General features: G+C 56.3%; 4 protein-coding genes and 2 long non-coding RNA genes across 9 annotated transcripts; 4 read left to right on the top strand and 2 right to left on the bottom strand.

Moving 5' to 3' along the window:
* The first annotated feature begins 13602 nt into the window (after positions 1–13602).
* On the top strand, positions 13603–24217 carry MVD (mevalonate diphosphate decarboxylase). 2 transcript variants are annotated; one of them, XM_037816280.1, is made up of 11 exons: positions 13603–13759; positions 17196–17266; positions 17743–17857; positions 18090–18236; positions 19379–19578; positions 20947–21021; positions 21229–21447; positions 21874–21989; positions 22456–22561; positions 22918–23026; positions 23652–24217. In XM_037816280.1, the coding sequence occupies exons 1-11, from the start codon at positions 13690–13692 to the stop codon at positions 23678–23680; spliced, it is 1257 nt and encodes a 418-aa protein (XP_037672208.1). In that variant the 5' UTR covers positions 13603–13689; the 3' UTR covers positions 23681–24217. The 2 variants fall into 2 exon arrangements, with proteins under 2 accessions (XP_037672208.1, XP_037672209.1); XM_037816281.1 differs by lacking the exon at positions 22456–22561.
* A 1251-nt stretch (positions 24218–25468) lies between these two features.
* Positions 25469–33295, top strand: LOC119518854 (cytochrome b-245 light chain). The gene is made up of 6 exons (XM_037816271.1): positions 25469–25594; positions 30265–30334; positions 30595–30669; positions 30903–30986; positions 31347–31428; positions 33042–33295. The coding sequence occupies exons 1-6, from the start codon at positions 25537–25539 to the stop codon at positions 33252–33254; spliced, it is 582 nt and encodes a 193-aa protein (XP_037672199.1). The 5' UTR covers positions 25469–25536; the 3' UTR covers positions 33255–33295.
* On the top strand, positions 25601–28533 carry LOC119518856. The gene is made up of 2 exons (XR_005213859.1): positions 25601–27267; positions 27365–28533. It is a non-coding gene; the product is annotated as an uncharacterized LOC119518856 (long non-coding RNA).
* A 2277-nt stretch (positions 33296–35572) lies between the features above and the next one.
* Positions 35573–37278, bottom strand: IL17C (interleukin 17C). Its single transcript, XM_037816051.1, has 3 exons — positions 37118–37278; positions 36559–36884; positions 35573–36227 (listed from the first exon to the last, which is right to left on the bottom strand). Exons 1-3 carry the CDS (start codon positions 37118–37120, stop codon positions 35963–35965), a joined length of 594 nt encoding a protein of 197 aa, XP_037671979.1. The 5' UTR covers positions 37121–37278; the 3' UTR covers positions 35573–35962.
* Positions 37279–38536: 1258 nt separating this feature from the next.
* LOC119518597 lies at positions 38537–47495 on the top strand. The gene is made up of 4 exons (XR_005213805.1): positions 38537–38632; positions 44377–44511; positions 45031–45464; positions 45837–47495. It is a non-coding gene; the product is annotated as an uncharacterized LOC119518597 (long non-coding RNA).
* On the bottom strand, positions 42868–100816 carry ZC3H18 (zinc finger CCCH-type containing 18). 3 transcript variants are annotated; one of them, XM_037815803.1, is made up of 18 exons: positions 100610–100815; positions 93631–94241; positions 88305–88389; positions 81663–81811; positions 81286–81378; positions 79970–80127; positions 74747–74864; positions 73097–73365; positions 52763–52954; positions 50844–50969; positions 49110–49214; positions 47513–47656; positions 46941–47072; positions 45996–46156; positions 45643–45842; positions 45138–45234; positions 44240–44336; positions 42868–43680 (listed from the first exon to the last, which is right to left on the bottom strand). In XM_037815803.1, exons 2-18 carry the CDS (start codon positions 94225–94227, stop codon positions 43476–43478), a joined length of 2928 nt encoding a protein of 975 aa, XP_037671731.1. In that variant the 5' UTR covers positions 94228–94241; positions 100610–100815; the 3' UTR covers positions 42868–43475. The 3 variants fall into 3 exon arrangements, with proteins under 3 accessions (XP_037671731.1, XP_037671732.1, XP_037671733.1); XM_037815804.1 differs by having other exon boundaries at positions 47013–47072; positions 100610–100813; XM_037815805.1 differs by lacking the exon at positions 49110–49214 and having other exon boundaries at positions 100610–100816.
* Between the last annotated feature and the right edge of the window lie 10676 nt (positions 100817–111492).

The raw sequence follows: 111492 nt of genomic DNA, 5'->3' as shown, positions 1-111492 counted from the left end.
TTGGGCATAACTAGGCCCCGTTTTCTCTGTGGATGCCATTTGGGTTCCCTTCTCCACAGTCCTTTCTCCTAGCCATTTAAAAAAACATAATAGGCTTTATTTTTCGGAGCAGTTTTGTTTCCAGAAAATTGCTCAGAAAGTACGGAGTTCCATGTTGCCCACCACCCCCACCACAGTCTCCTCATTATCAACTTCGTTTGTCACAACGATGAGCCCACGTGGATGTGTCGTAAGTAACTGAAGCCCACGTCTCCCCTGGGCGCCCTCTCTGGGCTGCGGTTCTCTGGCTCTGACCACGGCCCACGGCCTCCGCCACAGCGTCCCACGGGTAGGTTCTCCCGACACGTGCCCAGGGCGCCACCCGCTCGCCCTCCCTGCCCGGCCCCGGCACCCCCTGCTCTTCTCGCTGTCAGGACAGTTTTGCCTTTTCTGGAAGGTCGTCTGGTTGGGGTCGTCCAGGACGCAGCCTTTCCAGACTGGCCTCTCTCGCTCGGCGACAGGCGTCCCAGGGCCCTCCTCGTCTTCTCGTGGCTTGACGGCGCGTTCCTTTCCGTCGCTGGGTAATCCTCCGTTGTGTGGACGGGCCGCAGTCTGTCTGTCTGTTCCCCTGTGGAGACATTCTGGTTGCTCCGTAGTTTTGGCAACTCTGGATAAAGCTGCTCCAAACATTCGTGAGCAGGTTTCTGGGTGGACATCAGTTTTCCACTCATTTGGATGAAATCCTTGGAAGCGAGTTTGCTTTGCTGGAGGGTGGGCCACGCTGAGCTCTGTGAGAAGCTGCCAGGCCGTCTCCCAAAGCGGCTGCACCGTTGTGCCCTCCCGCCGGTGCGGAACGTGCCCACTGCTCCCGTCCTCACCAGCGCTGGGGCTGTCGCTGCTCTGGATTCCAGCCCCTCTGACAGGTGTGCAGTGGGGTCTCACCGTGGTTTTAACTTGTGATTCCCTGGTAACGTGTGATGTCGAGCATCTCTTCATGTGCTCATTTGACGTCTGTCTGTCTGCTTTGGTGAGGGATCTGGTCAGCTCTGTTGCCCATTTTGTAATTTGATTGTTTTCTTATTGTTGAGTTTTAAGGATTCTTTGCATATTTCTCCCAGTCTGTGACTTGTCTTTTCTTTCTCTTAACAGTGTCTTTTGCTGAGCAGAGGGTTTTCGGCTCAGTGAAGTTCAACTTGCCGATTTTTTCTTTCATGGGTCATGCTTTTGGGGTTGTGTCTAAAAGGTCACCCCACCCCCAGCCACTCGATGTCCCTCTTGGCCATCTTCTGGAATTTATATTGTTTATGCTTTTCCCACCCAAACGGTTGCTGCTCACGTGAGCATCTCCCCTCCGAGGCGGGGCAGGAGGCTCAGGCAGGTGGGGAGCAGCCCCCGCAGCCCCAGCTCCACGGGCCAGGGGGAAAGCAGAAGCATAAACGCTCAGGGAGGATTGTGGACAGGTGATGAGAATTCTCTCAGCCCTCTGCAGTTCAGCCTTGATCTCCACGCAGGCAAGGCCTGGGCGGCTCCCGTGAGGCACAGGACAGGCCTCGCACAGGGTCACCTCTGAGCACACGGGCACCGCCCGCTCTGTCCCCTCTCACGGGCTGAAAGCCGAGTGCGCCCAACAGGTGTCTCGGAGACCCGGCCTCTCCGCAGTGCTCTCGAGAGGCTTCTCTCCCCCAGAGGCCGTGGGCACCAAGCCTAGGCCTGTACCTCTGGGGCCAGGACTCTGTAAATATCATTTGGGCCCAGAATATTCCGGGGGCTTCTCTAGATGTCTGAAAATAGTCTGCTTGTTACTATCTATGTCAAGAGAGCCCACTCCAGGCCCCACTTGGTGGCTAAGTTTAGCCTCCTGGCAAAGTGCAATGGAACAAAAGTTTCCAGTCTCCAGGGCCTTGTGGAACATTCCGGGGAGAACACACAGCCACCAGGACTCAAAGTGGCTAAATGGGCCCCAGAGGTGAGTGGCACATGCCATGGCCCCCTCCTCAGCTCGGGGTCCTCCACCTGAGCCAGGTGGCCTTGAGAGACGCTGTCTGCGGACAGCGGCTATTGGCTGACCCACGAGCCCAGCGTTCTGGTTCCGGTTTTGTTGTTTCTCGATGTGTTGAGTTAATTTGATTATAAAGCCTTTGTTTCCTCACCTGTAAACAAGGAATGGTACTAACCTCTAACTCAGAATTCAAGAGAATACCAAGTAGGCGTAATAGAAAAACTACTTCGGATCCCTAAAATAAAGTAAAATCGCTATCTTTGGGAAAATGCTGCATCTTTATTTTCCCTTTGGATCCATGTCCTCTCTCAGCAGCTGAGTTCTGGCTCCGATGAGTGTCTCCTCCCAGCTGCCCTGGCTCAGGGCTTCCTTTGGGGGTGCTCGTGGGGCTGGGAGTGGTGGAGGTGGGGGGAGCAGGGGGGAACATTTCAGACCCGAGTTCCGGCTCCAAGGAAAGTGCTCCCTCCTCGTCAGCTGAGCGCGAGGCCGGAAGGCCCCGTGGGTGCCACCCCTGCCCGGTCTGCACAGCCAGCTCTTCCTCTCGGCCCGGGACGGCCCCTCCAGGCAGGCCCCTGGGGCTCCCCTTCGGCTTCTGCTCCCTGGTGAGGTGGCTGGACTCGCCCTGAAGCTGACGGTGATCCTGCTGGCTGAAGCTGCTGCAAAAGGACTGTCTTCCACGGGGGGTTCCTAGTCCCTAGTTCACCACCTTACAGTTCTAAGGCCATGAAAATGTCCCAACTAAGGCCTCAGCAGGAGGATTCCCTCTCTGAGGAAAGGCCCACAGCATCCGGGGTCCTCTGTCACCTGGGAGGCGCGTGGCCGGAGCTGCTGGGGTCCGTGGCTCTCTCCGGAGTGTCCCCGGGCCTCTGGCTCAGCGTCTCTCAGCTTCTCCCGGGGGCTCCCCAGAACCTCCACCTTTGTCCCGCACAGAGGAGGCCAGCAAGGGGCCAGGGGCTGGGCGGGGCCAATCTCCATGGAAACAGCGGGATCCAAGGCTTTTCTGGGGACCAGGGCTCCAAACCAGCACCATGCAGATGCTTCCCGCCGCAGATCCACCTCGAAGTGCCAGCACCTTGCCCCCCACCCCACTTCCCAGGGGACAGGGAGGCCCCACGGGCCGTGTCGGCGGGGACAGTGAAGGAAGGGCCGCAGTCCCAGAATCGGACGAGGTGGGGCAGACAGAGGACAGTGGGGAGGGAGCGGCTCGTTCCCTTCAGTGAACGCGGCTCCTTGCAGGAGTTGGGGGGCCCGCTGTCCCCGTGGATGCTCCCCCCAGGAACTGAGGTGACCGCTGTCCCCGTGGACACTCACTGCAGGAATTGGGGGGCCCATTGTCCCCATAGCTGCTCCCCTCAGGAATTGGGGGGCCCGCTGTCCCCATGGTTTGGTCACCTCAGTGGTGGTCACACCCCCATTCCAGCAGTTCTCAAGTGTGGTCTGTGGACCCCAAGAGCTGAGGCCCCCCAAGGGGGGGCTGCTGGGGCAAACCTCTTTGCTGTGCTTCGGCACCTGCATGGACAGAGCTAAAGCGTGGGGGTGACAGGCAGCCCCCAGCATCACGGGCACAGCCGCTGCCCATCGCGTTCGCAGAGACCAGCTCGGATCCCCAGGGTCCTCGATCCGGTCATGCCTCGGCCCCGGAGCCGCGTCCACCCCTCTGCAGGAGACACAGCCGAGGGGAGCCCGTGCGAACCCCCAGTCCAGGAGCGCCAGCCTTACTGGGAAGAGTGGGGCAGACGCACCACGGTTGCTCAGGCTGGCAGGCGGTTTCTCAAAAGTGAACAAAACAAGTCCGTCACCCCACAGAAAACAACGGACAGTATTCATCACCAATGACAAAACTCACGGTTTCAAGCGAAAACAAGAATTTTGGAAACTGGTGTCTTCCACTAAAGCTTGACAGCTTCCCAAGACTTACAGATACCGTAAAATAAAATGGGACAAGCTTCCAAAGATCCACCTAGCTCAGGGCACCCATATTTTGCCACCACCGCTGCGCGGTGACACAGACGTCACTCGTGCCTGTGCGAGAGCGCACAGACGGGGCTGTGGGGAGGCCAAGGAGCGGGGGCCACGGCAGGGTTTCCCACCACAGGGCCTGCCCTGAAGGAGCGCCTGCTGGGCTGGTGTGGGAGCAAAGGCCCACGCTGCTTACCTGGAAACAACACTCGAACCCTTCCCTTTTCGACGGGATGCCCTGCACAAGCGTCCACCAGAACGGCGCACGGCAGGGACAGAGGAGAGCCCGGCTCTAACGCGGCAACTCAGACCCGAGAGAGCTGCAGGAACGCAAAGCAGCCGCACTCAGGCCCACCGAAATTGTTCTGTTTTGGGAAATCGCTATTTTTTCATAAAAATAAGTTGCCATGTAATGGATTTATTATTGTTAATTTCAAATTAATTTAATAAATGAAGCTTTCAAAACTTTATCAGTCTTTGTTACTACAATGGGCAAATACAGACAGACATACCCCCCACAAGCCGCTAGCCCCGCAAAGACACGAACTCAACGAGAGCCCACAAAGCCCACGCGCGGAAGCGGCCGCCGGCCCGGTGCCGGGAGCGAGGCGCGGGGAGCTCGCTGAGACGCCGTCTGTTCTCCGCTTCACGGTCATGTCAAGGCCTCGGTCAGGGCAACCTGGACCTGGTCTGTTTTCTGCTTTAGCCGCCGACTTCTAGTCCCCGAGGCCACGTGGCTCGGTCCCGCAGGTGGGGGAACCCACCGGCAGCGGCCAGGCCCGGCGCCCACCCCGAAGGGCCGTGCTCGCGTCCTCGCGGTTACATCTCCACAATCCTGCCTCCACGGGATCTCCCAGGCCGACCTGCCTGCCGCTGCTTTCCCTCCCGCCATCTCCTGGCTGCATGAGAAACCCTCCCGGATTCCAAGTCACCCCCTCCCGGCACCTGCTGGGGGCAAAACCCGCTCACACTCCAGGCCCAGAAGCCCTGCAGCTCCCCACGAGCCCCTGCCCCTGGCAGCACCATGAGGCCACCTCCACCCCCCACAAAACCGTGTTTTCGTCATCTTGGAATCCCAAGGGCCCGTGGTAGATACACAATAAATATCAGGGGGCTGACCGTCAGGGACCCAAACAGACCTGACCTAGATCCTCTTTAAAGATCCCTCTCTGGGGACCATGTCCCGTGACGACTCCTTCCCACGCTTGGGCAGGGATCTGCTCGTCCTTCAGCAGCAAAGCTCAGGGCCGTCACCAGTCCCCGGAGGCCAGGCCAGGCCGGCGACGCTGAAACGGGCCGAGGGGACCCAGCCTAAGATAAACTCATCCCGGAGCGCCATGGGGGTGGGACCGCGTGCGAGCTGCATGCCTGCGTCCCCGGGAGGAGGGAAATACTCTCCGCAGCGAGAGGCTGCAGCCTGAAGACGCCGGGGCGAGCTGACCGGGACCCAGCTGGAGGGCTTCCGAGCCGTGCGTGTACAGTAACTGATGGCGTGCTGAGAGCCCCTTGTTTTGGAAAACCGGAAGGTACAGAGTAAGCTGAGCTGCTTATGCTCCAATTTAACCACATGAACATCTGCTTCTTCTGAAATGTAGTTGCACTCACGTGCGAGCGTCTTGGATCAACTCTGGGCTGGGGACAGCACCCAGGGCCTATCCTCTGTGGGGGAAGGGACGACTCTTAGCCCAGCTCTACAGATGAGGAAACCGAGGCACGGAGAGGCTAAGCACCTTGTCCAAGACACACTTTGGACTCAAGTCTGGGGAGCCCAGCTCCAGAGTCCGTTCTCTTAGCCGCTCGGTTATACTGCTGCTCAGTAAAAACCTGTGGATTTCCTTGCACTTGGCAATCAGCAGTGGGGCCCCAATCAGGATGGGCAGACACTGTTTTTTAAACTGGGGCCAGGGCACGGGAGAGAAGCAACTGGGATCCAGGCTGCATGGAGTTTAAGTCAGGAAAGCCCGGGACCTCTTTCGACCCCCTGGTGAAGGGAGACAGAAGGTGGAGCAGGAGAACGGGAAGGAACTAGAGCTGAGAGAAAATATGAGGAACAGGAAGACGCCAAAAGCCGCTGGAAACACTCGCCATCCTGGTCAGCTGACCGGGCCGGAGAAGCAGAAAGAAAAGGCAACGGAGAAAAGCAGGGAGAGGAAGGGGCAGGGCAGGGTTTCCCACGGGGCCGGGCTCTGAGGTCGGGAGCGAAGAGGGGCCGTAACCAGCCTTCCACGGCCCGGCATCAGCAGGGGCTCCGGGCACCCCGGCCCTGCGCTCCCCGCGGGCCACAAGCCTGGCTCTTCTGGTTACACCCAGAAGGACCTTAGTCTGTTTCTACGGGAAGTGTAAACCTTCCAAGGAAAGTTCCGCTCCACCCACCAGCGGGCCGACACGGTCCCGAGGGTGGGCAGCGGCACGGCCTGGCTTGGTGATGGGCACGAAGCAGTGAGAGAGGCAATTAGTGTGGAATTAGGGGGTGAAGCGGCCTGCTTTACGCCTCATTCCTAAATAGTTTTGGGGTAGTGTATTATAGCCCATTTTATTTTATTTTACTTAAAAAACCAAGCAGACACCTCCTTGGCCCTCTCCACGTGCCGGGCCTGTCGGCACAGACTTGCCTGGTGGCCTGGCCAGGACGGCGTGGCCAGGTTTTGGGCACAGGCCGCCTCCACCGACCCCTCCGTGGAGGTATGGCCCCCCGAGTCCCGGCTCCACGCGGACCTGGGCCTTCTCCCACATGTTTAAACCACCCGGCCTGCCTGCCCCTCCCAGGGCTCCCAGCCTCACCCCCCTTCTCCTCTTGCTGCCCCAAGAGCAGCTCCCCAGGGACAGCACCCGGCTGCAAGGTCCTCACGCCACACTCCCAAATCCCGTGTTAATAAGTCCCCGAGCATGACACAAAGACACACAAGGAACCAAGGACCTGGGAGCACAACTTCTCCCACTGTCCCCTCTGCTGATGGGGAGAAGGGGCAGTGGGCACCGGCGAGTCCTCGCCCCGGGCCAGGCACACATCAGCACATGCTGTTCTCTGCACGAGGCGACCGGGCGGGCAGCAGACGCCAGCAGCTGGGGCCTGGTTAGGGCCTCCACCTGCCGGTGGCAGAGCTGGGATCACACTCGGGCCTCTGCCTCCAGCCGGCGATATGGGCAGCAACGACTGGAATCTAGAAGTGGAAGGAGCGGATCCTGCAGTAAAGGACTCCAGGGACGTCAAAAGGGAGGAGCAGGACGTGCAGGTGGTAGGGGTGCCGGGCTGGGTCTGAGCCCACCGTCGCCGCCTGGAAACTTAATCGCTGTCGGACAAGGGGCTGCCTTTTGTTTGGCACCAGGCCCCGCAGTGATGTGGCCACCAACGAGGACACGAAGCATCAAACCACAGCCGGCCACGGCAGGCAAGCGCCCCTCGCTCTGCACCTGTTTTGCTGTGGACGTGGCTCCTGCCTGCAAACTCACCCTCCACGCCCTGCTCGTCTGGAACTTAGTCTCGAGTGGCTTTCATCGCTGTCTCATTCTCGGTGCATGATTTTAGTTTGCTGGTGGTTATGATGGGTTTGAAGGGCATATTTTGGTTCCAAAATTGAAGGGCAACTATTTTCGTACAAGCAGTTCAGCAAAGACAATGTGTGAGTGTGACAGCAGCGGGTCCTTTTGTCATCTTGGCAGACAGGTAGGACTAACTAGAGGCAATAACAAACACAGGACCGGGCACCCACGGGCTCCTTTGCTTCCCTGCGCCCTTCCCCAATTCGGAACCACCCACCTGGTCGTGCAGACGCGAAAGACGGGCGTGAGTGTTCAAGGGGCTTTATGGAGGGGGAGTCGCGTTCGACAAACTGCACAATGTAAGTGCACAGCGTGATGAGTTTCAACACGTGTGGACGCCTGGGAGCCCCTTGCCCCAATCCATATAACGGACAGACCCCCTCCCTGAAGATTCGTCGTGCCCCTTTGCCACCCACCGTCCCCTCACCCCCTCTGCCCCTCGCCCTCCACCGGCCCTCAGGTGTCGTCTGTTCTCCTTGCACACCCCGAGAGCCCCGGACGCCTTTATCCCCCAACCCTGTCCGGAGCTTTCCTCAAATCTGCCCTCGCGGGAACCGCGCCAGGAGCCCCATCTCCGAGACCCTCTCGCCAGCCACCTCTCCTCCCCAGTCACCGTCACCTCTTTCTCCGGACTGAAGGCCGAGCCCGGCTCACGTCTGCTTCGGCCTCTCCCACGGTACCCAAGGATGTTTGCAAATGAACCAAGAGGAGCAAGGGAGCTTCAGCAGAGCCTAGAAGCAACTCAGAGCCTCTGCTTCTCTAACCTCTGCTTTGCGGTTATTTAAAAATGATACAGATATTCCCTGTGCTGGTTTAGAACTGGGATGGACCCCGGAAAAGGCCACGTTCTTTCAACCCGCTCTTGGGGGGGCAGATCTATTGATTAGGTTGTTTGCATGGAGATGTGACCCACCCATTCAAGGTGGGTCGTAATCCTTTACTGGAGTCCTTTATGAGGATAAAAGACCGAGAAAAGCCCAGAGAAGCAACAAGGACCCACAGGAGCTGAGAGAGCCGCTGAAACCAGAACCAGGAGAGAAGGACCAGCGGACTCACCATGTGCCTTCCCATGTGTGATGGTTGGTTCCTGTGTCAGCTCAGCCAGGTGACGGTGCCCAGATGTCTGGTCAAGCAAGCACTGGCCTAAGCATTACTGCAGGACATTTTGTGGCTGTTAATAAACTTGAAGGCTGGTTTATGTAATCAATTGACTGTGTCTGTGGCGGATGCCATCTACTCTGCAATCAACTGAGGGAGTGTCTTCTGCAGTGAGAGCATCCGATCAGTTGAAGACTAACAAGGGCAGAGAGAGAACTTTCATTCCGGCTTCAGCCAGCCTCTCCTAGGAAGTCCATTGGAGACCCGCATTGGGGTTGCCAGCTCGCGATCTGCCCTATGGAATTTGGACTCATGCATTCCCACAGTTGCATGAGACAGTTTTTATAAATCTCATATTTACAGATATCTCCTGTTGGTTCTGTTTCCCTAGAGAATCCTGATTAACACCCCACGTGATAGAGAACCCTGGATGCCAGCAGTCTTCCTCCAAGAAGGAATCCTCTTCCTGATGCCTTAATTTGGACATTTTCATGGCCTTGGAATTGTAACTTGTAACTTAATAAACCCCCATTGTAAAAGGCAGCCCCTTTCTGGTACATTGCATTTCAGCAGCTTTAGCAAACCAAAACATTCCCTCAAGAGAGAAAGAATGAGTGAGATGATGTTTAAAGCTCAAGATCTGAAGACAAGGGATGGACTGTGCCAGGCCCTTCCCTCGGAGCCCGGCTGAGCTCCCTCCTCCGCCAGACCCTGACACCCCAATGTGCCCGACGTGTCTGCTGCTGCTCTGCTCTTTCTGGATGCTAAAGGGAGCTTTGCAGCTGAAAATCCCGAGTCCAAGAAAATTTGCTTTCTTGTCCTTTGCCCTGGCTCTCCACAACGTTGACGTTTTGATGGAGAGAAGAGGGCAATGATGCACAGAAACCTAACTGTGGGGGAGAGAAGCCGTCTCAGGCTGTTTAGGGAAAAAGGAACAGCCAGGGCCCGGCCCACCCACTCGAATCCAGGGGCGTGGACCCTGGGTGGGCAGGCACATGGCTGGGGGCAGTGGCACACAGGGCAGGGGGTCGTGAGTCAGGGGAGCAGATGAGGAGGTGACATGGGGGCCATAGGGAGGCCCATGGGGAGCTTCCCAAGAACCAGTGGTGTTTGTTGTCTTAAAGCAGGTGGTGACTGAGGGTTCCTCTAACGCTTCAAATGAACGCATTACCTGTGTTCCTCCCTATGCCTCAAACAGGTTCTAATAGATAGGGAAATTTAAAAGGTCATGACCTCCGGGGAAAGAAAACGACCTAAGGAAGGAATGAGGGAGGGGTGGGCGTCCCCCTGCCGCGGTTGTAGTCCCCATCTCCTGCCTCATGGGCCCCGAGGACAGATGGGGTTCTGGGGGTGCCCCTGCCGTCACAGGCTGCCTTAGCTGTAGGACCCTCCTCCCCAGCTCCGTTCTCAGAGCAGAGAAGGAGGTACGTGACCCTTGAACTTTTGCAGGTTCTCAAGGGTAAGTGAAGAACACAAAGCGGGGCGAGGCTGCCCGCCACGATCTGGGACTGTCATGCATGAGAACAGGGGCCAGCAAACGGGGGCCGGCGGGCCAAACCCAGCCCCGGACCTGTTTCTGTACAGCCCAGGCACAAAGAATAGGTTTTGCATTTTTTAATGATTGGAAAAAAATCAAAAGAAGAATTAGTGACACCTGGAAGTATATGGAATTCAAATGTCAGTGTCTGTGAATAAAGCTTTACCAGCACACAGCCACGCATGTTCACACACAGATTCTCCACGGGTGCTTTCAGTGTGCAACGGCACAGAGGAAAAGCTGCGGCCGAGTCCGTGTGAGCCGCGGAGCCGAAATGTTTACCGCCTGGTGCTTTCCAGAAACGTCTGCCGAGCCCTGTTCTGGGATGAGCGTGGGAACCTGCGGGCCTGGTGGCGTTTGGGTGTTTGACACGCGGTGGCAGAGGGAGTGGCGGCCGCTCAACTCCTGTTTCCCAGGCCCACAGGGCAGGGCCAGGGGAAGACTGGGGGGAGATGAGAGAGAAGGTGGGGTGGGGAGGTGCACGTGGGGGGTCCTCCTTCCAGGAACTGCACATTTCCTCTCTGAATAGAATGTGTGCGGCGGCCGCTCCCTGCTGGGCAGGAGCAGGACCCAGAGGTGAAGGGGCACCGCAGGCAAGGCCTGTCCCAGCACCCCTAGCCCCCCGCAGCTCACACCCCTGCACCCCCACCTCTGCACACACCTGCCGGAACCCCACCCCTGCACCCCGGAGTGCTCCTCCTCCCCTCCGCCCACCCCAGCAGTCCTGTCCCTCGTGGCTGCCGACACCCCCTTCCTCTCACCCTGGCTCCTCTTACACTTGCGCTCTCATCCTCTCCAACGGCCGTTCCCTCGCTTGCCAGCCGCCGCCGTGGTCGCTGCTCCGAGGCCGGCTCCCGGAGGCCTGGTGGGCGGGTGCAGCACCCCAAGCAGGAGACGTGCTGCCCTGCACCACCGCAGCCCTGGCCAGGTGGGAGAGCTGTGCCCCGGGTGCCCCAAGTCCGTGCGGTGGCCCTGGCGGCGCCCCAAGTGGTGGCCCTTTGGAGGGGGAGGGTGGCTGAGACCCCGGGGAAGCCCCTTCCACCGTCCCCAATGCCAAGGGATGCAGGGCAGGTGGCTGCACCCCCTGCTGCCCGGGCCACAGACACCAGGCGGCGCCCCCCGAGTCCCCACACCCAGCCGCCTCCCGCGCAGGAACCCAGGCTGCCTGCTGGGCTCACAGCTCTGCCAAAGGCCGGCTCCTTGCCCATTTGCAGCCACCTCCCTCTGCGTGCACCAGCGCTACTGGACGAAAAGGGCTCCCGGCGTCTCCCCCGGCCCCAGGGCACTCCCGGCTGGCGGCGGGAGCCAGGCCCAGGGGACCCCGGCTGGGGAGGGGACCCCGGCTGGGGAGGCGCCCCTTGGCCCCAGAGTCCCGATCTGATGGGCACACGGTCCGTGCATAACGCTGGCAGCCACCCACCCTGGTGCTGCAGCCGTCTGAGGGGTTGCATCGCGTTACGCGGGGCACGGGGGGCTCAGCAGGGACATGGGGCAGAGCCCCTGGGCACCAGCTAGACATGCGGAGTCCCAGCAGCACCTGCGTCCCAACACGGCCCCGAGAAACACCATCCGTCCCCTGCTTCCCGCCGTGGCGCTGGGAGACGAACTCAGTGACAGTAAAGTGAAGGCGGGCAAGGGCGCCGCTCCCGTCGCCGCGTGGCCGGATGGCACCCAGCCTCCCGCGTGCTGCTCGGCCTCCGCTTCCCGTTGTCCCTCTGCCCACCACCGTCCCTTCCAAACACGCGATCTCACACACACACACACACACACACACACACACACACACTCTGCATTCAACAGAAAACCAAAAGGAGAGAAACATACTGATTTTGTGTGGTTACTTAAGGAGAAGCCTTGGGGGGGGGGTTGCTGTGCATTGGGGGTAGCGGTTCACTGCCCATCGGGACATCAGGAAATGAGGAACATCAGGGGGAGGAAGGGAATTCCTCATTTCTACTTGGTAGGTAATGAACAGACGTCGTCTAAAACCGGGGAAAAAGGAAATAACATGGTATTTAGAAATGTGGAGGAAAATAAAAGCGACAGCAACAGGGCTGCATCTGAAGGGCCCCAAGCTGGAGGCGAGAGAAGGTGAAGGGCAGGAAGCCCGCCCGGCTCTGTATCTGCCTGTACCCGCCTGTCCGACACTTCTGTGCCCCCTTCTCTGCGCTACACGGCACAATAGAAACGCCCAGGACCACCAGCCCTGCCCTTTGGCCCTTCCCTGCCCGTCTCAGGAAACGCACTGTGACTTGTCCAAAGCCATCCACCATCAGCTCTTCAAGAGATGTTTCAGTGGTTTTGCTTGAAACAGGAAACCGATTGCAAGAGAACGAACCATCATAGGACATGCAAACTTGAGCAACAGCAGAGATGACTTTTCACCACCGGGGAATGCCCTCGAGGCCGGCGGCTCTGCACCTGGGTGGGGAGATGGTCCCAGCTGGTTCACCTTCCACAAGGGCCCCACATAGCTACCAAACACGTGTGACATGGCCCAGCACTGTTCCCACAAAATACTCACAGGTGCATAAAATTGGGTGGAAAAGCACAGTTTGCCCTGAATTGGGATGGGGGAGCAGCGGGACACGACACCCCAGGTTGGTCCTGGGGCGAGGAGCAGGGCAGGAGATGGCCACTGCGCACTTGTTTCTTCTGATAAGAAGACATTAAAAAGTGGATAATCTAATAAGAACAGATTAGATATCGAGGGCAATCTTGATATGGGAATGCTCACGAATGGCTATGATTCGTTAATTTTCTTGGGGTATGGTAGGAGCATATTAGAAGCAACATAGTTATTTTAGAATATTGTTTTCTTATTCCTTTGTTTTGTTTTGTTCGAAATGTTAAAAAAAATTTTTTTTATAAATAAACTTTTTTTTTTTTTTTAACGGGGTAGGGGATGAAAACACCCATCTCCGATGCATTTAATCTCTTAGTAGAGGAGTCCTTGGCCCGGGGAGCGCCGGGGACTCCCCGAATGGACGGCGGGGGGCGAACCCCAGTGCGCGGAGCCGGTGTGACCGGCCAGGTGTGCGGCACCCGGCACGGCCCCTCCAGCCCTTCAGCCGCGGGGCCCAGGGCGCAGGACAGAAGCGCCGCCCGGGGACGGGGACACCGGCTCGCGAGGATAAGGGCGAGCCCGCCTCCTGCAACGCCCGCTTCCCGCGCCTGCGCAGACCCTCGCTCGCCCGACCGGAAGGCCGCCCCCTGCGCCTGCGCAGACCCTCGCTCACCCGACCGGAAGACCGCCCCGCGCGCCTGCGCAGAGCGTCGCCCGCCCTGCCGGAAGGTCGTCCCACGCCTCCGTCACATACTCGGCGCCTGCGCAGAGCCGCTGCACGCACCGACAGCGACCCGGGGGTGGGCCCAGCGTCGGCGGCTCATGGTCCGATCGGTCCCATTGGTTGAGTAGTGGAGCGAGGGCCCGGTCCGCCGCTGATTGGACAGCGCTCAAGGCGCTGAGGCCCCGCTGGCCAATCGGGTCGCGGCGCGTGAGACGCAGGCGACAGCTGGGCCCCGGGTCGCGGGCGGAGCGCGGCTGCTGGGCCCGGGGCCGCGGTGAGGGGCGGTCATGGCGTCGGAGAAGCCGCTGGTCGCCGTCACCTGCACGGCGCCCGTCAACATCGCGGTCGTCAAGTACTGTAAGGAGCGGGGCCGACGTGCCTTCGCCGCTGCCCGGGGGTCCGGGACGGGGAGGCCGGGGGTCGGGCGCGCCGCCCCCGCGAGCCTCCGCGTCCGCAGGGGCTGCCCGGGCCGGGCCCCGCCGCCCTCTGCCCTCTACCGCCGCCCGTCCCCACCTCAGCGCCCCGCCGCCGCCGCGCCGCCCCGGGCCGGGCCGGGCCTCTCTCAGCTTCGTATGTGGAGATGGTTGCGGATTCGCGGGCGGCTGTGCGGAGCCGTCGCTGTCCCCTCCCCGGCCGTGACCCCGGCAGCGCCCCCGGCCCTCCTCGCCGCTGCCCCCGTGTCTCTGGCTGCGCCGCTCCGAGGGCCGGGGGCGCTGGCATCCGCGGTCCGCCCGGGGGACCGGCTTCCCCCCCCAGGCTGGTGGCCTGCGGGCCCGCACGCCGAGGCTCCGTCCCGGGGCGCACCCGCTTGCTGAAATGGTGGGGTGTCGGGAATAACGCGGCTGCAGGCAGTCAGGGGGTCCCGCGGGAACCCGCGGCCGTTTCCCCGCGCCGTGTCCAGGAGCGCCGTCGCCGGGTCCCGCGGCAGGTGCCTGCCAGGTTTTAAGGAAACTGCCCCACTTTCCCGGAGTGGCTGTGCGCTTCGCATTCCCACCGGCTTTGCTGGTGTCACTGCGGTTTTCTCTTTCTTTTAGCCTCGCTGGTGGGTGTGCGGTGGTATCTGGTTGCGGCTGCAGTTTGCGTTTCCTAGGGGCTCCTGGCGGTGCGCACTTTCCCTGCGTTTACTCGCCGCGCGCGTCCTCCGTTCCTGGCTTTGCCGCGGTCTCACGGATTGTTTGCTTTCTCACTAAGTTATCAGAGTTCTCTGTCGGATCTGCGGTTTGCAAACACTTTCTCCCCCGCTGTAGCTTGTCTTTTCATCCTCTTAACAGGGTCTTTCGCAGAGCAGAAGCTTTTAATTTTGAGGAGGTCCCCGTATCAGTTTTTCCTTTCATGGATCGTGCCTTTGGTATCAACTCTTAAGAACTCTTTGCCCAGCCCTAGATCCCGAAGATAATCCTCTGTGTTTTTTCCTAGAAGTTTTTTGGTTTTCCGTGTAAGTCTGTGATCCATTTTGAGTTCTTTTCTGTATGAGGTATGAGACTGATTGTTTAGCTATTTTAGTTCACTTTGCCTTTCCATCTAAATTTTAGAATAATCTTGTCTGTTTCTACAAAGAGTCTTGCTTGGACTTTGGTAGGTATTGCTTAAACCCGTATATCGGTTTAGGGAGAACTGATATCTTTATTAGTTGTCTTACAATCCAGTAATTGGGTCATGTAGATCTTTGATATTGTTCATCGGTATTCATGTCCTGTGCGTGTCCTGTTAGACTTACCTGTAAGTATTTGTCCGTCTTTGATTGGAAGTGGGACTGTGTGTCCAGCCACAGCGTCCACCTGTTTATTGCCAGCACACCGGAACCCAGTGGGCGTCTGTCTCCTGCTACCTTGCCGTGCTCCCTTATGAGTTCTGGGAGTTTTTGTAGATTCCTCGAAATTTTCTCTGCAGACAGCCATGTCATCTGCAAATAGAGACTGCTTTATTTTGTTGATTTCTGAATGCTGTGCCCGTGATGTCCTTTCTTGCCTTACGGTGCTGCCCAGGGCTTCCAGAACAACACTGAGTACGAGTGGGGAGAGTGGGTGTGCCCGCCTTGCTCCCAGCTTCAGGAGAAAGTCAGGGTTCACCGTGGGTGTCACCCTAGCTATAGGTTCATTGTAGATGCCTTTTATCAACTTGGGGAAGTTCCTTTTTATTCCTATTTTTCTGAAAGTTTTTATCATGAGTAAGTGCTGTATGTGGTAAACTTTTTTTCTGCATATATTGATATGATCACATGTCCTTTCTTCTGTGGCCTGCTAGTATGGTGGATAACATTGATTTTTGAATATTGAAGAAAAATATATTGAATATATATTGAAGCTCACTATTCTTTTTTATTTAAGTAATTATATTTTCCAGTTCTGAAACTTCCATTTGGATCTTTTTATCTTCTGTTTCTTTGCTGAAACTGTTGTGTCATTTGTTTCACGCTTTGAAGCATTATTGCACGGCTGCTTCTGAACGCTTGTCAGAGGCTCCATGTCTCTCACCTCGTGCTGGGATCTGGGGAGTCTTTTTCTTCAGTTTGATCTTCCTGGTTCTTGGCGTGGTGAGTGACATTTAATTGAAACCTGTGCACTCCGGTTCTTATGTTCCTAGACTCTGGGTCTTATTTAAGCCTTCTGTTTTAGCTGTTTTTTGTTTTGTTTGGTTTTTCCTGACACAACTGCAGGGGAGGCAGGGATGCCTGTTTCTCCAGGCGGGTAGACGTCGCCCCCTGATGCATGGCGGGGTGGCCTGGTTTCCACTTGGTTCCCCTGACTCCACCCAGCAGGGAACAAAGGCGCGGGGATGTGGTGTCTTCTCCGCGGGCCGCGGTGGCCGTCCAGAGCCCCCCTTGCCGGCCTGGGTGGGGGCTGCGCTCTGGCGCATGGCTGGGGTGGAGAGTTACTGCCTACGGGTCTTCTGTCTCGCTAGGCCACCCCTCCCTGGTCCTTCGCCCGGCTGTGTTGGGACTGTGCTTCCCTGTGCCCATCCGTGGGTGCTCCCGGGTTGCTAGTGTCTTCAGCTCCAAAGCTGGGGTATCCGGGACGAAAGGAAACCTGGGAGCTCAGCACCACTCTCTCTGCGGGTCGTGGGGTGTGGCCTGCCTGCCTTCTTGCTGCCTCTCGAGTCGTCTGACACTTGTCTTACGGAGCATGACCAGGCGTTTGGTTGTTCTTAGTGGAAAGCAGGGGAAAGTGCGCCCGCCCCGTCTTCCCAGGGGTGGGGCCTGTCCGGGGGGCCTTGTAAAGGCGTAGCCTTTGACCCCCAGCCCACTGTGTGCTGGGTGGGGGCGGTTTGTAACTTGCCAGGCAGTGTCTCCAGCACCTGCCCACCCTCCCCAGAGCACTCGCAGGAGGGAGGCTCTCGGGACAGCACTGCTTGGTGCTCCACGGGCACCCGCAGGGGGCAGGACTGTCCTGGGGAGGGCAGTGGGAGAGTGAGGTTTGGGGTGTCAGTGCCTGGGGCTCCCATGTGAGAGGAGCCATTTGGTTGGGGGCTTGTACCGGGGGCCCCCAGAGGTGAATGGATGGAAGAAGGAAACCACAGCAGTGGGGCAGAAGGCCCTGGGGATGGGGAGCTCAGGAGGTGGGGAGCCATCATGGGAGCCTCCAGAGGGCAGGGGCCACAGGGGGAGGATCTAGAGTGTGGAGTGAGCATGCACCGTTAAGGCGGAAGACAGAGCCTGGGGGCGGGGGAATCAGGGCCCACATAGCCCTGGCTTGCCCGCCTTTGGGGGTGCCAGGGGAGGAGTGGGGCGGTGGTGGGCTGAGGGCAGCAGTGGGCGGCTCTGCAGGGCAGGAGACTGACTGGCCGTCCATTCCAGGGGGGAAGCGGGACGAGGACCTGGTCCTGCCCATCAACTCCTCACTGAGCGTCACTCTGCACCAGGACCAGGTGTGTGCAGGCGAGGGGACGCCTTCCACCAAAGGCCGGGCCGGGAATTGGTGACGAGAGGGGCCCCAGCCGCCATGATTCTGTTGCCACCTTCCACTGCTGTGGATGCCCAGCACACGCACACACCCACACAGACACCCATACAAGGCCTTGTCACACTCACACCCAGGGCCTCATCACACACACACACACACACACACACACCCAGGGCCTCATCAAAGATGCACACGCACACCCTAGGGCTTTGTCACACACACATGCACATGCGCCCCAGGGTCTCCTTTGGTCCAGTGGTCTGGGGCGGGGACAACGGCCTCTGGCCCCACCAGGGCCCCCCATTGCCTGCCGTGGCCTTGGACCCCCTTTCTCCAACAAAGGCCATGCCCACCCCTGTGTGGTGCCTGTGACTGGGGGCTTGGCCAGAGTCAACGTCCTCACGCTCTGGTCCCCGCGGTGAGCCTCATTTTCCTTCCTAGTTAAAGGCCACGACGACCGCGGCCATCAGCGAGGCCTTCACGGAGGACCGGGTCTGGCTGAACGGTTCGGAGCAGGACGTGGGGCAGCCACGCCTGCAGGCCTGCCTTGGGGAGAGTGAGTGCCACCTCTTCCTTCCTTTCTCCCTCCCCGGCCCCCGGCAGTCCCGGTGCAGGGGAAGCCAGGTGCCCTTTGACCCAGGGGCAGCACGCAGATACCCCCGGGTTTACAGGCCGGGGCTGGGTCTTGGGTCTGTGGGTTCCCGCTGGGAGGGGCAGGGAGGTTTGGAGCTGTGCGCCTGCCTCTTCCCGACGGAGGGGTCCTGACGCTGCCCACCCCCGCCCCGCAGTCCGCCACCTGGCCCGGAAATGTAGGAGCACAGACGACGGGGACTCGCTGCCCCTCAGCCTCGGCTACAAGGTCCATGTTGCGTCGGTGAACAACTTCCCCACGGCCGCAGGCCTGGCGTCCTCGGCAGCAGGCTACGCCTGCCTAGGTGGGCACCCACAGGGTCCCGAGGCTGTCCTCCTGCGCAAGCTGCGTTGTCTCTGTTCGGCATGTCCTCACCAGGCCTCCGTCCACTCTTTTGGCTTTTCAGTCTCTTCCTAGAAGGTGTATCTGAACATTAAAATTTTCCCAAAGTTCCACGTCAGGACCCCTAGACTGAAAGTGACAGAAACCCACCTCAAACTGGCTTAAGCCTAAATTGGGACCAGTTTTTTTGCTCACATAAACAAGAAGTCCAAGGGGTGTAGCTGGCTTCAGGCACAGCTGGATCCAGGATCTCCGACAGTGTAGTTAGGGATCACTCTCCACCTGAATCTCTGCTTTGCTCTTCTCGGGGTGGGGTCGCTCTGGCAGTCCACCAGCCCCGCCACGTGGTGGCACAGCAGCCGCCAGCAGGTGTGCCCTCACCTTCCTCACACCACTGAGGATGGAGAAGGGTGGGTGCCTCGGGCCCAGCAGCCCCAGCAAGAAGCCCAGCTCGGTGACCAGGCCTGGAGGTAGGGTGGGCCCCTCTCGGGATCCATGTGCAGAGAGTGAGAGAGGTGGCCCCAGAGGGGCTGGTGGGCAGACAGCGTGTACCAGTTCCCAAGCACCATGCCCTGCCATCCGGGCCCTTTACTGGGCCTGCCCCTGCTGCCCCCTCACCCCTAGTGCCGCTGCCACGTCGAGTTCCTCGTCGTCTGAGCATGCCACGTTCCTCAGGTCTCCATGCCCAGAGAACTTTCCAAACTCCTTCCCATCCTTCAAAAGCCAATTCAGTATTCAGTTACCACCACCTTGGAGAAACTTGTCTGACCCTGTGGGTCCGCCGCTCCACTCAGCCGCCTCCAGCATGGTGGCATTAGTTTGCAGTTTGTCTGAGGCACTAAACACTTGAGGCCTGTGATGTGCTCCCAGCCACCTGGAGTTCCCACAGCACACGTCTGAAAAAAGTCGAGCAAGCGGACGGATGGGCGGATGGATGGAGGGGGGTGGGTGGTTGGTGAGTGAGTGGATGAGAGACAGATGGCCAGTCATGAAGTTCTGTCCTCAGAATGTTCTGGTTCCCTCTGGGAGGGGAGCTTCGCAGCACAGCCTGGGCCTGCCCGTGGCCCCCCTCTGAGCCTCTCCCCCACCCTCCCCTGCCTGCAGCCTACACGCTGGCGCGAGTCTACGGGGTGGAGGGCGAGCTCTCGGAAGTGGCTCGCCGGGGCTCAGGCAGCGCCTGCCGCAGCCTGTACGGTGGCTTTGTGGAGTGGCAGATGGGCGAGCGGCCCGACGGGAAGGACAGCGTTGCCCGGCAGGTTGCCCCTGAGTCTCACTGGCCTGAGCTCCGTGTCCTCGTCCTTGTGGTGAGTGAGGCCAGGAGCTGTGCGCTCAGGGCCTGGCGTCCTGCTCAGGAGTCAGGGCCAGAGTGGGGCAGAACCCCCGTCTGTCCTCGCAGGAAGGCACTGGTTGTGGGTCTGTCCTGGCCTCTGGGTCACGGAGGCTCCTGTGCCCTCGGGGTGGGGTCACCTCTCCTACGTCTGGAAGCTGCTGTTCCAGGACTGCATCGCTCCTGCCAGGGTTGGGCGGCCCCGTCGGCCAAGGGCACGTGGGGTGTACCTCCAACCTGGTGCCCGGGAGGCGTGTGCACCTCACTTGCCAGCCTCCACAGGGTCCGAGGCACGCCGAAGGGTGGGGTCAGTGCTGAGGGCCCCCCACTGCCAGGGTTTGGGACCTCCTCTGTTCTGAACTCTGTTCCCACCTGCAGTGGAAAACATGGGGTCCCCCCTGCCTCCACCACCCTCTGGGAGCTGACAGCTCCCCTGGGCCATGTCCTGGTCTCAGGGTCTCCCCCCTCCCTGCTGTGGGTACTCAGCCTAGGCCTGACCTCCCCGAAACATACACAGAGCGGGCTGCCTCGGACGCCTGCGTGTAGGGGCTTGATGCCCACCTCCAGGAAGCCCTCCCTGATCACACCTGCCACTCACAACTTGGAACCCACTCCATGGTTGGCTAAATGAGGCCTGTGGGCCGGGTCTGACCCCCCTCCCGTCTGTGTGGCCGTGAGTTCTCAGTGGCTTTTACATTTCACTGGGGTTGTAAAAAAATAAAGTGTGACACAGGGACTGCCTGACCCGCCAGAGATGGGGTCATCCTGGGCTAGTCCCCCCAGACCACCACTCTCGGACCTCCACCTGCACCCACACCTTGTTCTAAGTTTGCTGTGCGTTTTTCATGCCCTTTTCTTTATTTGCATGGGCCCAGCTCACACACACACACTCATGCACACCTACACACCCTCTCTCAAAGCATTGTTTTCGGGATCATGTCAGGACAAGTAGAGCGACCTCATGCTGAAGCATTTTCTTATTCAGAGGTTGTGTTGCCAGGTTTATAAAACCAAAACAGGCGGTGGGCCTGCAGCAGCAGTTCACTGGGGCCTCCCCCAGGCCTCTCCTGCGGCCCTGCTCACTGCTTACGTGTCTCCAGCATGGGCATGCTGGGGGGTGCTCGTCCCCCCACCTTCCCAGACCGTAGGTCCCGGCCGCCTTCCTGCGTGGCCCACAGGGCTGCGCGCTTGCCCTCAGTCACTGCCTGGTCTTGCCCCGGGGTCATGCTGGGAGGGTGGACCCTGGTCTTTCCCTGGGGTGCTGGCCGGAGTGGCGGGGCCGTGTGTTCAGGGCGCGAGCTTGGGCGGCAATGGGCAGGGCTGCTCACGGCCACGCGCTCTGCAGGTGAGTGCTGAGAAGAAGCAGACAGGCAGCACGGCGGGCATGCAGGCCAGCGTGGCAACCAGTGCTCTGCTCAAGGTAGGGCGGTTGCTGGGGGCTCTGACCCCGTCCCCGGGGCTGGGGGGGTCCACCCGTGTCCTGCAGGGGAGGTGCCACACAACGCCCTGGCCATGTCTCATTGCCTGAGCCCGTGGGTTCTCACACCAGCCCAGCGGGCAGCCCTGGGGGCCTCAGCAGAGCCCCAGCGTGGAAGGTTCTTCAAACCCGCTCCTTGCTGCCTTGCAGTTCCGGGCTGAGTCAGTGGTGCCAGGGCGCATGGCGGAGATGGTCCGGTGCATCCGGGAGCGGGACTTCCAGGGCTTCGGCCTGCTGACCATGAAGGACAGCAACCAGTTCCATGCCACCTGCCTGGACACCTTCCCCCCCATCTCGTACCTCAGCGACACGTCCAGGCGCATCATCCACCTGGTGCACTGCTTCAACGCCCACCACGGGCAGACCAAGGTAGGCCCGGCCGCGGCGGGGGAGGGCCGGCGGGCGCCTTTCCAGCAGCTCCAGGACCTGCAGGCTTCCAGACTCTGTGAGCATAGTAAAGGAGACTGTGAGCCCACGCTGAGCACTCCAACGGCCAAGCACTGCCACGGGCTGTGCCCTCACCGTGGCTGGTTGCTATCTTACTCTTGCTTCTGCCTGACGTTGCACTTGGCCGACTGCAGACCACGTGACTTGTCAGGGACTGTGCTGCCATCTGCGTTTCCTGGATCGTCAGCTGTGGTGCTGCGGTCATAGCACAGCATTCTGCCCCACCCACGGGTCCGTGGGCAGCATGGCTGGCCTGGTTGGCCCCCAAGACGTGGTCCCTGCAGCAGAGCAGAGGCTCTGGGTGGGCAGGGACACCATGTGAGCTCCAGGCTGCCCTGCGCCTTCCAGGTGGCATACACGTTTGATGCGGGCCCCAACGCCGTGGTCTTCACCCTGGACAACACCGTGGATGAGTTCGTGGCTGCCGTGAGGCACAGTTTCCCCCCCGACTCCAAAGGAGACAAGTGAGTCGCTGGCCTCCCGTTTCCTTTCGGGAGCTGCTGGCACAGGAGGGGCAGTGATGGTGGCCCTGAGGGCCGTGGTTCTGAGTGGCTACCCCAGCAGCTGCTCTGAGCGCTGGGGTCCTGGCGCCTGGCACTCAACCATGCAGCACCCTGTGTGTGGGGACAGGGACTGGACCTTGTCACCTCCTGTCGCAGCTGTCCCACGGGGGCAGGAGGCACTGAGCGTGGGCAAAGCCTGTGGCCCCCACATTAGATCCAGTGGCCCCAGAGGTTGGGGGCCCTGTGCCTCTCCCGGCCCAGCCTGTGGCGTCTTCCTCCTGTGCTGGGCAGGGCCACGTGCAGGCGGGCAGGCTCCAACACGCCCGCTTCAGAGATGCGCCCAGGCAGCCTGCGCCGTCTCTCCAGGACAAGGAGAGTGGGTCCCGCCACCCTTTGGCACCCCCCGCGTTCAGTGCATTTTCTTTAGGGTGCTGGGCATTGCGTGGGCCCCCCCAGGCAGGCACCGGGCAACCGTCACCACGATAGGCCGTTTTGACCTTGCTGCCACTTGTCCTGCGTGTCCTCACTCCCGGGTGAGGGGCTGCCCTGTGAGGGACTTTGGAAGTAGCGGGAGCCTTCCTGTGTCTCAGGGCTGGGGGCAGACCTGGTATTCAGTGGGCAGGGGTGGGACCCAGCACGTGCCAAAGGGCTGCCCCCGGGGTCAGCAGTGCCCAGTTGGAAACACCCGAGTTTGTCCCCTCCTGTCACCCAGGCGGGCTGCTTGCAGGAGCTTCTGAGGGACACGTTGGGGGCACGTGGGTTTGAATCAGCACCCTTTTTTCTTAAGCTGGGTCACCCCACTGGGCTTGGCAATCTCCATTAGCCCAAAACCTCTGGGAGGGGAGGGCCCCACGCCCACGGCCAGTGACCCCTGCCTCCCCCCGCCCAGGTTTGTGAAGGGGCTGCCTGTGAGGCCTGTCCTGCTCTCGGACGAGCTGAAGGCTGCTCTGGCCATGGAACCGGCCCCCGGCAGCGTCAGGTACATCATCTCCACACAGGTGAGGCCTGGGGTCATGGCCAACGGGATGGGGACTGCCGGACCCTCACTCTGTCTTGGGGGGATGTGGGCAGCATCTGCAGTGCTGAGTGGTTGGAGACGCTCAGCCCCGGGATTGTCACCATCTCACGGCTGCCCACTTGCCCGAGGTGCTCGGCTCGGCCGGGTTCTGGGGATCGTCCACCCTTGGGGCTTCCCCACCCATCTCCTGTCTGGACTCGGCTCTCAGTGGCCGGTTCAGATGTGTCTGATTCCAAGTCCGACCCTCTTGTCCACTGGGAGGCTGCATGCCCAGGGCCATGCTCTTGCCACTTTGTGTCTTTGTCCCTCCTTGCGTGTGGGGGTCTTGGTGGCCGAGGGACTGGATCCCGGCAGCTCGCAGTGGGGGCAAGAAGCAGCCCTGCCTGGAGGAGTTTGGCAGAGGGGGTGGGGCTGTCCCAGTTGGGCCTCCCCCTGGATATTCAGCTGCTTACTTGGACTTACCTGGAAGGGGGAGGGGCAGCTGCTTGCGCTCTTGTCTCCTGTGTGACTCGAACTCCCCCAAGGGCAGCTGGGGCAGAGTGGGCTGGGGGGCTGGGGTGCTGCTGCCCCTTGGGACCTGCCATGGGTTTTCTGTTCCCTCCCAGGTGGGGCCAGGGCCTCAGATGCTGGATGACCCCCACCTGCACCTGCTGGGCCCTGACGGCCTGCCGAAGCCAGCCACTTGACTGCTCCCCAGCAGGAGCTGCTACCACGCTGGGCCTGCCTGGGAGCTGGGGTGGTGCTGAACCCTGGTGCTGGGGCTTTTGGGGTTCCCGTGCTTGGGACCTGGATGGCTGAGGGTGGGCCTTGCTGTCCCCACCTGTACCTGTGCCGAGCTGGGTGGGGCTGGGACCTGGAGGCTCAGCAGGGTGGCTGTGGCCAGGTCTCCTCACTGAGGCCTGCCGGCCTGTCATGCTCGGACTGCAGGTCGTTATCGGGGCTGGGGCCGGCTTCTCTGCAGCAGGTGGCCTCAGCAGACTCGGGGCTGAGCTTCCACTTGGGCCAGGGTGGGAAGGGAGAGACCCTCAAGGAGAGCCCTGTGGCCTGCGAGCACCTCTTCAGCCCTCAGGGTGGGGACAGTGGTCTCTCCAGGGGGACTGGAGGTGGGCGCCAGCAGTGGGCGTCGCGTTTCCCCCCTGCTGGCCAGGAATAAACAGGTGTTGCTGACTCACTGTGTGCCGTGTTCCGGTTCTCACCAGCGGTGGTTGGCAGCATGGCCCAGCTCTGAGGCTTCTTACCTGGGGGTCCTGGGGAAGGGGCTGATAGGTTCCTGTGCCAAGTCTGAGTTACCCATGCTGGGCTCTAAAAACAGGAGGGTCGCTGAGCCCTGGACCGGGTGCCTCCCTGCCTGAAAGGCGGGGCCTGCCTGGGCATCTTCCTACAGGCCTCTGGGGGAGGTGGGGACCCCACTTCCTTGCCTCCCAGGCCTCCCCGCGGGGAGGGCCCTGTGGCTTTCCTGTCCTCTGCTCACCTCCTGTATCCGGAGCAGGGCTGTTCAGGGGCTGCCTCTGGGGTTGCCACCCTGATGGGAACCAGGGGAGGAGAAGAGGGCCGGGTTCTGGGTTTCCCGATCTTCCAAGTTCTCCCGCTGACAGTCAGCTGAGTCGTGGGGTTGGGGGTGGGGGTTCCAGCTGCCTTAGCCCGGCTGTGTGCGGGGGTGGGTGGCTTCCCAGGCCCGTGGCTGCTGAGCAGAGCGGGCTCCTGGGCCCCGTCCAGGGCTGCTGTGGTCCCCAGCACGATAGGCAAGGGGGGGGGGTGCACGTGTTGCTTAGCTGTTCCCCACTTTGGGCAGTCCCTGTGTGTGGCTGGGAGGGCCTCCTGCAGGAGCCAATCGGGTCTTCAGTAACCCGACCACCTGACGTTGCTCAGTCTTCCCTTTGGGGGGCCTCAGTGGGGCACCCCGGTCTCGGGACGCAGAGCCATTTGGGTGGGCCCCGACCCTGAGCCTGGGCGTCTCCTCCCTGAGGCCGTCAGTGGCCACTTCCCGCGGCCCCGGCACCGCCTGGGACCACCGCGTTAGAGCACCGCCCGCCGCACCTGCGGAAACGCGGGCCAGAGGCCCTTCCCGAAGCAAACGAGACCGGGGACCCCCGGGGGAACCCAGGTCACGCACCCGGGCCCAGCGCCCGCCGGCCTCCCAGCCTCTCCCCCTACCCTTGGAGGCGGGGCCGCGCCACGGGCGGTCTTCTCGGGGTGCGGGGGCGGGACGGGGCGCCGAGGGGCGGGGTTAGGGTGGGGGCGGGCCCTCTCGGGGCGGGGCGGGGCGCAGAGGGGGCGGGGTTAGGGCGGGGGCGGGGCGCCGAGGGGCGGGGTTAGGTTGGGGGCGGGCCCTCTCGGGGCGGGGCGGGGCTTGGATGGGACGGGGCGCCGAGGGGCGGGGTTAGGGTGGGGGCGGGCCCTCTCGGGGCGGGGGCGGGGCTGGGGCGGGGCGGGGCGCCGAGGGGAGCGGAGCGCGCGGACCCCCCGCCGCCAGTGCGCCGCGCGGCCGCCATGGGGCAGATCGAGTGGGCCATGTGGGCCAACGAGCAGGCGCTGGCGTCTGGCCTGAGTGAGTGCGCGGGCCCGGGACCCCCGGCCGCGGGGCGGGAGGGGAGACCCCCGGCGGCGCCCCGGCGCCCCTCGGACCCCCGCGCCGGGAGAGGAGGTTTCGGCCCGAGGTTTCCGGGGAGTCTCCGAGTTGGGAAAACCTGGGCCCGACGCCCCACGCTGCCTTCCCTCCGGCCCCGGGGTCGCGAGAGGCGCCCCTCCGCAGGGAGGCAGCCTGGGGGGGGCGGGGTGCGGACAGGCTCTCCCCGCCCCCCTTCCCTGTCCCCGTGGGGCCGGAGCCCCCGCAGCGGGAAGTGCGGGTTTCACAAGGGCCGGCAAGCCCCGAGCCACCGCCCAGGGGCCGCGCTTTGGGGGCGGGCGGTGGGGTCCCCAAGCTGCGCTGCGCCTTCGGGCCTAAGAGCCGAGGTGAGGGCGCAGGGGTTTCCCCTGCACTGTGTGCGGGAGCCGCAGCCCCTGGGGAGGAGGGTCGGGGGACCCGGGCGTGCAGAGCGGGGGCCGGCGGGGTCTGAGGCAAGAGGAAGCTGCGGGGGCCCCCAGTCCTTGCCTTCCGGGCGCGGCCGGCGCTCTCCGGGGGAGCGGGAAGCAGCACCCTAGCCCCTTGGGACGGGGGGCAGGCGTGGGTGACCCCGGCAGAGAAGCTCCGTGGGCGGGAGGGGGTCAGCCCGTTCTGGGCGGCAGGGCACCGCCCTTTTGGGGTCTGTTGGTTCTCCCTCCCGTCTCCCGTCTCCCCGTGCCCGGCGTCCCACAGCACTGTCCCCTGCCGCCGAGGGCTGGACCCACTCAGGCTCCCCAGGCCTCCCCGCCCTCCCCTGGCCGCCCCCACCCAGGAGCCGAGAGACCTGGTGGATGGCGGCCTTCACGGCAGCTCCGCGTCCAGGGCGCCGGGGACCAGCGCCCACCTCCCGTCCGATGTCACCCTATCTGGACAGTCGGACCGAGGGGAGGTAAAAGAAGCGTCTCGGTTTCTCAACAGTAGACGAGGCTGGGGTTGGAGGGTCCCCTGGACCCCCGTGGCGGGGTCTTCCTGACCGGGGCTGCTCAGCCCTCCCTGCAACCTCAGCCAACCGGCTTCTTCGTGTCCTAGAACACCCTCTCAGTCGTTCCCTGTCTCCTCCCTGCTCGGCACCCTCAGGGGGCTTCCCGTTGCACAGGACAAAACCAGGCTGGGCGCCCTAGCCCCCGCGCCTCACTGCAGCCACGCAGGACCCCCAGCCCCAGGCCACCTGCTCGAGTTCCTGTGGCGTTAGGCCCTGCAAGCGCAGCACCCGGGTGGGCTTGTTCACCGCTGCGTCCCTGCACCTGCGCGCAGTAGGTGCTCCAGGGGTGTTTGCTGGGTGACGGAATGAGTCTTCCTGCCTGGGGAAGCCAGTCGTGTTACTCATTTATTTTTAAAATTTGTGTGGTAGTAACGTATCCAACATAACACTGGCCATTTTAACTGCTTACCAGCATACAACTTGGTGCTGGTTATTACATCCACAGTGTTGTACCACCACCAGCCATTACCAAAATTCACCATCACCCCAGACATTAAGCAGTAACCCCCTAACCCCAGCCCCTGGTACCCTGTAACCTTCTGTCTCTGAATTTGCATATTCTAGTTACTTCACATCGGTGAGCGCACTCACTGTCCTTCCGTGTCCAGCTTACTTCACTCCCCGTGATCTCACCAAGGTCCGGGTGGTAGTATGCACCAGCACTTTGTTCCTTGTTGTGGGTGGATCATATTCTGTTGTGCAGAACCACATTTTGTTTTATCCTTTCCTGTCAGACACAGGCTTCCACCTTTTGACGATTGTGAATAATGTCACTGTGGACTCTGGGGCACAGATACCTGCACGTGTGCCAGTCGTGCCCCCTCTGGCTGATGGCAGGTAGTAAAGGGGAGGCTCAGTTTGGCAATATTACACCCTTGAAGATGACAGTCAGTGCCACCCAGACTGAGCTCACTGAGAAATCTCCCTCTTCTCAGAAACGCTGATGAGCAAACCAAAAGTTAATATATAGCTGAGCTCAAAACCAAAAATGGGAATTCTACAGGGAACAAACACAGCAAAGTTTCAAGGTGGTGAGCAGGGTCTGAGGTCAGGCTGGGTCAGGACCAGGGCCTGGAGGGCTTTCAGAAACAGCTGAAACCAGGCTACATGCATGAAGCCAGAGCAGGCAGTGCTGTGCGGACAAGGAACAGACTGGAAAAGCTACTGTCTCTGCCTGCGGGGAGCAGGGAGGACGCTGCTATCTGTTCTCAGGCTCTGGGTGGAAAAAAAGTCACAAAACAAAGACCCTGGAAACTCAGGCGTCTGCGTCCATGGGTGGGAGGGTGGAGTTTTTCTACCCCTGTACAAGGACCCCAGGCCACCACAACTGGGACCACAGCAGAGGCAACTGCAGCCCGAAGCGGGGCAGCCGAGGCCTGCTGGGCGCGAGCTCACAGACGAGTGCTGCTGAGGAGGCGGTGAGGGGTGGCCGTGCGTCCTTAGCACCAAATGCCAGTGCCGTTCAGAGACCTGAGAATACAGAAAGTTACGTAGCAAAAACGGGACAGTGCAAAAAGTGGACTAATAGAGAATATCTAGGAATTTAAAAATATAGTCCCTGGAAATATAGTTAATGGGTGAATTGAACATTATATAGAGGTGAAGAGAGTATTAATGAAACGGAAGGTAGGTCTGAGGGAACGTCACAGAAGGCAGTCCGAAGAGTTAAAGAGGCGGATGTTACCGAGCAGGAGCTGAGTCGTGTATGGAAGTACAAGCCCCAGCGGATGTGTAATGAGAGTCCCGGGGAGAGAATCAGGAGAGTGAGAGGAGACAGTATGTATGCAAAGAGAATCTTCCAGAACTGAAAAAACCCCAGATTCAAGAAACACAGCTCCTGAGTGAAAAAAAAAAAAAATTACTACCAGAAAGACTTTTCGTCTTTGATAAGACATGCCAGAAAGCAGTGGAACGGCATCTTAGGACTGGGAGAAAAACATGTCAGCCCGGAACTCAGTACCCAGATGAAATACCATTGACAAATGAGGCATTTCCAGATCTACAGAGAGTTCCTGTTCTCGATGGACGGCTAGTAACGAACGCACTTACAAGAGGGAACTGAAATCAAAAGAAGAAGTGGGGTGGGAGAAATGAAGAAGTTGGTGAGCACTGACTAGAGGATTCAGAACAAGATGGAGTAATTTGGGGGTGAAACTGAAGTTAACCCTTATCAAGTTTGTGATTCAGGAAGTGGGATGTTTTTACAAGTTACTTTAGACATTTGGAGGAATTTACTTAAAAATTTAAGAATATGTAGTGGGATAGCCTAACCATATGTGCCTCTCGATGGGGTAAAATGTGAAGTGGCCACCACCACCTTTCAAGAATTCTTGCCAAAATGTTTTTTAGCCCAGTCAGGCTGTAGAGCTAAGTTCCAGTTTACAGGAAACACAGGCTGGGGACAAGGGACTGTCACCCTGAGAACAATCAGACAAACCTGGAATGTAGGGCAGCTCCCACACTCTTAAATTAAGTCAGGACCATGGAAAATGGAAAAGGAGGAAACTGTTCTAGATTTTAAAAGGTGAAAGAGATACAGCAACCAAATAAAAGAACCCTGATGAGTCAGATCCTGGTGAAATAAAACACGTATCAGATATTCTTGGGACATTTGGGGAAACTTGATCATGGACTGATTAAGAAGAGAAGTAAAATAACCACAGGAGTGTGTATTTGATGACAGGACAGAAATTTGGAGGGCGATGAAGCAAATAATAAAAGCCCCATGTTGCGTCTAAGATAGCAAAAAATAAGTTTAGATTATCTGTAATTAGTCAATAAAACATGTCACATTCACTATCAGATTGGTTGAAAAATTAAAAAGCGACACCAGTTTATTCATAATAGCCCCAGAAAGGAAGCAAATGACATGTCCCAAAGGCAGGGAAGAGAGAGACGCTCGGATCCCGCCCCGGACAGAAGGAACGTGCTAGGGTCCAGCAGCTGGTGTTGCCGAGGGGCCCGTCGTCGGCTCCAGCCTGCGGGCAGAGGGGCAGGAGGGGACTCCGGCTGATGGAAACCTCGATTTGGGTGGAGGTGGCCTGGGGTGCACGTGTGTAAAAAGCCATCGAGTTCACACAGGTACCTGAGCTCACACATCTGCAAATTACACCTCGGAAAACGACAGGGTGCTTGCAGGGGCACAGATCGGGGCCCCAGGGTGGGAGGCGGCCGGCGGGAAGCAAACCGCAGTTTAGGTGGAAGCACTGAGGGTGAGTGGAGCGGGGCGGGATGCGAGGAGGGGCAGCCCACCCGCAGCATGAGCGGCACCGTTTCAATGCTGGGAGCGGGGGCTCAGGCGTGTGAGGGGAGGTGGCTCGGCTCCATTTGGGGTCCTGGAGCCTGAGGGGGGCAGCATCTGGCCTGGGATCTGGGCCCCTTCCCGCCCCAGCTGCCCCGGGGCTCACCGTTCGTGGTAACAGTGGCACCCACATGGGAGAAGGCGCCCCGACCCCTGGAGGGCAGCCAGCATGATGACTCGAGGGCAGCTCTGTGGTGGACTGGTGGCTGGGCAGTGGGAGGGGGAGTGAAGGGCATCTGGTGGACTTGCCCAGGGAGGGCAGCGGGGGAGAGGGAGGGTGGGAAGCGCCCCCCTGCGCCACCACCCCCTGATCTGCCTCCACTCTGCCTGCAGTTCTGATCACGGGCGGCATCGTGGCCACGGCCGGGCAGTTCACCCAGTGGTACTTTGGGGTCTACTCCATGTATCCTTCCAGAAGGGGGCTGGGGGGTGCGGCTCGGTCTGCCTGGCGGTTTGGGAACCGGTGACTGGGTCCTGGCCAGTGGGGAGGGGGTGTTGGGGTCCCCTGTGCCCCCTCTTCTACCAGACCCGGCCTCTGCAGGCAGGTGTGCTGGGAGGGGCGTGGCCAGGGCAGGGTCTGCCCGAAGACCGGGGGGCTCCTCCCCAGCTGGGGCTCTCCCAGCCTCCCTCGGGTCCCCTCCCAGCCCTTAACCGAGGCCTCAGCGTGGCCGGGGTGTTTGTGTGCCTGCTCGAGTACCCCCGGGGGAGAAGGAAGAAGGGTTCCACCATGGAGCGCTGGTGAGTGACCCCACCTGGGCTCTGCCCGCCCACCTGCCCTGGGGTCTGGGGCCCAGTGGCCCTGCAGGAGCCTGGTCCTGGCTGGGGCTCCAGCACCCCCCTCTTCCTCCAGCACAGCAGGGTCAGGGGCCTGCCCAGCTGCTGCCCCCCTTGGTGCCGGGTGCTCGGGGGAGGGAGGGGAGTCCGGAGTGGACGGCGCTGATCCCCAGCCTGTCTTCCTTCCCTCCGCCCAGTGGACAGAAGTATATGACAAAGGTGGTGAAGATGTTCGGGCCCTTCACCAGGAACTACTACATCCGGGCCTTGGTGCACCTCGGGTGAGCCCCTAGCACAACCCCACCCGGCTCCGGGGCACTGTGGGCCCTGGGCTCTGCTGCCCCATTGGCCTGGCCCCGCCCTGCCCAGATGCCCAGAGAGCAGCCCAGCTCTACGCTCCGGCAGGCGTCCCAACCTCTGCATCAGTCATCTCCCGCTGTGCAACCATCACCCCGAACCTCGTGGCCTGAAACAGCCCCAGGCCTGATCTGGGGCTTGACTGGCTCTGCTGGGCAGTGTGCACTGGAGGTCACCCGGCTGCAGAGCGAGGCCGGGAGTAGCTCAGGGGACCCAAACTTGGAGGCCAGGCTGGGCCTTCTGGGGGCCCCTCTCTGACTGTCCTGCCTTCCTCCCATCCCCAGGCTCTCAGTACCTGCTGGCTTCCTGCTGGCCACCATCCTGGGGACCGCCTGCCTGGCCATCGCGAGTGGCATCTACCTGCTGGTGAGTGGCGGCCCCTCCCCGGCCACCCCGCCCCTGGCCCTGGCTGGCCAGGATCCCATGCAGCTGCTCTGTCACGGTGGGGACGGCAAAATCCAAGCCACGTTTCCTGGGCACCATTCCCTGCAGCCCTGCTGGGTGGGCCGGGGGACCCGATTGAAAGACAAGCTCAGAGAGGGGATGTGGCTGGCCCGAGGTCACACAGCCAGCCAAGGGCCCAGGCCAGGTTTGGATCTGTTTGGCAGGCTCTTTCCTTGTCTAAACCATCTTTTCCAGCTTGGGGGTGGCAGCCGGGACCTCCTGGGGAGCCTGTTAGCACTGTAGACCCCAAGTGGCCATCCTGAACCACGCATTGAGGCTTAAGATGGCATCACACCAGCAGGGTGTGGATGTGAGAAAGCTTTAGGAAAGGCAGGACACGGGAGGGGACAGTGCCTCAGTTGTCCATTTATTTATTGCCTTGTACCCCCAGAGCCCACCCCCCACTCCCAGAAGCAGCTGTTCTCGTGTGTTCAGTGTGTATCCGTGTTCGTGTGTGCTTTCTATGTGTGCCTTCTGTGTGTGTAACTGGGCTGCAGTGTTGGGTCCCAGCGCTTCGGGACGCATCTCTCTCGGGGCTGGACCTTGGCCCCTCTCTGCCGTGCTCCCTCGCCTGCCACCTCTGGCTGTGTCGCGCCTCCGGGCGCACACCCTGCCTTACCTTGGCCCTCCCGGGGCCGCCCAGTCACCCCAGCTCCCCGCTGGGCACACAGCCCACCCCGGGCAGACCCACGTGGGCCTGTCCTTGGGTTAAGCCGGATTTGCTGGGTCGGGGGCAGAGGGGGCACGCGGCTGGCAGCACCCCGTAATCCCGAGTTCATCGGGAGTCTGCACCCTCTGGACCTGCTGGCCTCGTGTGTCCTTCTCTGTCAGTTGCCTGCTTGTCGTCCTTGCCCGTGTCGCTGTGGCGCTGTCTTTTCCCTGTTGATTGGCAAGAATTTCATGTGCCTTTAGCCGTTAATCCCTTGGAAGTTCAGACACCATAGAGACTTGCGTCCTGTGTTAAAGGTTAACTTTGTTAACGCTGTGAAGTCCTTCGTGGAACAGAGTGTATCCGTCTCTGTTTGTTTGCTTTATGGTTTATGTGTTTATTAAAAAAAAAAAAGAAAAGCCTTCTCCTGCTCCATGTCATAAAGATACTTTCTTACACTTTCTTCTGTCCATTTCTTCGCTTTATCTTTCAGGGTAGAATGTTCTAGTCCTAAGTTAGGTGGTGGGGTCACAGGTGTCCATTTATTACCGTGCTTTGTAAGTGTTACCTGGGTGCTGGAAGCTAAAAATAAGGGACTAGACCGTGGAGGTGCGCCTGCCGAGGCCGGGCGGGCTGTTGAATCGGGATCTGGGTGCGGGTCCGCTGAGGCCCGGCCCTCCCCTGCAGACATTCGGGCCGCGCGGGGGCCCCCCCGTGCCCGCGGGCCTGGCTCAGGGCGTGGCCTCCAGGGGCTCTCGGAGACCCGTCCCCTCCCACCCCGGCCCTCCTGCCTTCGAGGAGCCCGCCCCTCCCCCGGGGGCCGCAGGGGTGGGGGGCCCCGCGCCGGGAGCCGCCCCCAGCGAGGCCCGGCCCCCCTTGCCCGCAGGCGGCCGTGCGCGGCGAGCAGTGGCTGCCCATCGAGCGGAAGCCGCAGGAGCGCCCGCAGGTCGGGGGCACCATCAAGCAGCCGCCCAGCCAGCCCCCGCCCCGGCCCCCGGCCGAGGCCCGCAGGAAGCCGGGCGAAGAGGAGGCGGCGGCGGGGGTCCCCTCGGGCGGCCCCCATGTCAACCCCCTCCCGGTGACCGACGAGGTCGTGTGACGCGCGCTCCGGACGCCGCCAATAAACGGAGTCCAAGCTTCGCGTGCGGCTCTTCCTGGCGGGGGTGGGCGGGGCCGCGGGGGTGGGTGGGGGCCGCGGCGGCGGGCGGGGCGGCTCGTCCTGGCGCGGGGTGGGCGGGGCCGCGGGGGTGGGCGGGGCGGCCCTTCCTGGCGCGGGGGGCGGGGCGGCGGCGCTCCTGCCCGTCAGGCGCTGGGACCGTGTTTCCGTCTCACCCGCTGCAGAGTTATCTTTCTCGGTGGCTCATACAACTTAGGCGCACCGTATACTCCATGAAAAGAGGTGTTTGGAATTGCGAGAACTCATTTCTGTTCCGGAAATTTAATTCCCTGGCCGGGAGGAGTGGAGCCCCCCCGCTGCCCTGGACCCCCTGACGCCGCTCGCGGGTAGACGCCCGATGGGGCTGAGCGAGGAGGGAGTGGATGTGGGCAGAGGGTTCCTGGAGGAGCCCGGGGGTCCTTCACTTCTTTGTCCCGTTCTTCAGAAGCAAAGGTGAGGCCGGGGGCTGCTGCCCCTTGTCCGCCCCTCGCCCTGGGGGTGCGCCCCTGCCCTGCTCCGGGGCTTTATTGCGCCTCGGCAGGGCCGGCGGGGGCCCCAGGACCCCCGGTGTGTGCCTGCAGCGCTCCCCACCAGCGAGGGCAGCCTGCTGCTTCCTGGATGCGTGCTCTGTTAGAAAGCTCCTGGCACCCACTCCCCGGGAGCCTGGAGAGTTCCTTTGGGCCTCACCTCCGGTTTGCCCACCTGCTGCCCAAGCCGATCCTCCTTTCTGACACCTCGGTCTGGGGTCTGCCTCCAGCCCCGGGGGCAGTGGGAACTCGGTGGCCTCCAACCAGCAGCCCTCCCGCCCCACGGCCCGGACAGCGCCGGGGCCTCCCGGCCCCGCTGGCAGGTCACTGAGCACACCCGGCCCGCTGCCCGCTCGGGCCTCTGCACGGCTGCCCCCTCTGCCTGGACGCCCTCCCCGGTCACCGCAGGGCTCCCCCGGGCCTTTGTCCTGCCGTTCCCAGCGAGCGCCCTGGACCCTTTCTCTGGAATTGCCACTACCCCCCTTCCCCATCCTTAATTTTCGCCTTTACCTGCTGGCCAGGCTGTGGGGGGCGAGGCGGTGGGGCCTGGCTCGGCTGCCCCCTGCTCTTGCCCAGAGAGTGGGGTCGGGCCGAGCAGGAACACAGAGGGTCCTCCTGGGCCCCACGCAAAGGCAACTCTGCCAGGCTGCTTCCCGAGAGCTCCCCTCGGGGCTCCCGGGTGGCTTTCCAATTCTCTGTGGCCTCCCCTCTTCCTGGGCACGCAGGGGATGCAGGTGGCAATGGCTGGCCAGACTGGGGGGTCCCCACAAGCGGCCCAGCACCGACCCTCAGCTGGCACATCTCAGGTGTGGAGACCGGGGCTCCAAATTGGGGGTGGGGGTGGTGGCTGAGCCAGAAGAGCCCAGGGTCCCCTGCCTCTTCCCTGGACCAGCCCTGGTTGTCCTGGAGGCCAGTGAGACGCCAGTGGTGGGCAGGAGCCTGAAGGACTGGGCTGGGCCGAGGCCACATTTCCAGCTCCCTCCTGCCCCTGGCTCCAGGCTGCTGAGAGCCCCACAGACAGGGGGACTCAAGCAGCAGGGGCTTGTTCTCTCACGGCTCTGGGGATGGAAGTCCCAGTCTGGGTGGTAGCAGGGCCACGCACCCTGGAGGCTCCAGGGGGTCCTTCCTGGGCTCTCGCAGCGTCCAGTGGTGGCAGCCACCAGGCATCCTTGGCTAGGGGCCGCGCACCCCAATCTCTGCCCCTGTCGTCACCCACCTCCTCCGTGGGCTTCCCCCTCAGTGTGGTCTCGTCTTGACCAGGTCCATCTGCAGTAACCCTGTTTCCAAAGGTTGCACTTGGAGGGCTGGGGACAGGACGGGGGCAAATTCAACCCCAACACCTGCCACAGAAGGCCAAACCCGGGGCATCAGTCTACCTGGGAACTCAGGGACGCCGTCCCTGGGGTGGCTGTGTGGCCTGAGCCCACCTGGCTGCTCAGGGTGAATTGCTCAGGGTGTTGGGTGCAAACCTGGCAGGGGCCGAGCAGAGCCCTCTTTGTGTTCCCTCCACCCACCCTGATGCCCAGGTTTTTGTACTTAAGTTTCTGGAAGGACACACTGGAATTGGCCAGTGGGTGGACGGTGGGGCCAGGGGTGGGGGAGGGCAAGTCGGGGTCTTAATCAAATGCCTTTCCTTGATGGTGAAAGTTTCAAATCCAGGGGTGTTCATCACTTTACTAGCACACACTTAAATTTAAAATAAATAAAAATTTTTATTAAGAAAATAAAGGGACACTTTTTTCTCCTGGGGCGGCTGGGAAGAAGGACCTGGGTGCCTGGATGGGGCTGAGACCGGCGTTGGGCAGGGGGCCCCAGGGACGGAAGGGGCATTGGAACCCCTTTCCCACTGTGTCAAGAAGCTCCGGAAGGTGCTGAGGGCCTTTGACCCCAAGTGTCTGTTCACACTGAGCGAGCTGGGAGTGGCCGGGCCGGTGCAGCCCCAGGGACAGGACGTGGCTCTCCCGGCGTCCCTGTTTCCACCACCACCAAGACCCCTGGAGCGAGGCCTCCCCGCCCTGGAGCCCCGGGACCACCCCAGGGCCTATAAATAACCAATAAATACACATAAATAGGAGGGGCCCTCTCCGCGGAGACCCCGATCCCATGTGGAGGGCCCCGGGCCGGTCACCGGGCCTCCGACCTGGGCAGGACGCAGGTGCAGCCGACGGGCACGCGGATGAACTCGGCGTGGAAGGCGAAGGCCCCGGGCGTGGGGGCGCCCGCGCCGTCCCGGGAGCAGGGCCGCCGGCGCAGGACCAGCAGGCTCTGGTGCAGCTGCACGGAGTTGAGGGCGGGCGACTCGCGGCCGGTCCTGGCGCTGATGCAGCCGCGGCACAGGCACTCGGCGAAGGCCAGCTTCCGCGGGTAGCGGTCCTCGTCCGTGTCCACGCTGCGGGCGGGGCGGCGTGAGCTCCCCCCCCCCCCCCCCCGGCCCCTGGATCCCGAACCTCGGCCCCCGCCTGCACGGGCCTCGCGTGCCCTGAGCGCTGGCCGGTGGCCTGGGTTATCCCGGCCCCGCTGCTGCCCCCCCATGGCACGGAAGCCGGGCGGGGGGTCCCAGGAGGCCCCGTCTCTCCCCACCACACCCGGCCTGGCCGCTGCAGGGCCTCGGGGGGCCCAGGGTTTGGCAGCTGGGGTCTAGACTGAGATCCTGGGGGGCAGTGAGTGGGCAGGAGCCTCAGTGTCCCCGGGGAGCCCCGAGCTCGGGGAGCCGCCCTCACCGGTATCTCCAGGGCGAGATGGAGCGCTCGTGCACGTCGGCTTCCAGCACCTGCTCGGACCGCAGCGCCGCGCACCGGGTCCAGGCGGGGGCCCCCTCCTGCCGCCCGCGGCCCGCCGCCTCCAGGCTGGACACCAGGGCGACGGGGAGGGCCTGCTCCCACCTGGCGCCGCGAGCCAGCAGATGCGGGGGCGCCTGGCCCAGGGGCAGCTCCTCGGCCGAGTAGCAGCGCGGGGTCCCGTGGGTGTGGGGGCCCCCCCAGTGCGGGGGGCCATGGTGGGCCAGCAGGGTGGGCAGCCAGAGGAGCAGCAGGAAGCCGGGGAGGAGCTGGTGGGAGAGACAGGTGGGGGGTCAGGTGACACCAGGGAGGGGCACCAGCCCCCCCCAGCTGGTCCAGGCCCTGTGGAAAGGTGGGGTCCAGCCTCCCCCTCTACAGATGGGAAAACTAGGGCTCAGAGGCTGATTCGGGGCTTCCGGCCCCCAGGCCAGCATCCTCAGCCCCAGGGTCGGCGAGCCCCAACCCGCAGAGCCGGGTCCTACTGCGCAGCCGCCGGGCTCACCATGGCGGCGGCTCGGAGCGCTCGGCGGCGGCGCGCACCTGGCACCTGGCACCTGGCGAGCACCTGGCACCTGGCGAGCACCTGGCGGGCACCTGGCGGTAGCCAGCTTGCAGCGCCCTTTATAGCGCGGGCCACACCTGGGGGAAACCCGGGGCCGAGCCGCTTCCTCCTGGGAAGTGCCGCGGGCTTCCTCCTCCCTCCCCGTGGCCCCCGTGGCCCCGGCCCCCCGTGTCCCCGCCCCCCGTGTCCCCGTCCCCCCGTGTCCCGGCCCACCGTGTCCCCGTCCCCCCGTGTCCCCGCCCACCGTGTCCCCGTCCCCCCGTGTCCCGGCCCACCGTGTCCCCGTCCCCCCGTGTCCCCGGCCCCCCGTGTCCCCGCCCCCCGTGTCCCCGCCCCCCGTGTCCCCGGCCCCCCGTGTCCCGGCCCCCCGGGTCCCCGTCCCCCCGTGTCCCCGGCCCCCGTGTCCCGGCCCCCCGTGTCCCCGGCCCCCGTGTCCCGGCCCCCCCGTGTCCCGGCCCCCCGTGTCCCGGCCCCCCGTGACCCCGCCCCCCGTGTCCCCGTGTCCCCGCCCCCCGTGTCCCCGTCCCCCGTGTCCCCGCCCCCCGTGTCCCCGTCCCCCGTGTCCCGGCCCCCCGTGTCCCCGGCCCCCCGTGACCCCGCCCCCCGTGTCCCCGCCCCCCGTGTCCCGGCCCCCCGTGACCCCGCCCCCCGTGACCCGGCCCCCCGTGTCCCGGCCCCCCGTGTCCCCGCCCCCCGTGTCCCCGTCCCCCGTGTCCCCGTCCCCCGTGACCCCGCCCCCCGTGACCCGCCCCCCGTGTCCCGGCCCCCCGTGACCCCGGCCCCCGTGTCCCGGCCCCCCGTGTCCCGGCCCCCCGTGTCCCCGGCCCCCCGTGTCCCGGCCCCCCGTGTCCCGGCCCCCCGTGTCCCCGCCCCCCGTGTCCCCGTCCCCCGTGTCCCCGCCCCCCGTGTCCCGGCCACACCTGGGGGAAACCCGGGGCCGAGCCGCTTCCTCCTGGGAAGTGCCGCGGGCTTCCTCTTCCCTCCCCGTGGCCCCCGTGTCCCGCCCCCCGTGTCCCGCCCCCCGTGTCCCGCCCCCCGTGTCCCGGCCCCCCGTGTCCCCGTCCCCCGTGTCCCGGCCACACCTGGGGGAAACCCGGGGCCGAGCCGCTTCCTCCTGGGAAGTGCCGCGGGCTTCCTCCTCCCTCCCCGTGGCCCCCGTGGCCCCATCCCCCGTGACCCCGGACCCCCGTGTCCCCGGCCCCCGTGACCCCGGCCCCCCGTGACCCCGCCCCCCGTGACCCCGCCCCCCGTGTCCCCGCCCCCCGTGTCCCCGCCCCCCGTGTCCCCGCCCCCCGTGTCCCGGCCACACCTGGGGGAAACCCGGGGCCGAGCTGCTTCCTCCTGGGAAGTGCCGCGGGCTTCCTCTTCCCTCCCCGTGGCCCCCGTGTCCCGCCCCCCGTGTCCCGGCCCCCACCTCCTGCTGCAGGAATGGGTTGCGGTGTCCCGGCAGGACCCGTGAGTAGACCCCGACCCCTGCTTATCTCCCGCAATCCGGGCCATGGGTGGGGGCTGCCCTGTGGGACATTCTCGAAGCTTCCGCGAAAGGGGTTTCCTTCCGCGACCTGTGCCCTGGCTCAGTGTCCACGTTCTGGGGATTCGGGCCTGGGATGGGGTGCGGGGCGGGGTGGCCCCCGGGGGTTCCCCTGGCCTGCGTCGACGCGGGTCACCCCTGCAGACCCCGCGCTCCGCCTGAGGCTTTGTTCAAATCCAGGTTCCGGCCGGGGCTGCGAGCGCCCTGTGGACGGTGGGGGCTGCTCCTTCAGAAGCGTTACCTGCCGCCCCGCCGCTGGCTTTCGGGGTGCCGGGGTGACTTTCCATCACTGGAAGGCCGGAGTTGGGACGCCAACCTGCAGTGGGCCCACCCGGTGTCCCCTGGCTGCCCCCCAGTCAGGCCCAGGATGTGCGCCTGAGGGCCGGTGGCGTCACCTGCCCTCCCGTCCTTCCTCACCTGTTGGCAGGTCCCAGGACGCAACCCGAGGGAAAACGAGCTCCCCCGGGAGGGGTGGGCGCTCCAGGCTACAGCCTTTGGCAAGGACCCCCCCCCTCCCGGCCTTGGCGTCTGCACTGTCAGTGGGGCTGAGCCTCGCCCGACTCGGGTGAGAATGAGACTGTCCAGGTCAGCGAGGAGGTGCTCAGTCAGTGGACACTGCCATCGTTACTGCCTTCTCCACTTCTTCCTAAGATACATGGCTCTGCGCACCGAGTCCCCAGGCTGCTCCACCCACAACGCCCCTACCGTGGCCATCCACCCTTTGCTTGCATACCTCCCGCAACGGGGAGCTCACCATCTGTTTGTGTCCTGTGGCTGCTGTAACAAAGTACCACAAACTGGTACTGGTGCTTTAAAACGACAGACGCATCTTCTCCCACAGTCCTGGAATTGGGGTGTGGGTGGGGTTGGCTCCCTCTGGGGGCTCTCAGGGGAGGCACCGTCCATGCCTCTCACCCAGCTTCTAGTGGGGCCGGCCATCCTGGGGCCCCTGGGCTTGTGGCCATGTGGCTGCCCCCCTGCCTCCCCTCTTTGTGTCTCCTCCTCTCTTAGGAGCCCTGGGGAGGGGACAAAAGGGATGAAGGGATGTGATGGGCAAGAGACTGGGGAAGTGGGGGGAGAGGAGTACCCCCAAGCACCATGGACCCCTGGGGGCAGGGCCACCTCAGGGACAGTGTGGACCAAGTGTTTGATGAAACAACTGAGTTAAAAAAAGTTTTAAACGAGGGAATAAATGAGTGAATGGTGGGGCAGAGGGGTGAATTGAGTGAATGAATGAGTGAGCAAATGGCCAAGGGAACCTAAGGGGTGTCCTCCCAGGCTCCCCCCAGCCCCTCGCCTCTGCCCTGCCCTGTGCTGCTCAGGCCCATGGAGGCGGGGGTCTGACCCAGTGAAGCCCTTGGCCCTGGAGGCGGTAGCGGGGGAAACCGAGGCTCAGGGTGGGGGCCAGTTCTTGCCAGGCAGGTCGCTGCCCTGCCACATGTGCGGTCAGGGCTTCCTAATTCCACCCTGGGTTTTGGAGCAGCTGGACTCTGAGGACAGAGGGGGCTCTGGGGGACTGGAGGGTCCAGGGTCCCTGGCACACCCCGTGGGCACTGGTCCCGGCTGGCAACTTGGTAGCAGCGTTCGAGCCTCGTCCGGCGAATCCCCCCTCTCCGTAGCTTCCTCTTGTGGACTCAGAGTGAAGCGGGGCGCTCTCTCTGCGCCTGGAGCCTGGTTCATTTTCTGGCCCACTGGGGTGGAAGGGGAGCCCCCGACTTCCAGGGGCAGAAAGCAGCCTTGAGGCCCCAAGGGAGGGCACCCCAGGCCCACGGCTGGAATGGCTCCTTCACGTCGGCAGGTTCAGCCTCACGTGTGCACCCTCGTTCACGGGATGAAAAGGCGTGAAATTCTCGCGTGCATCCCGGCCGCTGCCAGGGGTGTCTGCGTGGGCCGAGCGTGTGGTTGGGACGGACGGACGGACAGACGGGTAAAGGGGATGGAAGTGAGCGGCAGGCGTGGCCCCGGCCCAGCCCCAGCTGCCATTAGGCCCAGCCCCGGGGCCCCCTCGGGCCTGGTGGCTCCTCCCGGGGGCTCTGCGTGTGTCCTCCCGCTCTGGCCTCTGCTGGTGGACTCGCAGGTGCCAGGGGGCCGCCCCGCACGGCCCATGCCGGCTTCTCCTTCACGCGGGGGCTGCCTCTTCCGCCTGCACTACCTGGGGAGGGGCCGCAGGCTGCACCCCACGAGGTCACCAGGAGAGCGGCCCCGCCCACGAGGCTGCCCTGCCCGGCAGTCCTCAGCCTATTCTGGAGGGGACACTGCCCGGGCACTGAGGGGTCCAGGCCGGGCGGCCGGAAGGACAGACACAGGGCGGGGGCTGGGTGGCGCCTCGTTCCTGCGGGCGGCTGAGGCAAGCCCGGAAGTCCCGGCTTGGGCAAGACTGGAAAGGCGGGAGGAAGGCCGGAGGGCATCCCGGAGGCAGCGGCCTGCCGACCCCACCCCACCCGGGCTCCATCTGGGAGGCAGGCAGAGGGCCCCGGGACCGGCCAGGAAGGCAGGAGGATGGGAAAACACCAAGAGAGGGGCACCCTGTGGCAGGGGACAGACACCATAAGGGCACAGCCGGTCTGCTCAGAGCCCGCAGGGCAGCTAGGGTGGGCCTGGGCCCAGGAGGCAGCCTGCAGGTGGGGTTTGCTCCGGGCCCTCCTTGGCCTCCCTGGGGGTCTGGTTCCACGTCCTCACTCCTCTGGGCCCTGCCCTGCATGGGCCTGACTGTGAGGGGGACTGAAGGGCTGGTCAGAGCCTTTGGTGAAGATGAGGGCAGCCGTGCTTCCTGCAGACTGCGTGTCCCCATACAGCCTCTGCTCTTGTCCGGGGGAAGGGCCAAGGGCCGAGGGTCAGGGGGACTTTCTGTGCGGCAGTGGCCGGGCCGGGTGAGAAAGGTGACCAGGTCAGTGTTTCAGGGACTGGGAACAGCACCAACGGCCCTGAGGTGGGGGCTTGGGGGCGGCACGGAGCCCTGGGCAGGGCCTGGAGTAGACAGGATGGGGCAGCCACTGGGGGCTGGACAGCTCTGGCATGTTATTCCTGGCAGCAGGCGTTTGCACGCCGACCCATGCCGCCACCCCCACCCGGGCATTGCCTGTGGGCACGCTAGGCCTTTGGGGTGCAGGCACGTCTGGGTTGGCGTTTGAGGCCTCAGGAGGGCCTCCCAGGGGCCCACAGCCTGGGCAGACGAGGGGACGGATGGGAGCAAGTGGGGCTCACTGCGGGGCCTGGCGCCCGACACCGGCTGCAGTTCAAGCCCAGCTCTGCGTGGATGCCCCCGAGTCGGGTCAATCCCACAGCGGGGTGGGAGGCTGCGGCCACGTCCCTGGTGTCCCCGCTTTGCTCGCCAGCGCGGGGCGCGTCTAGGCCCAACTCGAGGGAGGTGACCCTGAGCGGGCTCTGGCCTTGGACGCGGCTCCGAAATGGAAAAACAGTGTGCCGCGGCCACGGCGCCACTCCCCGGGGCCTCGTTCCAGGGCGGACTTGCCACTGGCCCTGGGGAGGACAAGGCGCCGGGTGGGCGCGGCAGACCCCAGGCTGCGGGTAGAACGGAGCCGGAAAGCGCCCGGAGGACCCTGAGGGTGGAGGGGCGCGAGCCTGAGCCCGTCAGCGAGGGCCTGGCCTGCTCCCCGCGGCCCTGAAGGCACCCGTCCCCTCGGGGTCTCTGAGCTCCCGAAGCGCGGGTGGGAGCGCCTGGGCTGGGCTCGTCTCGCTCTGAAGCGCTGGGCTGGCTCCGGTGGAAGGAGCGTCCCTCGCGGCTGGCAACCTGCCCAGCAGCCTGGCCCCAGGCCGGCCTCTGCTGGGAAATGGACCCTCAGCGGCAGCACATGAACCCCAATGTGGACCCCCACCCCGATCGTTCTGGGGGTGCCCACGACACCCAAGAGAGGCAGGGCAGCCTCACCCATGGGGAAACTGAGGTACAAGAACACGACTTGCTAGAGCGGTGCCCACGGGGGCTGGACCTAGAAGCGAAGCTCCTTGTGCCACAGGCAGAGCTGCCTCCAGGGCGGGCGCAGGGGCGGGAGCTCTGCACACCCTGTCGGGGCTCCCAAGCGGCTTCCGGCCCAGGAAGGTCGGGGCAGCGGGGGGCCGCGGGGGGCCACCTCAGCCTCTGCTGGGAGGGGCAGGGGTGGGGGCTCCAGCGCAGACATCACCAGTGGGCAAGGACAGCTGCTTATCAAAATACTTTATTTTGGGAGACCCTCAAAAAAGACCCTCCACGTTTGACAGACGCCCCAGCAATACCCTTAATACCCTTGGCCTTTTTTATTTTTTGGTCTTCTAGGTATTTTTTTTTTCTTTTTTAAATCAACTAAAACAATTTGATGTTTAAAATAAGATAGGAAATATTTCCCAATCAGACTTTAGTCAAGAATATATATATATATTTTTTGATCCTGGGGTGGGGGAGGAAGGGAGAGTTCGGCACCGGCCCCCTCGAGGTTTCGGAACACACCGGACTGGCAGTGGGGGGCCGCGAGGGAAAGGAGCGGGTGCGGGGCTGGCGGTGACGTAACTCGGCCTCAGTGCCTGCGCCTGCCTGTCAGGGGCTTCTCTGTCCGTCTGCGGGAGGCGCCTGGGACCCAGCGCCGTCTTCATCGTGTGTGGCTTCTTTTCCAGCTGAGAAACTTTTTTTTTTCCTTTTTTAATTTTTAAAAAGAATCACAGCCAAAATAAGACATTAACTGCAAAATCCAAAATGGCTGCGCTCACCCTATTTATAAAAACAGAAGAGTCTCTAACCCGAGGCAGGGCGGGGCGCCGAGCCCGCAGGCCCCGCTACACCTTCCCGGGGATCTTGGCCCGCTTGCGCGCGATGGCGTCCTCCACGGCCTTCAGCTGCTTCAGGAGCTCCTCGCGCCGCGACAGCGTGCTGGCCTTCCCCGGCTTGGTGCCGGCGGTGGTGGCGCTGGCGTCCGAGGCCTTGCCGGGGACACTGGTGACCTTGCTGGAGCTCTTGGGTGGGGGCGACGCCTGGCGCTTCCTGCAGAGGTGGGGGCAGAGGGGTGGGACCAGGGCTTCGGCGGCTGCACCCTCCCACGGGCCTCCCGCCTGGCGAGTGGGCCACATCCGGGCTGGGGGACGGAGCCGCTCGGGCTGGACGCGGGCAGACGAGCTGGGAGGGCAGGGAAGGCCCCAGGGGCTGGCCGGGGCCACAGGAACCTCCCCAACAAACGCCCCAGGACTCCGTGCCAAGGGCCACAGGTGAGGGCGTTACGCAGGCCGGACCCCAAGGGTGAGGAGCCCCCTTGAAGCCGAATCCCAGCTTCAGGCCATACTTTGGGCCTGGGGGGGCTGGGTGTGCGCGTGTGCAGTGAGCAGCTGCCTGAATTCTGTGCCTGCCCCGCCCTGCCCCTTTTGGGGATCCCACGGAGAACCCCAACAGCACAGCGCAGGCCCCATTGCCCAATGGCCTTCTCTGCCATGGAGGTGTGACAGACTTCTGCAGGACCTCCCGGCCCGCCTTCCGCCTGCAGGGGACTCGGCTGCAGCCCCCTCTGTGGCCACAGAGGCCCCAGCCCCCCCAGTGTGCAGGCACTCACCTGTCGGGCTGAGCCACAGTCGCCTTGGGGTTCTGCCCTCTCGGCCGCTCTGGCTTTGGGGAGCCGAGTCTCCCACCCGATTTCCGGTCCCGAGAACCTGGCAACATGGAACAAAGGAGCCGCATTCACCACCACAGGTAGGTCCTGCCGCCCTGGTTACACCCGGTCCTGCCTGAGGGGACAGCATCTGACCACTGGGCTGGAAGGCCTCACCCGGACACCACGAATCTAGTTCCAGACGCCCGAGGCTCACGCCCCTCATTGTGAAGAAGGTAAGTGGGGAGAGCCCATGAAAAATGAGAGGCGTGAGCACAAACTTGGTCAGAAATCCCAGTCCAGGAGCCACCAAAGTGGAGCTGAAATACGAGCTCCAGGCTTCCTGGAGGTCGAGGCAAAAACAGGGATACACTGCCCTCCCCCAACCCAAAGAAAATGAGATTCCTTATCCTCGCTTTGGAGAATTTTATCACATGGGTTTTCAAATCTGGAACAACAAAAGGAACTGGCAGTTTAAAAGTAAAAGCAAAACCACAGCATAGACTGTCTCGGCGCCCGTGGGTGAGGAGCGGCCATGGCAGGGCTGTGGTGTCAGTGCCAGGTGGATGGTGCCCAGAAGCGGGCCTGGGCAGATGAGGAAATCACCTGGCTTCTGGTGAACCAGATGCGAAATTTGTGAAAAAGTAAAAACCAATGCTACTCTTCTAATTTTTTTCTGGGAAAACAGTTATTTTATGTTAAAATGTGGTGGGCTCATTATACTTGTCCCTTAGGACCCTGACTACTTTTTACAGGCAAACGGGGTCCCAGGGCAGCCTAGCCTGCCAGGCAACGCCCGCTCTGGGCTCCCTCGGCTGCTGGGCCCTGCCCGCTGCGTCCTGCGGGCTGAGGGGCTGCTCACCGCGGTCTGGGGAGGCGTTGGCCCGCTTGGCTGGAGGAGGACTTGGCCTGTCCTTGTCTGACGGTTCGTAGCGCTTCCTGCTTCCTTTGTCAGCCGCCTATAAAACAGCGGAGGCCCAGTGAGGAGGGCGGGCCGGGAGCAGCGGCCCAGGGCCCTGCATCCTCTCTCTGTCCCACCAACACAGAGCCCTCTCAGTGCCCACCCCCCAGTGCCCTGGACCCCTCAGAGTGTGCGCACAGGAGGTCTTCGCCGCTTGAGGGAAGCGAGGAGGGACAGGATGACCGTCTCCTACAGCCAGGCCAGTGGTGTGGCCTCCGCCCCTTCCAGGTTCCGATGCTTTCCGAGGGAGCTACCCCACTGCAGCTCTGCTAGAGCGGCCTCAGGAAATGGGGTCGGAACGAAGCCCCGCTCTCCAACACCTCAGCTGCTCCCCGCTCCCATCCCCCCGACACCTGCCCTTTCCTGTGAGGCCTGGCACCCACCAGCAGGACCCCAAGGGCCTCACCTTGTTTAGCAGAGTCAGCTTGATCTCCTTGTGGGCAATGAACGTGCCCTGAGGGGGCTGCCCCGGAGGTGCCTGCTGTGGCGCTAAGGGCTGCTGGGATGACCGGCTGCCCACAGAGGGCTTCGCGGACTTGGGGGCTTGTGTGGTCGAATCCCTTTTCCGCTTCTCCTCTTTAACGCCATCTTCCTTTTTAGATTTTCCTGAGAATGACAATGCTTCAGGGTCCTCCTGTGTTCTCTGAGAAGTACCACCAGCCAGGGGGACGAGCTGACGGCCGGCCACCAGGGGATGATGGCCTGGGGTCCCTGGTGTGCACCCACCAACCAGTCATTCCCCCTGGAGCCCCCGCCTACCTTTCTCCTTCTTCGTCTGGGCAGGGGTGGGGGACCGTGAGCTGGCCGAGGACACGGGGCTAGCCAGGTCCGCGTACATGTCCTCTGAGTCCACACTATGCGCAGAACTGCTACTTGACGTGGCGCTGGACACCGAGGAGACACTGCTCACGCTCAAGGACCTGGACCCGCAAGCACATTTGTGTCTGTGTGACCCTGGGCTCCCCGCGATCCTCCCTCACCCAGGTCCCCACCAGGCTGTAGATCCAGGGGAGCCTGGGGAGGTGTAGAGGTGCCACCCTACACCCGGGGTGCCTGTGCCGCCACGCGAGGGCCCTGCCCGATGGACACGCGCCTAAGTCAGACCCCAGAGCTGCGGCCGGCAGAACGCACACGAGGAGGCCGTGGCTGGAAAATAAAGTGGAAAACAAGATGGGAGCCTGCAGCTCAACTTGTGACTCATTAAAACCTTGCAAGTGACCCCCAACTGACCGTGCTTCCGCCACAGTGTGCGCTGCCCGTGGACCGGACACGCCCGAGACACTGCTGGGGCACTGTGCTGGGAGGGGAATGTCAGAACCAAATTCTCTTTCCCAATTTTTCTTTTAAAGTTAGGTCGTTAAAAGTCTAGACCTATTAAAATTTGGACAAGTGTATAAAGCACTGTGCTCGACCTAGAAATTTCAAGCTTGATTCAATGTAAGGACTGATTTTTGATAGTCGTCTTTTTTACCCAACTAACAGCAGCATTCTTTTTTCTCAGATTTCTCTCTCTCACACCACCTGCCCGCTGTGCGCCTCTGTGGAGACAGGGCCCCAGGGCCTGCTCAGGGCGGCACCCACAGTTCTCCCCGGAAACGGGTCTCAGCAAGTGTGTTCCCCGAGGTGAGGCAGGGCCTTCCGACGCCCCCAGAACCGGTCCTGGTTCCTGAGGGAGGGGCGCTCCCACTTGACGGAACGTCTCACCGGGACGTCCTGGACCCCGACGGGGAGGGTGGGGGTGAAGAGCAGGACCCCGAGCACGGGCTCAACAATGACCTGGATCTGGAGCTGGAGCCGCTACAGCTGCTGCCGCTGCCGCTGCCGCTGCGGGTTCGCCTGCAACACAATCACACCCATCGGCGCTGACAGCCAGCTCGAGACAAGTGCTCGAGTCCCAGCTCGCTGCTGCCTGCGAAGTGGGAACGGCTGTCTCTTCTTTCAGGAACAGCTTTCCCTCAAAACAGAGAAAGCAGCAGCTTGGCGGAGCACACTTGTCAGTGCCACACCGGACCTGCGTCCCCACAGCGCAGCCATGTCTTCTAGGGTGGTCCCAGCGAGCAGACATGCAGGTCCTGCCTGCCCTGGGGGCTCCCAGGGGGAGTGGGACAGGGCCACTCCTCCCACCCAGCTCAGCACCCATCACTGGCCTCTACGGCTCTGCCGGGAGCGCCCTCCTGCCACCCGTGCATCTCTGGGGATGCAGATTGCCCCTGGCTCCGTGGTGGACACCAAAGACATGGAGGGACCCAAGGGGGGCAGGAGGCTGGTGTGCTCACCTCCTGGGGGGGCTCCTGGCTTGCCGCTCCTTCCTCCTGGCTTCCCGTGGCTCCCCTGGCTTGGTGGGCTCGGGCACAGGAGCTGGGGTCTTGGTGGACGGGGCTGGGGCTGGAGGCGGGGCTGGCTTCTTCACCAGCTTCTCCCTGTGAGACAGAGGAGGGTGAGGCATGGTGCCTCCCGTCGGGGGTCCCAACTGGCCTGTCCCGCTCCCGGCTCCCAGGCTGTCTCCTATGGAGCGTGTTCCGGAACTCTCAGGAGTGCCTGGGGCAGCCCAGCATCGTGCTCCCGCTCCAGGGTGTCCTGAAGCCCCAGACCAGCAGGGAGGATGGGTCCATCTGAAGTCTCCTGGGCCTGGGCCTGCCCAGACCTCCCGACTCACACCCCGTGGGGAGATTCTGAGCCCTGCTCCACAGGGGAACCACTGCAGAAGAGGAAACGGCCCTACGAGCTCGTCTCCGCTGTCAGCAGGAGGCAAAACAACCTGCAGATTCTTAGAGCAGCCAAGCAAGTGTGTCCTTTGTATGCACGGGCGCCTGCGGCCCTCGTCCACATCCGTGCTCCCACCGAGGGGACAGTGGCAGGAGGCGGAGCCCCAGGCGAAAGGAAGAGCTTGGCCCAGCCCGACAGTGAGTCTCAAATCATGTTCAGTGGACGGAACCAGAACCAACAAGAGCAGCCCGTACGATGCCAGAAGGCGCTGACGGACCGACGGTGGGTGAGGAGCGCTGGGGGACGAGTGGGGCTGCCCTGGGGGCAGGTTCTGTGTACACGTCTGTTACGCTCGAGAAGTACCATTTAGGCAGATGCAGCTTATCGCATGTAAAGTATATGCTGATGTAACGACTTAAATGTGTTTCTGAGGCTGGTTTGTTGACTCTGTCCAGGCTGGGGAGACTGAGGCAGGCAGCCACCCAAGGCCTGTCACGTGACAGGTGCCTTGCTAATCTGCTGAACGGACAGACGACCCAAGAGCAAGAAGTGCAGGGATGGGCCCCCGCTTCTGCTCACACTGGGGGCAGCCACGCTGGAACGCGAGAACGAGCAGCTGCTCTTAGGGACTCAGCCGAGCCGAGGAGAAACTGCCTCTCCTGGCGACCCCGAGGCCAGAGACTCTGCTGTGTTGAGTTTGTGTCACGAGCCTTTCTAAACACTCCTGACTGATCCCCATAGTGCCTGAGCCACAGTCTGTCACGAAGGACAAATTCACAGAGACGGCAAAGATGACAAGTAGCCTGAGCCTTTCAGGGTCTCCAGTCGCAGCCTCCGACCCGGTTCGGCTGCGGGGCCTGGTGCTGCTGGTGCTGGTGGGGGGGCGGTGGGAGCCCTCAGGTGGTTGCGACACACGCCGAGCGTGGGGACTAGCCCTGCGACAACCCCCGACACTTCACAGCCGAGCAGCCGGGCGCTACGCAAGACTGCAGTGTGGCCCCTCCCCACACAGCCCCGTCCCCTCCTGTCCCCCCAGAGCCCACAGTCCTGGGGCTCGGCCGCACCTCTTGCTGAAGCTCCGTCACCTCCTCGGTCACCAGGAGAACTTAAGAGGGGGAGGGGGAGGAGAGGAGGGGGTGGCGGGAGCCCTCGGTGGCCGGGACTTACCCTGCTCTCCCGGGAGGCGGGGCTGGCTCCCCTTTAGCGCGGACAGGAGGTCTGTGTGGGGAGGGCGTTGGAGACGGGGACGGGGACGAGGAGAAGGACCGGGACCTAGGAGCAAAGAGCAGTGTGAGGGGTGCCGGGAGCCCTCCCGCCTCACGGGACCACCACGGGCTGCCTGCCTCGGTGCCGCGGACTCGTAGCAGCTCTTGGGCCACCCTTGTGCCGTCGCCGGAGTGAGCAGCAGCGGGCCAGGCTGTGCGTGCAGAGGGGAGGGAGGGGCGTGGGCCCCGAGGACACTGGGCAGGTGGTCCACGCACGCCCAGCCGTGGCTCGTCAGGCCCCAGGGCACTAGAGCCTGCAACCAGCGTGGCCTCAGCCCACCCCGTAGGGAAAGGGCCATGTGTTCTTGCTCCCGGCAGCTGGCAGTGCTGCACAAGCTCCCACACTCCTAGAAAGGAACCTGCCGACTCCATTTGTCCCACCCACACTAAAAATGTTAACTCGGGGGTCAGCTCCAACAGCTTCCATGACCTCTCGCTGCTTCTGAACCCTCTGCGACTGCATGCCAAGAAGAGCAGGCCTGCCAGGGAGCAACCATGGCAAGACCGACTGGGCAGCGGGGCGGCGGCTCAAGGGCTGACCTCTGGGAGCGACGCTTCCAGGAGAAACGGGGTGCGGGGGGAGGGGGCGATGCGGGGGGACAGGGCCCAGGTGGGGGCAGCAGCTGGAGGCCGTGGACTGCTGTGGAGGGAGCAGATCCTCAGTCCACCGCGTCCCTCCCCCTTTCTGCTCTCAGCCACCCACTGGTCTGGGACCGATTTCTCTCCCAGTGGAATCCTGAATAAGGCAAACGAGGCGAGCACGGGAACGGGAGCCTCCCACCAGGCATGGCACGCTGGCAGGACGGAACCAGGAGACAAAACTGGCTTCTCCCGTGGGCAGCCTGGGTGGGTGTGGAGTGACTCGGAGTCTCGTGTGTGCTGGGGAGATTATATGGGGAAGGAAAGCACATGAGAACGGGTGCTGGCTGGAAAAGCTAACAAAGACAAAAGTGTCCAAATTCTTCTTTTGAAGTTTTAACCAACTATTGTTTTTTCCCCATCCAAATGACAACCAAGAGTGGCCTACAGTTCTGAATAATGTCTGTTTTCAATACGAAAAAGAAAGAACGCCGAGATAAAAAGTTGTTCACGGGACTCTCTGTGGTGTGGGGACGGATGCCACCTGTGCCGTTCCACATGGCAGCCACCAGCCACACGTGGCTGCCGAGCACTCAAAATGTGGCCACTGCCCGTTTCAAAATGTTAGTAACATTTAATTCAAGTCTGAACATAAGTAGCCACAAGTGGCTGGTGGCCCTCACGCGGTTCCAGAGGACGTGGCCGGAGCGGTGCTGACCCTGAAGTCCCCACCTCTGATGCTTGCACATCAGCGTTTCCAAACTGTCTCAAACATGTGGTACGTGGCGCTGCGGTTTCTGCTAGTTGGCATTTCGCCACATTACTCTTCCTCAGAACTGACCACTAGACAGTTACCTTTTGAAATTGTTCTGAAAAGCATTCAATGCCTGGACAAACAGCCATCAAGACAGAAACCTGCCACGGCAGGCAAGCCTGGAGTGGCCCGAGTGGTGCCAGGAGGTGCCCGGCTGACTGCACCTGCCGCCAGGGTCCTGAGGCTGCCCCAGCAGAACTCGGAGGCGGTAGGGGCCAGGGGCCACAGGCCTCAGCGACATACCTGGATCGGCTCCCTGAGAACGAGCTGTGCCTGGAGGAGCGGCTGGAGTAGGAGCTGTAGGATGACGATCGGGAACGGGAACGTGATGAGCCAGAGCCGGAGTAGGACGAGGAGCGGGAGGACGACCTGGGGAGCCCAGAGCACAAAGGTGACTCTTCTCACCACCCCCAAAGCGCCAGACCTCGTGGTCCTTCAGTGCCAACCCGAGCACAGGTGTGCACGTGCACACACACACCCCCTCAGGACACACTTCACAGCCAGACCCCCCACTGTGCCTCTCTTCCCCCACCATTTCATTTCTCTCCTGGCACCACTCTCCCCACCACCACCAAGACAGAATGTTTTCAAAGAAAATAGAATTACTCGTGGTGTCCTTTAAGGCACCCGCAACCCTGAACTGTGACAGCAACGAGTTACCAGACAGTGAGGAGGAACGTCTCACGGCCTTTCTACCTCATTTCAACAGGCAAAACCAGAAGACTGTGAGAGCCGCCAGAGGGGAAGCTACGTATCCTGTTTTTCCTTTTTTGTTCCATCTTCTACTTTTTTACTTTGAAATAATCTTGGCCTCACAGTGAAGCTGTGAACAGGACAGTGTGCTCCGAGCCCCCTTCGTGCTAGCGTCTCACGTGGCCATGGCCTGACTGATAGGAGTCTAGAAACCAGCCTATCAGCCTGGGTTGCGGTTTGTGGTTTTTCTTTCTACCCCGGGACCCAGCATGGGGCCCCCGGGGACACTCGGTCCTCACGTCTCCTCCCACCCGCCTGGGCTTCTTGCTCTTGGCCTTTTGTGGCCCTGATGCTGTTGAAGATTCCACCACCCGGAGGCTGCACGCTCTGGCGAGAACACTTCGGTGTGGCGCTGTGCCCTCAGGGTGCCTCATTTCCGGTGCTGCGGTGTCTGCCGGGTCTCCCATCCACTCTGGAAGTAAGAAGCTTCTGGCACATCCTGCTTTTCCTCATCCGCACTCCTCGGATTCTGGCACGCAGGGAGGGTTCTCGCCGGGACCAATGACTATCACTGAGGTGATCTAATGCAGACCTTCCGCTTCTCTCTCCGTCTGTCCCTTCTGCCCTGTCCACTCCATCACATTTAGTCAGCAGGAACGTGCAGGCTGAGATTTTATTCTGCAGGATGAAGGCTCACCTGATGCCCAGCCCTGGTATCAGCCACTTCTCCGGTGCCCTGGATCCCTGTGCAGAGGTGCGCAGCTACTGATAAGCGCATGTGTGTAGACTAACTGTATACAAGCCTGCCATCTCCACATCCCTCTGAACACCCTGGAGTCACACCTCCAGTTCCAGCCCAGTGCCGGGACTCATCCCCACTGCCCCCTTTCCTTCTCTTTTCTTCTCAGCAGAGACCCAGCTTCATCACCTCCGATACACTAACTTGTTTGTTCACACCTAACGTAACGCGTACGAGTTGCTGGATCGCTAACCCCAGCTCCCAGAGGTAAAAGACTGACTAGCTGGACTGCAGGATCCCCGTGCAGCTCTCTGCCTGTGGCCTGACCCTGCTGTCACAATATTCTCTCCAAAGGGGCTCAGGGGTTCCCCTCGCCCCCTCCTGTCAGGGGGCGGCCCGGCTCTGGCAGTGCAGAGAGGCTCATCTCTCAGTACTGGCGCCCACCGGCCCCAGTGCAGTGTCCCCACCCCGGCTGCTCTTAGTCTGCTTGGCGGATGGGCCCCTAACCAGGTTCTGAGCACCTGACTCTCTAGCACCTTCCAGTTACTCGGTAACTCTCTGAAGAATAAACCAGGGCCCCGTCCAGTCCTACCCTCCTGGAGCCCCACTCCCCGGGAGCCTGCCTCCCCAGCAGCCAGCCTGACCGGGTCCTCTGGATGTGACCAGCGGGGCCAGCGGGGTGGGTAGGTTTGGGCGCTTGTCCAGCAGCCTGACAGGCTGGTCTCCTCACCTGGAGGAATTGGAGGCCGAGGCCGATGAGGCTGATGTTTTCCGACGTCTCCGTGCCCGACTAGGGGAGACTGACAGCCCGAGTTTCTTCTTGGGAGACTTGGATCGGCGCCAGGGGTCCTTCCACTCGTCCGCCCGCTTGACCTGTGGGCCTGCTGAGGCTGCCTCCTTCTTTGGTGGCTCAGCTTGACGGCTACAATCACAGAAGCAAACAGTGAGCGACTCTCGACCACCCATCTCAGTGCCACACTGCTGGGAGAGAGGCCATGAGGGCAGCTGCTCGGTCCCCGGCTTCCCGTTCAGGGAGCTCCTGGAGAGTACGGGGCCACACTGAGAGTGGGCGACAACTCCCCAGCCTGGCCCCCAGGAGGTGAGCAGGGCTCGCTCTCTTCCTCAGGAAACCCCCCAGGACTTCACTGCCACAGGCTGGGGCTGTTTGTTGAGCGTCTGGCTCCCCAGCACAGCGCCAGCTCTGGGCCAGACGGGATGCCCCCCCCCGCCCCCCCTCAGCTCTCGAGCCGGCACAGGGCTCGTGCAGCAGATACTGAGGAAACTAAAGAAGGACAGGGCGCTCATTTTCTTTACAAATGCAACACCAAGCTTCTGAGTGAACAGGCCCAAGCCTTATCTTTAAAAAGACTGGTTTAAACGCACCCAGAAAATATCCTGAGGAGATCCCGGGAAGGGGACCAAGGGGCCACCAAAGTTGTGCAAGGTGCTGGTGCGTGGGCAGCAGAGAGGACACTGGGAAGGAAAAAAAAGTAGAAAACCACAGACCCGAGGCGGGAGCCACGCTGCACACCCAGGCCCCAGCTGCCCACTGAGCGGCCAGGGACGGCCGAGGAAGCTCTGCGGGAGCGCCCTGACAACTCTCAGTGGGCAGAGGCAGCACTGGGGGCTGTGGGGGGCTGGGAGACGCAGTCCCGGGTCTAGGGTGCCACAGGCCACGTGGTGCATCTGCTGGTTGGAAGGTGGCTCGGCGCCAAGCAGGTGGCACTTCCACCTCTGCGGAACATTCCACAGATCAAAACACATCTACTTAAAACCAACAGGAAATCCAGGCCCCAGAACTAGTAACAAAAGAGTTTAATTTTAATTACTCATAATTAGAGAAAAACTGAGAACATAAATGCCCAATGTAATGGAATCTGCTGATCCTGTGATATGTATTTTTAGAAATTAAAAAAACTATGTAATTTCATTAAAAAAATTTTGGGAAATACAGAAAAGTAAAAACACAGAAATAAAAATCACCTGTTAGCCCACTCTCCAAGGAGAGCCAGCATTTGGTATTTCTGTGCGCACCCTGTGGGCCTTTATTCTGTTTTCTATGGGAAATGCACACATGCACACACACACGCACACTTTAAACACGCCGGGGCCCTGCCACTCAGCGGGCTGCTTCGTGGCACAGACTTTCCGTGTCCGACTGCTGTGCAAACACTCACCGTCGGACGTTACAGAATCCAACCACCTCTACACTTGGTTGTTTCTAACCTAAAATAAATTACATTACAACGACACCTTTAGATAGAAATCCTTACAGACACCTGATTTGTTTTTAGAGCGAATTCCTAAGAACTGGAATTCATGGGTCGAAGAAGGTGGCCGGGAGCTCGCCCGTCTCGTCTCACTCTCCACAGTGCCGGCCCCCGGACTGTCATGGAAAATCTACTAGCCCCCCAAACAGAGGCAAATGAACCGAAAACATTCTGGCAGCTGTAGAAACAGAAAGCAGCCTCTCACTTGTTTAATAAAAACGTACAATTTTTAAAATGGTAACTCTGATGCAAGGCTTCCATTTTTCTGAGTATTTTTTTTAGTTGTCTGCTCTTGCTCTCTGCCAGTTTTCTAAAAAGCTCTTCATACATTAAGGACTGCAATCCATTAACTATCCTGTGTTTTTTTTCCTGGGTTATTTGCTTTGAATTTTGTTTGGGGTGGTGTTTCAACACACAACGTTTAAAGTCTTAAATAGTCAAATATCTCTTTTCTTCCTCTTGTGGAGTTTCTCTTCTTTAATGTGCTTTTAGGTTTAGAAAGCCCTTCCCTTCTCCTCAGTCACGTTCACCTCCATTTATCGCTCAGTTCTTTCAGAATGTCTTTCTTTTCCGACCCCACTCTAGTTCGCCTGGCATCTGTTTTAGGGTATGGTGTGATGGAGACACCCCCCCCCCATTTGTTGCTGCTGGAATTTCATTAAAGTTATTAATAATATTCATCATTTATTTGAGTCTTCTTTTATGGGTGTCAGTAAAGGTTTATAAAGTTTTCTTCAGAAAAGGTCCTGCCACCCCCTTCCTTTTAGATTTTTAGTTACTGCGTGATTGCAAGTGGGTTGCTCTGCAGCAGCACTGTGTGGGACGGCTTTACTGTGAACCAGCATCTAGTCACGTTACCTGATAAAACGTGAAAACCTCTGCCTATTCCTGTTTTTATAAACAATCAACCAACAAGAACCACCCCTAATGTTTGCTAAGAACCCCATGCCAGGAGCAACACCCCACATTTAAAACTGCCCTGAGGACACACTAAATCGAGGCCTTACATCCCTGCATCTCAGCCAAATTCCAAGAAAGACATTGCCACATAAATGTATCCTTCTGGAAAAGTAACCCCGGAAGGAAGTGAGAACCCATCCGACAATTCCAGCCTGTTGCAGGCCCTGACAAAACTGCTCTCCCCTGTGCACTTCCTGTGTTAAAATTCTCAGCGCAATTACAGGGAACTGTATCTTGGTCATCAGGTTCTCACAGGTCGGGGTCAGGATGGCTCAGCCCTGCCACACGGGGAGAAAAGCACAGCTCCAGAGAGGCACCCCCGGTGCCCCCACCTGTTCTCACCAGGAACCTTTCTCACTCACTCTGGGCACGAGACTGTCTGTTTCAGAAGGAAGTGGCCCCTGCTGCAGGGCAGAGCCAGAAGACAGGCCTGAGCCCACTCAGCACCCCGAGCCAGCCCCTCGCACGCTCATTCTCCCGCGGAAGGGGCTGGTTCCCAGCCCAGTGGGGAGGCCAGCGTGGCCACCGTGGGCTCGGAGGAGGGCTCAGGATGTGGCCGGACAAGGACCTTTGCTTCCAGCCACATTCCCACAGGGACTCCCAGTGGCAGGTGACACTGGGGTTCAAGCCACAGCAAAGATGCAAGTTTCCTCTCAAATGTATTAAAGTTTAAAGGTGTGACTCAGGAACTAGGACAGGTGGTGCGTGCCTGGAGACAGTCGTGCAGGTGGCACCCAAACTAGTTTGTGGGGTTGCTGTTGAGGCTCCCCCTGCAGAGGAGCACTCACCAACGCAGACGAGCCAAGTCCAGCTCGTCCCCTCCTGAGACTCTCCGAGAAAATGCTTTCAGACTTGGCTGGAGAGTGTGGATCACCGACTTAATGGAAGGTGCTTTGGCAAGAAAGACTGAGTGGGTCATTAATAAAGACATCATCTAGAAATTCTGTCTGGGGAAAATGCCTGTATCATACTGAACAGGGATGGGGGACAGAGGCGAGGCTGAGGGTGATCACAATCCTGGCAGACAAACAAAAGTAAGTTCCCAGATGGTAACAATGACATTGGTGCTAGGTAATCTTCCCTTCCTTTGTTTCCCCCTTTATAAAGTTTTCCAGACTTTATAAAACACATTTTACGTTTATTACAAAAAACAGCTCCATTGTTGTTTAAACTAATTTTTCACATCTGCAAAGTTTCATACATATGAAAACCTTTGGGACACGCTCCTCGGAATTTTCCTGATCACTGGGTTTTTGGTGACTCATTTATCATCTCCTAATGGGGACCTCGAAGGAGAACGCAAGAACCAAAGGGACTTACAGAGGGCACGTTGACGTTGTAGCCAAGAAATTAAGAAATAACAAATTATTATGATACTGAGACATTATATAGGTGTTTTTCCTTCCCTATGGTATAACAGGCAGAAGTTAATACCTGAAATTACTCACCCTTGTTCACACTATCGTGGCCAGATCTCAGCCTGGTTTAGTTACTATTGTGACGGTCACTCTAGCCTGGTCCCAGCCCTGAGTACACAACTGTAAAACCCCTGAACTCCTGAGACTTGGGGAGGCAGATTTTTGGGCTGACAGCCCATCTGCTCTATAGCTTCGTGCGTACGTACCACGAAATTCTTTCTCTCTTTGAAACCCCAGTGTCATGGATTGGCTGTTAGGCACATCGGGTAGAAAACCCAATGCTTTTGTTCAGCATCAATCCGGTGACCATTAAGGGACACACATTCCTAAGAAGCAAGCCAGGCATCTGCATGCCCAGGGCTCCAGAGCTCCGGCGGGACAGCTAAGGGCAGTAATTGAGCCTTCTGCAGCTGCTGGTCTCCCTTAGGTAACTGGGTTTTTTTCCACCCTGCCGGCACTTCAAACCCTCAGCACCTTAGGATGCTTCAAAGAGAGAAATGGTTTCCAGCTCCAAGTCCGGACACCTGACTAGGTGAGTGGGTCACCAAGGTAAAGGTGGGTCGGGAAGTCAGTGTGGCGGTTCAAGTCCCCTGGCCCTGGGCTTGGGGCCCTGGGTCCCACTTCCAGAACGACCCTGCTCTGACCTCTGACCTGTCTGTGTTCTGGGCACCGTTCTGTACGAGCTCCGAGGCCCTGAACTGTGTTTGTCTGTACGGGGTGCAAGACCCTGCCCTGACCTTGTTGAGTTTACTTCTGGAAAATACATAATCCAACAAATGACTGGTATTTAATGAAAAATTAAGTGTTTGATGTGTGTTTAACTGTTGACTGGTGTGTTACTTAGATACAGTAAATGTTTAAGGCCTGTTTGAGTGTTAATTGGTGTCCTGGTTTGTTATTAATTGGTGTGTTGTGTCTGTTTCAATTGTTAGTTGGTTTGTTATTGCGTTTGTACTGTTTAAGTGTTCCTGGCTGGTTAGTGATTACTGAAATTCTTTAGAATGGGAAAGTCTAATTCTGGTGGCATTCCTAAGCGTAGCCCCTTGGGCTGTGTCTTGAAAAGTTGGAAAGATTTTCATTATGAGCCTATGGAAAAACAAGGAATGGTTTATCTCTGTAACACAGTCTGGCCTCGATGTGGTTTAGAATCAGGAGACAAATGGCCTGAGAATGCTCTATGGAAAGAGCCCTGTGTTAGAGTTAGAGCTGTTCCGCAAGAGAGAGCAGAAACAGGATGAGATGATGCAGGTTCCAACCTTTATTTTTCTCTGTCAGCAATCAATGCTGGCAAGAAAATATAAAATTTTACCTGTAAAGATAAGCAGAGAAAAAAATGTCTTCCCTGATTCAAATCTGGAGGATCTACTAGAGCTGTTATTAACTCCTTCCTCTGCTCCACCTGTACCCTGTAACCCAGGGGCCAATAAACCAGGAGAGGAGGAAACCCAAATGGGGCTAACATTCAAGCATGCCAGAAAAGGATGAAAAAGTAGGGTCAAATTTGTGAGTTTTTTATTTCTATGTTTCTCTTTTTTGTGTGTGTTTAACTTTCTATTTGTGTCTGTGCAATGTATATTTTCCTACCTCCGGATGGGAATACCAAATTGGCAAACAAAAATTCTTAAAAGAGCTTGGTTTGAATTGCTTCAAGATAAATATGTGTATATATATACACACACTGTATATATAATTAGTACTCCTGGAAAGGGGAGGGGGAGACCAAACAAAAACCTCTAGGCATAGGGTTCAAAACCTTACTTTCTGTAATTACTGTAAAGATACCTGGACATTAGAAAGAAAGGCCCCTGGGGTTTCCCAGGGCAGCAGAGGGCTCCAGAGGGCAGCCCCAGGCAAAGGCAAAGAACTTTCCAGGTGTCTGGGTCCCAGCTTTAGGTGAAATGGATCTAATAACTGGGAACAACTAAAAGGAGGAGCCAGGAGCTTTCACCAACACTAAGGCCTCTGCGGGGTCTTAAAAAACAGGCCTCACTCTTTCTGGCTCACCCATCCCTGCCCCCAGGGCCTGCCCAGCCAAGACCAACACAGGGAAGGCTGGGGTGCAGAAATACAGAGGAGGGAGGGCTTGGTTTAGGGTTCTTCCTACTGGGCCTGGAGATCAGGAACGGGGAGAGGCGGGGAGCAGAGAGGAAATGCTATGGAACAGGTCATGGTTCTGAGAGAATTCCCCAATTAAGAAATGTTTTTTGCAATATCTTTGCAATGGTAACCGCAACAAACACATCATTATTAAAATATAAATAGCCTTGGGATAGGGGTAACGGAATAAGATCTAATTGCCATATTTCAGGAAGTAAGGGAAAAGGCCTTTGAAAGCCGTGGAAACATTTACTGGATTTATGTTTGGGACAAATTAAACAAATATTGTATATTTTTCAGTTTGATGCTTTTGAGGTTGTTCTTAATTTTAAGATATTATGCAAACAGATTTCTTAACCTCCAATAGAAAACTCTGTATTCATACAAAACTGGAATTTAGTTTTCTCTCTGTTAAGACAATGCAGATTGTTAGTTTGCTTTTAATGGAAGGTTCTAAAAAAGTTTTTCTTAACCGAAGTTTTTCTTATTCTGTCTAGAAGTCAAAGATTCCATGTCATATCAGAATAATATACTTGCCAATTTTTATGTTGACCTTATCCTTAATTTTAGAAGACTTTTTGTTGTCATTTGGTTAAATAAGGAACCAAATATTGTTTCACAGTACCCCATTTTTTCCTGTTTACCGTAGAGTTCAAACCTGACAATGTTTGACACTTTGCCCTCCTAAAGGACATGGGAAGTGTTTGGGAGGTATTACAGTAATTAAAAGGGATTTTCTATCCTTCTGTTGGCTGAATGTGTAGGCAAAACGTTATTGATATATTTAGAGATTGCAAAAAATTCCTAAACACTTGACAACGTTCTCACTGTCTACATTATATCCTGATACTGATTTGCATGATGTCAGACAACAGTGTGACGTTCATCATGGTTTAGTTATCCTTAAATGAAGGTTACAGATCATGGAAACAACCAAGTTTTCTTGTCAGTTATACTACTTTGCTCTAATGCTTCCCTACAAGTACATGTGGTCAGCTATAAGTTAGAACTTCATCTTCAACAAACAGGGACTTTAAAAGAGAAGCAAGGCAGGTATGTAAACTATGTTCTATCTGTTAATTAACATAACCCTGGTAAATGTGTAAAGGGGAGTGTGCCAGTTTGAATATATTATGTCCCCCCAGACGTCATGATCTTTGATGTAATCTTGTGTGGGCAAACCTATCAGTGTTAATTAGATTGTAATTCTTTGAGTGTTTCTTTGGAATGCACCCCGCCCAGCTGTGGGTGGTGACTCTGATTGGATCATTTCCACGGAGTGTTGGGCCTTGATTAGTGGAGCCATATAAAGGAGCTGACGGGCAGAGGGAACTCAGTGCAGCTGAGAGTGACATTTTGAAGAGGAGCTACCGCCAAGAGGGACACTTTGAAGAATGCCCAGTTGCTGAGAGAGGAGCTGCAGATGAGAGACAGTATGAAGACAGCCGTTGAAGGCAGACTCTTGCTCCAGAGAAGCTAAGAGAGGACAAATGTCCCAAGAGCAACTGAGAGACATTTTTGAGGAACTACAGCCTAGAGAGGAGCATCCTAGGAGAAAGCCATTTTGAAGCCAGAACTTTGGAGCAGACACCAGCCACGTGCCTTCCCAGCTAACAAAGGTTTTCTGGACACCACTGGCCATCCTCCAGTGAAGGTACCCGATTGCTGATGTGTTACCTTGGACACTTTATGGCCTTAAGACTGTAACTGTGTAACCAAACAAACCCCCTTTATAAAAGCCAATCCATTTCTGGTGTTTTGCATCCTGGCAGCATTAGCAAACAAGAACAGGGAGACAGGACAAAACTTCTGCTATGGTTTGTGGTTGATGACCCCAATATAAGTCAACTGTCAATGTTTTCATTTCTAGGAGTAGCTTCATTTAGAAAAAGTTTATAAGAAAATTAGGGCCCAGACTGTAAGTTCTTGGAGCAGTCACACTTACTCCTGAGCTCTAACTGTTACTTCTCAACTCGGAGATGCTGAGCACTTTGTGTATAACCTGGAAGCACCCTGGAACTTTGGGTGTCTATTGTGACCCCCGAGACACAGACCCAGAGCTCTGCAGCTCTGGAAGCACTACATTAGCAACACTGCCCAAGACAGCAACTGTTAAAGATGCTGAAAAAGATCAGACTTCAGTTAGGAATGTGAATGCAGACGACCTGGTTAGGACTAAAGTAAATCAGAACAGAGGATAAAAGATATTTTAAAACTTTAACTTCTGTGTGATACCAAAGGAAGAGAGATTTATTTTGTCCAAAATTAAAATTTTCCATGGCACACTAACTAACCTGCCTGGTCAACTCATGTAAACAACCGGATTCAGCTTGGAACCTAGACTAGGGAGTGAGACCTCAGTGTTCTGCATGACCGATGTAAGGCCCTAATGCACTTCGGAGTGTTGGGGCATAAAACGGAAGTATTTACCAGTTCCCTCTGAGGGACTGGGGAAAGAAAGCGTGGAACAATTAAACTTCCCCACCTGGGGAATTCCTGCTATTCTCTTAAGCAATAGGGGCTCCCAATTTAATAAGCCAGTCTCTCGATCCTGAGGCTTGCCCTTATGATACTTATTTCTGTAACGGCAAAGCTAAGCCAACTTATAATTAATGCCTAAGAGTCACCCCCAGAGAACCTCTTTGTTGCTCAGATGTAGTCTCTCTCTCTCTCAGCCAAATTCTGCAAATAAACTTCCTACTTTCCCCTTAACATGGGGCATGACTTCCAGGGGTAAATTTCCCTGACACTGAGGAATTAGCAATGGATTTGTGACATAAAGAAGGAAAAGAAATAAAGTTTCAGTGGCTAAGAGATTTCAAATCGAGTCAGGAGATCTCTCTGGACGTTACTCTTATGCAGGACTCAGCCAGATACTGCCCATACTATTCCTGAATATAAAAAAATAAAAAAAGTTATTTATTTAAACCTGTAATTTTCAATTTACTCACTAAGTTTATTTTTCAGAGACTTAAAGCTTCCAGATAGTTCCTATGCCAGCTGAGCCCTGACACGCGGCAGTGCCAGATTCTCCAGGAACAAGCTCTAGTCTCACCCCCCACCCCATAGTGGTGACACCCTGTGCAGCGTGGAGTCAGAATGGCCATCACTCATATACCCTCAAGACCAAGGGATGGGCAAAATTAAAAGGGAGGAACTGCAACCTGGAAATTAAAACCAACAAGTGACTGTGTTCCTGAGTCATTATAGTGATGTTGTTCTTTCTGTATTGTAGAACAGGCAGATGTTAATACCTAAATCACTGAAACTCAACCAGTCTCACCTTTGTACCTTTCCGCTGTGACGGCTCTTCTAGCCTGGCCCCAGCCCTGTGTGTCCTCACTATGGTAACAGTAGCAACTCCATCCCCCTTGTTTGAATCCATACAAACCCTGAATCCTTAGACAGGGGGAGGCAGATTTTTGGGCTGATAAGTCATCTGCTCTCCTGCTTCACGCATACCTTAAACTCCGTCTCTCTACGAAACCCCAGTGTCATGGAAGGGCTGTTACAGGCATCGGAGAGAACCCACCGCTCTTGTTCAGTATCAGAGTCACTCAATACCGGTCTCTAAGCTCAACTATCGTCAGTTGTGAATGAAAAAGACTTGTGTGCCCGTCAGCAAACTAAACCTGGCATAGTTAGTAAGGGGAAAAATCTGGGAGCAGGGTTGAGGCTAATCTGCCCTGGAACACCTGGAGGGGCTGGCCCCACTGTGCTTCACGACCTCGGTCCCCAGAGGGTGGATGTGCTCTGGAGGCTAATGGGGCTGGGGAGGGTCTCAGAGGCTCTGGGGACCGGCCCATCCTGCCGGCCGACAGTGGACAGCAGAGAGAAGCAGGGCTGTGGCTTCGCTTTCCAGGAAGCAGAAGCCCTTCAGGAAGCTGCTTCCGGCAGCCAGGGTACCCTAACCAGAACTAGAAGACCACAGGGACAAAACCACTGGGCCCCTCCCCACCCCCACCCCCGGGGCGCTCTCAGGACAGCCTGCTGTGGGGGAGACCACTGACCCTGAAGGCGTGGGTGGGGGGAAAACCCGGGGTGAATAAAAGCTGGCAAGGGATTGCCTCAGTCAGGAACAAACCGGAATTTGCATGCAGCCTTCTAAGAATGCAGAGAGGAGGAAAAAAACCTTCCAGCTAATCTGAGAGAGGAAGTGGCCCTTCCTGCGGCCCACCTGCCCACGTCTTGCCCACCCACGTCTTCCCGCTTCCCTCTTCCCGGCGGGCACCCAGGTCTTTTGTTCAAGGCTGCAGGAGAGACGCCCAGGAGCAGAGGTCATCTTTACTAGGAAGGAACCTAAACCCGCCCAGAAGCAAAGCACACCTTTGAACAAAACAAAAAGGACTCCAGGTCAGCTCCAACACACTTCTGGCCTCTCTGCCGTCATCAACCAGGCAAGGAAGCCAGGAAGCCTGAGCTGCAGGGAATACAAAGCAGCCACACCCAGAGTGTCTGGGAACTCCAACCGAGCAGCTGCCAAGTTTGGAGTAAATGATTAAAAAAAAAAAAAAGATAAAAATAGATGAAGATTCTAACACCCACAGGGATGACATCTGCAAGCAGGAACTGGAAGTAGATGGGCTCACGCTCATTTCCAGAGAACACAAGAACCCCTCGATGGTCTTTTCTCCTGGGTTCCTTCCGTGCATCTCTGTGGGGCACAGACAGAGCAGTGCCCGGGTGCCCGTCCCAGTGCAGGGTTGCCGGGCGCAACCTCCCAGCCGCAGCCGTTCCTGCTTGAGCCCCAGCCAAGGGCCAGCTCTGCTGGGGTCTCCAGACCCCAGGCTCCCAAGCACCTCACCTACTCCCATGGGTGCTCCCACTCCTCCCTCAGGAAAGCCCACCCAAGGAAACCCTGTATGCTCCCGAGGCCCTCCCTGAATGTCACTTTTGTGGTCACTCCTAGGGACCTAGATACAAACAATGATGACACAAGATGGAATGGGGTGTCACGGGCATCTCCTATCAGCATTTCCCAACTCTGTTCCCAATGAACCCAGCAGAAGCCTCCAAGATACACCACACACGTGCTGAGTCCACAGCACCTGACACAGGGAGTGAAATCCTCAGTCAGAGGCCCGGCAGCCCCCAAAAGAGACCCCAAAATCTGCCAGAGTGGCAGCACCATCACCAACAGACAGTCCTTTCCTTCCCGTGGAGGTGGGCGGGACCGGGCAGGGCAGGTGGGCAGTCCTTCCTGCTCAGAGAGGGAGGTGGGGAGGGACTCACTGTGGGGAACCCAGAGTTGGGAAACATCCAACCGAATCATGACTCATGAGCCAGCTGAGAGCAACGTAACTGGCGACCACTGCGAGAGTCATGACAGTCACATTCCTCTGCACTTAAATGCTAACTTCTGGGTGAAGACAAAGAAAAACTGTTTTGTGTCAGGTGGTGGTAGGTGTCACTGACTCTATTGTGTTTCAGGCGGTGAGGCCTGTCACTAAGATGCATTTTCTGATTTTTCCAAACCTTAACATGGTCTTTGGTTCTTGATCATTTTTTCACTCCTCCCAACCCTTGAAAGCCCACAATGAATAAAGAGCTCTAACTTTAGACCATGTAATAATTTGAATGCACTCTACATTCCTGGTTTCAATTCATGCTTATGTTTGTATACATCTGCATTTATCTAAGATCTACAGATTTCAGACCTCTGTAATTAGAGTTTAACACAATCAAAACGACTATTTATCTATGCGTTCATCTTATCAAATGGGAGGACAACTTCTGGGTAAGAAGTTAAAAAAGTATACGCTTTTCTTCAAATGTGCCCCCAGCAGAGTGACTTTTACGGAGCGAAGCCATCGAACTGTGCTTAGGACAGATGAGCCCGAGAGATGAGAAAGGAAAAATAAGGGTTAATAAATTCCCAGGCGCGTTTCTTTCATGCTAACAGAACGATCCACGGCTGTCAGAAGCAGACCCTAAAAGCTCTGGGGTGGGACCTGGGCCTCCCCAGCCTCTTGGCCACCAGGACCCACCTTCCTCCCAGGGCCGCGCATCCTGGCATCTGTTTACCGCCGTCCTCATGTGCAAAAAACATGCTCCACCACTAAGGTGTGGGAGGCACCATGTGTTCCCAACATTCGAGATGAAACCAGTGGGCTCGGACCCCTAAGAGCTGCTCCCCAACAGCACAGCATCGCAAAGGCCGAGACGAAGCGCAGCGTAGCAGGCGGTGGGCTAAGCGTAAATAACCCAGCACCCATTTTAGGGCAAGGCTAAAATGAGAAACAGCTTCTCTCAAGAAGGCCGTGGGGAAAAGTCTTTAAAAAGAGAAAGTGAACAAAGGGAGACCCAGCATTTATTTTTGTAAAGAAGACAGCAGGGTCCAAAGGGCCAGCCAAAGACTCGGGTTGTCCCCACTCTTTTCGAACCTGCTTCTCAGACAGTCAAGATCTGCGGGTTCATTCCCACCTGCAACGGGCAAGTCTGAGCGCCTGACCAAGTACACAAACTGAAAAGAGAACAGCAGCAGCCAAGTCCAAGGTCAGTTACACTGCGCGTAAGAATCCCTAGCCCAGCAAGTGAGCCTACGACAAGGATCCTAATGTACCGGGGGAGTCACCAACCCCTTTGGAGAAAGAGCCATGTGCACCAGCCCTTGAAAAGCACACATAAAGACATAGGACACTTTGGATCCAACGTCTGGGGCCATGAACTTTAAATCCCTCCCACCAACCCAGGACCCCGAGGCCCCTGTGAGCTCCGGATGCAGGTGACCACGCCCGTTCCAGGAGTCGAACAGCACCTGACCCCAAGGTCCCCACCAGGCGACCTGGACGTGTGGGCCCCCACACTGGCCAGCCCTCCTACAGAAAAGGATGACACACTCAGAGGACCCCAAGGACCACCAGGAAACAACGAAGGAATTGGTGCTGGTGGGGGTGCAGACGGCAAGCCCTCGCTTTGTAAGGGCTAAGCAGGTTTTCTCTGGAAATGAGACACGCCTTCAACTTCCACCCCTGAAGGGACATGGAAAGCCTCAAAGGTAAATCTGAAAGTTTAAGTAAACAGCTTTAAAGATAATGAACATCTCAGCATCCCCTGTAGGCAGCTCACAGATCCTATTTATAACTAGAATAAAAATAACTTGCCGAAGCAAAAGCACAGTAATGACCTGGCCTCAGCTCAAATTCCAGCCTGCAAACACCAAGCCAGCCACCCCCACCAGCATGGCCATAAAGATTAGAAGCAGATTCCATAGAAGGGATTTTCCCTATTTAAATACACGCATTTTATAGAGCTGGTTGAAAAGTTTGGTTCTATTCTAAAAATAGCCCAGAAACAACCAAGGGCAAAAGGTCCTCAAAGACATAATTATCCAAGGAAACCCGGGTGAAGAGAGGGTGAAGCACAGTGCCCCCTAGCCAGCCACGAGGGCCAGAGAAGAGCTGGGAGGAAACTCCCAAAGGAGATCACTGCCTCCGAGTGGGCCAGTGGAGGCCAGTGTGGAGCAGCTGGCCACCAGACCCCAGAGAGGCAGCACTGCCCAGCCGGACCCCGTGGGGGTCTGCAGATTCCCTCCCGCAAGCAGCACGGACCACACCCACGGCTGCCGCCTGCCCTGGAGTGGCAGGGAGTGTGTGGGCTGCAGATGAAGCAGGAGAACCCCCGCGTGGTTCCAGTTCCTTACCCCCTACTCCACTTAGGATGTCCAGTGGGCGCTCCAAGTCTTGTCCCAGGGCAGACCCCCTACAACGGCACATTCTGGCCAGTCTCCTATTCTGGTGAGGAATGTTCTTTCCGTCCCACTGATGACTAAAAATCCCCAGCCTGTCGAGGGCAAGACTCTTCCCAAAAGAGAGACCACATTTGTCATCGCCAGGAAAATTCAGCTGCCTCCTGAGAAAGCAGTCACACCTGCTCTGGCTGAGGGAAGAGGAAGGAGGCGCACAGGGCTGGACACACTGTTCAGCTGAAACCCTCGCCATTGTGGCCGACAGCAGGGCTGGCTGGACTGGACACGGGGGTGGGAGACTAGACTCCAGACTCAGTGGCACCCAGTGACCGGCGAAATCAAGAGACATGAGGCCCTGTCCCTGCTGATGGGAGCTCCGTGCCAAGAGTGACCACCGGAGGCAAAAGTGGAAGAAAGGGATGTGAGCCTTGGAGGAAGGAAAAAACATTAAGCTCCATTTGGTGAGAAATAGCTGCATCCAACTTTAGGAATTGCTGCCCAAGTCTAGTGTCTCCTGAGCCCTGACCTGTTAGCTCAGCTCAGCTCCGAGGCCTTTAGCCCTCAAGCTCAGAGTCGGCCGTGGCACCCAGACAGGAGGTAGGGGTTGGTCCTCTGTGGCTGGTCCGACAGAGGCCATGACCTTTTAAAACCATTCTTTGGGTTTCTATTACACTTTCCTCTGAAGAGATCAAGCAGCATCAAAAATAGAAATAAACACTAGAAGGGCATTTGTCTTGCACATGCAATCTTACTGCCCCACAGCTTAGTACCACGTGGGCCACAAGCAGAGAGACAGCTGGCCTCTGGATAACATCTTGCTGTCGCAGGATAACATCTCTACCGAGGAATCTAATAATGACTCCTTTGTTGCTCTCATGTTTTCTGTTCTAATAGTAAAGAACCAATTATTCCTTCTGACATAAAAGCATACTTAACAGAACTTTTACCTAAAAACACTCAAGCACAATTTCCAAATGATAAGAAGTGGAGAGGCCTTACTATAATATCTGGGATAGATGACTCATACCCTTCAAGTCCCATATTAGAAAATTACACTGAAGGAGAAGCTAAACAGTTAAAAAAGCTGTGAATATTTTCAAGAAAGCAGAAAGGCCCTCTCAGCCTTCTTAGATATAGAGAACACGTAATCACCTGGTCCTCTGTGAAAACAGGATGGGCTGCAGCTGTTACTTTAATCATAGATAAGTCATAAGTACTGTAGCAAGGCTGAATACTGTCCTAATCAAATGTATGTTTATCAATATGATGTAATGGTTAAACTAATCCTAAAATAAAATAAGAAAACTATATTAACAAGTAAGAGACAAGTAATAGTAATCTCTTTTCTGATTTTTAAACTTTGTACAAGTAAAGTGTTATACCACTCTTACAGAACTCATACCTTAATAAAAATATCAATAGAGTTTTATAGGCATTCAAGGCTAAGTCTCTGATAACATGGATACCTTCCTTTGATCTTGAACCACTTATGGATCGAGAAGCTTTGCTTCGTGAGACATTCACGTTCATGAAGCATCATTTAATGTAAAAATAGAATATGACTTAATTAAAGTTACTCTAAATCAAGATGCTACAAATTTTCTGTAACTCAAACAAGAGGGAGCTCTCTGATCTCAAGTCCAGCTGCGTCTGGGGCTCCCGGGCTCGGCAATGTATGAATTAATTCTTACATTGTGAACTTGTTCCTTTTACCTTAAGTGCTCCTTTAGTAAAATGTGTTAAAGGTGAATTCCTGTCCTGAGTGCTCTTTATTTTTAAACTATTGTCTGTCGCCATACTTGTCATTGAGTGGGAAGTTACCTGATGAAGCCCAAACCCACTGAATCATGACCTGATGAGGCTCAGGCCTTTTCTAACGGAGATCACAGGTTTGAGGTATAAAGAGATGAACCCTGACAGGGCCATCCTCCAACAGACAATCCAAAAGAATGTCCCTGAGCTGGAAATGCAGATGCCTGGTTGGCAGAGCTCCCAGCTGTTAGAAAATGGGCATGAGGCTCCAGGGGCTGGGGATGGAGCCTGTGGCCACAAGAGCAGCCTTGCAGATTGGGCCCCAGCACCTGCCCGCAAACCCACACAGGCAGAGGGAGGCTGGAACCCAGACACCCACTGCCTGGGGGTTAAACAGCCTTTCTGGGTCTTTCTGCGACCAACATGAGGATGTGGGTGTACACGGAGGCCAGGCTCTTCAGAGCCACTTTATGAATCTGGGAAGACAATTTTATCAAACCTAGCACATACAACTGTGTCACATAAGATAAACATCCAGGTTGCTACCAAATTCAAATTTTTTTTTGTGGCCTCCATCAAACAGTGAGCAGCAGCAGCTGTGTGCCGTGCTCTGTGACAGGTGCCGAGCCTGCAGTGGTGCACAAGCCAGATGCTTGCCCTCCTGGGGGCCACACTCCAGAAGGGGGACACCATAACAGGCAGTGAGTGTATGTGTCAGGGCAACCAGAGCCTGCAAGACAACAGGGCAGGGTGGGATGCCTGCCTGAGCACAGGGGTCTAAGCAAAGCCCTGCAGGGGCGGGGGAACCGGCCATCAGAGCTCTTGGAAGCAAGAGCAAGGAGAGCAGAAGCTGGTGGGGTGTGAGTGGAGTGTGAACAGGCAGTGTTGATGTGAGCAGGGTGTGAAGAGGGTGTGAACAGTGGTGCTGGCATGAGCGGGGTGTGAAAGGGCGGGCAGTGCTGGCATGAGCGAGGGGTGAAGAGGGTGTGAACAGCGGTGCTGGCATGAGCGAGGTGTGAAGAGGGTGTGAACAGCGGTGCTGGCATGAGCAGGGTGTAAGTGGGGCATGAGCATGTGGTGCTGGGGTCCCTTGTCTTTCCAGCAGTGTTCCCCAGTGTCAAGAAGTCTCCAGGGAAATTCAACAAAAAACCCACAGAGCCAGTACTTTAGGAAAGGGCTTCTGCCAACAAAGGGCTTTAAAAGGCCTAACAAGATAAAATTAGCTGTTAAAACTCCCCCAGTTTTTCCCCTTTAACTTTAGCAAACCTTTTCCACAGATGTGCCAAAGAAGTATCAATATCAAGCTATTCTGTCAAGCGAATTTTATATAAACTTCAAAATAACTTAAGAGTGATTATTATAACATAAACAGGTTTGTCAAAATAGCCTTTTAACAAATGGACTCCTATCTGATTTACTCTGAAATCTTATGACTATTATTTCCCTAATGTTAGGAAAGCAGGAAAACAAAGAGCAGATTTCGGGAGCTCCACTCGCCGTGACCCGGACGGCGAGGGGTCGGCCTGCGGACAGGAAGCAGCCTTATAGTGAAAGCCTACAAAGACCTGAAATTTTACTTGACAAACAACTGGACCCAAGAAAGGATGCTCCAGTCACGGGGTCCAGGCCGAGGGAGGAGGGTCCACTTTCGTTATTTCTGGAACAAAACCAGCATCTCTCTTGGGAGGCTCAAAAGGCTCTGGGCCCAGGCAGCAGGTGCGTGAGGAGAGTGCCCAGGCCCAGGGCAGCGGGGTGGGGACCACTGTGCACCATGCGAGCGAGCCCCCCCACCCCCAACAGTGCAGCCACTGCTGCCGTCCAGGACTGGGTCTAGCACAGCCCAGGCTCTGCTTTACCAAGAGTAGCCCAACATTTGGATTTTTATGACACACAAACCAAAAAATCCATGCTTGCTTGTAGCCCCCAGGCCTCTGAAGAGTTTCCTGACAGGGAATCCTGTTGATATCCTCAGCTTTATGGCAGATGGGCGTTCACAGAGGGTGGCTACTGCCCCCTGAACTCACTTTGGTTCTTTATCAATTAGGCTTTCTATAAAGGCTCTTAAAACTTCATCCAGTCTAAAAAATGGAAAGATACCCTCTGTTCATGGGCTTGAAGACTAAAACTATAAGATGGCAAGGCCCTCTGTGCTAGTTTGAATGTATTATGTCCCCCAGAAAAAGCCATATTCTTTGATGCAATCTTGTGGGACAGACGTTTTAATGCTGATTAGATTGGAATCCTTTGGGTGTTTCCATGGAGATGTGACCCACCCAACTGTAGGTGATAACTGATGAGATAGTTTCCATGGAGGCATGGCCCCGCCCATTCAGCGTGGGCCTTGATTACTGGAGCAGTATATATGCTGAGACAGAAGAAGCACAGTACAGCCAAGAGGGACACTTTGAAGAATGCACAGAAGCTAAGAGAGGAGCTGCAGATTGCAGACAGTATGAAGACGGCCGTTTAAAGCAGACTCGTGCTCCGGAGAAGCTAAGAGAGGACAAACACCCCAAGAGCAACTAAGAATGACAGTTTTGAGGAATTGCTGCCTAGAGAGGAACGTCCTGGGAGAAAGACATTTTGAAACCAGAACTTTGGAGCAGACGCCAGCCACAAGCCTTCCCAGCTAACAGAGACTTTCTGGATACCATTGGCCATCCTCCAGTGAAGGTACCCTTTGTTGACGGACACTTGATGACCTTAAGACTGTAACTGTGTAACCAAATAATCCACCTTTTATAAAAGCCAATCCATTTCTGGTGTTTTGCATTCCGGCAGCATTAGCAAACTACAACACCCCCCAAATCAGCCTACAGAATGAATGTAACCCCTGCTAAAATCCCAACTGCCTTTTAGATTTGAAATTTACAAGTTTATCCCCAAATCAGATGGAAATGCAAGGAACCCACAATAGCCAAAAAAAATCTTGAAAAAGAACAGAGCTGGAGGACTTGCACATCACAATTTCAAAACTTAGTACAAAGTCGCAGCCATCAAGAAAGTGTGGCCCTGGCATACAGACAGACACACAGACCACTGGTACAGAACCGAGAGTCTAGAACTAAATCCATACATCTGTGGTCAAGTGATTTTTGGAAAGGGTAACAAGACCATTTAATGGGGAAAGAATAGTCTTCAACAAATGGTGCTGGGAAAACTGGGTTTCTAGAAAGAAAAGAAGCAATTAGAGTCTCATCTTTATACCATGCCTCATAATTAACTCCAAATCGATCACAGACCTAAATGTAAGGATAAAACTATAAAACTCTTAGAAGAACACACACGAGTAAGTCTTTGTTACCTCAGGTTAGGCAAAGCCTTCTTAGCCATGACACTAAGAGCACAAGTGACAAAAGAAAAAACAATAGATAAATTGGACATTATAGAAATGAAAAACTTTCGTGTTCAAAAGAACATCAAGTGAAGACAACCCAGAGAACAGGAGAATATATTTGCAAATCATATTTCTAATAAGAAACCTATTCTAGAATATACAAAGACAACCCAATTTTAAAATGGGCCAAGGGTCTGAACAGACATTTCTCCAAAGAAGACACACGAACTGCCTATAAACACACGAAAAGATGCTCAACATCGTTAGCATCATCGGCCATCAGGGAAATGCACATCAAAACCCCCACGAGATCCCCTTCCACACCTACCAGGTTGGCTGCAATCAAAAAGAGACAATGATGAGTGTTGATGAGGGTGTGGAGCAAATGGAACCCTCATACGGTACTAGTGCGAATGCAAAATGGTGCAAGTGATTCAGAAAAGTCTGGCAATTCCTCGAAAAGTTAAACATAGCGTTACCATTTGGCAATTTCACTCCTAAACATACATCCTAAGAGATCAGAAAACAGATCCACACAAAAACTTGTTCACGAATATTCTTGGTGGCATTATTCACAACAGCCAAAAGGTAGACACTGCCCAATGTCCAGCAGTGATGAACTGATAAGGAAAATGTGTCGCATGCATACAAAGAAATATTACCAGTCATAAAGAGGAACAAAGCTGTGATGCTGGCTATGTGGATGAACCTTAAACAATTATGCTAAGTAAAAGAAGGCAGAATTCAAGGACAAATAGCATATGACTCCCTTTATATGAAATGTCCCGAACAGGCAAATCTGCAGCTGGGGACTTGGGGTAATGGAGAGCGTCTGCTAAATGGGCAGGGAAAGTTTTCTTTCTGGAGTGATGAAAATGTTCTAAAATTGACTGTGGAGACAACTGGTGCAAGGCTGTGTGAACACACTGGAAACCAGATGCGTGAGCTCTACAGCATGTGAATTACATCTAATAAAGCTGTAAAACCCCAGCCCCAAACCCAAACAATGAAATCTCAGCCAGTTCCTGATTCTCTGGACCACCCGCTCTGCCCGGGTGCCGCCCTCCGACGTGCTTGAAAGTCCCCAACCCCACAGCGCCTCTGGCTGGGCACTCCCTGCCCACCGCAGCACTCGTACCGGCTCCTCCACTGAGCCCCCCACCAGCAGGATCCACCCCGGAAAGAGTAACAAACTTCTTGCAGGAGCCCCAGCCCTTCTCCCCAGAAAGACTCATGGACCCGCACTCCTGCAGGGACAGAGGCACTGCAAAACCCAGCTCCTCGCCCCAGCCCAGGGCTGCGCTCGGGTTTGAGGGCAGTCACCGGGAGCAGAGCGGCCGTGACGTAACAGCAGGTCCGGGCAGCGCCCGCCATCTGTCCTCAGCCAGCTCCGAGCACGTTCACGGCCAGCGAGGACGGTCTCGCTTTGGCTCAGGTCAGAGGGGACGCTTCGGGGGTTTCACAAACACGCTTTTAGGTTTGGGAACTGTGGGTGAGCAGCCATGGGCCCCAAAGCACCCCGAAACCCAGGGTGGGTGCCTACCTTGGTGGCTGTGGGGACCGGGGCTTTGGCTTCTCCTTGTCCTTCTCCCGCTCTCTCTCTCTGTCCCGGTCTCTGTGCTGTCTGTCCTTCTCGTCCCGCTTGGCTCGCTCTCTCTCCCACTCCTCTTTCCTCCGCTGCCGGTCCTTGTCACGCTCGCGCTCCCGCTCCCGCTCGCGCTCCCTCTGCCGGCGCTCCCGTTCGCGCTCTCGCTCCCGGTCCCGGTCCCGCTCGCGCTGTCTGTTCTCTCTCTCGCGCTCCCTTTCCCTTTCCTTAGTCAAAAAGCCAAACACACAGACAGAAATGACCGTTAAACCCGTTACAACGGAGAGCACGTGAGTGAGCGGAAGAGAGCAGGTGAAGGGAGGGAGGAGGGCACAATCTCCTCAAGAGGGGGCTTCAGTTCAAGGTTTCTCCTGAAACAACGCTGAGAAACGGAGGAAGTCCTAAAGGAGAGCTGAACGTGGCCTTGGTGCGCCGCCACCCCCCGGGGAGCCAGGGCCAACTGTTCGCCAGCTGGTAACCAGGCAGCTCCCCGGACTCAGCCAGCCCCTCTGTAAAACGGAGCAGACAGCAGCTGCCTCTGAGGTGAGGGGAGGGCAGCACGTCGCCACACACATCAAGCACCTCCCTTCGTAAGCTCTGCGACAGAGCACGCACCTCCAAACTGCTGGCCCTTGTTTTCCGGGTGCAATCCTCAAACACCTTCTGACTGGTCGCGCTGCTCTCTCTTACTCATTTGCTCTAACACTCAAGGTTAAAACAGAACAAACCCCCAAATCCCAGCACCCGCGACAGGCTTGATGCTGCCTCTGGGAACGGGCCCAGCTGTTGGGACTTGGGCTCTGGCTCTTCTCTTGGGCACCGCAGGGAGGGTGTGGTTGGAGAGACCCCAGGAGGTCCTCCTTCCTTCCAGGCTGCCCACTGGACAAGGCCTGGTATCCCTGCAGCCAACCCCAGCCAGGAATCTGCTCCAGATGGGCCACGGGCCATGGTGAGGCCGGCCGGGAGGTTTTCCTGGGGCCACAGGTCCTCTCATCCCCACAGCTCACTGTTGGGTGGGCCCTGGGTAGCCCCCTCCTCTGCTCCTGAAAACTCGCCACGCTGTCACAGAAGCCAACACATGACACCTGCTCCAAGTGGGCCCTCTCCTGGGGGCAGCGTTCTCTCATCACCCTACACATGTGGGGCTCAGGCCCTCGGGCCGGAACCACATGACTACAGACAGACACACTCTCTGAGGCTCAGACTGGCCCAGGACGCAGTGCCACCAGGGACGGTCTCCATCGGACCATCAGCCGGGCAAACAGAGGCCCAGGAGGTGGCTCACCAAGTCCATCAGTGACGAGGACGAGTGCTGTGGCTATGGGGACGGGAACAGCACGCTCCAGGGGGAGACATTACCCTTGGCAGGCTCCTGTCAGTAAACTAATCATCCAACCTAACTAAAAAACACAGCAGGAGCAAAGGTGGGCTCAGGGAAGTCCGTGCTCGAGCCACCACAGATTTAACCAACGGATTTAAATTTGCCCTCCACAACCAATCCATTTAGGCCTGAAACGAGTATATGGTGCCAACGGAAGTCGCCCACAGAAAGGCCCGTGCAAGCAGGAAGAGGTGCTGTTGACAGCAGGGCTGGCCGGGCCCACTCACCCGGTAGTTGTGGTACGGCTCTGTCTCCGTGTACTGCACCCTGAAGTTCTCGTACTGCCCACCGCGCCAGAGCCGTTCTATTTCGTAGTCGTAGTAAGGATCTGCATAAGGCTCCAGGCTGAAACACAGGGAGTAAACAGTAAATCTTACCACTAAGAATACTAACGCAAAAATACCACATGAAATGTTAGCACACCAAGGAAATAACATCCCCCGACCGAGGAGAATTCATTCCAGGAAAGCAAGGTTCAGTCAGCGTTAGGATACCCTTTAATACACTACACACAGTAATACACCTAAAAAAAAATCACAGGATTACACCCAGAGAAGACAAAATCCGACACCAATTCCTGACGAATACCCAAGAAAACAGGAATTGAGACTTTCTTACCGTAATAAGCGCATTTACTTGCTGCAGACCTAGTCAGCACCTAGCCTCATGGGGAAGCCTGAGAGGCAGGAACAAGGACGGAACCCTGTCCCCAGGGCCGAGCCACGGGCTCTGCCGGCACCATCAGGAGCCAAGGAGAGGCTGGGAACCAGGAAGAGTGGAGCTGCCTCCACCCGCAAATAACACAGGAAGGTACCGGGAAAGCCTAGAGAGTCAGTGATGACGCCTAAGGGGAACTCAGCAAGGCAGAAGGATGAAAAACCAACAACCAGAAATCGACAATCTAAATTTATGTACACAATCAGTTAGGGTAGAGAGAACCTCATTTACAATAGCAACAAGACAAGATACTAGGAACGAAATACATTTTAAAAGAAATGCGCAGAACCTATTTGTGAAAAACTTTAAAATGCCCCTGGAAAGACAGAAAAGTACAGTTGTGTGAATGGAAAGCTGTCCTTCGCCCCTTGACAAAGAGGTCAATTCTCCCTAAGTGGATTTATAAATTCAAGGCAATCCCAACGATACTGATAAGCTTTTTCATGGAGCCAAACCAGCTGACAATATAGTTCACATGAAAAAACAAACACGCAAGAACAGCCAAGAAAATGCTAAAAAAATGTTTTCATGTTTTCCAAAATAGCCTTGCAGATATTAAGGCGTCACAGAGAGCCTCGATTCAACAGTGTCGTTTTGTGCATGAAGGATTACAGAACCCTGGGGTAGAATGGTCCAGAAACAGACCCAAGTACAGGTGCGAAAAATGGCATCTCACCAGGCAAAGATGGACCGTCCAGCAAATGGCAACAAGAAAACTGACCGGCATCGCGAGGAAGCTAAGAGCCATCCCTCCCCACGCTGGACTCGAAAGTAAACTCCAGACATGCCTGGAGCCACGTGCACCTGCCCCAGGCAACGGGGGGTTTGCCTGAACTCTGGGGGCAGGGGCAGCATCGGCAGTAACTTCCCTTCCTTTCCTCGGGTGCTGGCTGGGTGGGTTGAAGAGAGGGAAAGGGCACCCACAGGTGTGTGGGACATGTAGCCTGAAGAGTTTCTCAGCTCCAGATCTCCGCAGAGGAACAGGGTGGACGCGATCTCAGGTCCCCATGGCCTGGGGTGGCCCCACTGGTGCTGCTGCCTCACTGCTCTAAGTCACCTCGCTGCACCGTCTCAAGTGTGCCCTGGTGAGGAGACTAACCCAGGGCTGGAGATGCAAATGACACAGCCTTTTTTCATTCCAAACAGCCAGACTTCTTTGAACCAATCTAATCCTCACACTACTCCAATAATCTTTAATTAGAACAATCATTATTTGCTGGTGATATGATCTTATACTTGGAAAACCCTGAGAAATCGATGACATACCTACTTGAGCTAATAAACAAATTCAGCAAAGTGGGAGGACAGAATGCACGTAAGTCAGTAATGTTCCTACACAGTAGAAATGACACAACTGAAGAGACTCTCAAGAAAAAGATTCCATTTTCAGTAGCAACCCTGCAGCTGGCAGCGGGGGGGGGGGCCCAGAGGAGGTGCGGGCCCCCGCCCTGCTGACACCTGCCCCCCACCTGCCCTCGGTGTGCATGGGAGTGGGACCAGCAGATCTCAGGTACAGGCCACTTCCAGAGAACCCAGAGCAGCTGGCACCGCGGGCCCTCCCTGGATCAGGGCCCCCGTGTCTGAGCACAGGACCTCTGAACAACTCCTCCCACCTCCTCCTATGGGCACACCCCCAAGCGCCCTCCGACGGGGGACAAGGACCACCGGCCAAACTCCTCGCACCATCTACTCGGGAAGACGGTCAATCTTCACTCAGTTCAGCGCTATGCCAACAAGGCAGCCCCTGTCCCCTAAACCCCTCTCTGAGTACCAGCACACAACTCTCGCAAACTGCTGCTGCTGGTTCCCCTGGAGCCCCCTCAACATCCTACCCCAGGAGCGGGGCCCTCCACAGACAGCTGGGTCGCCACCCACCGCAGGACCTGGCCAGGAGCGGACGGGGCCTGGCCCTGAGCCTGGAAGCGGAATCACGAGGCAGTGGAACGACCCTCGACAGTCCTACTCCCCGCAGGTGACAGCCCTGCATCCCAGGCCCCTGTATGTCTTCTGGATTGCACGTTCCTCTAGAGGTGGGAGAACAGTCCCAGGAATGTCCCCAGCACCCGACACAGACGTGTCTGAACAGGTGCCTGAACTGGGATGTGTCTGCCTGGAAAATCATTATTTTGACCGAGTGATCCTGCTGAGCAGATTCTGTTTAATTCCAAAAAGGGTATAAATTAAGACACAATTTTCTTGCCCTTTACACCATCTCAGAATGTTCCCTAAAGCGTTCTCAAGTGGGTGCCACACTCCACTGGTTCCACAAGGGAAGCGGAGCCTCACACCCCCACACTGCAGCACCCCTCTGCACACCTGGCTGCTCTAAGTAGAATCTAGGTGGCAATTCTGCAGTTTCCCATCCCCAAACTCAATGACAAGGAACAAAATAAAGGGCTACATTTAGACATGGGGTCCAAGCCTGGGGATTTCTTGAAATCAGTGGTTCTCAAAGTTTAACATGCACGAGAATCAAGCAGAGGGCTTGTAGGAAACAGACCGCTGGCCCCAGCAGCCCGAGTTCCCCACACGGTGGGCCAGAGGTGGGGTGTGAGAGCCAGCATTTCTGACACTGCCCCCCCGCGATGCTGGGCCTGCTGCGGGAGCCCCAGCACTGAATCAGAGTTGCGCTCCCCTTCCTCCTCGTGAGGCTGGGATGCAGCAGCGACCCCACAGGCTTGCCACTGGGTGTGAGCACGTGGCAGAACCCCAGCAAGCCACACCGATCCAGACTCAGTCTGAGTCCCGGGAGCTTGAGCCACTTGCCAGGCTCCTGCTGTGCCTTCTACGCCCCCTTCTGCGTGCTGCACACATACCCCTGCTGTGCCAGCTGTTCCCAGGAAGGGCCTGCCCAGGGCAGGTGCTGAGACAGCCGGCAAGGCTGGGCGAGACAGAAGGGGCTTGCGCCCTCCCACCCCCCTCCCCGTCAGCAGCACCCGGGCGGACGCTCTCACTGGGCAGCAGCCGCTCCCCAGCGCACGGGCAGGACCAGCCCCGCCACCACCTCAGAGGCCAGCAGAACGGTGTCCCCCTGCCTGACCTCCGGGGTCTGCACTTCGGATCTGCAAGACCCCTCCTCCAAGCTTCTAAGTTTGGACAGTTCCCATCTCCACCCTTCGTCCCTCCCCTGCAGGTGGTGACTGCCTCCATGGTACCTGAGGGCTCTTTTGGGCCTACAATCACCTAGGTAAAAAGTCTTCACAGCAAACACTCTCGGTTGGAAAAACCAGCATGGCTTCTGGCTTCTGGCTCCTGACTGGTCCCTGACCAAAAAGCTCCTAACCAAGTGCCCATCAGAAACAGCCACGGAGCTTTTCCAACATTATCCATGGCAAGACCACCCAGAGATGGCCACTCACCAGCCCTGGGTTGGGGGGGGGGGGACAACACGTGCATTTTGCAAAGGACCCCCAGTCAATTCTGAAGCACAGTGGGTGGTAAAAAACAAACACATGTGAAAACCTGGCTCTAAGGCACTTCAGAGAACCTCGGCCTGGTCTTCTGCCTCCAGCCTGGAGTGTGCCGGGCCGGGCCCCTAGCATGCGGGCTTTTAGAGCCATGGCAGGTGAGCGGAACACACACGTGGAGGGCACTCCAGGAACAGCAGGGAGAGCCACGAAACGCCCCCGTGCCAGGACAAAGCTGAAGGCTCGGTCCCCGCACCACCCAGACCCCCTTCTGTGGTCTTCACAGGGCTCTGCAGACACCAGCGCCCAGGACATGCCAAAGGCCCCCAGGGCAGGAAGGACAAGACTGTCACCCCTGCTTTACACGAGAAAAAACAGAGGCCCAAAGAGCTTCAGCCACGTGCCCAGGGGGAGCAGCAAGAGAGCAGAGTCGACTCATGGATGTTCCAGCTGTGCCTTTAGATCTCAACCCCCTCAGCCTGAGCTGCTGTGCCGGCCCCCGCACACTGCTGCAGTCAGGAAGCCCGGGGGACATGGAGACCGGGAACGGCCTTGTTGGTTCAAGTCAAGACGACTGACCCAAAGGCACAAGCACTGCACGGGCTCCTTTTTTCTGTGCCCTTTCCTGGTGTTTAAGCATTCAACTCGTCGGGAGGACAATGTTCTAACAGCAAACGTAAACGGGAAAAGCACTGCATCGAGACCACAAGAATGCTAAAACCAATCAGGCTCCTCGGACTCTCGTTCACATCAGGTGACGGGAACCCATGCAGCTCCTGAGACACCCTGAGATGATTCCAACACAGCTGCGGGGCCCTGAGGAGCAGGAGAGGGGGCAGACAGGAGCTGCACTTTCTGTGTTAGACCCAAAGAGGAGCCTCCTCCTTTCAACCAGCACGCACCTCTTCGGTACTATACTTGAAAAGAGCAGCAGTAAGATTTTGGGGGTGGAAAGACAATAGAGACAGCATTTGCCATGAACAGGGTCACGCCTACTGGGCTTTGGGATGTGAGAAAAATCTCATCAGTTTTTCTGGTTCCTGGGTAACATGGGGAGGGCTGGGGAGAAGTCAGCGAGACCTGTGGAGGTTCAAAAAGAGTTACCAGTATTCTCCTAGAGCTCACAGGAGCCCCGAATGCGCTGAGAGCCCTCCCCTGTGCACACGCCCCTTGGCTCAGGCCACAGTGATTCCTCGCAGAAGCAAACGACAGAAAAGTTAACCACAAAAGGAAAGTCAGAATCACTACAAGCTCAGAGGGCATGAGGCACAGCATGGGCGGCCTCTTCAGCCCAAGGTGAAAGGGGGAAAGGCAGGGCCTCCTTACGCTGTATCTCTGACATCTCTTGTGATCCGATAATTCCAATCTCGGAAGACTTCATTTTCTTTGTCAAACTCCCGTTCATCTTCGCCAATGGTCACTGTAAACCTTTTCTCTTCAAAATCAGGCTCCTGTTCTTTCCGAATGGTTGCTTTTTTTAATACCTACCATTGTAAGAAGAAAGAAGTCAGCACAAGGTAGAAGCACTGGTGGCCAGTGCTGAGGGCATCTGAGAGGACCCAACGTCTTGACCCAGCCATGTGCCCTGGCCCTGACCAGGCTGATGCTGGAAGGGCTGGGAAGGACGAAGGGCAGCCTCCAGCTCTGGAACGCAAGTACGCCCCTTCTCGGGACCCAGGCTTGGGGGGTCAGAACAAAGTTCATGTCCTGCCTCTGAGCAAACATCTGCCTTCGGCACTCAGGACACTTCCGTGACAGAGAGCCATGGGGCTCCCGCACATCCGAGTAAGGTGTCAAACACTGCATCGCTCCCTATGGAAAATCCTGGAACTGAATCAGGGAGCTCAGACTATTCCCTCAGGGAAGAGCATTGTGGGGATGCTAAGTGTGTGCACGCTGCAGTGACGCTTGGAGAAATGGCACACCAACTCATTTGAGTCTCAGAAGAAAGGAAAATGTGCTGAGCATGTACTGAGGGAGTGGGGAAGAAAATGTTGTGTCTAGTCTGTCACCTTGCTGAAAAAGCTGACCTGGAGGGCTGAGAAAGCAGTGATCAAACACAGGCTTGTTACAAAACGGCAAGGCCACAGCCTACGCCGCTGGGAGTCAGTGTGCAGCTGAAAAGAGGGAGAGGAGGGGGCAGCTGGCCTGAGCACGGGGGTCCCCGTGGGCAGGGAGGACACAGAGGCGTGCACACGGCTAGGGATCAGTGGAGGTGAGAGAGGCTTGTCCAGACTGTCAGTGGCCCTGGAGGGAACAGCGAGCTGTGTGTGCTGTCTGTGCCTCTAGGTGGCCAAGCTCTCTCTGGCCGGTGGCACTGATGGCAGGGGCTACTCTTCTGTGCTACACTGGTGGGGGTTGGCCAAACACTGCCCAAGGCACAAACAGTCATGAGTCTGTGTGGCTGGGCTGGGCCCCACTGGCCTCTCAGGGTTTGCCCATGGCCCAGCCTTCCTAGGAGAAAGCTAGCCAGCGTTTCTCATTCCTCAACCCCTAGAAGCAGCCACAGAAACACACCCCCAACCTCAAAGGCCTTACTGCGCTTTCTGCCATTCTCTGGATTAAAGAAACACTAATGGTGAGTTGCGTACTAGTGCCACCACTAGCATTTTTCTTCTTGGGTTTCCACTAGAATAGGTTACCTCCTTTGCATGCCGGAGTCCTCGCTCCCAGGCACTCTCTGCTGGGGGCTCTGGAGGGGGCGGAGGCAAAATTTCATCAACTACTGGCCCACCCTATTAAAAAATCAGAAAAGACAAGAAAACAAGTAAAAACTTTAAAATCCATAGAGAAACAGGGCAGTAAAGTCATCACCTAAAACCACCAGCCAGTGGCCACAGGCCTCGTGCTCGGGCCTCACATTCCCTGGGCAGGTGGAGGCAGAGGAGCCCCTAAAGGGCAGCTTTGGGGCTCTGCAGGTCACAACACCGCCTTCCACGGGAGGCACATTCAATTCTCTCACCCACGGCACAGAGTTCTGACCTGGCTCACAAGGGAACAGGAAGAGGAGTCCACGCACCCAAGGGCTGGCAGGCATCAGCGGGTGAGGTCCGAGAGGCGGGGCGCCGTTAGGCGGGAAGGGGTCAGCTTTGGAGATGAGGGAGTAGTTCCCCTTGTCATTCACTCCAGGGTGTATGAACCTACAATTCATTCCCCAGGTACAGTTGCCTAAGGAGACAAAAGTCAGGTCAGAAAGCACCCATGCCTCCGGGCCACCCTGCCGTTCTCCTGCACCTCCGTAGCACTGGGGTGGGGGTCCAAGGAAGCAGCTGCGCAGCTTGCACTGAGGGGCCAGTGCCGAACACAACCCACTGCGCTCCACGAGGCCCTCTGGCACAAGCAGAGCGCCCCAGCACGCGGGCGGCAAGGGCTGTGGACAGCACCCTCAGCCAGAGCAGTCTTCATGAGGTACGAGGGCTCCTGCTGGAGGCCCAGCGGCTCACACGGTGAAGGTGAAAATGGCCCCATTTCAAAGTCACTGTTTAAGAGTCAGTGCCTGTCAACTGTGTGGCTAGTTAATTTTTTTCTCTTAAAAAGAGAGAAGTCTGCTGCGCTGGCCTGCAGAGAGGCAGCTGGGGAGCACGGCGGCCTTTTCACGACTCCACTCAGTGAGTTCACTGTGAGGCCAGCACTGCCATACCCCACGGGGGTGCTCCCAGGATCACACGTGTGCATCACTTTCATTCCAACTTGAGAAACATTAATACTGAAATAGTAGTGAATTAGAAGCATAAAAACGGAGAGAACGCTGCAGATCTGTTCCAGAGTAAGCCCACCAGCTCTGTAAATGTGCATCTCCCCTATGGTCACAGCCACTTCAGGGTCTCTCTGGGGCTCAAAAAAGGTGTCCTAGAGAGAAGACACGTGGACAAGGACACTCACAGATACTCAGAAACTGTCGTCTTCTTTTGGAGTCACTCAGCAATGGAACTCCAGAATTACCAAACGAAACCACTTGACTTTTCAGTGCAGAATGTAAGAAGTCAAAGTTCTTAATTAGCAAGTGAATCACTTTTATAAAATTTAATTTTCTGAATAGGTAAGATGTTCATAAAGTGAAAAAATAAGGCAGGCATGGTGTCTAAGTTTTAACAAAAACTTCTGATGTGCTAAAATGCAGTTGTCTTAAACCATAATTTAACATATACTTAGTCCTAAGCATGATGTACCATTTAAAGATTTCTGCCAACAAATCTACTTTCCCTTATATAATGTAAAATAAATTAAACAAATACCATTTGGTCTTGAAACATTACATTTAAGTTTATACTAAAGCTATCTTTGACTATAACATAATAACATACTGATCCAAATTAAATACTAAAAATGTATTTAAAATTGTTTCTCTGGGAACATAAAAATGGCAAAATAATTTTTAAAATTCCTCAGAAGGTTTGGGGATTTCACGTAAGTCCAAAAATGTGTTGAGGAATGTTGTATTACAGGGGATTCAAAATTCCAGAGCCTCAGAGAGGATTAAGGAAAAAAAGACTATGCAGTCATGCATCTAAATGAAGAATTCCAAAACATTCCCAACTTCTTTTTGATCTGACTCTTACAATATTCATTTTGTATTCAACAAAGCTTGGGTAATTTAAAAAGTGATGAAAGCTCACTGTAGACAATCTGGCAAGAACAGAAAAGTATTAACACCACAAACCATGGCTTTTCTGCAATATTTTAAGCTAAAAACAAGTATCTTGGTGGTGGATATGCGGGTATCTGTTATTCTCTGTTCTTGCTGCATCTGCAAAAATTTCAAAACGAAACAAACAAGCCACTTATGCTCCCACTATCGGGAAGATCTTCCATCACTCCTGTCGGCAGTGGGGATAAAAGAGAAACAAGGGGGCCGAGAGAAGACAAGGGTGCCTGGAAAAGGAGAGCCAAAGGGCGAGAGCAGACGGATGGCGAGGTGGACGGCAGCGCGCCTGGCTCCTCGGGTGCCCGGGCCTGGGGGTGTGGTGCCCCCGACCCCGCTCCAGCACTCGGAGCGAGAAGCAGGAGGCTGGCCCAGGAAAGCTGTCTGCTGGACATGCCAGCAGGTACTGGTGTCTGGCAAAGGCTAGGAAAGAAAGAACAACAGGAGTACTGCCATTCCATTTACTGTTTCAAAAGTAGAAAAGCACACAGCAAACCGTTGGACTGGGGAGGAAAACCATTATCCTTTGTTTTTACTCTGTCAGCACTTATTACTTTTGTAATTTAAAAAAGCAGTGTGTTAAAAAAAAAGGGGGGGTGGAGGAATTCTCCAGGAAATGGAGGCAAGAGTGAAGATCTAGTTCTAGTTCTCAAACTATTTCTCTACTTCTAAATACAACTTCACTAACAAAATTTATGTGGATCGTGATGCTACTTGGATGAAGAAACCGGCTTATGATTCTAAAGAGGACTATGTATATGGATACAAAAACAACCGGAAAGGAACAAGCAATGGAAACGGTCGTGACAGGGTGGCGGGAAGGCAGGACAGTACTTCCTTCACTTCTGAAATGTGTTATTCTGTGGTACCCAAGGGGCTTTAAAGGCATCAAGAATGTTGTGGTTCTTAACTGGATGGGGGACACATCAGCAATGGCTTTATAATTCTTTGTACCTTTTGAAAACACGTTTTGTACTTATGAAATATTTCATAATGAAACAAACTAAAAAATGGAACACATGTAAATAAAAAATATGCAAACACTATAAAAGGTACACAGCAGTCTACCTCCTACCCCACGCCTCCAGGCCAACTACCAAAGCACTGGGGGCTGAGCAGTCAGTCCGTGTGCTCATCCTTGTTTTCTCCTGGACAGATTACACACTCTGTACCGGCCTTGTTTTTTCACTAGCCAACATATCTAGAAGGAATCTGAGCACTTAACTGCAACAAAACAAACTTCATCAGACACAACATACGTAAAAAGCTGCAGTGGGTCCCTTAGCAGAAATCAAGGACACTGAACACACGGAGGTGACAGGGAACGAACGTCGGTCTCACGGACAGTAGCCTGCAAGGCAGTTGTCAGCGCCTGACCAACCCAAGGGGATCTCTGTCCCAATGTCTGAAGATATCAGGACAAGAAGTCTGTGGGCATGCGGCCAGGGCTGGGGATGTGTGGGCAGGTGTTAGGTCCAGAAACGCAATGAGATTTTTAAAATGTTTGGTTATCAGTACCGTGGAGGACAGAAATTATTACAATAAAATAACAATAAATCCAATATGTTAGCATAAATGCTTTATGAAAGTATGTTTTTTTCTAAGAATTGTGAGAAGTGTAGCAGTTTCCTTGTTGTGTGGATTCACACTCTTGCTTCTGAGCCTGATTTGTTGTGATGTTGCTTTGGCTGAAGTGGGTGAAGAAAATCGGCCTCACAAAGTCACGGCGTTGGAGTGGGAAAGTCTTTTAACAGCCTCTTCAGCTGATCCTGTTCCAAACTCAACGAATGAAGGCTTCTCAGTGGCTGGCTGCGTGTGGGTCCAGGCCTGGCTGCTGAGCCCCCTGAAGGCTGTGCCAGGACCCTGCCCTTGCGCTGCTCGTCTCCCAGCCATGTTTTGTAGTATCACGCGGCGGTCATTTGGAAACTATGTGGAAGCAAGTAACGGGAAACCATCGAGTTGTTGATGGTGGATGCAAGTTTTCCAAAATTCTCCTTTTCACTTGAGAGCCTGAATTTTATTGCAAGCAAACAAATATTGTCAGTTTTCATTCCTGAAGGGACAGGCTCAATATGCTTATTTCTGAGAGTATCTGCCAAGTCCCCAGGTCTGGGTAACTATGGCTTGTCTGTCAGTCCTTCTTTCCAGTAACAATGGTGCTCCCTAGCGAGAGTGGATTGTTCGGCTCGAACCCGAGGCCCGTGGTCCTTCTGTGCAGGCAGAAGTGCTTTGGACATGCTTCCCACCACCATATGGATAGTGACGACGTGTATCCAGGATCTTACTGGGGTGATGGCTGCACAACTCGGAAAATTTACCAAAAACCCGTGAACTGTATACTTCAAATGAGGGAGTTTTATAGCATGTAAATTATGCCTGAACAAAGTGGCTTAAAAAAAAAAATGACATACATGTCAACATTCATCAAGTACAATTCTTCCAGAGGCATCAGGGACACTGTTAAGAGGCACTGCACGTGCTTGGTGGCAGAGATATGACCTCTAGTATAGTCTCAGTACCAGGGAAATTCTAACCTTGGGGCCCCAGAAAGAGTATCCAGGATTCCCCAGGGTTCCCAGACCACACTTTAAGAACTGCTGCTTTAAGCATAAAAAGGAGCATGTGAGTGGGACATGGAGGCCTGATGCACAGAATGAGCTTAGAGCTGTTCCCAGCGAGGCTAAACCAGAAACCTAAAGTAGCTCAGCTGAAAGAAAACACAATGCCTTTTGCACAGGATTTCAATGTGATGATTCAACATAAATGTATGAGAGGTAAAAACATACCACAGACAGAATATTAGTGCCTTAAAATGTCTGCATATTGTGCTCCTGACACGTTTTGTTGTCAATGGCCACAAATACCAATGTGTCCATTTGGGCACTGAAATTATTTATCTACAGACCACAACTTATGATAGAAATACAGCTAATAAACTTTTTCCTACAGACATTTTAAATTAAGATACATTTCACAAGTATAAGATATACCCACTTAAAGCGCATGATTCAGTGGTTTTTAGTATATTCTCAGAGTTGTGCAGCCTTCACTGCTATCTAATTCCAGGATATTTTCATCAGTCCCAAAAAATGCCCAGTCCCTCAAGCTTCAGACTCCCCCCCTGGAGAAACTCATACCCTGGCCGCTCCGCTGAGACCCAAACCTTGTCCTCCATCTGCCCTCAGCAGTGTCACCACTTACATCTGGACAGCAACTCGTGCCTTTTCAATCCGCTTTCCAGTGCTTACCCAACCAGGCAGCTCATGATGTTAACTCGCAGTTTCCAGTAGTAGGTTCACTTCTCTTGTCCCTTAGGTGTTTAAGTTCTGGAAACAAGCTCTGCGGTGGATGCTGGTGCCCCCTGCTGCGGGGACCGTCCTGCAGTCCTGATGGGCTGGCTTTGGCCCCGTTCTGCCACCAAGAGGCCAGAAGCACTGCGCAGGGCAGGCTGTTGCCAGGGCTTGGCCAACAGTGTTGTTTTCCTCCTCATTTTAATCCCATCATTTGAGGGATGAGCTGTTTCATTTATTCCCACTTCATTTTGGAAAAGCGGTCTTCTGCTTCAGTTTAAATGTTCTGAAATACGACACTTCAAATACCAAAGCTTCCGAAGAGCTGTAGCGATGTACCTTCCAGACCCTAAAGTGCTGCACATCTGTCCTCAGGGTGGCCGGCTACCCCATCATCCTGTAGTGCTCTCTCTACAGCACTCGCTGCATCCGGCTACAGGCCCACAGCCCATCTGGGGCCTGCCCAGAGCCTCTCTTGGTGCTGTGGGCACAGACATGCCCACTGCTTTCATGCGGCAAAATGACAACAGACATGGGAGGGTACTTGCACCCATCACCCGAGCACACACCCCGAGGGGGAGCCTGAGTTGTGCCTTAAACCACCCACCCCTCAGGGCCATCCTTGGGCCACCTATGGGTACGAGTGACAGTATTCCCCAAGGTCACTCTCGGTGCAGCCCCTGACCTGCAAGCTGGCCATAGCCCCCCAGCCTGCCTGCAACCCAGCCCTCCCCGTGCCCTGCGGCAGCCTCATTTCCCACCCATCTGGCATGGCGCTCTGTACCTTGAGCCCCCCACCCCTCTTTCTAGCTTCACAGCTGTGTTCTGGATCCAGGAGCAAGAAGTCTGGCCTCAGGTGCAGTGGGACTTTAAGGTACTAAAGAGAGTGAATATAGTATATTTTTGTACCTTTAACCTGGCCTCTGAATGGTATGGAATTTGATATTGGTGCAAGAAGAGTGGATAATGGTGGCACAACATCTGGAAAAGAAGTACACAGGAAGCTCGTGTGAACTTGGGGGTATATGCAGGCGGGGTCAGTGAACAAAGTCATCTAAGAGGTTAAAGCCAAATTAAGAAAAGAGAAAAACAACTTCCTACCTGACCGAGGAAAATGCTGAATTACAAGAAATATGCCAAAATTAATGATGCACATGACAGAAACCATTACGGAGTGGCAACTATTCTCAAATTGCCCAAGACTTTAAAAACAAAACAAAAAGCCTTAATACCATGATGCTAAAGGATTATAATACATTTTAAAATGTTAGTGCCAATTTTTAAACAAGACGCTACCAAAGTGCCTCTGCTACAGCTAGTTTACACACACTGTTCACTTTCTAGGGGAGAGAGCAGGCCTTGGTGCTAGGAAGGACCCATGTCAGATGCAGGGTTATCTTTCTGATACATCTTGCTGAAAAGTGGTAATTTTCCTCACAGAGGTGGGGAAGTGTCCAGGTTGGCACCCAGAACACCTGGCCTTGGAGAAAGTACCACTTAGACGACTGGTGTCTAAAGGACAGTCTTGGGCCTGGGGCAGATGGCAACCTGGAACCACGAGTGAGTGAAGGACCCGGCCGGCTCGCCACCCAGGATCATGAAAACAATGGAAGGACTGACCCAAGGATCCCGTGGACATCAGCCCACCCCCACCCACCCTGGTCAGCCCAGGGCAGCCATTCCCAAGGCCTGGGAACCTGCAGGCCACACCAGTGGGCTGCTCAGTTACCTTTCATGAAGAATCGGCAGGTGGGGCGCGGCCTCACCTTCCTGTCGCTGGGGTCTTTGACTTCGCCTTCTTCCAGATCGTCATCCTGAAACGCAGGACAGTGTGATGTGAGGAGGGCAGCATCTTAACGAGAGGAACCACACAGGAAGGAGGTGGGAGACTCCCCACTGGCACTGCTTCCACCAAACTGGAAGGACCGAGGCGAGGGCGGGGCACTTTCGTATGTGCCAAGACCCGTGCCTTGGCCCCTCACCAATTCGGGTAGATTTTCCTCATCTACAAAATGGGGCTGACCTCAAAGCTTGCTCACAAGATCGAGGCACTAAACAAAGGAATGTAAGTAAAAGCATGCTGCGGACTACAAGGACAGCAACTGCAGCACCACGTCAAGGCGTCGGACACCAGGAGACGGTTCAGAAGGGGCCAGGCCCTCTCCAGTTGATAAAGCATCACGACGTATGGTCTACGTCACTTCTCAGAAAGCTACAGCCAAGCACGTGCCACTGGGTGCTCCTCTACTGGAGGTTTCTCAGGGTGACGAGGCCCGCAGGTCAGAGGGCAGCATCGATTTCCATTTCAGGAGCCTTCCGTCAAATGCCTCTGTCCTGGGGGAGAGGACCCTGCTTCACACTGGTGGCGTGTTTTCCTCTCTGCAGGACAGAGGAGCACCCACCGCGCAGGCTGCTGGAGGCTCCCGACTCGCTATAGCAGACACAGAACCTCACGTCAAAGGCCATGGGTGAGTGCTCAGTAAGGACCACCATGAGCGTGACGGAGAGGCACCCGCAGTGGGTGAACACTGGGCGATGGTGTTACTGGGGAGTCTGACTTTCTTCTTTATGAAGGTTTTTATTTTCCTTTTTACTTTTTCTAAACAACCATTTGCACTATTGTCCCAGCAACTTCTGTAACCGAGGCAGACGAGCAAGCAGGGCTGCAGCACACAACAGCCAGGCTGGAGGGGACTGAGGCAGCGCCCCAACCCACCCCGAGCCGGAGGAACCAGTCACAAGTCCTTGAACCCCAGTTCCTCTGCAAAACGGGGGATACAGATACAGGCCAGTAATCCCTTACCCCAGGCCTCTGGGGCTGGATGTGTTTTGGGAATTCAGAAATGTCTGGAGTTTAGAAAGCCAACATATAGGGTTTGAAGCAGCCCCCTGTAATCAACATGGTGATATTTCTGGAAGGAAACCATGACCATTTGCACTTTGAGGGACAAATACAAGACCACAAAGAGCCTCACTTCAGTTCAGGCTTCACTACCAAACAAACTCGGGAAACGCTTTCAGTTCTCAGAGCTTCCTAGATTCTGCGACTGTGACTAAAGCTGCAGCTCTGCCCTGTGTCATGCAGCACCCCCTCAATGCTATGCCCCTAGCACGTGGGCTCCTTCTCAATCGCAGGATGAGCCCGCAGCTCCTCACTTCGGCAGCAGGACTGAGGCAGTGCAGCCCCTCAGCGGGGCCTGGAGGAGAGCAGACCCTACCAACCGCTCACTGGGAAAGGCAGGGCCTTCTGAGTGGAAACCCAGCACAAGCACAAGCTGAGGGAGGCCTTTTGTAGCTATCTCCAGACAGAAGGGAAAGGCGGGTTTCAAAATGAGGGGTTTCCTATTTTCTCACGTGGGAAGGAGGGCAGTGAGCTGCCAGATGTGACAGGGAGTCGGTGGCCAGTTATCTCAAGACATGGGCCGCTGCGCTGTCATCTCTGAAAGGCCACCTGACAAATGTGAGCAGTCATCAGAAAGAGGAGCAACGCAACAAAACACAGGGCATGCCCTTTACCAAAACATTGAGCACCCCAGGCAGCCATGTGAAGTTCTGCTCACCAAATGACAAGAAATGAAAATGAGCAAAGGAGGTGGACAAAGATGGGGGGAGCTGGACTGCAAGAGCAAAGCCAAGGGCAGGTCCAAGAAGACCCCGGAGTGGCCCAGCTGCCCCTCAGAGCCCAGGAGGAAGGTGAGCTGGTGGTGAGGGGCAAGCAGGGACAGGGGCGGGGGAGTCCTGCCCAGGGTAGGGAGCAGACCTGGGCGCTCCGGCCTCTTCAGTGCGGACAGGTGAGAAACCCCGATGCCAAGGCTGCAGGGATCCTGGATCTCCTTGGCCCTGTACCGCAAATGGGCCACGGGCGGGAGAGAGCTGGCCCACAGTCCTGCGCACAAAATCCATCCAGCACTGCAGGGATGCGGCACATGCAGAAAGGCACTGAAATCTTAAGGCTACTCAGGCAGCACACCAGAAACACTTAATGGTAATCAAAGACCTAAATCTCAGATCGCGTGGTTTCAACGAAAGGACTGTAAAGGTTCGTTAAACAAACTGCTGGTACCGTCAAGGCAGCTGGGCTAAGAGCAGAGAAGTCGGACGGTGGGATGATGCCTGCCCCCGTCAGTACAGCTGTCCCAGTGTCCCAAAACCCCACAGGGGGAAAGCAGGACAGTGCCGCCTGCCAGGAGGAGCACGTGTCTAGGCTAAGAGGTAAATCCCTCCCCCTTGGGGGGGCAGTGCAGAGAAACGCACTTGGGCAGGGCAGCCAACTTCCATCTATAGGACAAGCTGTGTGCTACTTCCTCATAAAAACACCGAGGCAGTTTACCTCTGACACCAGAGGTGCACGTGGAAGCCTGGGGTGGGGTGGCCTCTGGAACCTGAACGTCCCACCAAAATCCAGGCTGCCAAGGACTCCCCACCCCCAGCCTCCCTAACCACCAGAGAATGGCACCGAGCCAGGGAAACGGGGCGTGTGCAGGAGCATGAATGGGGGTGTCATGAGACCCAGCAGCGGGTGATGGGTGGGGGTGGGAGCCAAATGTCCTTCCTGGCAGGAGCAAGCGGTTTGGAGCTGGGATTGAGAGGGCAGGGAAAAAGGGAAGTTTCTCAGGTACTAGCAGACATGCATCCATGCTGGCTGAGGCTGGCGTGCAGGGCAGGAGCTGCCCTCCGTGGGAAAGGCAGCGCAGCCCTCCACTCACTGCCATCTCACAGACTTTGCGGGCCCCCAACCAACTGGGGCTCCACGTATTCAAAACACTCTTGCTGGCTGCCCACACATGGGCCTGCCCCAGGTTCAGAGGTGAACTGACCAAGTCGGTCCTGCTCTCAGGACACTTCTCTTCTTGGCTGAGAGGGGAGACCACAGAGACGGGCACACTGACAGTGAACCCAGTCTGCAGCACAACTAGGTACCACTGCAGAGAGAGGGGGCAGGAGACAGGGGGCATTTAAGCTGCCACTAAAAGGACAGGAAGGAGCCAGGAGTGCCAAGAGTTGGGCAAAAGGAACCACACACCCAGCTGGGAACTGTGAGATTGGAGAGCCCCTTCCTGGTGCAGTGCCCTCTCTGATTAACATCGGTCTGCCCCTGGTGGGCACTGTGCTGTGCCCCTCTCCTGTCCCCCAACACGACTGTGAGCACACACAGCAGGAGCTCGTCTGCCTCATGCTCGAGGCAGGGACCTGCAAGTGGGCAAATCAGGTCTGAGCACAATCTGGCCGGGGCGGGGAGGGGGGGGTAAGAAAATGGTTCAAAGCATGGCCTGGGGCCCTCTGGCAGCACACTGTTTCCTGGGCTATGAGAGCCTACCCCAGGAGGGTGCCATTCAGGGCAGAATCAAACAACCCAAACAGCAGGGTCTAAGCAGGTAAAAAAGTCACACTCAGTTATCAGTCCACATGCTTTGTTCTTAGGGGGAACCAGCAAACATCTGGCCCATCAGCTCCAGCACTGCTGTTTACAGAGGAGTGGGAGGGGAGATTGGTGCACAGGCTGCCCTCCGAGGTCCCGACAGGGACATGGCCCCGGCTGCTGGGTTATGGAAAGGCAGGAGAGGTGACCGATAAAACTGACATGACCAAAGCTGAAGCAAGAAGGGTTTGTCACCAGCCCTCATTTTAACTAGAAAGGTAATGCGCTCGAACACCCCCTGCCTGCCGCACCCCAGCCCAGCAGGACCCCCCTGCGTTCTGTGGAGGGAAGACGTGGACGTGGCGCTCTAAAACATCAATAAACCATGGTCACAGGCAACCTTAATCTAGAACATTTTGGAACAACTTTGTCTTCTGCCCTCAATTCCATCCACTCGATGAGCTGGAATTGTGCAGCTTCTCTTTCCCCTTTGCCAACCCTGTGGAAGAGGTGAATTTTCCAAAAATGGAAGGGAAGCATGAAGGGTAAAACAAAAGGAAACTCTTAAAAATAAAGTCCCGACAGCATCTTTTTAAGTAAAATAATATTACGCAAAAATCATCAACTTAGAACACTTCCTACACATAAACGAGACAAAAGATCTATAATTTGAAAATTTTACACACACACTTCTGTTCTTATGAACCTAAGTAAGATAAGCAACATCTAAACTGCTATAAATTCACTGAGCACAACACCAGTGGCCACTGGTTGCAGCTGGTAAAGCAGATCACATCTTTGAGCAGACTGAGCTCAGGGACCTAGACACTCCTCAAGAGGCACTAGCTGAATTCAAGACTCCTCTGAGTTGGTTTTGAAAAGTATCACTCAGCAGGACTTCAGGCTTTCCCCCCCAAAAAACCTCAACTTCTTCAAGATCATGATTAAAGTTCTTTCAACAGGATTATCTGCCACAAAACCCCAATCTAACTTATTATCAGGGATCTTTAATTACTGGCGTTACTTCTTTCAACATGAAGGCCAGACTAATTTAAATAAATACCAAAAGAAACTGTGATGGCTTTGTCAAAAGGGCGCTCTGATGTTCAACTGCGTTTTTCTAAAGAGCCTGCTCATCTCAGGTTCTTTTCGAGGATTCAGCGAGAGGCCTGGCACAGCTGGTCCTCTCTCCAGAGGACAGAGCTCGGGGCAGACACAGCAATGCCTACAAGAATAGATAAAACCACAAGGAAACCTCTCCAGTTCTTTTCAGTTTCCAGAATTTAGGAGCTGAAAATCCATGATGATTTTTGTAGAATGCTAGCTCAAATACTGCTTACAGGCAGCAAAGACAAAGGGAAAAGTCACCTGTTCACTGGTTAAAAAAAAAAACCCAAAATGTAAAAAAAACCTGGGGCTAGGTGGTTTCAGTCAAGCCAACCAAGGTCACCAGAAGCTTGTGAGGAAAGGCCCTACGGAAAGTCAGGGTGCCATGAAATGGCAGGCGCAAGGTCGGCCCTTCTGCCCCTCGTGTCCTTTCAGAACCTGCAGTAGCTGACCCAGGAACAGCGTGCCCACCTTCCCGCATGCCGCTGCCCTCGCCCTCGGTTCCCTGGCAGGTGCCCGGCTCTGGGATGAGCCATGGGCACGGTGGGGCAGAGGGTCTCGCCAGCACCCCTCGCTCAGTCATACTCACATCAATCTCCCCGTCGTCGATCTCCCCATCGTCGTCCTCTTTTTTTTTCTCCTTGACAGCCTCCAGGGGTTCTTTTTCTTCCACATTCTTGACACCCAACTTTTCTCCCTCCCCTGGAGCTCCTTCACCTTTGTCCTCTTCATCCTCGGCCCCAGCTTTCTCGGCCTCATCCTCTTGCGCGGCTGGGACTGGTTCCTCAGGCACCTCCTCGTCATAGTCCAGCTCATGCTCGTCCAGCTCCCGGGTGACTGAGGAGGCCTCGTCCCGAGGGTCACTTGTCCGGTCCTCATCCCCCTCGTCCTCACACGGGGAGCTAGCTGGGCCCCTGCTCAGCTCGTGAGCATCAGAGTCCTGATCCTGGGACTTGGGCTCGCTCGCCCGGTCCTCCTCATCAGAGCGACTCTCCTCTTCCTCCTGGCCCCAGCCCTGGGCCACATGTTCCTGAGCTTCCAAGTTGGAACCCCGGCCCCCAGCTCCGTCCAAATCCTGATCAGACCCACTTTCCCTCAGAATATCGTCGTCCGAGAGTCCCTGCTGCAACTCCTCTTCACCCTCTGGAGATCGAGGATCCCGTTCAGGGCTCTCAGCCACGTCCATCGGTACCCACGGTTCTATGAGAGAAAGAGGAACAGGGTCATAGCACTCAGCAGAGCAGAAAGGCAATGTGCCCCCATTTTCCTGACCTGAAGGAGACAGGACCTCCACCTGGCTTGGCCCTGCACAGCTCCACCCCTCCCTCCAGACGACTGCTGCTGGCTGACCCGCTCAGGGCCGACCAGCAGCGGCATCCACACATCACACCCAGAAGATCCAGTTCTCCTCCATGGGCCATGGGGCCAGCGCCCCCGTCCACAGTATCCCAGTAGAGCCATGGCCCAGCATGCTCTTGACAAGTGCTACCTCCTCAGCCAACAGAGCACAAGCAATCCAATACAGGTGGCAAGGGATGGCTACTGGAAGTCTTAGAGTAAAGTACTTTAGAAATTCAAGAAAATGAGCATTAAGGAATGGGGCAGCAAAACTGAAGGCTTGCATTTGGCCATTTTTCTGCAGTCACTCAAGTGATGGGCAATGGAAACCTGACCAGCCCATCACTGGCCCCAGGTGTGGGCTTTTCCTGTCACTAAGTGCACTGACCTAAAGCACAGCTTCTGACGGTCTTCAGCAGAACTACTCAGGGCGTTCCTCAAAAATGCAGACCCCTAGACCTCATCCTGGACCTGCTACATCTGCGCCTCCAGCAGAGGAGCAGAAGAGCCAGTCACACGCCCCAGCGATGCTGAGAACCACCGCACCAACCCAGGATCTGCTGTGGAAAAGAACCCAGCAGGAAAGGTGACACATTTAAGTAGTTTAAGATGACAGTGCCATTTTAGAAGATTTTAGTTCTCTTTTTACTAATATAGATTGAGTTAAAAAGTGAATGCCCTCTGGTTTTCCCTCTTCAATGCCTGTAGAAGGTACACAGCTCCACTTGTTTGAAACATGGACTGCTTACGATGGGGTGGGAACGTGTGTGCACAAAACCACCTTCAAATGGTCTATAAGCAAGCACTGGCCCCGTCGCCCACGCGCTGGGCAGTAAGCCGTTTACAATGACAGGAATGGCAAAAGGTCCATTCACTCGATTCTTCACTGAGGCTGCTGGCGTTTTTGATTTAAAATACTCTATGCCACAGTCACTCTGCGTGGCATCTCAGCAATATGAAAAAAGTTCATTCACCCCAAGATGACTCTGGATTTAGAGGTGAGGCAAGTCATCTGGTCTGTATCTGCATCTGTGTGTGTATGTATGCAGGAATATACTTTAAATTTATACTTTTAGAAGGAGAACCTGTTTTTAAAAGGCATGGCACCAGGAGCTGGTATTTAATGCTAGTTAACTTTCTTTTTTGCTGTTAATGAAATTATAATTGAGCACACATCAGGATAAGTAATTTAAAATCTGTTACTCTACAGAAACTAAATGGTTGGCAGGAATACTAGTTTACACACCAGCCAATCTGTCTGAGTCGCCTAAGACAGATTCTAAAGTGATTCACTTTTCAGTCTTCTAACTATACTCTCCAGTTACCATTCAGAGGTGGAACTATTTGAAGGAATTATTCAAAGGTTACTCCTAAAATAAGGTTCTTTACTGAAAACGAGAAGTGGGCAAGAACAGCCTGCCCCCATCCTGCTCCCCAGGAGTCTGAGGCAGATGGACGTGTACGAAAGGGGCCATGAAGGCCCAGGGGCTGGACATTAAGGCCCCCATGTTCTTTAAGTGTTCAAGACCGGAAGTCAGGGCTAGAGTGGCAAACTGGCAGCCTTTTTTCCCATTATCCTTACTTATTAACAAAACAAACACGTAAGATTTTCCCTTGCGTCTAACATCCCGCATCTATCTTTACCATAGAGATTTTACTACTCTGCATCTAAAAACAGCTCCATAAAAGCACAGAGACGTTATTTCCTCTCCCTAGTACGATCACGGTGCTTGCTACCTTGCCAGCAGTCAGCAAATGCTGAACTGGTTACAGAGTCTTTTATGATCCCACTTGAAACTTGACAGACTTTGATTCTCACATTTTATAGTCTAACAGCAACCTTGGAAACAAAGTTACCTCTAAAAACAATTGTTATAGAAAATTAAATGTCCCCTCAAACAAGTTAAAAATCATACAATTGATACTCTGCAGGAAACAGGTGCTCAGATCTGCCACTGGCCTGGCAACACCCGGCCCTGTGCAGAGAGGTGCCGAGCACAACGGCCCCGGGCAGACCGCAGTCCTCTCCCAGGCTGGGGCGGCCGACTTGCACTGTGATTTTGGTCATGATTAAGTCCAACCAAATTGATTTTTCTCCTGACAGACCTGAAATTAATTCCTAGGGTAGGAAATGAAAGAAAACGAGTGCCTACCTTCAAGTGCCTGCACAGACGCCGTGGACAAGTAAACAGAAGGACATTTACCTTCTGTAAATGGGACAGAACAAACGGCCTCCCAGCCCTTTGCTTCCGAGCTTTAGGGTCTGGGGCAAAGTGCATCACTTTGCCAGACCGCAGGCACTTCATCTGAAACGGGGGCAACAGTATTTGCTGACCATCAGGTTGGCCTCTGACAGGTGCCTGGCTTGTCGGTGCTCAACCCCACTGACCTTAAAGGTGAAGGTGGTTAAAGGCAGCCCTCGACTCACACAGCCGTCCTCCTGCCACTCCCGGCCTCCTGGAGCACTCCATTCACTGCTTCATCCGAAAAATACCTGAGACTCTACTTAATGGAAGGCTATGGATAATACAACAGTTTCTGCCATAAAAGCAACAGGCACCACCATCTGCTGAGACCCCTATGCCAGGCATTTGACTACCGTTTTCTGATGCTGACCTTCCAGGTATGTGTCACTCCCCTTTCACAGGTAAGGAGACCAAGGCCACGTGGCTGGCGAAGTGGATACCAGGACTGCAAACCAGGATGTGCTTCTGAAGCGTGAGCTCAGTCACAGCACCGACCTGCCTAGAAATCAACGCCCCGCTCTTAACCATTTCTGCAGGAAAATGTGACCCAAGTTCCAAACTGATGTCATTATTTTGGGGTAGCACAATCCATGCATAATAAATTGGGTCTTCTTCTGATGAACCAGGAGATCTTGCCCCTTCTAAAGCTGTGTGCCAATCCATCTATATTGCTCTATCAGCCCCTATGGAACCAAGCACACATTTTCATATAGGTGGACATGTTATCATATGATCTATGCAAACTACTAGTTGAGAAATATTATGATCATATGGAGATTCAATTTACAACATCAAATTTATGATTTTAAACTTGTCTGAGGTTTGACCGTTAGGCACCTAAATCATACACGAATTAAATGAAAGAAAACCTCACAAGGTGTATGCACTGAGAACAGATGAAATGCTGACTCAAGCTACTGCGCTGGGGCATACCAGATAATTTTAGGACATGCTTTTTGAGCCTGCATGCCCTCTGTAGTTTGGTCTGTAGAAATCACAGATGAAACTATAGATGAAAAGTTAATGTCCCCTTACTCTCTAAGGCAGTTTTCAGCACTCACCAAAAAGTACCAGAGTAAAACAACCCTGAAAGCACCTGCTACTAAGAAAAGGTGGCCAGGTTCTGTGTGTCATGGTGCTTGGCCTTATGGGGGTTGTGGGTCCCTTGGAAACTGTGATAAAGGGTTGGTTGTGCTCCCTGGAAAAACCTGGACATACACATTTATCTTTCACTTTAGGGAGTTCAAAACCCTCCCGAGGTTCCTCCATGGCCCCCAGATTAAGAACTCTTGCCCTAAGTAAACTGCACACCACTACATTACCAGCCGTACTTACCACATGGTAGTTCAACTCTTTGTTCACAAGGACTGTTGGGATAACCTCCCTATCTGATGAAGTGCCTGAGTGGGAGGACTGGGATTCACCTCAGCGTTCCTTGAACCCGGCAAAGGGGCTGGCACTTAGCAGCAGAGCTACTACATAGTTTATCGTCTACACTGGGACATTTGCTAGACTGAGAAAGAGTACTATTTATTAACCACGACAACAAGCATACACAGGTGCTGCCCCAGGTACACCGGGACATGAAACAACTGCTGGAAGGTCTTGAAAAGTAGTTGCTGAGAAAAGGAGTGACACTGTCTTCCTTTCCCTATAAAACCTACTGAGGTTTTAGAATCTGAGGCTACGCACTGGTGAGACACCCCCTGGAGAAAAGCGCACACCTGCCTGCCATTTCTGCCGATGCAGCTACCTGCGTATTAGAAGTGGCCTGAGCCACGCCACCAGGCAGAGAAAGAAGGCACTTCCCTGGAAATTAGAAGATGGTGTGAGACCCAGGCCCTCTCTGGGCTTCCATGTCCTCCTCCACTTTGAGATTAATTCAGTTTGGCAAATATCTGAGTGCACATGCCATGCTGAGTGCTTTGAAGACAAACACGGGGCCTACTGAGTGCAGCCAATGAAACGGAGGGTCCTCTGGAGAAGTCTTAACTGATCCCACGTACATAATTTTTGCTCAATTTGGTTTTCTTACAAGATTTAGGGCTAGCCTTTTAGTTTTCTGGTCCACGCAACTGTGAACTTGCCCAGTGAATGGAATAAAATGTGCCTTCCGTCGGAGGGTCTCTGCTGCCTTATGGATGGACATACAGCAGCTGGTGCTTGGTATTTATGAATAAATGACAAAATTGTTACTTGAGAAACTACCTGTTGCATACAAGCAAAAAATTTAAATTACTGCCTGATTAAAATAAAACATATACTAGAACTCAGGCACAGTCTCCCTTCCCAGCTGTCCAGCAGACCACACTCTGAACTCAATGGCACTGCTGAAGCAGAGATTGTTCTGCGGACTTCTCTTTCAGAGGGATCCTCAGTCTCTGCAGAACACACTCTGGGTTCTCCTCCGTGGCAGCGAATCTTCCTCTTCTCAGAGTGGACCACTTGGAGAAACAGCCATAAGTCATCTGGAGCCTGGTCTGGTGAGTGATGTGAGTCACTGAGCCAGGGAAGACAATTTTAGTCAAACACAGGTGTGACCACTGGGTGAAATGGGTTTTCTGTCATGGCTTATATTAGTGTTCTAAAGAGGCTTTTGCAAAGGAGCACCATTGATATAACCTTTAGAACAACTAATTTTAACAGAACAGTCCCTATCTGAGTGCCTGAGCTCTGGTATGTCTGGTTAAAATTCTGATTCATAACTCAATGGATTTATAATTTCTAAAAGAAGTTTGCCCCTACGGTTGTTGATAGATACCATCCTCTGAATTTACTGAACTTGACCATCAAAAGAACAAGGAAATACTCACTTTGAGGTCATCTGTAGCTGTGACAAAGTAAAAAAACTTCTATAAATATGAGCAAGGCAAAGCTTACCTATATGCTCTCTGGAATGATTCCATAAAGCTTTCTCAGAACGTGTGAACAATTCCCACCTAAAACTGGAGGGGGCTCCAACCTTCAGGACACATTGGACTAGTTCCAGAGGCCTGTCTACCCAGATGCACAGACTGTAAAATTATCAGGCAAAGACTACCCTCCCAGGACCTGGAAGTGGGAATCAGTCTAAGTTCAGGCTTAACCGGAGAATGTGGACCACTGCATCAGGTAAGAACCTCCCCACAGGCGGTATGACCGAGGTGAGTCTCAAAGGAGAAAAGGTAAGAGCCATTGGTATGCCGCCAAACAGTACTCCAGACGTTACCTTCTTCCTTTTCCCCACTGGATTGGAAGACTGACCTACTTCTCCAAACGAGTTTGCAAAACAAAACTCACTTAAAATGCTCAACCGCCAATAAACTCAGCTGCCCTAAAGTATTAGGAAAAGCTTAGGTTTTAGCAGGAGCAAGACTGTTAGTCTTGAAGTCCTAGATTTTTCCGGCATCATAGCTGCAGTTAGTTCATACCAGGTGCCCAGCATCCTAATCAACGGCGTGAGAAAATTAGATATCCTGAGACGGGAGAGAGTCCAGCCTGCGCTCACTTTGAAGGTGACGGTGCAAGCTCCAGACAGCTCCGAAGAGCGCAAAGTTCCTGGAAGAGCCCACCAACACTCGGCGCTGGCCTACTCCGGAGGGCAAGCCCGCGTGCCTCTCAATCCCGCTTTGTGGGAGCCACACATGTGCCACGCGAATGGCCAGGAAGAAAAATGACAGCTACAGGAACATAACTCCACGGCGGGGCGACGACGCGGCTCGTGAAGAGCTCGGACTCGGGGGGCGTTCCAGGGCTTGCCGCGGACGAAACGCGGGATCGTGCCTGTCTCCGAGACCCCCTTGCCGGGGGACCTGAGTGCCATGCTTCGGCCGCGGCTTCCCACGCCGGAGGGCGCAGCCTGGAGCGCTCTACGGGGCCGGCGGCGACGCGGAAGCTTCCGGGCCTCCGCTCCCGCCGCCGCCACGCTCCCCGCCCGGCCGCCGCCGCCGCCACCGCGGCGGCCTCCTCCTTCCCACCGCCGCCGCCCGCCGGGCCCTCGCTTACCTCAGCGCGAGGGCGGAGAGGGGGCCACGGCTCCGCTGGAGTCGGGGCGGCGCCGAGAAGACGTCCCTCGGTCCTTCCGCTCCTCACAGGCTCCGGCTTCAGGCGCGACGCGAGCGGAACAAACGGGCTCCACTACCCGCGGGGGCCGGCCATTGTGCGACGTCATCAGGCCGCGACCGCCGTCCGGTGGGCAGGCGGTCTTCCTAGGCTAGCCCCTCCCTCCCGCCTTCCTTCCGGCCCCCGCGCTCCCACCCCCGCTTGACCCTGCGGCGCTCACCCCCGCTACGGCGCAGGCGTTGAAGCCGCCGGCACGCCCCGCCCCTTCCGGGGACGGGCCTCTAGTACTGCGCCTGCGCTTAGGGGCTGCTCTGCGGAAGGGTTCCTGGCCGGGGGTCTCCCAGGCGAGGCGGGAAAGGTGCGTCCGGGCTCAGCTGTCAGAACTTAACACTGTGGAACCCCCCAGCCTAGCACGACTGAACCTGTTCTGAGAGAGGACAGGCAGCTCCCGCAGCCCCTCAGGGTCGGGGCTGCCATCAGCGTCCAATGAGGGTCTCCCAACGCCGCAGCGAGGCCCGGGGGCCTTGGGGTGTGGGCGCCTTCCCCGCGGCGCGCACACGCCTCCTGGGCCTTTGTTAGCGGCCTGCAGTGACGATGGGGCGGGGGACGCCATCGTCCCCAGGAGCCTCGCCAGTGCTCCCGCGCGGAGGAGACAGCGTGGGCCGTCCACGCCTGGGGTCTCGCCAGCAGCCAGGAGGAACGACCGCCGCGCCGCAGCGGGACGAACCGTGAAGACGCCGTGCGGGATGAAGGAAGCCAGCTCAGGGCGCCCATTCGGATGACCCGCCCGGAACAGCAAAGCCATGGAGAGGGAAGGGAGAGTGGCTGCCAGGGCTGGGGCAGGGAAGACGGGAGCGACGGCTGCCGCGCACAGGGGTTCTCTTCGAGGTGATGACAGTGTTCCTGAAATCCCGTGGATATCCTAAAACCACTGAATGTGAGACGGCGAGAGGAAGGAGGGGAAGTGCAGGTGGGGGCTGCAAGGAGGGTGAGATAAGGGGCTGGGAGGGGGTTGGCAGAGGGGTTTGGGGATGGGGAGCGAGGGAGAGGAGTCCCGTATTGATTCTGTGTCCTAAACCGTCCGGTCTTCGATTAGCCTCCTTTTCTCAGCTCCTCTGTCCTTGCGCGGTTCCAGCCGGCCTCACCACCTGCCAAGATTAGTGCCACACACCCCTGCTCCTGGAACTGCCCCCCGGCCGCCCCAGAAAGCAGCCAGAGAGCCCCTTTCTAAATCTCAGGCTGGCTCCCAGCACCCCACTCCAGCCTGAGACCCCTGTAGCCTCCACCTCCCAGATAAAACCGCAGTTCCTCGGCCTGATCCGCCACACGCTGTCATCTGGCCCCTGCCAGCCCCGACTCTCTGCCTTACACTCCCTCCTTGCCCTCGACCTGCTGCGCACATCTCTGCCCCAGGTCTGTGCACATGCCCTCCCTGCCGCCAGGAGCACTGTCCCCAACTTTCTCCGTGACACCACTAACCTTTAGCCATTCTCCAGCCTCACCTTGGAGGGAAGCCCTGCTGCCACCCCAGACAGAGGCATCAGGGCAGCAGCCAGGGCAGATCATATTGTCCCACTACTTGTCTGTCTGCCCCCCATCCCTTGCCAGGCTGTGAGCTCCCAGAGGGCAGGACTGTGGCATGCGCCTCACAGCCCCCAGCAGGCACTGAGGTGCCATTCAGAATGTGGACCAGTCTGGAGAGTACATGTGGGGGGAGTCTGGAGAGACCAGGAAGATGGCTGAGGTGGGCTTCGGGCTCAAGCCTTGCTGGATCTAAGTCCCACGGGCTGCATGGGTCAGACGCCCTGGGGAACAGGGCTGGCACTGCCACTTGCCTCCTCCTGCAGTCAGTGCCTGCTGAAGCTCAGGTGCCCTCCTGGTAAAACGGGACCGTCCATAGCTGCATGGAGGTTCGCCGACAGCAGGAGGGGCTGTGGTGACAGCAGCCAACACTCGTGGGGCTCTTCATCCAAGGCCAGTCCTGTGCCCAGCGCCCTCGGCTGCCTTCTCCATTTTCCAGCTGGGGACATGAAAGCTGCCAAATCACGGAGCCGGGATGTCACCCCAGGTGGCCAGACCACGGTGCCCAGGTCCGAAGTGCCAGCTGGCTGACTCCCGTGGGTGTCACTGTTGTCACAGAAGAGAAACACAGACATCTGTTTCCTTTCAGCCCTGGTCCTCTGGGGGCACCACTACCAGCACTGAGCGACTAGCTGACCAGCTGGCAGGTTCTCCCTGAGTCCTGTGGGCTGCCAGGCCTGGCGTCCCCCACGCAGTTTCCCCTGGGCTGTCGGCGTCACAGGCCTGCCTTCACATTCGTTTCCACTTAAAGTAGCAGCATCTCTGAGCTGGGTAGGTGTTCGCAGAGCAGCAGTCATGAAAGCTCACTCTGACTTTAACAGAAACATGTGATAAGCCACAAGAGGCAGGAGAAAACAGACTTTCATAGAAAATTTAAAGTCTCGAGCATCTGTTGGTGAGAATACGGAGCAGTTGGGACCCGGCACTGCCACTGGGAGTGTAAATGGGTGCAGCCACTTGGGAAAATGGCACGGCAGTATTTACTGAAACTAAGCACCAAAAAAAAAAAAAAAAGTGCAACCCTGTACCCACAATTCTAGTCCTGGGGAAAGTCCCAGAACAAGTGAGCTGAGGTATCCTGCAAAAGGCATGTACAGGAAAGTTTGGAGCAGCAGGATTTGTTATACTCAAAAGTTTAAAGAACCCAGCATGCGTCAACAGACTAGGTAAATAACTGTGATATAAGTCCTCATGCTGTGGAATACGGTACAGCAAGGATGAAGTCCAAACTGCCTCTACATGCTACTTTGCTGAATCTCAGAGGCATCATATTGAGCAAAAGAAGCCAGACACAAACCTTTCCGTTCCTTTTCACCGTGATTCCATTTATACAGAGTTCAAAAACTGGCAGTCTTCAATGACAATAGTGGTCATAAAGCAGCTCCCTGCTGGGCTGGTGGAAATATCCAGGAACTTAACCTCTGGGATGACTACATGAGCTTTTACAAAAATTCACCAGAGCACATTTAATATTTATACATTTCATGGTATGTGAGTTATACCTCAATGAAAAAAGGGAAAAAAATATGAAAACTAAACACCATTTTGTTTAGCTGTACATACAGATATGGTAAAAGTTAAAAAGGTGAGGTCCAGGTGGACACCAGCCTCCAGGTCAGAGGTTATTTCTGGGAGTGGGAAGGAAGATGGGATGGGGAAAGGGGGAGGCACTCATGTGTTTCCAGGTGTTGGAATGTTCTGTTTGAAAGCCGGAGTTCAATTTTATTATTATTCAATACATCTTATTTTTGTGTTCTAAAATATTTAATAGAAAGTTATTTTAATTTAAGAGTCCCTTCATTTGGCAGCTGGAAGCCCGGGGAAGTATGGGTGTGTGAGAGAGCCAAATCCTCCTCTTCTGGGACAGAGTGGATATTCTTTAACCCGGTTTTTAGGTGGTGAAACCATTCTGCTTGATGCTCTGCTGGGGGACACGTGATATTGTGCATTTGTCAAAACCAACCCAAAGATAGAGCCCTGACGGAAACCATGGGCTTTAAGGATAATATATCAACATCAGCTCATCATTTCTAACAAATGCACCACACCAGGGCAAGACATACTTAAGACAAACTCGGGGGTGGGGGGCAGGGCAGAAGGGGACCCTCACTATCTGCTTAATTTTCCTGTCACCCCCCCGTTCTAGTTTGCTAATGCTGCCAGAATGCAAAACACCAGAAATGGATCAGCTTTTATAAAAGGGGGTATATTTGGTTACACAGTTACAGTCTCAAGGCCATAAAGTGTCCAAGGTAACACATCAGCAATCAGGTACCTTCACTGGAGGATGGCCAATGGCATCCAGAAAACCTCTGTTAGCTGGGAAGGTACGTGGCTGGCGTCTGCTCCAAAGTTCTGGTTTCAAAATGGCTTTCTCCCAGGACGTTCCTCTCTAGGCTGCAGTTCCTCAAAAATGTCACTCTTAGTTGCATTTGGGGTATTTGTCCTCTCAGCTTCTCCAGAGCAAGAGTCTGCTTTCAACGGCCGTCTTCAAAACGTCTCTCATCTGCAGCTCCTGTGCTTTCTTCAAAGTGTCTCTCTTGGCTGTAGCTCCTCTTCAAAAGTTCACTCTCAGCTGCACTGAGTTCCTTCTGCTTGTCAGCTCATTTATATGGCTCCACTGATCAAGGCCCACCCTGAATGGGTGGGGCCATGCCTCCATGGAAATTATCTCATCAGAGTTATCACCTACAGTTGGGTGGGGCACATTTCCACAGAAACACCCAAAGGATTCCAATCCAATCAGCACTAAAACATCTGCCCCACAAGATTGCATCAAAGGATATGGCTTTTTCTGGGGGTCATAATACATTCAAACTGGCACACCCCCCAAAACTGCTCTAAAAAAGAAAGTGTATTAATTTTAAAAAGTCAAAGATTAACAGATGAATAATTAGAGATGGGAAAACACCAGAACAGACAATTAAAAGTTGAAAATGGTTGCATCTTAGGAGTGGGAAATGGGGGTGAAGAGGGACACAGAATTAGTTTTTTATTTTTTTAATCTTTATTGAGGTATAGTCTACATTTGCTAAAATGCATGCCTTTTACATGTACAATTTGATGAGTTTTCAGAAATATATACGCTCTGCAGTTACCACCTCAGTCAAAATGGCAAATGTCTCCACTGCATGGAAAGCTCCCCCATGCCTCCTTGCACCTGCCCCAGCCTGGTCCTGACCCAGGCAGCACCCCGTCTGTGTCCTGCCCCGCAGACCCCATCTGTCTGTCCAGAAGCATCATATGAATGTCATCCCTCTATCTGGCTGCTTTCACTCAGCACAAGCCTTCTGAAACTCGTCCCTGTTATTATGTGTATTGAGAGTTTGGGAAGCTTTTTGTTATAAAGCTTAATTTTTGGACCATATACTTAAAAGAAAAAAAAAAAAAGGGAAAGAAAGAGCCAGGCAGCTTCCATTCCCAAGAGCCCTTACAATGACCACCCCGCATCGACCCCCTAACTGCCTCCGCCGAGAACCAGGCTCTGAATCCCAGGCCTGGGGTTTGGCTCCCACCGCCACTGGGAACCGACTATAATGTCGGGCAGCCATCCTCTTCGGGGCCCAGCTTTCTCGTCCCTAAAACAGGGCAGTACCAGCACCCACCTCCTAGGGTTGGTGTGAGAACTTGAGTGTATGGCAGTAGAGGTGACCTCCCCCAAAGTGCCTGCCCCTCCTCAAACTCAGTCCCGGCTCTTCCCTGCTGGTCCCGTCAATCCCCTTCCCAGGCGCCTGCCCTCACAGGTGCCGGGGTACATCGGCCAATGGGAGAGCTGAGGCACTTCACTCTCCTCTCGGCTCCAGGTGGCTGCTGTGGGTCCAGCTCTCACTGAAACCCTCTGCCTGTGGTCCCAGCTCCTGAGACTCCAATTCCCAGCTCCTGGGTTTTGGTAAAATGGCCCTCCATCCCGTCCCTGTCCCAGGTCCCTCCAGCTCTGGGACAGGTGCTATTTCCTGCTGTGGCCCATCTCAGGACTGCCTGCCCTTCCCCTTTTGGCTACTCAGCAATTCTGAAGCCTCTGCAGCTCGTTCCCTCTGTCATGTTTCCTACATGAAGCTACCTGATGAGGACTCAGTTCCCAGCCGGCGCCCGACTGATACATAGCACTCAGCAGCGTCTGGCTCAGAGCGAGTGTTTGGGAGTGTCTGCAGTGGTGCCATCGCAGTGGCCAGCTTCTAGGCGCAGCCGTCAAGGCTCACGCAGCTGGGGAAGGAAGGAGTCGGGATCCATATATGTCTCCTTACATGGAGCCCAGGGAGGGTCCCTGGGGCTAAGATTGCCTGGTGCTTTGGGGACCTCATCTCTGGCCCCGAGTCTCCAGCGCATGAGCACCCCAGGGCAGGGGGGTGTGGGATGGAGGGCGGGAGGCCAGGAAATCCGTCCCCACTGTGCGCTCCCCAGGGTACCAAGGGAGCCGCCGTGGCCCTGCCCTCACCAACCCAGCCCCACGCGAGAGGGAGCCGGCCCACCCACCCATCCCGTCCCTCCCCCGGGAGCCAAGCCCTGCACAGAAGGCAAGGGGCAGCCGTCTGAGCCCGAGAGAGGGAAACCAGAATTTGAAGTTCCACCAAAGTGGTGGTGAGTTTTCTTTCTTTTTTCCTTCCGGGGTCACCGGGGCTGGGCTCAAACATAGCCCAAACCCCGGGCAATGCATGGGGCCTGGGCTGAAGGGCTGCGGGAAAGCCTCGTTTCTGGGCCTGATGAGCAGGAAAGGGGCCTCTGAGAGACAGACAGGATTTTCTTTTGTCCGTCACCTCCTGCCCCAGCCTCCAGGAATTTCACAGGGACGGTGGGCAGCTCCCGGGGCGCTCAGAAGGGGGCCTCCGCTGTGACCTGGGGTGGGGGGTGGCAGCCCGCTGTCTGTCCCCCTCGGTGCCTCCTGCTCCTCGGCCCCAGGTGTGGTGGCGGGTGTGTCTGGGTTCCGGATAGGCCACGGCAGTCCTGTGCCGTCTACAGGAAACTCACTTCAAACCCGCCAGCAGAGGAGGTTGCAGGAAGCATGAAACCCGGACCAGGCAGACGTGAGCCGGAAGGCGGCTGGAGGGGCCACGCCAGCGCCAGGCAGAGTGGACTCCCGGGCGGAGGGGAGCTTTACGAGATGAGGCCGGCTCACCGAGGAGCCGTGGAAACTGGACACGTCAGTGCCCCTCACAACACAGCTTCAAAACGCAAGGAACAAAACGCCAGAACTGAAAGAAGTTGACAGACGCGCAGTGAGAGCTGGAGGCTCCACGTTCCTCTCAGCTGCCGTTAGAACGAATAGAACGTCAGCCGGGATCTAGACGGAACGACCTGTCAACCTGCTCTCGCTGGAGCTCACGGAGCGCCCAGCAGTGGCCAGCACACCTTTGTCCAAGGGCACTGCAACATGCCCCAGTCACAGAACACACTGGCAAAGATGATGGCAATGAGAGTAGCCGCCTCCTGGAGGACGAGTGGCTGCTGTGGGGCAGGTACGGCCCAACCGGTGAGTGACCAATGGCCGTTACTGTCCCAGGCTTGCGGTCCACCAGCTCTGGGGATGGGTTGATGCGTCTGGGCCAAATGACTTGAGGAAAGAACCCCCCCAGGGGTCTGCGATCGGGCTTTGACTGAAGGAGGGGAGAGGGGGTGTGTGTCTGCCACGGGCCTCCGCGTGGCCGCCACTTCCACATCCTGCCCACGGCGTCCACCTGCCCATGAGTCCGTCTGCAGCTGTGGAGACGGTTTCTGGCATGGTGGCCATGCGCCACCTCAAGCCGCCCTCGTCCCCTGGGCTTCCTCCCTCTCCTTGCCTCAGGGGTGCTGTGAAGCTGTGAGATCCCGCAGCCTGGCCCCAAGGGGGAGCTGCGGACCCCCCAGACCAGGGGAGAGGGTGGTGCCCCCACCCCAGCCCCAGCTGCCCGCATGGCAGCCGGCTCAGTGACGGCGTTTCCTCCTCACCTGCCTCTTCCTCCCGCTGCACTCAGCCGGGCCCCTCATCCCTCGGACCCTGCTCGGCCATCCCCCCAGGATGGGCCAGGCTTGGTCCCTGCACCAAGCAGCTCCTGGGGGTGCGTCCCCCTGACGCCCAGTGTCGGGAGGACAGGGGGTCTCCAGGTTCCTGCCCGGCCTTGTGGCCTCTCGTTGCCTTTGCCCCAGACTGAGAATAGGACCAAGGGTCAAGGAGCGTCCCCGTCCCTGCAGGGCCCCCTGCACCTGGGTCCCGGGGTCGATGGCTGGGCGTGTCCCCATTCCTTTTGAGACTGAAAGCCGGCCAGTGGGGCCGCTGCACTCTGCTGGGCCTGGCTGTTTGCGGCCACCTGCTCCCCGGCCCCCCGGCGCCGCCCCTCCCGTGGGGGCCACAAGGCCCGGCAGCTTCCACGAGAGGGTGTCTCCTTGTTTCAGCCCCGGCTCTGAGGGGCCGCTTCTCTCTGCCAACTGCCGCTCGCGACGCTGTGGACTGGGCTGCGGCCCTCAGGTGGGATGGCATGCACAGCGGCTGCTCCCTGCTCTGCGTCCCGGGGCCCAGCGGGCAGGAGTGGGATGGTGGCCGCAGCCCCTAGCCGCCTCGCAGCGTCTTCCCGGAGCGAGAGCCCAGAGAGCCGGAAGCTGCAGGCCTGAGGATGGGGCCTCCTGGGCCGCCCCTCACCGTGGTTAGGTGCACGCAGCCACAAGCCTGCTCGGACTGGAGGGGGCCACGGACAAGGCCTTTTGATGGGAAGATGTCGAAGAACGCGTGGCTGCTGAACACCCCACCCCGAGGGCCAGTCACCCTGCGCTCATCCCTGCAGCCTGGGGGTGGCAGCGCCTTCAGCTGTGGCCAGGCCCTAGGCGGCCCGTGGTCACCTGTGTACCCAGTCCCCCGCCCTGAAGCCCCTCAGAACATGCCCACCCTGAGCAGACGTGGTGCACACCCGTTTCCCGCAACCACTGATGAGGACCAGTGGTCCTGGGGGGCCGACCACGGTCACTATGCAGACGGTGCGTTCCTCTGCCCGGCAACCCGCGTCAGAGACACACTGGATGATCTTGTCAAATCCCTTCTCTGCGCCACTGAGATGACCATGTGGTTTTACTCCGTCGATGTGTCGTGTGGCGCACTGCAGACCGGTGATCTCACACTGAGCCACCCCTGCCTTCCTGGAGTCCGTCCCACCAGGCTTGTGGTGCACGTTCTTTTAATGAGCTGTTGGATTCGGTTTGCCACGATTTTGCTGAGGATTTTTGTGTCTATGTTCATGAGGGATACTGGTCTGTGATTTTTTCTTGCACTTGATTTGGCTTTGGTATCAGGGTAACGCTGGCTTATAGGATGAGGTTGGAGGTGTCCCCCCTCTTCTGTGTTTGGGAAGAGTTTGACAAGGACGGGGGTTGAATCTTCCGTAAACGTTCAGAATCCAGCAGCGGGCCCGCCGTCTCCGGGATCCCTTGCTGGGAGGTTTCTGATGACTGATGCAATCTCTTCACTTGCTGTGGGTCTGTTGAGATTTCCTGTTGCTTCTGGCACCACGTTTGTGTGTTTCTAGAAATGTCTCAATTTCGTGTGGGTTTTCTAATTCATTGGCATATAATTGTTCATAGTGCCCCCTTAGGACCCTTTGATTTCTGTAAGGTTGGTAGCAATGTCCCCATGTTCGTTGATTTTCATTACTTGTGTCCTGTACCACTTTTTCTTTGTCATTCTGGCTAAAGGTTTGTTGATTTTATTGATATTTTCAAAAACTAACTTTTGGCTTTGTTGATTCCCTCTGTTGTTTTTCTATTCTCTGATTTATCTCTGCTCTAATCTTTACTCTTTCCTTCCTCTAATCTGGGGTTAGTTTGCTCTTCTTGTTCTAGTTTTTTTAGTTGTGCAGTTAGGTTATTGAGTTGTGATCCTTTTTTCTTTTTTTAATGTAGGTGTTTAGAGCTATATATTTCCCTCTGAGCACTGCCTTTGCTGCAGCCATGTGTTTTGGTATGTTGTGTTTTGTTTTTGTTTATCTCAAGATATTTCCTAATTTTCCTTGTGATTTCCTCTTTGACGCATTGGTTACGAGTGTGTTAATTTCCACATATTTGTGAATTTTCTAATTTTCCCTTTGATATTGATTTGTAGCTTTATTCCATTGTGTTCTGAGAAAGTACTTTGAATTATTTCAGTATTTTTAAATTTATCAAGATGTTACTTACGGCCTGAGTGTAGCCCTCCCTGGGAGATGTCCCAGGTGCGCTCGGGAAGGTCGTGTGCTCTGCGGCTGGCGGGGTGTCCTGCACACGCCTGCCGGCCTCCGCGGTTGGTGGCGCCTCACGCCCTCGGTGTCCTCGCCAGGCTCCTGCCGAGATGTCCCGTCTGTTGTCGAAGGTGTGTCGGAGCCTCCGACTGTTTCTGCAGACCTGTCCATTTCTCCCTTCAGTTCTGTCATTTTTCACTTCCCATGTTTTGGGGCTCTTTTGTGAGGTGCGTGTATGTTTGTGAGAAACAAGCACTATTCCTAAAAAGGAATAAACGCTCACCCGATTGTGGAGAAGAAAAGAATTTATTCACGATCTTGCAAGAACGGGCACCCAACCAAAATGTGGGGGTTGGCACCCAGAACAATAGACCCAGCAGCATTTATTCCCTACCCCTAACTGCAAGTCCCTCCCCTGTTTCTCCATTGGCTGATACTCCAGAGGTTACATTCTATTTGACAAGCCTAACTAGCCTGCACAAATTTGAAACATGCAGCCCTCCCAAATTGGTAACATTTGAAAAAAAAGTCTCCTGTGCAAACTGGGAACAGTTGAAACAAGTCTCCACCCCTCTTTCCTTTGTTCTTTAGCTGCAGAGCCAGTCTGAGCTAGTTTGGTAACAACTTATGAAACTGTTTAAGGAACATCTACCACCCCCCCCAGTCTCCACCTTGCAAGGACAGTGGGCAGATAAACAGGAGGACCGGCCACCGATTATAGCTTGGCTTCTTGACCCTCTGCCATTCCCGTGAGCTGCCCCCACCCTGTGTGAAAGCTAAACTTAATCTAATTCTCACAGTTTATAATTGTTACATTTTCTTATATGGCTGACCCTTATATGGATGATTAATATCCTTCCTCATCTCTTGTAATGTTTTCCATGTAAACTTGAGACTGTCTGACAATACGGTAGCCACCCTGGTCTCTCTTGGTTACCGTCTGTGTGGAGTCGCTTTCCCACCCTCTGACGCTCAGCCTCTTTGCATCTTTTTCCCTAAAGTGAGTCTCCCGTAGACGCATCCAGACAGCTCCTGCTTTTCCTTCCAGGCTCCCAACCGCTGCCTTTTGAT

The sequence above is a fragment of the Choloepus didactylus genome, chromosome 22 (assembly GCF_015220235.1).
Source record: "Choloepus didactylus isolate mChoDid1 chromosome 22, mChoDid1.pri, whole genome shotgun sequence".
Taxonomy (NCBI): domain Eukaryota; kingdom Metazoa; phylum Chordata; class Mammalia; order Pilosa; family Megalonychidae; genus Choloepus; species Choloepus didactylus.
The sequence above is the reverse complement of the archived record's forward strand: the minus strand, read 5'-3'. Positions and strand labels throughout refer to the sequence as shown.

Coding starts and splice junctions, on each gene's coding strand:
- IL17C (XM_037816051.1), bottom strand. Junction 36,228..36,558: donor ATCTCGCCCTGGAGATACCG/GTGAGGGCGGCT, acceptor CCCCGCCCGCAG/CGTGGACACGGACGAGGACC.
- MVD (XM_037816280.1), top strand. CDS start 13,690: ATGGCGTCGGAGAAGCCGCTGGTCGCCGTCACCTGCACGGCGCCCGTC. Junction 17,267..17,742: donor TCACTCTGCACCAGGACCAG/GTGTGTGCAGGC, acceptor TTTCCTTCCTAG/TTAAAGGCCACGACGACCGC. Junction 21,448..21,873: donor CCCACCACGGGCAGACCAAG/GTAGGCCCGGCC, acceptor TGCGCCTTCCAG/GTGGCATACACGTTTGATGC.
- LOC119518854 (XM_037816271.1), top strand. CDS start 25,537: ATGGGGCAGATCGAGTGGGCCATGTGGGCCAACGAGCAGGCGCTGGCG. Junction 30,670..30,902: donor GGTTCCACCATGGAGCGCTG/GTGAGTGACCCC, acceptor CCCTCCGCCCAG/TGGACAGAAGTATATGACAA. Junction 30,987..31,346: donor CGGGCCTTGGTGCACCTCGG/GTGAGCCCCTAG, acceptor TCCCATCCCCAG/GCTCTCAGTACCTGCTGGCT.
- ZC3H18 (XM_037815803.1), bottom strand. CDS start 94,227: ATGGACGTGGCTGAGAGCCCTGAACGGGATCCTCGATCTCCAGAGGGT. Junction 88,390..93,630: donor TCGACGACGGGGAGATTGAT/GTGAGTATGACT, acceptor CCTGCGTTTCAG/GATGACGATCTGGAAGAAGG. Junction 45,235..45,642: donor AGCTGACTCTGCTAAACAAG/GTGAGGCCCTTG, acceptor GCTGTTTTATAG/GCGGCTGACAAAGGAAGCAG.